Source organism: Ranitomeya variabilis, chromosome 4 (assembly GCF_051348905.1).
Source record: "Ranitomeya variabilis isolate aRanVar5 chromosome 4, aRanVar5.hap1, whole genome shotgun sequence".
Taxonomy (NCBI): domain Eukaryota; kingdom Metazoa; phylum Chordata; class Amphibia; order Anura; family Dendrobatidae; genus Ranitomeya; species Ranitomeya variabilis.
The window spans coordinates 482,986,835-483,131,013 of record NC_135235.1 but is presented as its reverse complement, the minus strand read 5'-3'; the positions used below and the strand labels follow the sequence as shown (position 1 = coordinate 483,131,013).

Here is a 144,179-nt window from a genome sequence, read left to right as displayed (position 1 = left end):
CTAGTGGACGGATTGTCGAGAGCACGGTGGCTTTTAGAATTTTAAACATTATTAATAAAGGTTATATTTTATTATACTAGTCCACCCGATCAGTGATTGTGTAGAAGTACTTGATCATGTGTTTGCCTCTGCATCCTCCAATAGAAAACAAATACACATGAGAAAATAGTTTACAAGTCTAGGAGAATAAAACATCTTAAGGAAGTTGAAATAATGTTGAATCATCACTGCTTGTAGTGACCGTGCAGCGGTCTTTCACGTTTCTCATCCAAAAACTGAAATCATTTAACAGCTAAAAGTTTTTACAAACAATGCAGCAAAGACCAGAGTGATCTGGACAGCACAGTGGCTCAGTGCACTGCAGCCTTGCAGCGCTGGAGCCATGGATTCAAATCCCACTAAGGACAACATCTGCACGGAGTTTGAATGTTCTTGTGTTTCCATTGGCGATCTTCAAGCACTCCAGTGTCCTTCCACATGCCAAAGACATACTGATAAGGAATTTAGAACGTAATATGCCAAGAAATTATTGGCACGGTGTATTGAAAGTGTGAAGGCCCCATTCTCTCCACAGTGCCAGTATAAATGCTAGTAGTGGCAACTAGTTTCTGAATATCATTTTTAAGGTACTGGAGGGTAAGCAACTGAGTTCCTTCCTGTGCCCCCTATAGCATATTTTACCTCATTAAAAATCAGCCAAAACACTAGTTCACAAGGCAAATCACGAGACTATTAATATTTAGCAGGCACCGGGAAAGGTCAGAGAGGTCCGATGCCTGCGCACAGCAGTACTTTGCTCTGTCCTCAACAGGGAGACAAAGTACGCCTGCGCCAGAGACACAGCGTGAAGACAAGAGGACGCCATCGTAAGAAGATGGGAGGTCCCGGACCGGACGCCCATCAGACCGGACCGCCCCTGGGTGAGTATAATCTAACCTTTTTTTCTTACCTTTCAGGTTACATCGTGGGCTTATCTACAGCATTCCAGAATGCTGTAGATAAGCCCCTGATGCCGGTGGCCTTATCTCATATACGATTTTTGGGGTGACAGATTCCCTTTAATTGGATGTTCTAGCTTCTACCATGGCAAGCAGTTTGTGCACTGTGTATGCTCTCATTTTAATGTGCATTTGGATTTTTAACTTGTATTAATGAAGTTATTGTATATTATTTATTTACTGGATCTCTTCGTACGGCTACTCTGTTAGTTCCGAAATTGTGATAATTTGAAGTGAAGTGCCAGTCATTTTTTCATCATCTGGACACCCCTTAGACTTATTCCCCATAGGGAAGGCAACAACAGTTTATTAGTCTGTTTTTTAATCACTGTATACATTGTGCTAAACAAGCACTGTGTATACAGGAACGGTGCTTCCTCCAGACCCAGTGGAAGGGAGCTGAAACCACTGGGCCCCAAGAGACCCAGTCAGCTCTGCTACCTCTGAAACTAGGGTTAATATACTAGTCCCAGGCCCAGGGGAAAGTAAAAAAAAATTTTTATTATTTTTTTTTTTAAGTGTTGACATGCCTCCCAAAAGGTGGCATGACCTTTTTTTTGTTTGTTTGGGGAGGGGGTGAATGCAGCACAATATGTCAAATAAATGTAAAAGATCATTTAAAAAAGTAATACATATAAAAAGCGAACACGCATATCTATGCCACTGCCAATTCAAATTCTTGTTACAAGCTTTGCTCCAGTACAAAATTAAACCAGTGTATCAAAATAAAATTAAACATTTTTTAATACCAAATCATACATAATAATGTGACTGGTCAGGAACAGGGGTAAATGGCCCAGTCCTGAACTGATTAAAGTGGCCTTCCGGGGTTTAAAAAGTTTGATCTATCCATAGGACTGCTGTTACACCCTATATTCCACAAGATTGGGGGACTTCAGCTCTGTTTGAATTGAGTGGCATTGTGCATGTTCAACCATTGATCCATTCATTCAACACTGAACAATGAATTTGCAACATCAAGAAGTTTTAAGAGTTATAGAACTCACAGGATTGGCAGATAGGTTAACGTCAGGCAAATTATGAAAAAATTAAAAATTTTCAAAACATCTTACTTTATGCAATATCTAGAATGTGCTCTACATACAGGAATATACGTACTTACATGCCTTGGCATTCTGTTAATGAGGTTATTGAAGGGGTTGTCCATATTTTTTTCAAAAGCATGCAGTCAGTGACTGCAGACTTGTGACTACTCACAGGACATGCGGCACGTTTGGAAGATTCTCCAGTAATGGAGGCAAGACCAAGCAGTCATGTGACCACAAGTACTTCGATTTGACATCCATGGACTTGCTCAATTCAGTTGTATTGCGTGAGGCAGCGGAAGTGTAGTGTTAATGTGGGCGAAAGTATGCACAACGCATACTTTGTCACAGGACCACCCAGTCTCACAGCGTGCGGTCATAAAGATCCACAAGTAGCAACTCCCTTTGTAATTACCGACCAATAACATCTCATATGTGCTCAATAGGAGACAAGTCTGGAGATGCCGTAGGCAATAGTAGCACGTTTAGACAACTCAGGCAACTTACAGTAGCACAAGCAATATGTAGTCTTTTGTTGCCCTGCTGAATAACCAGACCCTGTGAAATTTTTGATGAATGGCTGTACCAAATCAATGTAACTCAGCGCTGTAAATATACCTGGATTTAAAGCTGGAGGAGAGACAGGCTACTACATATTAAGTCACCTTACATAATCCAGGAGCAGCCACTGTTACATTCTCTTGTGAAGGCCTCCTCATTGATCTCACGTCAGCCCTCTTAAAAGACTTATGATACAGATCAAGACTGCAACGGGAGCCTTTCTTCAGCATTGAGTCCTTGGACGCAATGATAGCTGGAGATTGGTCTGCAGTCCAACTGGGTAACAGGATAAACAGGCCTCCATGAGGGCACATCATACCGGTTCTACTCTCAGGATGGTGGGGGATAGCATAATGTATGTGCGACAGGCAACCCCTCTAGTCTTTACTCCAAGTACACATACAGCCCAGCATTGCATTGGAGAAATTGCCATACTCCTGGTTTTCCTGACTCCTTCAAAGTGTCCCTGGCACATTTTATTTCTCCCCCCACCCCCAACACCACCAGGGCACATGATGCTCATGCTACTGTGAGCGGCCTGCATTGACTAAACTTATGAACAGCAATACCCCCTGTCTTGTCTCCCATGAAGCACAAGGGAGCTGCCGGCAGAGGATCTTGACAATTTAAGTGCCCAAGTGGTTTCAGCATGTCACATTCCTCAGACAGCCATCATTGATAGCCTACCAAGGCGTGTATCTCTGCGTGTGCTGCTCATAGTCAAAAAGTTTGTGGTTTGCATTTTATTATTTGCCCATCATTAACATATCTATCAAACCTGTGATTTTAATTCAAACTTTTCCTCCTACGTGTTGAAATTTTGAGACTGACGGAGATAGCCAAGAGCCCATTTGGACCCTCAACGATATTGAAGTTATAGTGAAGTAGTAAGATGCTCATAATACTACTTTTTATGTAGGTACTAAGACTACCAAAATAATTCTATAAAAAGGTTAAAATAATTTTAGATTTCCAATGATGCATATATTTCTAGAAAAAAAAACACCACATCTCTACATAAAAGGTTGAGAACCAGAATATTGCGTCCTAAGAAATCTTTGTCTAAGGGGTAAAAAAAAAAACAACAAAAAAACAAAAACTTAAGGCTATGTGTACACGATGTGGATTTGCAGCGTTTACGCCGCGTTTTTTTCCACGCGGAAATGCTCCAAAAACCCAATGAATTACTTAAGCAATGTTAATCAATGACATTCCTGAAGTGTTGTGCACACGATCTGGAAATTTCCGTCCATATATGCAGCATTTTATTTTCTGCAGCATGTCAATTCTTTTTGATGATCTGCAGCACTTCTGCACGCAAAAAAATAATAAACCAACATATACTCCCTGTCTGCCGTAGTCCATTTAATACAGAGCTTCCCACGTTAATCTCACCCGGCTGCCAGTGATACACTGCAGGAGTGGTCACCTGTCAGTGTATCACTGAGCCGCCGTGAGTGTTCACCGGAGATCATCAGCTGATCAGCTTCGGTGCTCTCAACTTACGGCACCACTGCGTGGGAAAGTTCTCACATAGCGGTAGTGCTGCAAGTGAGAGCACCTGATGAACTCCAGTGAACTCTCATGGCAGCTTAGTGATACACTGCAGGAGAGATTACCTCCTTGTCAGTGTATTGCCGGAGGCCGACAGGATAGTATTATGCGTTGGTTTAATATTTTATTTTTGTTACAGAAGATGAGGGCGTCGGGTTGTAGGCATTCAAGTATGGTAAATTTAGATTAAATAAAGGAGACTGTGTGGTTATTTCAAATAAAGGACTTTATTCTGGCTGTGTCTTTATTTAACATATAACTATAGGACTCGTAATGGATAGGTGTCTCCATTACTAACCTGCGGACTTGATATCACCTGACAATACAAAGGTGACATCAACCCCACAAATATGAACCCTACTTGCCACCGCTACAGGGCAAGTGGGAAAAGCAAGGTTAAGTGCCAGAATTGGCATATCTATAAGATGCACCATTTCTAGTGCGACTGATATCAGATGTTTTTAGCCAGGGGGATGCCAATATCCATGGCCCCTTCCCAGGCTATATCAGCCTGCAGCTGTCTGCCTAGCCTTTGCTGGTTAAATTTCATAGGGGATTCCCATGTAAAAAAATTTCTGGGGTTCCCCTGTCAACTAGCAAGTAAAAGCTAAGCAAACAGATGTGAGCTGATATTAATAGCCTGGGAATATTTGGCTATTGGCTCCTTCCCAGAATATTAGCATCTGCCCTCAGCCATCAGCTTTCCCTCTGGTGGTTATTAAAATTATGCGGGAGCCCAAGCAATTTTTTGAAAAATCAAAAGATATTGCATTTCACGCAGGTTTCTGACAGTTGCTTTTTTGTTACAGCATATGTAGGTTAATTATGTTAATGCTCCTACATAGGCTGGTGTGTGTGTGTATTTATTAATGAGGGTATCTGGCTGATAAGGTTTAACAAGGAAATTACATCATATTTTTTTTAATATACATCTTTATTTAGCACTATGGATTTACAAAACCGCATGAAAAAAACGCATGAAAAAAACGCATAAAATCTACATAAAACGGCATGGAATTTCCACTGCGTTTTCTGCCATGAGATGCAGAAACCGAGCAGAAATGTCAGCAAGCAAAACCGCAACGTGCGCACATAGCATGTTTTTTCTTTTATAGCAAGTCCAAAGACACAATGATGTCACAATTTTTTTTTTTTTTTAGAGCTGCAGCGAAAAATATTGTGCAGGTCAGGTTTCTGTATCTAGTTTTTATACACTTGAAACAAAAATCCAATTGAAGCCATCTGGAAAGCATTCTAACACAATACAAAGCAAAAAGACAATTTTTTTTTTTTTTTTAAAGAAAAGCATGTTTTGCAAGTTTTTTCTAAATTTACAATAAAGGGAAAACAAAAACCCACACCTATCATACCTTTATTTAAATGTTTCATACTGATGGTTAGGAACACCAAACAAATCAAGCATTTTATACTCATCTGCATGTCAAGCAGAACCACACTCTCCCCCCTGAGGAGCCCAAGGGCGAAAAAAAACAAACACTTTATTTCACATTTTATATATTGACAAAATCAGTATTTTTTTAAAATCCAGAATTCAACCAGTACTGGAGTATAAAGCAGATCTATTCCATATTTGAGTGTAAGATACTAAAAGTAAAATTACGCATTATTGAGGATTCAAAACATTTAACAAAACATTTCTCGGTATCGAATTCCACACATGCAACCTTTTAAATACAGATATATTTACACACTTCGCTGTGAAACAGCAAGAAATGAAAAAGTTATGCATTTTGTTCTTTGTAACCACTTCTGCAAGCTATGAAATGTCGCTTTTGAACAAGAAAGTCATTGGAATCATGAACATTACGATGGTCACTTAAATCAAGATGTTACTCAAAAATGAATCACAGCACACGAGATATCTAGACAGTAAACATCATGAACAGCCATGCTGTGCAACTTAAGGATAGAACATTTATTAAACCAGGTACAATTTTGATCAATGCGCATTTCTCATTCAGATGTCAACTTTTGGGCAGCAAATCCACTTGATATGTTGCAAAGCATCACGTGAGCTGTATAGAGGAAAATTGATAAGCCCCTCTTCCTTCAATCTGTACAATCTTCTCAATAGAAAACCAAAGCAGACTCCACCTTGTACTCAAACCTTCACCAAGAGGAAATACAAATCTTATAGGAACTTGCCAAGTTGTACATGATCTCCGATCTACGGACAGCATATTATAAAGAGCAGTTAAACACTCATGTATAGTTTTGTAAAAGATTCACCAACTTTATTAAATTTACATCCCCGCTCTAGCTATGTTTAGAAGTCCAGTGGGCAGCATTGATTCAGTGATTGACAGTCTTGCCTTTATGACTGTGCATACAGAGGTAGAAGTGTGATCGAGTATGACAGATGTATACCGTATATCTAATAGATAGAGAGATCTATCTAAACGGAAGTGATCACAAAACCCATTTACATAAGGTGTTATATGCATTTAAAAAATTTGCATTTTTTTTCAGATCACAATCTTAAAAAAAAAAAAAAAAAAAAAAAAAAAAATGGTAATCTTGCAATTTTTATATTAACCATTAGGACTGTTTAGACTCCTTTCTTTTCCTTTCAGGACGTTTTCGCTCATCAGCAGAGACATAATTAGAATGGAAGATAACCCCTCTATACACACACTAACATTCACAATTGGCAATGTCAAACCTGACACTGCTCCCTCTCTTAAAAGGGACTGTCAGCACAAAATGACTTTTCAAACCAAGTACAGGTGCTCGGTGCTTAAAAGCAGGGCTAATCATTTATATACACACCTTCCGACCTGCTTGGTTTTTATCTATCTCCACCCTCCTCTGGCTCTATGAAGCCAGAACTGTCAATCAAAGAAGAGGGGTGGAGAATGAGCGAAAATAAGCAACTGGGAAGGTGTATTTAAATATGTGGCCATGGCGTGATGCACCAAGCAGCTGGACTTCGTTTGCAAAGTCATTCTGTGACAGTCCCTTTAATGTCCTATTCACAGGCTCTGATATATCAATACAAAATATGATGTTGAGGCCTGCCCATTGTGGCTATATGTTGTTTCCTGAAGCAACAAGATGTAAAAGTCTAAATAAAAAAAATAATAAAAAAAAAAGAGCTCCAGGAGCTAGTGCAATGCATAAAAACCCATTGCCGGTTTTTTAAAAGAATTTAAACACAAAAACCCGATTTAAACAATACGTCATCCTTTGATGATAGCTTCACTTTAAAAGGAACCTGTCACTCCCAAAATCGAAGATGAGCTAAGCCCACCAGCATCAGGGGCTTATCTACAGCATTCTGGAATGCTGTAGATAAGCCCCCCCGATGTATCCTGAAAGATGAGAAAGAGGTTAGATGATACTCGCCCAAGGGCGGTCCCGCTACAATGGGCGTCGCGGTCCGGGGCCTCCCATCTTCTTACGATGACGCCCTCTTCTTGTATTCACGCTGCGGCTCCGGCACAGGCGAACTTTGTCTGTCCTGTTGAGGGCAGAGCAAAGTACTGCAGTGCACAGGCCTCTCTGACCTTTCCCAGCCCCTACGCACTGCAGTACTTTGCTCTGCCCTCAACAGGACAGACAAAGAACGCCTGTGCCGGAGCCGCAGTGTGACTACAAGAAGAGGACGTCATCGTAAGAAGATGGGAGGCCCCTGACCGCGACGCCTATCAGACCGGACCACAGCGGGACTGCCCCTGGGTGAGTATAATCTAACCTCTTTTTCTCATCTTTCAGGTAACATCGGGGGCTTATCTACAGTATTACAGAATGCTGTAGATAAGCCCCTGATGCTGGTGGGCTTAGCTCATCTTCGATTTTGGGGGAACCTTTAAGCAGTGAAACAAATAGGGATCTAAAATTACAAGTTACAATGAATCTTTTCCCATATACATACACATTAATCTGTGCAGCTTTTCATGCTCTATAATATGCTGTCCACAGCTAGAACTGCATGTACATGTCAGGTTCCCATTAAGCGTTTTATTTTGCAAACCAATGGAATAAAAGTTTTGCCACCAACTCATTCACTTATGTCTTGCCCATTCAGCATTCAAAAGGCAAGACTGATAGCAAATTAGAAAAGCAGATTGTTCTTTTTACAAAGTGCTCAACTCAACAGAACAGCATTAAACAGGCTCAATATAGTATTAGGTCTCCACAAAGTAACAGTTACAGAAAATTAAAAAGGAAAAAAAACGCTTTATGTATTCACACTGAAGCTTGTGGCAAAGTTTGTATTCCAGAACACAGGAAGTTATTTCTGCTGTACAGTAACCTCATTTGCAACATTTTAGGCAGCATTTTGGTAATGAGCATTATTGCATGTATAACAAAACAATTATAAATCAGCATTATCCATACATTTCTCAAAATTATAATATTTACTTTTGTTCCCGCAAAATGTTCGGCAAACAATACATTTGAACGTAAAAGAAAATGTGCCTAAATCAGAAATAACACTGGCAGAAAGACAAGTAAAAAACAACCAACAGTTGTCTCATCAGGTTTTGAAATATCCAAAGCTTCTCCTAAACATTGATTTATTCTGCAAATACATTATACATTTTACCTAAGTCAACATTATACAGACTTGCAAAATGTAGATGCTTTGCCCTATAAATGTACATCAGTCACAATACAAAATATAGTGTGTTCAAATAGATATGTAGCGATGTATTAACCTAAAACAAGTTTTACTTTTCTTGAGCCCATTGGCCGGTCATTTAAATCAACCACAGAGGCCATTGCCTCATCACGAGATTCAAACGCAACCATGGCTTCTCCAGTAGGCATACCCTTCTCGCTAAACTTTAAGCACACAGAACCGGGTATTAACTGGTAACCATAAAAGAAATCAAGTATTTCATCTACAGTAACTGTGAAAGGCATATTTTGGATCCTAATTACTGTTGGACCTGGTTTTCCAGACCCATTTCCAAAACCAGGAGGTCCACTAACTGGCAGATTTGCTGGACCAAAACCAGGAGGGGGATTCATACCACTTGGGCTACCTGGTATATTTGGTGGTGCTGTGTTAAAGTTAGGAGGGGCATTTGCATTAGAAGGTCCGCTTGGAAAGGGTGGAGGACCGGCTCCAAATCCTGTGGGGGGAACATTAAAAGGACTTGGGCCACTTGCAAATTCTGGAGGATCAACTGGTGGGTTTTTCACATTTGATGTTCCAGGTGGTGGTGGTGGTCTTGGATCCACAAATCCAATTCCAATTGCAGGTGGTGGAACTGGGGGAGCAAAAGTACTACTACTTGGTCCACCAAATTTACTAGGCATAAGAAAGTTCTGACCATTGTTGTCATTTATGTTACTGTTCATAAAGGAAAATTCTTCACCACTGGGACGAATTGACTCAGCTATATTACTAAAGTGTTGCATTTTGAAACTCTTCCTGCCTATTATTGGAGGATTGATCTCAATTTCTTTCCTTTCTTCATTATTCACCACACGTAAAAAAGCATCTCTCCCATTTAACTTCTTACGATTTAGGCGCTCGGATTTACGAGCATCATCTTCACTCTTATACTGAACAAGTGCCTGTCCCAAACCTTGGCCATTATTATCCGTCAAGACATGTACACTGTTCTCATCAACAGCAATACCTTCTAGATTAAAGAACATAAATACATCTTTTCTAGAAATGCTGTACGGCAAATTTGAAAGATGAGCATAGAGTCTGGGGCTATGCTTCTCCAACTCCAAGTCAAGAGCAGAATCTTTATGGTCACCATAATTAAAACTCTGCATTTTTTTACGAATTGTTTCTATTTTTTCTATCATTTGACTTTTGGAAACTGGGTGTACTTGAATAAATCGATTGCCCATATACTGCTTATGTCGATTTAGTGCAGTTTTATAATCTGCCTCATTACTAAATTCCAGAAAACCTTCTCCGGTTGCTTTACCATTGGGCGCGTAAACTATATATATGCTGTCTTCAATAATGTCCAGTTTCTTAAAAAAATCTGTCACATGTTTGTTTTCTGCCTCATAAGGAAGGCCTTTCAAATAAATGCAGAAACCACGCTCGTGTGGGGACCTAGACCGGGAACGTCGCCGACCACTAGGCGATTTGGACCTGCCCATTGATGGTGTCATCATACGCAGTGGCCCATGGTGTCCTGGCCCATGGTGTCCTGGCCCATGGTGTCCTGGCCCATGGTGTCCTGGCCCATGGTGTCCTGGCCCATGTTTTCCCACATGTCCACCAGACATCACCCACTGTCTTTCACTGGCTGGGGCAACTTCAATAAAACGCTGTCCCAATAGCATCCTATTCCGTTGCAAAGCTTCATATGTATCATGTGGAGTCAGAAGCTTAACTAATGCCCCACCTGTTGGGCGACCCATATGATCTTTCAAAATAACCAGTCCATCTATACGCAAACCATGAAGAAATTGCTTTACATCATTCTCTGATACAGGGATAGACAAACCATGAAGGGCCACATATGGGTCATCATGGTTAAGAGGAGGTGGTGGTGGTGGTTTCATTAAATTTTGAGAGCTCAATGGCATTGGGTTTATAGGACCGAGAAATAATGGGTTGATATTACTATTCATCTGGGACCCAGAACCGTTCATCCCTGTAGGCAAGGGACCAACTGGCGGTGCATTTAAAGGTGGTATTCCAGTCAAAGGAGGAAGAGTAGACAACGGTGGTACAGGTGGTACTGGCGGTATGGGGGGAACAGGAGGTAAGGAAGACACAGGAGGAGGAACAGGTATAGGAGGTATAGATGGCATTGGTGGGAGGGTTGGTATTGTTGGCATTGGAGGGATTGGCGGTGGTGGAACAGAAGGCAGCTGAGGAGCAACACTGGGCATAGGGGAAGTAAATGTTGGATTGCAGAAGGGTGCACCTAGACTTGGTGGAGCATTTCCAACACTGGCTGTTGAGAAAGTTGTGACATTCTTACTGCTATCAACTGCAGTGGCAACTGTAGAGACTGTGCTAGTAGGGGGACTGCTATAATTGGGAACAGTTGTAGGCATGTTAACTCTGCTCATTACAGAGGTAGTGTTCATTGCTGGATTTGGTGGAGGCCCAGGGCGGTTAGAGTTTGCTGGTGGGATATCAACATTTGCAGTCTCAAAGCGTCTGCGACTAAGTTCAATCATGTTCTGCATTTCAGTCTTACTGCTCAACAACAGTGACACTTTTGACCCTTTGATTGTACCACCTGTGCGCATCATACCAAGTCGTGCATCTTCATCAGTGGCAAAAACGATGAAAGCCTCACCCTGCTCTCCCCCTACAATATGCACGCCACCATCAGGAATGGTTAGTCCAGAGAAGAAGTGCCGAATATCCATGGTCCCTGCCACTATAGGCAGGCCTTGCAAGCGGATGACCACAGCCATGCTGCGTTGAAAAAACAATCACCTGCAGATGAAAAAAGCAACGTCTACATCAGACTTAGGATTTGAACAAACTTCCATCAACTAGTTTCCCCACCCCCTCCCATTTTGTTTTTCTCTCCAGCATTGTTCCACCCAAATGAATACAGATTCAATTAACAGAGCAAAATATATAAAGATAAGGGAACATACAGTACAGACCAAAAGTTTGGACACACCTTCTCATTTAAAGATTTTTCTGAATTTTCATGACTATGAAAATTGTAAATTCACACTGAAGGCATCAAAACTATGAAGTAACGCATGTGGAATTATATACTTAACAAAAAAGTGTGAAACAACTGAAAATGTTTTATATTCTAGGTTCTTCAAAGTAGCCACCTTTTGCTTTGATGACTGCTTTGCACACTCTTGGCATGCTCTTGATGAGCTTCAAGAGGTAGTCACCGGAAATGGTTTTCACTTCACAGGTGTGCCCTGTCAGGTTTAATAAGTGGGATTTCTTGCCTTATAAATGGGGTTGGGACCATCAGTTGTGTTGAGCAGAAGTCTGGTGGATACACAGCTGATAGTCCTACTGAATAGACTGTTAGAATTTGTATTATGGCAAGAATAAAGCAGCTAAGTAAAGAAAAACGAGTGTCCATCATTACTTTAAGAAATGAAGGTCAGTTAGTCCGAAAAATTGGGAAAACTTTTAAACTGTCCCCAAGTGCACTGGCAAAAACCATCAAGCGCTACAAAGAAACTGGCTCACATGAGGACCACCCCAGGAAAGGAAGACCAAGAGTCACCTCTCCTTCTGAGGATAAGTTTATCCGAGTCACCAGCCTCAGAAATTGCAGGTTAACAGCAGCTCAGATTAGATATCAAGTCAATGCCACACAGAGTTCTAGCAGCAAACACATCTCTACAACAACTGTTAAGAGGAGACTTTGTGCAGCAGGCCTTCATGGTAAAATAGCTGCTAGAAAACCACTGCTAAGGACAGGCAACAAGCAGAGGAGACTTGTTTGGGCTAAAGAACACAAGGAATGGACATTAGACCAGTGGAAATCTGTGCTTTGGTCTGATGAGTCCACATTTGAGATCTTTGGTTCCAATCACCGTGTCTTTGTGCGACGCAGAAAAGGTGAACGGATGGACTCTACATGCCTGGTTCCCACCGTGAAGCATAGAGGAGGTGTGATGGTGTGGGGGTGCTTTGCTGGTGACACTGTTGGGGATTTATTCAAAATTGAAGACATTCTGAACCAGCATGGCAACCACAGCCTCTTGCAGCGGCATGCTATTCCATCCGATTTGCGTTTTGTTGGACCATCATTTATTTTTCAACAGGACAATGACCCCAAACACACCTCCAGGCTGTGTAAGGGCTATTTGACCAAGAAGGAGAGTGATGGGGTGCTACACCAGATGACCTGGCCTTTACAGTCACCAGACCTGAACCCAATCGAGATGGTTTGGGGTGAGCTGGACCGCAGAGTGAAGGCAAAAGGGCCAACAAGTGCTAAGAATCTCTTGGAACTCCTTCAAGATTGTTGGAAGATTATTTCCGGTGACTACCTCTTGAAGCTCATCAAGAGAATGCCCAGAGTGTGCAAAGCAGTCATCAAAGCAAAAGTGGCTACTTTGAAGAACCTAGAATACAAGACATATTTTCAGTTGTTTCACACTTTTTTTGTTAAGTATATAATTCCACATGTGTTAATTCATAGTTTTGAGGCCTTCAGTGTGAATTTACAATTTTCATAGTCATGAAAATACAGAAAAATCTTTAAATGAGGTGTGTCCAAACTTTTGGTCTGTACTGTATGCAAACTCAATCAATAACAATAATAATATTTATAATTTTTATTAAATGAGTTTATGAAATTACACAGGCACACTAGATATAGGATTGTCAGCTTCAGACTAGTTTTAAAACACAGGCATTTCATAACTTTTCTCCTTGTGATGAAGCCCAGCAGATGTGGCAAAAACAGAGGTAAATTGGCAATATTTAACCAAATGTTGAAGTCATTCAACTTGATAAAACCCCAGCACCACATGAAGTCATACATTGTATAGGAACTACCGGTTCTTCTTTTAATAAAAGTCTGACTAGTACTTTTAGAAATGGTGAAACAAGCAAATGTGGATGTATTTACTTCCTAAAAAAATAATAATAATTTTTGGAAATGACAACTAAAGTCTGATTTGTTGCTATGGGCAACTAGATGCCCATTCCGTTCCACTAGTCTTGATACCACTTGAACACAGAAAAGGGTTTAAAGAGGTTGTTCAGACTTATAATGAGGACTTTTCTTAAGGACAGAGCATCAATGTCAGATCACCCCCAATAGCCAGCTGTTATTGGCTCTTGTACTTCCTTAATGTTAAAGGGGCTGTCTGGTCAAAACCGATAAGTCTGCAGTCACTCTGCATGACTGCAGACTTATGAATGCGGGGATTCACCAGTGTCAGACACTGAACCGGACGTTATGAATGCGTTATACATACCCCCGGCCACGCTCTCCATACACTTGTATGGAGCGAGGCGGCGCCCTCTAGTTGGACATGGCCACTGGCCGGCTGTGTCACTAAACAGGACATGGCCTCAGCTCTATACAAGTGTATGGAGCTAGGCCACGTCCACTAGTCGGGGGTATGTATAACTGATGCTTAGCCGCCTGTCAAGGGTCTAAAACTGGCAAATCCCAACATTGCACAGTGCGTGCGTTGGGGGTATTCATAAGACTGCAGTCACACTGTCTGCAGACATATCGGTTTTGACCGGACAACCCCTTTAACAATGAATAGAGCCACAAAAGCACAACTATGTTCATAGTTTACTGGTCATTGGCGACAACTGCAGCTCAGCTCTTTCAGAATTGATGCAAAGCTGTAATACCAAGTAAATGCCAGTACACAGTGAAGGGAGCTGTGCTGTTATGCCTGTTTACTGCTTGCATTTAGCTACTGGAGCAGATGAAACCAGCTAATATTTAGTGCTGTCATACCCCATCCCCCAGTCTTCTACTGCTGACCTTTACTTATCCCTACAAAGGTTTTCAAAAGGAATCAAAATCAGATTAATAGGGGCGTAATACCAATAAGTTAACAATGTCGTAAGCAGGGAAAACCATGTTAACATTGAAACTAGCAATTGGTAACATGCAAGGCAACATTTTTTCTGCAAAATGGACAGGTGTCAAACTTGGAATAACATAGGTAGCATTTTCACATTTCTATTTATTACACCTCACTGCCATAGAAATACATCAATAAAAAGTAAAACTGATTATAAAAGTTGGATATTTAAAAAGAACCCCCAGAAAAAAAAAAAAAGCAGAAATACACCCAGATTGAAAGTAACTTCTTCAACAGGATTGTTTGATTTTCAGACAGCAGCATGAGGTCAAGAGGGCTGTTACGCAGTTTTCTTAACTCCTAGAACTTATAAGGGAATTTGTCACCAGGTCTGGCCGATAAGAGATACGGCCATCACCTTTCAGGGCTGATATACAGCATTCTATAATGCTGTATATCTGCCCCAAATTCAACCTGTAAGAGAAGAAAAATAACTTATTATACTCACCTGCAGGACGGTCCAGTCGAATGGGCATCGCTGGTCTTGGTCCAGCGCCTCCCTTCTTGCAATGCCGCCCTCCTGCTTGCTTCGTGTGGATGATGCGTCTCCCCGGCACTGCGCTCCTGCGCAAGCGTACTTCTCTATCCTGTTGAGGGCAGAACAAAGTACTGCAGTGCACAAGTGCCAGTAAAGGTCAAAGAGCCCCGGCGCATGCGCTCTTCAGTACTTTGGTCTGACCTCGACAGGGCAGAGAAGTATGCCTGCGCAGGAGCGCTGTGCTGAGTAGACTGTGTGGATGACGATGGGATGCGTAAGAAGAAGGGAGGCGCCCTGAAAGGCGGTGGCCGTATTTTAATAGAAGTTATGAGAGAAAGTGCAGCAAAGAAAGCACAAGGCAGCCTGGTCTCCTGTTTTCAGAGCCTTGACCTCTTCAGATATTGCTGCTTAAACCAGGATTACCTTTACACATTTTTTAGTCATGAAAATTCGCTATGCTCACACATTGCGTTTTTGCGGCCTTTTTATTCAAATTTTAAGCTGCGTTTCACACTATTAGCAAAAGCTATGAAATGTCAGATATATGCTCAGATTGGTTTTTTTTGTAACTGAATTAGAAAACGACTTTTTTCACCCGTAGAAAGCAATGAGTAAGAGCAAAATCCTAAGAAATTGCACTTTTTTTTTTTTTTTTTGGGGGGGGGGGGGGGGGGGGGGGGGTGAAGCACTACAAAGCATGCACAACAGACAAAAACGGCAGGAAAAACTTAACGTGTGAACACAGCCTTATATGGTTAGTCTCAACCTGTATCCCCAGCAGCTCACAGCTATTCAGTCTCTTCACTGCCTTGTGACTTTGGGTGAGCATAACTCAAGAGACAATTCTGGTTTACTAAATTCATCCTACTGTTGGGCATCAGCTTACTACTGTAAACACTTTAAGGGACTATCAGTGGCTTGTTCTCAAGTCAACACTCAAAATATTTGCATATATAGAAAACTGCATTTGAACAAGGGCACAGATCAAGTGAGCAGAAAATAGAACTGCTCTGGAAACTACAAAGCTGAGGGCCAAGGGCTTGTGATTTGGCAGGATAGCAAATAGATAGCAGCTCTGGATAAAGAGCTAACAAAGAGGGAAGTGAGCAACAAGCTGAAAATGTAAGAAAAGTTCTCACTGGAGAAAAACTAAAACGGATAGAAAAAGTCAAGTCATTTACAAACTTGCTTATTTTCATACTAACTATACTAATTTCATAACATCAGCATACCCCTTTAACAACTATCAAGGTAGGTGTGAAAAAAATATAGTTCTTACCGATAACGGTATTTCTCTGAGCCCATGACGGCACCACGGAGAGAGGGGATCCGCCCACCAAGGACAGGAAACCTACAGATAAAAAGGCGGTACCACTGTCCCGCATCAGTTGTTTACATAGAGAACGATGGGAGACTACGAAAAGCTTGTTAGTTTTAACATTACTCAGTATAATCAAGATACCGCGTGACCTAATATCAAATAATCTATGACACTATGTTGATGTGTACACCCGTGAGTGAAGGGAGGGAATGTACGGGTGCCGTCATGGGCTCAGAGAAATACCGTTATCGGTAAGAACTATATTTTTCTCTGTCGCCCATGACGGCACCACGGAGAGATTTGAATAGATTGTACATTCAGGGAGGGACCACCGCTTCTAGAACCCTTTTACCGAAGGTAAGGTCCGAAGAGGAGATAAGGTCCAATCTATAGTGCCTATAGAATGTGGAAGGTGATGACCAAGTAGCAGCTCTACATATCTGGTCAATAGAAGCTCCAGCCTTCTCCGCCCAAAAGGCTGCTACTGCTCTTGTTGAGTGAGCCTTGACCTCCCCTGGAACAGACATTCCACTTGCCGAGTATGACAGGCTGATGGCGTCCGTGATCCATCTCGCTAGAGTGGCTTTGGAGGCTTTTTTCCCCTTTCGGGGACACTGGAAACACAAAAAGAGAGGCATCCTCCCTACTCTCTCTGGTGGCTTCTAAGTATTGCAGGAGGCATCTTCTGACATCTAATGTATGTAATATTTGTTCCTTCCTATTTTTAGGGTTGGGACAGAAGGAGGGGAGCGATATCTCTTGAGATCTGTGAAATCTGGAAGCCACTTTCGGGAGGTATGCTGGGTCTATCTTTAAAATGACCCTATCCTCTAAGAACTGTGTGTAAGGGGGGTTAGCTGAAAGCGCCTGTATGTCACTAACCCTACGGGCAGATGTGAGGGCGACCAACAGGGAGGTTTTGAGAGATAGGTTTTTCAATGAGATTTCATCTAATGGTTCAAAGGGAGGTTTAGTCAGGGCTTTAAGGACCAAATTTAAATCCCATTGGGGGGTAACCCTTACCGGAAGAGGCCTAGATCTCCCGGTTGCCCTGATAAACCTAGAGACCCACCTATTTGAAGCTAAATCAAAATTGAATAGGGCTCCTAATGCTGCGACATGAACTTTTAGGGTGCTCGTGGCTAGACCAATCTCCAACCCTTTTTGCAAAAACTCTAATATGGATTTAAGAGGGATTTCTTACCCTATTTTCGCACCTGATGAAGAAAGGAATTTTTTCCATATTTTCCCATATTGTTTTGTTGTGACTGGTTTTCTACTTTGTAGTAGAGTTGAAATTAGCCCCGGAGAGAACCCTCTGCCTTCTAACAGCTTCCTCTCAAAAGCCAAGCTGTCAAGTGTAAGCTCTTGACTTGTGGATGATGGACCGGGCCTTGTGATAGAAGGTTTGGGAGGTCTGGTAACACCCATGGGTCGGATATTGACATTTTCCTCATCCAGGAGAACCAAGGCCTCTTCAGCCAGAACGGGGCTATCAAGATCACAAGAGCCCCGCCCTCCCGAATTTTCCTCAGCACTGCCGGAATCAGAGCGAGAGGAGGAAAAGCATAAGCCAGCTGATGTTGCCAAGGGATCAGGAATGCATCTACTACTACTGGGTTCCCCAGGGGAGCTATGGAGCAAAAGGAGTCCACTTTTTTGTTCAGGTAGTTTGCGAAGAGGTCTATTTTGGGAATACCCCATCTTTCTGTGATCTGGGTAAATAGTGCCTGATTTAGCTCCCATTCCCCTTGTTTTAGACTGGAGCGACTGAGGAAGTCCGCTTTGAAATTGTCCACTCCCTTTATATGCAGGCTTGTCAGGGATAGGAGGTTGGACCCGGCTATTTGTAGGATTGACTTGGTCACGTCCATTAGATTCTGGGAACGAGTACCCCCTTGGTGATTTAGGTATGATACCACCACCCGGTTGTCTGACATCACCCTGACATGGTGAGAGTGAAGGGGTCCCAAGAATTCCCGCAGGGCAAACTTGACTGCTAAAAGTTCCTTCATATTGGAGGATTTGTTCTTTAGTGTTGATGACCAAGAGCCATGGGCTACTAGATCGTCGAGATGAGCACCCCACCCCGTGGGATTTGCGTCTGTGGTTAGGACCTTTGAAACTGGGAACACCCACGGGACTCCCCGGGAAAGATTTTCCTGTTATGTCCACCAGATTAGTGAGTGAATTGTGCGAGGAGATAATGTTAACCGCCCTTCTAAATGCCCCCCTAGAGAGACCTGTTCTGACAAGATTTGCCATTGGAGGTCTCTTGAATGGAACTGAGCCCACTGGACTGCGGGGATGCATGAAGTCATAGAGCCTAAGAGGGACATGGCCTGGCGGAGGGTTACGGAGGGTAGAGATTGCATTTTTGATACTAGACTTTGAATTTTTTGTATTTTGTTCCCCAGAAGCCGACATTCCATTTTTATGGAGTCTAGGGTGAGTCCTAGATACTCCTGGACCTGGGAAGGCAATAGTCTGGACTTTTTTAAGTTTATTAGCCAGCCCAACTCCTTTAAAGAGTGTATTACCGTTGCCAGCTGATTTTCGCAGTGTTGGGGGGAGGAGCCTATCACCAAAAAGTCGTCTAGATATGGCACAATCAGGGTGTTTTGTTCCCTGAGATGAGCCATTACCTCTGCAATCAGTTTTGTGAAAATTCTCGGGGCTATGGCTAGACCAAAGGGTAGAGCCGAGAATTGGAAATGGCGTACCACCCCCCCCCCCGATATGAACTGCCATTCTGAGAAACCTTTGGTGATCTTTGTGTATGGGGACATGGTAATACGCGTCCTTCAGGTCCAGGACTACCATGAAGCATTGAGGAAACAGCATTTTTATAGATGACTTTATTGTTTCCATCTTGAATGCTTGAATCTCTAGGCAATTGTTTAGGGTTTTCAAGTTTATGATCGTCCTGTAGGACCTGTCCGTTTTTTTCCTCAGGAACAGAGGGGAATAGTACCCTTGCCCTCTTTCTTGTGGGGGAACTTCCAGGAGCACTCCTTTTCCTACTAACCCGATGACTTCGTTCTCCAATGCCAGTTGTTCTTCCGCTGAAGACCTTGGAGATGTCATCATAAAGGAGGGACGAGGGTATTTTTGAAATGTCAATTTCAGACCTGATTCTATTATGCTCAGAATCCAATGACTGGAGGTAATTCTTTCCCAGGCCGAGAGAAAGAGTGACAGTCTCCCCCCCACCTGGGGCCAACCTTCATTGGGAAGGTTTTTTGTTATCGTTGGGATTTTTGTTAAAAATGAATCCTTTGTTCTAGTTTTTCTTATCTTCCCATCTCCCCTGGCCTCTCCCCGGTTTTTTATGGAAAAACATCTTGCTCCGAAAGGGCTTCCTATAAGAGGGGAAACTCAGGGAGGGAAAAGATTTCTTTTTATCCCCTGCTTTTTCCAGGATGTCATCTAGGGTGGACCCGAACAAAAATTCTCCTTCGCAGGGGATGGTACACAATTTTGTTTTTGTTTGCAAATCGCCTGGCCAGCATTTAAGCTAGAGAGCACGCCTAGCAGCGTTCGAGAAGACCGCTGATCTAGCAGCTAATCTGATGGAATCGGCAGAAGCATCGGCCAAGAATGCCGCTGCCCCTTTCATTACAGGCAAGGTGTTGAGGATAGAGTCCCGGGATGATTTCCCTTTAAGCTGGCCCTCTAGTTGATCTAACCAGATCATTAGGGAGCGGGATGTACATGCGGCTGCCACTGCCGGTTTTAGACCTCCTCCCGCTGCCTCCCAGGAGCTTTTGAGAAAGGCGTCCGCCTTCTTGTCCATAGGGTCTTTTAGGACCCCCATGTCTTCGAAAGGGAGGGCAATTTTTTTTGATGCCTTAGCTATGGCGACATCTAGTTTAGGGGCTCTATCCCAGAAGGAGCAGGATTCGTCCTCGAAGGGGTACTTTCTTTTCGGAGTTAACAGTTTTTATGGGTTTTTTCCACTTTTTTAATTAGTGAAGAAATTGCGTCATTAAGCGGAAAGGCCCTCTTCTTTTTCTGTTCTAGGCCCCCAAACATAATGTCCTGAACCGATCTTTTGGGGTGAGAGTCTACCAGCCCCATAGTGCTCCTCACTGCTTTTATGAGGCCATCAGTGTCTTCTATGGGAAAACAACTGTGCCCCCCCCCCCCCCCCCCGAGGAAGAAGAGGATGATGATGATGAAGAAGAGGAGTCAGAGGAAACTGAGCTTGAACTATCACTGTCTGTATCTGATGCCGGAGACGGGGACCTATGCCTGGTCTTCCTACGTTTTTTTCCTTTTTTAAGGGATCTAAAAGTGTCTTCTACCTGATCTTTGATCAGGGTTTTTAGATCGGTTGCGAACCCGGGAAGGCTTTCAGATACGGTTTGCTGTATGCATGTATTACATAGTCTTTTTTCCCAGGTAGATGGGAGATCTTCTCTACAAAGGGCACAGATTCTATGCTTAGTTTTTTCTAAGCTTTTCTTCCCCTATAAAAGAGACAAATAATAACCTTACTGCCTCTGACATTCACGAAGATCACTTACCACCTCAAGGACCCATAAATACCGGTTGGGGATGCTCTGCGTCTGTCTTTTTTCCTGACGCCGTGCTGGACCCCTTGCTATGCTGAGACCTTTGGAGTGCTTTACCGGTAGTATCCTGGTGTCCTTTCTGTTGTCGCCGTTTTTGCTGCTGCTGCGACGATACTGGTGGTGGTGATTCTGGCAGGGTGATGCGGGGTCACTCATACTGCAGTTGGTGCTGCGGTTGCTCTGCTACTGTGGCGGCTGATGCTGTGACACGAGGCTTACGCTGTGGCTTGAGGCTCGTGCTGCTGCTTGAGGCTCGTGCTGCGGATAACACTGCGGGTAACGCTGCGTAACTGGTGCAGTTCCCTTCTTAAACGGGAGATTCCTGCCGCTTTTTTGAATTTGCGCCTGCGCAGATCGCTCATAGTTTCGGCGCCGAGCGCCGTCCACGCGGATGCACCCATCACCAGTGCCTGCGCAGAACCATCCACTGCCGGCGCCCGTGCAGAAGCGACCCTCGCCGGCGCCCGCGCAGATGCGCCCCTGCCGGCGCAGATGCCGGCGCCTGCGCAGATGAGCAGCTCCAGTGCTCCTGCGCTATCGAGAGAACTGCCGAGTCTCGGGCATGCGCCGTCGGGCCAAGATGGCGCCCTAGAAAGCACATATGGAGTGGCCCGCTGGGCTCCCGGCCCTATGCGGCCTTAACGCGCGGCTCTGCACGCCGGGTGGCAGTGCAGTGTGCAGGCTGACGCTTTTACAGGGAGGGCCACGCTGCACCTCCCGCAACCACAGAGGGACCCCCTGGATGTTGCAGCTGCTGCATCTTACCTGGGGAGGTGACCGCGAACTCCATGTCACCTCCCCCACACACCCTAGAGGCCTACTAGCCCCAGCGGTGGCGCTTCGGGTAACCACACCAGCCGAGGCAGAGGGACCCCAGCTGCCTGAATCGGACTGATTGGCCCCGGAATCCCACGTCGATCTTCTGGTAAGTCCGTAGGTCTCCCATCAAGGACAGGAAACCAACTGATGCGGGAGAGTGGTACCGCCTTTTTATCTGTAGGTTTCCTGTCCTTGGTGGGCGGATCCCCTCTCTCCGTGGTGCCGTCATGGGCGACAGAGAAAAATCCTTAACACAACAATGTGATGTAATACGTATCCAGCGATGGATCACATGCCACATATAGAAGTGCCCAAGCTTCAAACAAGACTGAGCTATCGATTTACAACTTACTCTGTAATTTAGGTTTTAATACCCAATATGAACAGAGTTGCTTGAATAGAATCCAAATCTATCACACAACCAAATTTGAGCTCCGATTTTGCTGTAAATATAATTTGCGCATTGCATGCGATTTGAATTGAAGACCATTGCAAGTGTCAAAAGGAACTTTCAACCTGCAGAAGAAAATCCAACAAATTTGGAACCACCTGCGACTGTCGCAGATTGTAATGTGACACCATAGGAAATCACATTCCAATGTTGAAATTTGTTACTAAGATTTCAGTGTGGTGCTACATGTCATTGTGTAACCCTAGCCTAAATCAGATTCTGTCTGCATTATTGCAGCTGCGTATATTTACGCAGAATTGAGGCAACATTTCAGATTAAAATATTCTTTGAAAAGAAGGCCGAGGATCCAGCATCTCAGACGATTTATTCAAGAAAGGTTCTCTGAGGCTTCTCCCCTGCACCGAACAGTCTATTCCTATGTATGTGTACATAGAGACACCCATCAGTGAAGTGGTGCGGGGCAGGGATATGCCGCCAGGAATCTTACTTCGGGTATGTGCACACGTTGCGGATTTCCTGCGGATCCGCAGCATTTTTTGCAGTGTAGAAACGCTGCAGATCCGCAAGTGATTTACAGTACAATGTAAATCAATGGTAAAAAAAAATGCTGTGCTAATGGTGTGGAAAATTCCGTGCGGAACCGCTGCGGATTAAAAGAAGTAGCATGTCACTTCTTTTTTTGCGGATCTGCAGCATTTTTGTACCCATTCCATTATAGAAATCCGCAAGGATAAAAAACGCAGTAAACCTGCAAAAAATCCACACAAAAAACGCGTCAAATCCGCACCTGCGCTTTCTGTCAAGAGATGCAGAATCCGCACCAGAAATACCTAAGCCTAATCTGCAACATGTGCACATCGCCTTAGTCTAGTCTTTAGAGACAGTCCCTGGCCAGCTTTTCTCCAAAATGCCAAAGTCTTTCACAGTAAGGCTACGTTCACATTTGCGTTGTGCGCCGCAGCGTCGGCGCCGCAGCGCACAACGCAAACAAAAACGCGGCAAAACGCACGCTAAAACGCTGCGTTTTGCGCCGCATGCGTCGTTTTTGGCCGAAAGTTGGACGCAAAAAAAATGCAACTTGATGCGTTTCTTGCGTCCAACGCTTGCGGCCATGCGGCGCAAAACGCAGCACAACGCATGTCCATGCGCCCCCATGTTAAATATAGGGGCGCATGACGCATGCGGCGCCGCTGCGGCGCTGACCGCAAATGTGAACGTAGCCTTAAACATACTCGGCGACAATAATTCACCCAGTATCTGATTAATGCTGGAGTTTAAGCACCATAAGTCTCATGACATGAAACAAAGCTACTGATAATGAGGATACAGTGCTCAAATCGCAGAATTTTTAATAGTGAATGGTTAAACAACTTACCTGCAGAAATTGTGAATTATTTTTCTCTTTATTATTTAGAATCCAATGAATCCTGTTGACAGTCAATAAAAAAATCTTTATGACTGCAAAAAAATGAAATTAAAGGCAGACATGAAAATCAAACAATAACAATTTCATAGAAGATGCAGTAAGTACTGGGTAATCCAGCAAATATTCCCTGCCTTTGTGGCAGCAACTCTCCAGTATGTGGTACACAGTAACAAAATAGGAATAAAGAGTTAATGTGAAAAATGGATAATGGTAAACATTGTTAAGTTTGAAAGTGCAAAATAACTGGTTATCCAGACATGGGATATACACATCTAATTTCTATAGGTTTTGCTTCATACTGCAGGGGTACACAAACAAATGCAAATTTAGGAGTCAATAAAGGATCTCAACAATTTAAAAATTCACCTTAACAAGAAATAAAAATTCCGAAAAAGATAAACAAAAGACACATTAGACAGATAGGATTCATGACTCTTAGGACCTGTCCAATCCAGCAGTACTGTGCCAGAGCTAGCTGGATGTAATGCACAAGGAATCACATCCTTTAAAACATCAGTTGGTTATTTCACATTTACAATACAGCTGAAGACACGCTTACAACATCCACTTAGAAAGATAATTTCAAAATATATGTATTTGACCAGAAAGGCTTCTGTTTCTTTACAAGGAAAAAAACTGCATGCATCACCATGTAATAGCTTTCTGTGTGGAAGATTACAAAATCCAAATAACTTCCCATCCTTACTGGCAACACAATGCCAATTCAGGGCAAATAGCCCACTAAATGCCACAGAAACCAATAGAGTGAGCTCCCGAATGATAAATCAGCAATGCAGGCAATATACGGTATATATTTATGTTAGTTTACGACAAATAATTGCATTAACAAAAAAGAATAGACAACTGTAATGGTATATAGTAAGGATCATACACCGTTCTCCAAACAAACTACATGTGTGTAAATTCAGTTTTATCAGTTACACACTAACCAGTGTTTTCCTGAAATATAGTCCACTGCTTGTTCCAAAACAAATGCACAACACAAATTTTACTTAGGAGAAATATCTCTTTCCCCAAAATGCAACAGCTGCAGTTAAAACACAAACTGCACAAAATGATCATGGAAATAAAAATCAATGCTTACATGAAATGTTTTTTTGAATCGGAATACAAAACATCTTTCCATTTGTACCAAGAACAGAATCATTTCTATTAGCATCAAATCCTATTACACATTTCCAGGCATCCATTTATAAGCAGTGATCCACACTACAACAAGCAATCGCAATGTGTTTGATATAAGCATGGTCCTGTAGATATACTATACTTGATTTTGTTTTTAGCAGGGGTACTTAAAATGTAGATTTAGATAGTAATTGAAAGGGAAAAAATAACAGAACGATGAAAAACACAAATATTAAAAATAGACATACTTGTAACTCCGAGCAACAGATGGAATAGATTTTCTCAAGGGAACTTGACATTCAATTCAGAATTCTGGCATAAATTGCTTTGAAAATATGCTAAATTTCAGCGCAACTACGAGTTGTGCAAACACTTTCTGACGCCATTTTCCCCCAGCTCTGTCAAAATTGTTGGAGCTGGTATGGGAACAGGGGCGTGACGCCACAGCTAGTTTATTCTACGACGAGCTGCGGCGTTCCAGTCACTGGAATAATATTTCTGGCATGGCATACATGGAGGTGCACACACCACTCATCAGGGGTCCTGTCATGCAAATGTTCATGAATCAGGAGTGTCTTAACACCACCATGCTACCTCATCAAGACGAGCAAGAAAATAATTTTGATGAATCTTAGCCATAGCTTGAAAAGCAATGAAGGACCATAGCAAGAAGGGTCAGCTGTGGTTCCTGCTGGACTCTCCAAGCCCTGCTATCTGTGACTGAAAGGTCTCTCCTATGCACATACATTAAAGAACTGTTAACTGTAAAATGTCAAGGAGAATACAACTGGCTCTTCAGCGATTCTTTTATTTGGAAACACCAAAGAGCTTTCAGACTAAACACACCTGGTTGCAATCGTGCAGACAAGCCGATTCACGCTATCCTTGCTTTGGCAGCATGGTCAACCGACAGTTTCAATTTAATGCATACAAATAGCTGCTTTTTCCAAATAGACTATACACTGCTTAATTTACTGAACTGACCATAGGGACAACCGAGAAATTGCAAAAAGTGTAGTATAATGGCGTGTTACATTTAGCAAAAATAATTTATGTTAAAGCAGACAATATTAATGTACTGAGGTGTTTGTGCTTAGGAAGTTAAAGGGCTTGACCAGGCTTGGGACTCAACTTGGTACAGTGTGCACTATCAGGATTCTAGGTTGATGGGAGAGTAGTTATGTGACCGCAAGTGTGTGATTTGCATACTTCAAGGCACATTTCCAACTAGGCCATGTGCATCTAGTCGGCCAAACACCGCATGTATGTAAATCGCATTCTTGAAGTCACATGCCCACCAGTTCCCGGCGTATCCTGACAGTGCGCACTATGAAGATTCACAAGTCTGCAGACATGAAGCCTGGACAACCCCTTTTTAAATAAATACCACAAAAAAATAATTCCAATGCTCTTATTAGGGAATGAGCCTAAGCAAAGCTAAATGCAGAGTAATAGTAAATTAAGAATATATATATATAAATTAAGCATTGTTTTGAATCTCAAACATAGAAAGTTACATTGACTCATCGTCTGGGAAGAATACAACCAAGTATTTTAAAAGATTAAATATTGTTATCATGGTTGAAAATGTAAATGAGCCAATTACAACCCATACAACACACCCAAATCATCCCCTTTTTTACCAGCCTAACAATCAGCAGACCAATGTTTACATATGCAGAATCTAAAGATAAAATAAAGTACCAAAGAAATCAATGAATCATCAAGGTAAATCATAAAGGTACCGTCACACTAGGCGATATCGCCAGCAATCCGTGACGTTGCAGCGACCTGGATGGCGATATCGCTGTATTTGACACGCAGCAGCGATCTGGATCCCGCTGTGAAATTGCTGGTCGCTGCTAGAAGGTCTGCACATTATTTGGTCGCTAGGTCGCCGTGTATCGCCGTGTTTGACAGCAAAAGCGACGATACCAGCGATATTTTACACTGGTAACCAGGGTAAACATCGGGTTACTAAGCGCAGGGCCGCGCTTAGTAACCCGATGTTTACCCTGGTTACCAGCGTAAAAGTTAAAAAAACAAACAGCACATACTCACCTGCGCGTCCCCCAGCCTCTGCTTCCTGACACTAAAGCGCCGGCCCTAAACTGAAAGTGAAAGCAACAGCGGTGACGTCACCGCTGTGCTGTTAGGGCCGGAGCTCAGTCAGCGTCAGGATGCAGAGGCTGGGGGACGCGCAGGTGAGCATGTACTGTTTGTTTTTTTAACTTTTACGCTGGTAACCAGGGTAAACATCGGGTTACTAAGCGCGGCCCTGCGCTTAGCAACCCGATGTTTACCCTGGTTACCCGGGGACCTCGGCATCGCTGGTCGCTGGAGAGCGGTCTGTGTGACAGCTCTCCAGCGACCACACAGCGACGCTGCAGCGATCGGCATTGCTGTCGCTATCGCTGCAGCGTCGCTTAGTGTGACGGTACCTTAAGAAATAGAAAGAATTGGAGCACTCACCCAGATCTTTCATGATGTGCGATTTTATTCCATGGTGAAACGAGACATCAAACCATACTAAAGTGCGGATAGCAGGGGAGCTATGCAGATGAGAGAGCCTGACTACCACCGTTTCGCGCTTGCTTAGCAGAATATACGGGACCCGTAGAAGCACTAAGCAAGCGCGAAACAGTAGTGGCCCTTCAGGCTCTCTCATCTGCATAGCTCCCCTGCTACCTGCACTACGCACTTTAATATGGTTTCATGTCACGTTTCACCATGGAATAAAATTGCACATCAAGAAGGATCTGGGTGAGTGCTCCAATTTTTTTAATTTCTTATGATTTACCTTGATGTTATCTATGTGAATGCACCACCCTACTGAGATCCTAAGGAGGCATATTGAGGTGTGAACCAGTGAACGTTGCATATTTTCAGCAACTGATGCCCAATTCCCTTTTTACAAATCAATGAAACACTTGTAATATATTAAAATGTATTATTTCTTCCTGCTGCGGTGCACATTTAATGGAGACAAGAGGTAAGGAAAGTAAACAAGAAATGGTCACAGTACTGGTCTCAGTCCTGCTACTTACTACACAATATGCCAATATGCAAATAAAAGGCTTCATACACAAAAACTAATGCGGGCAAATATGCCAGAGCTGCAACCCATCACCAAGACAGATTACTTTCATTATCTAATTTGCTCTGGAATCCAAGGAAATAAAATCGCTAGCAGACATTTTAAAGCAGATCTATAACCGGATTTCACAACACAAACCAGGTACATTATTAAACAGATGTCTTAGACATGATGAGACTCATGTATTTTAAAAAATATATATTTATATCCATGTCCGAATGGTTGCATTATCCCAAAATTAATATGACCATTTTATGAGTCCCGCTATAAAATAAAATCTCACTAGTCCAAGAGTGTTCATCTTTAAGTGTACATCGGTATATTTTTCTCTTGGTAGGTAAATTTGAAAAGCTGGTTTGGAACCATAGGAAGATACCAGACTAGTCCTGTGCTGCCCCATGCCGACTTCTCGCCACCTCGATACAGGTGACTGACAGGTCACCCCTAATTTACACACATGGCAAAAGCACTTCAATTTACAACAGAGGAACAGGAAAACACCGGATGGGGCAGTGCAAGACTAGACAGGCATCTCCCCTGGCCGGCTCTTCAAATTATTCCGTCTGCAACGCTGCATTTCGCTTGGAAAACTTTAGCATTCTGCAAGCTAATTACACTTGCAAAATGCTAAAAAAAACACGGGAAAAAAAAACGCGAAAAGAAGCATGCGGATTTCTTGCAGAAAATTTCCGGTTTTCTTCAGGAAATTTCTGCAAGAAATCCTGACGTGTGCACATACCCTAAGTATGTGCACACGTCAGGATTTCTTGCAGAAATTTCCTGAAGAAAACCGGAAATTTTCTGCAAGAAATCCGCATGCTTCTTTTCGCGGTTTTTTTTTTAGCATTTTGCAAGCGTAATTAGCTTGCAGAATGCTAAAATTTTCCAAGCGATCTGGAGCATCGCTTGGAAAACTGATTGACAGGTTGGTCACACTTGTCAAACATACTGCGTGACAAGTGTGACCAACTTTTTACTATAGATGCAGCATCAATAGTAAAAAGATATGTTAAAAATAATAAAAAAATAAAAAAAAGGTTATACTCACCCTCTGATGGCCCCCGATCTCCTCAGCTGTTGCTTTGTGTGTAGGACCTGCGATGATGTCGCGGTCACATGACCGCGACGTCATCGCAGGTCCTTCACACAGAGCATCTATAGGAACGGAAGAGAGAGCATGCACCGATGAGAGGCGGGAAGACTCCGGGGCCATCAGAAGGTGAGTATATCACTATTTTTTATTTTAATTATTTATTTTTTTTACCAATTATATGGTGCCCAGTCCGTGGAGGAAAGTCTCCTCTCCTCCACCCTGGGTACCAACCGCATATGATCTGCTTACTTCCCGCATGGTGGGCATAGCCCCATGCGGGAAGTAAGCAGATCAATGCATTCCTGTGTGTGCGGAATCCCCGCGATTCCGCAAATTAATGAACATGTTGCTTTTTTTTCTGCAATGCGATTTTTTCGCGGAAAAAAATGCAACATTTGCACAAGATATACGGAATACACTGAAAATAATGGGAGGCATATGTAAGCGTTTTTTCGCGTTTTTATAGCGAAAAAAAACGCAAAAAATCCTGAACGTGCGCACCTACCCTAAGAGAGACTTCTGAATCACACAAAGAGCATAGAGTGAACTACCTAGTCTGAATAGTGGTGAAGTCCCTTAGAACATCACAGAGAGCAGCAGTAGGCAAGTGCATTAATACACACACTACAATACACGCACACATTTAAAATGGGGTGTCCGGTTTAAAAAGACTTTGTGTCTGCAGACTTGTGAATCTTCCCAGAGTGTGCAGTCACTGGGAAATGTGAGTAGTCAGCCATGACAATTCCTTCAATATGGGATGGGAATCATTCTTTAAAGGGTTTCTCCACCACTAGGACACCCCCTTCTTGATCTAAATGTTTGGCCCAGATAAAATAAAGCCTATACTCTCCTCCTCTGCCAGTGCCGTTCCTGCAGTATTGGCACTCACGGTCCCGGGGCTCCTGTGCGGTTGTAAGACATGTGGTGCCCGACGGTGCCCAATAGGCGCTGGCGTCACTGTCCTCACCTGCTGTTGAAGTGGACATGAAAAGGAAATGCAGGGTCTCCAACTTCCTTTTCATGTTCAATTTGCACGAAGGTGAGGACAGTGACGCCTGTGCTGATCACCAAGTATCATGCAACTGCCTGAGAGCTCCAGGACCACGAATGCAGACACGGAACGAGAGTATAGGCTTTATATTATTGAGCCAAAACATTTAGATTGAGGCGGAGTTGTCCCAGTAGCGGAGAACCCTTGGAACATGGAGTACAGGCTTTATTTTATTGAGACCAAACATTTAGATCGAGAAGGTGTTGTCCTAGTAGTGGACAACCCTTTTAATAAATCAGGGGCGTCTGGTAACTAGCATGTGCTGACGTCAGAGGCTTGCGTACATTTGTGGAGCAAGTTACGCCATAAGGGTAAGTTCACACAGAGTGTTTTTGCTGCTTTTTTTCCTGCAGCAAAACCTGATCTTCTTGGCAGGAGAGAAGCTGCAGCAAAAACGCAGGTTTAGGTTTTTTTGTTGTTGCGGATTTGGTGCTTTTTTTTTTTTTCTCTTTGTCCATGCTAATGTCCTTGACTTTTCAGCAGCAAATAATGGTACCTGCGTTTTTGCTGCAAAAACGTTGAAAGAAGTGATATGCTCTATGTCCAAAAAACGCAGCAAAGCACAAAATCCTGATGACACAAAAAACAATGTGTGTGCATGAGATTTCTGAAATCTCATAGGCTTTGCTGGTACTGTAAAAAGCAGCTGAAAATTAGCATAAAAAAATGCAGCAAAAACGCCCTGTGTGAACTTACCCTTATATAGTGGGGTAACAAGATGAATTTTATGAGTGGACGTAGCCACGCCCCATCCCACCCACTCCCATACTGGTGTAGCTGGGCAGGACTGGCTCAGGGTATGTTTCCACGTTTATTTGCTGCGGACAGGACGCTGTGTACACATGTTACAGCATAGTAGAGGAGATTTTATGAAATCCTATCTCCACTATGCGTTCAAAGACGCAGGTGATAGACCTGCGTAACCGGACATGCGGCGTGTCTTTATAGACCCCAGCACGTCTATTTATGTTGCGGGGACGCTCAGTCTCCGCGAGATAAATATCACCGTCCTATGTATAGGACGCGGTGATTCTGCACGGTTCAATGACCACATCCGAAATCACCACGCGTACAAAAGTCGGCAGCGCTTTGGATGGAGCTGCGTCCAAAGTGCTGCAAACACTGAACGCGGAAACATACACTTATAGTTGCAAAAAAATACCTGCGGTGTTGTGCATAGTGACTTATTAAGGAGTTTACATCAGATTTCTCGTATATGCACATTAATTAAATGTCGCCAAGACTTTTGCAAAATAACACGGTCTGGGGAAACTATAGCTGCCTGTAATGGTACAGATGGGCTCCGGCTACCCTCGGGCCTGCAAGTTTGATTCTTTTTACTCCTCTTCTCGCTTTTCGTAGAGAGCAGTAATTATTAGGGGCCTATTTTTGAGGTCAGTTTTCCCCAACCTGTGTCTCGCCAGCTATTGAAAACCACAACTCCCAGCATCCCCGTAATGGCATCTGGGAATAGCAATGGTGCCTCTCCTCCGAAAACACCAGGAAAACAACATAATGCCACATTAGGTTCTACTTGGTCAGTCACAGAAATGAAAAGTGACAAGTAACAACCGCACAAGATTCAGCACACAGTGCACCAAGCTGATGGGATTCGCCGCCATATACTAACACCGGGACAAGTGCAGGAACGCTAGGTGTGCAGCCTGACAGACCCGCCATGGCTGCTCCGAGGCACAGCCTCCCTGCGTCCTCCTGGAGGATGCCGGACGCGAGGAACGTTACGGAACACATTTATGGACAACACATGGCACCGCGCGCCCAACCGAGGCCTCCTCCCGGGCCATGCATCCATCTTTCCCTCACACTCCCCCTCAGTGCGCCCTGGCGTCTCTTACCGCTCAAATCTTTTTATGAAAGGAAAATAACTATGACATAAACCGCAACAGGTAAGACGAGACGAGACGCGGCACTGTCCGCCCTCCCGGTCTCGTCTCTTCGTGTGACGCGGTATCGCTTTCTTTCTTTCTTCAGCAATAGCAGCCGCACAAAATGGCGGCTGCAAAGAGGTGTGACGTCACCCAACGCGCGGCTTCCATCTCCGCTCAGGGGGCGGAGCCTGTGTCCCGCCTGCCTGAGGGAGGGAATGATGGCGTCGTGCTCGTGTGTACAGACAGTGTTTTGCTGCGCTCGCACTCTTCTCAAACCACATGGAGAGTGAGACTGATAACTCCTAGAAGTGCATTGTGACTGCAGCATTCGCAAGATCTGTGTAACGCCAAGACGTCTAATTACTCAGGAATCAGATACAATTGTATTTGCAAATAAATAAAATGGAGTTATTGTCATGTAGCGAATTTGCATTTCTATTGTCAGGTAAAAAAAAAAGTAAGGCCAGAGTCACACGTATCAAACTCAGGCTTGTAATGTCCGTATAATGCAGCTGTGAGGGCCTGGCATGTTCTTATAATGCAGATGTGAGGGCCCGTCATGTTCTTATAATGCAGACGTCACGTCTGTATAAGGCAGATGTGAGGGCCCGTTGCGTCCGTATAATGCAGATGTGAGGGCCTGTCATGTCCGTATAATGCAGATGCAAGGGCCTGTCATGTCCGTATAATACAGATGTCATGTCTGTATAATGCAGATGCGAGGGCCCGTCATGTCCGCATAATGCAGATGTCATGTCCGTACAATGCAGATGTGAGGGCCTGTCATGTCCGTATAATACAAATGTGAGGGCTCGTCACGTCCGTATAATGCAGATGTCATGTCCGTATAATGCAGATGCAAGGGCCTGTCATGTCCGTATAATACAGATGTCATGTCTGTATAATGCAGATGCGAGGGCCCGTCATGTCCGCATAATGCAGATGTCATGTCCGTACAATGCAGATGTGAGGGCCTGTCATGTCCGTATAATGCAGATGTGAGGGCTCGTCACGTCCGTATAATGCAGATGTCATGTCCGTATAATGCAGATGCAAGGGCCTGTCACGTCCGTATAATACAGATGTGAGGGCCCGTCATGTCCATATAATTCAGATGTGAGGGCCCGTCGTGTCCGTATAATGCAGATATCACGTCCGTATAATGCAGATGTGAGGGTCGGTCATGTCCATATAATGCAGATGTGAGGGTCGGTCACGTTCGTATAATACAGATATCATGTCCGTATAATGCAGATGTGAGGGTCCGTCATGTCCATACAATGCAGATGTGAGGGCCCGTCACGTCCGTATAATACAGCTGTCACATCCGTATAATGCAGATGTGAGGGCCCGTCACGTCCGTATAATGCAGATATGAGGGCCCGTCGCATCCATATAATGCAGATGTGAGGGCCCATCACGTCCGTATAATGCAGATATCACGTCCGTATAATGCAGATGTGAGGGCCTGTCATGTCCGTAAAATGCAGATGTCACGTCCGTATAATGCAGATGTGAGGGCCTGTCATGTCCGTATAATGCAGATGTGAGGGCCTGTCATGTCCGTATAATAATAATAATAATCTTTATTTATATAGCGCCAACATATTCCGCAGCGCTTTACAGTTTAACAGTTTCAAACACAACAGTCATAGGTAGCAATGTTAACAATACAGCAATAAAGCAAAATAAGCCGACCCTGCTCGTGAGAGCTTACAATCTACAATGAGGTGGGGAGATACAAAGTACAGGTGTGTATTTACAATGATGGTCCAGCCATCTTCAGGGGGTGGGGGTAGATTGAGATAGCGAATGGGCTACACACACACACACAAATATAAAATGACTGATTAGGGAACGTGATAGGCTGCTCTGAACAAATGAGTTTTGAGTGAGCGCCTAAAGCTATGCAAGTTGTGGATGGTCCTAATATCTTGGGGTAGAGCATTCCAGAGGATTGGCGCAGCACGGGAGAAGTCTTGTATAATACAGATGTGAGGGCCCATCATGTCCATATAATGCAGATGTGAGGGCCCGTCGTGTCCGTAAAATGCAGATATCACATCCGTATAATGCAGATGCAAGGGCCTGTCATGTCCGTATAATGCAGATGTGAGGGTCGGTCATGTCCGTATAATGCAGATGCAAGGGCCTGTCACGTCCGTATAATGCAGATGTGAGGGTCGGTCATGTCCGTATAATGCAGATATGAGGGTCGGTCACGTTCGTATATTACAGATATCATGTCCGTATAATGCAGATGTGAGGGTCCGTCGTGTCCATACAATGCAGATGTGAAGGCCCGTCACGTCCGTATAATGCAGATGTCACATCCGTATAATGCAGATGTGAGGGCCCGTCACGTCCGTATAATGCAGATATGAGGGCCCGTCCCATCCATATAATGCAGATGTGAGGGCCCATCACGTCCGTATAATGCAGATGTCAAATCCGTATAATGCAGATGTGAGGGCCCATCACGTCCGTATAATGCAGATATGAGGGCCCGTCACATCCATATAATGCAGATGCAAGGGCCTGTCATGTCCGTATAATGCAGATATGAGGGTCGGTCACGTTCGTATAATACAGATATCATGTCCGTATAATGCAGATGTGAGGGTCCGTCGTGTCCATACAATGCAGATGTGAAGGCCCGTCACGTCCGTATAATGCAGATGTCACATCCGTATAATGCAGATGTGAGGGCCCGTCACGTCCGTATAATGCAGATATGAGGGCCCGTCCCATCCATATAATGCAGATGTGAGGGCCCATCACGTCCGTATAATGCAGATATGAGGGCCCGTCACATCCATATAATGCAGATGTGAGGGCCTGTCACGTCCGTATAATGCAGATATCACATCCGTATAATGCAGATATGAGGGCCCGTCACATCCATATAATGGAGATGTGAGGGCCCGTCACGTCCGTATAATGCAAATGTGAGGGCCCGTCACGTCCATATAATGCAGCTGTGAGGGCCCGTCACGTCCGTATAATGCAGATGTGAGGGCCCGTCGTGTCCGTATAATGCAGATGTGAGGGCCCGTTGCGTCCGTATAATGCAGATGTCATGTCCGTATAATGCAGATGCAAGGGCCTGTCATGTCCGTATAATTCAGGTGTGAGGGCCTGTCATGTCCGTATAATACAAATGTGAGGGCTCGTCACGTCCGTATAATACAAATGTGAGGGCTCGTCACGTCCGTATAATGCAGATGTCATGTCCGTACAATGCAGATGTGAGGGCCTGTCATGTCCGTATAATACAGATGTGATGGCCCGTCACGTCCGTATAATGCAGATGTCATGTCCGTATAATGCAGATGCAAGGGCCTGTCATGTCTGTATAATGCAGATGCGAGGGCCCGTCACGTCCGTATAATGCAGATGTCATGTCTGTATAATGCAGATGCGAGGGCCCGTCATGTCCGCATAATGCAGATGCAAGGGCCTGTCATGTCCGTATAATGCAGATGCAAGGGCCTGTCATGTCCGTATAATGCAGATGTGAGGGCCCGTCACGTCCGTATAATGCAGATGTCATGTCCGTACAATGCAGATGTGAGGGCCTGTCATGTCCGTATAATGCAGATGTGAGGGCTCGTCACGTCCGTATAATGCAGATGTCATGTCCGTATAATGCAGATGCAAGGGCCTGTCACGTCCGTATAATACAGATGTGAGGGCCCGTCATGTCCATATAATTCAGATGTGAGGGCCCGTCGTGTCCGTATAATGCAGATGTCACGTCCGTATAATGCAGATGTGAGGGTCGGTCATGTCCATATAATGCAGATGTGAGGGTCGGTCACGTTCGTATAATACAGATATCATGTCCGTATAATGCAGATGTGAGGGTCCGTCATGTCCATACAATGCAGATGTGAGGGCCCGTCACGTCCGTATAATACAGCTGTCACATCCGTATAATGCAGATGTGAGGGCCCGTCACGTCCGTATAATGCAGATGAGGGCCCGTCGCATCCATATAATGCAGATGTGAGGGCCCATCACGTCCGTATAATGCAGATATCACATCTGTATAATGCAGATGTGAGGGCCTGTCATGTCCGTAAAATGCAGATGTCACGTCCGTATAATGCAGATGTGAGGGCCTGTCATGTCCGTATAATGCAGATGTGAGGGCCTGTCATGTCCGTATAATAATAATAATAATCTTTATTTATATAGCGCCAACATATTCCGCAGCGCTTTACAGTTTAACAGTTTCAAACACAACAGTCATAGGTAGCAATGTTAACAATACAGCAATAAAGCAAAATAAGCCGACCCTGCTCGTGAGAGCTTACAATCTACAATGAGGTGGGGAGATACAAAGTACAGGTGTGTATTTACAATGATGGTCCAGCCATCTTCAGGGGGTGGAGGTAGATTGAGATAGCGAATGGGCTACACACACACACAAATATAAAATGACTGATTAGGGAACGTGATAGGCCGCTCTGAACAAATGAGTTTTGAGTGAGCGCCTAAAGCTATGCAAGTTGTGGATGGTCCTAATATCTTGGGGTAGAGCATTCCAGAGGATTGGCGCAGCACGGGAGAAGTCTTGTATAATACAGATGTGAGGGCCCATCATGTCCATATAATGCAGATGTGAGGGCCCGTCGTGTCCGTAAAATGCAGATATCACATCCGTATAATGCAGATGCAAGGGCCTGTCATGTCCGTAAAATGCAGATGTCACGTCCGTATAATGCAGATGCAAGGGCCTGTCATGTCCGTATAATGCAGATATGAGGGTCGGTCACGTTCGTATAATACAGATATCATGTCCGTATAATGCAGATGTGAGGGTCCGTCGTGTCCATACAATGCAGATGTGAAGGCCCGTCACGTCCGTATAATGCAATGTCACATCCGTATAATGCAGATGCAAGGGCCTGTCATGTCCGTAAAATGCAGATGTCACGTCCGTATAATGCAGATGCAAGGGCCTGTCATGTCCGTATAATGCAGATGTGAGGGTCGGTCATGTCCGTATAATGCAGATGCAAGGGCCTGTCACGTCCGTATAATGCAGATGTGAGGGTCGGTCATGTCCGTATAATGCAGATGCAAGGGCCTGTCACGTCCGTATAATGCAGATGCAAGGGCCTGTCATGTCCGTATAATGCAGATGTGAGGGTCGGTCATGTCCGTATAATGCAGATGCAAGGGCCTGTCACGTCCGTATAATGCAGATGTGAGGGTCGGTCATGTCCGTATAATGCAGATATGAGGGTCGGTCACGTTCGTATATTACAGATATCATGTCCGTATAATGCAGATGTGAGGGTCCGTCGTGTCCATACAATGCAGATGTGAAGGCACGTCACGTCCGTATAATGCAGATGTCACATCCGTATAATGCAGATGTGAGGGCCCGTCACGTCCGTATAATGCAGATATGAGGGCCCGTCCCATCCATATAATGCAGATGTGAGGGCCCATCACGTCCGTATGATGCAGATGTCAAATCCGTATAATGCAGATGTGAGGGCCCATCACGTCCGTATAATGCAGATATGAGGGCCCGTCACATCCATATAATGCAGATGCAAGGGCCTGTCATGTCCGTATAATGCAGATATGAGGGTCGGTCACGTTCGTATAATACAGATATCATGTCCGTATAATTCAGATGTGAGGGTCCGTCGTGTCCATACAATGCAGATGTGAAGGCCCGTCACGTCCGTATAATGCAGATGTCACATCCGTATAATGCAGATGTGAGGGCCCGTCACGTCCGTATAATGCAGATATGAGGGCCCGTCCCATCCATATAATGCAGATGTGAGGGCCCATCACGTCCGTATAATGCAGATATGAGGGCCCGTCACATCCATATAATGCAGATGTGAGGGCCTGTCACGTCCGTATAATGCAGATATCACATCCGTATAATGCAGATATGAGGGCCCGTCACATCCATATAATGGAGATGTGAGGGCCCGTCACGTCAGTATAATGCAAATGTGAGGGCCCGTCACGTCCATATAATGCAGCTGTGAGGGCCCGTCACGTCCGTATAATGCAGATGTGAGGGCCCGTCGTGTCCGTATAATGCAGATGTGAGGGCCCGTCCTGTCCGTATAATGCGGATGTGAGGGCCCGTCACGTCCATATAATGCAGATGTGAGGGCCTGTCACGTCCATATAATGCAGATGTCATGTCCGTATAATGCAGATGTGAGGGCCTGTCATGTCCGTATAATGCAGATGTCAGGGCCCGTCATGTCCGTATAATGCAGATGTGAGGGCCCGTCATGTCTGTATAATGCAGATGTCAGGGCCCGTCATGTCCGTATAATGCAGATGTGAGGGCCCGTCACGTCCGTATAATGCAGATGTCAGGGCCCGACATGTCCGTATAATGCAGATGTGAGGGCCCGTCACGTCCGTATAATGCAGATGTCATGTCCGTATAATGCAGATGCAAGGGCCCGTCATGTCCATATAATTCAGATGTGAGGGCCCGTCATGTCCGTATAATGCAGATATCACGTCCGTATAATGCAGATGCAAGGGCCTGTCATGTCCGTAAAATGCAGATGTCACGTCCGTATAATGCAGATGTGAGGGTCGGTTATGTCCATATAATGCAGATGTGAGGGTCGGTCACGTTCGTATAATACAGATATCATGTCCGTATAATGCAGATGTGAGGGTCCGTCATGTCCATACAATGCAGATGTGAAGGCCCGTCACGTCCGTATAATGCAGATGTCACATCCGTGTAACGCAGATGTGAGGGCCCGTCACGTCCGTATAATAATACAGCTGTCACATCCGTATAATGCAGATGTGAGGGCCCGTCACGTCCGTATAATGCAGATATGAGGCCCGTCGCATCCACATAATGCAGATGTGAGGGCCCATCACGTCCGTATAATGCAGATATCACGTCCGTATAATGCAGATGTGAGGGCCTGTCATGTCCGTAAAATGCAGATGTCACGTCCGTATAATGCAGATGTGAGGGCCTGTCATGTCCGTATAATGCAGATGTGAGGGCCTGTCATGTCCGTATAATACAGATGTGAGGGCCCATCATGTCCATATAATGCAGATGTGAGGGCCCGTCATGTCCGTAAAATGCAGATATCACATCCGTATAATGCAGATGCAAGGGCCTGTCATGTCCGTAAAATGCAGATGTCACGTCCGTATAATGCAGATGCAAGGGCCTGTCATGTCCGTATAATGCAGATGTGAGGGTCGGTCATGTCCGTATAATGCAGATGCAAGGGCCTGTCACGTCCGTATAATGCAGATGTGAGGGTCGGTCATGTCCGTATAATGCAGATATGAGGGTCGGTCACGTTCGTATATTACAGATATCATGTCCGTATAATGCAGATGTGAGGGTCCGTCGTGTCCATACAATGCAGATGTGAAGGCACGTCACGTCCGTATAATGCAGATGTCACATCCGTATAATGCAGATGTGAGGGCCCGTCACGTCCGTATAATGCAGATATGAGGGCCCGTCCCATCCATATAATGCAGATGTGAGGGCCCATCACGTCCGTATAATGCAGATGTCAAATCCGTATAATGCAGATGTGAGGGCCCATCACGTCCGTATAATGCAGATATGAGGGCCCGTCACATCCATATAATGCAGATGCAAGGGCCTGTCATGTCCGTATAATGCAGATATGAGGGTCGGTCACGTTCGTATAATACAGATATCATGTCCGTATAATGCAGATGTGAGGGTCCGTCGTGTCCATACAATGCAGATGTGAAGGCCCGTCACGTCCGTATAATGCAGATGTCACATCCGTATAATGCAGATGTGAGGGCCCGTCACGTCCGTATAATGCAGATATGAGGGCCCGTCCCATCCATATAATGCAGATGTGAGGGCCCATCACGTCCGTATAATGCAGATATGAGGGCCCGTCACATCCATATAATGCAGATGTGAGGGCCTGTCACGTCCGTATAATGCAGATATCACATCCGTATAATGCAGATATGAGGGCCCGTCACATCCATATAATGGAGATGTGAGGGCCCGTCACGTCAGTATAATGCAAATGTGAGGGCCCGTCACGTCCGTATAATGCAGCTGTGAGGGCCCGTCACGTCCGTATAATGCAGATGTGAGGGCCCGTCGTGTCCGTATAATGCAGATGTGAGGGCCCGTCCTGTCCGTATAATGCGGATGTGAGGGCCCGTCACGTCCATATAATGCAGATGTGAGGGCCTGTCACGTCCATATAATGCAGATGTCATGTCCGTATAATGCAGATGTGAGGGCCTGTCATGTCCGTATAATGCAGATGTCAGGGCCCGTCATGTCCGTATAATGCAGATGTGAGGGCCCGTCATGTCCGTATAATGCAGATGTCAGGGCCCGTCATGTCCGTATAATGCAGATGTGAGGGCCCGTCACGTCCGTATAATGCAGATGTCAGGGCCCGACATGTCCGTATAATGCAGATGTGAGGGCCCGTCACGTCCGTATAATGCAGATGTCATGTCCGTATAATGCAGATGCAAGGGCCTGTCACGTCCGTATAATACAGATGTGAGGGCCCGTCATGTCCATATAATTCAGATGTGAGGGCCCGTCATGTCCGTATAATGCAGATATCACGTCCGTATAATGCAGATGCAAGGGCCTGTCATGTCCGTAAAATGCAGATGTCACGTCCGTATAATGCAGATGTGAGGGTCGGTCATGTCCATATAATGCAGATGTGAGGGTCGGTCACGTTCGTATAATACAGATATCATGTCCGTATAATGCAGATGTGAGGGTCCGTCATGTCCATACAATGCAGATGTGAAGGCCCGTCACGTCCGTATAATGCAGATGTCACATCCGTGTAACGCAGATGTGAGGGCCCGTCACGTCCGTATAATACAGCTGTCACATCCGTATAATGCAGATGTGAGGGCCCGTCACGTCCGTATAATGCAGATGAGGCCCGTCGCATCCACATAATGCAGATGTGAGGGCCCATCACGTCCGTATAATGCAGATATCACGTCCGTATAATGCAGATGTGAGGGCCTGTCCTGTCCGTAAAATGCAGATGTCACGTCCGTATAATGCAGATGTGAGGGCCTGTCATGTCCGTATAATGCAGATGTGAGGGCCTGTCATGTCCGTATAATACAGATGTGAGGGCCCATCATGTCCATATAATGCAGATGTGAGGGCCCGTCATGTCCGTAAAATGCAGATATCACATCCGTATAATGCAGATGCAAGGGCCTGTCATGTCCGTAAAATGCAGATGTCACGTCCGTATAATGCAGATGCAAGGGCCTGTCATGTCCGTATAATGCAGATATGAGGGTCGGTCACGTTCGTATAATACAGATATCATGTCCGTATAATGCAGATGTGAGGGTCCGTCGTGTCCATACAATGCAGATGTGAAGGCCCGTCACGTCCGTATAATGCAATGTCACATCCGTATAATGCAGATGTGAGGGCCCGTCACGTCCGTATAATGCAGATGAGGGCCCGTCCCATCCATATAATGCAGATGTGAGGGCCCATCACGTCCGTATAATGCAGATGTCAAATCCATATAATGCAGATGTGAGGGCCCATCACGTCCGTATAATGCAGATGAGGGCCCGTCACATCCATATAATGCAGATGTGAGGGCCTGTCACGTCCGTATAATGCAGATATCACATCCGTATAATGCAGATATGAGGGCCCGTCACATCCATATAATGGAGATGTGAGGGCCCGTCACGTCCGAATAATGCAAATGTGAGGGCTTGTCCCGTCCATATAATGCAGCTGTGAGGGCCTGTCACGTCCGTATAATGCAGATGTGAGGGCCCGTCGTGTCCGTATAATGCAGATGTGAGGGCCCGTCCTGTCCGTATAATGCGGATGTGAGGGCCCGTCACGTCCATATAATGCAGATGTGAGGGCCTGTCACGTCCATATAATGCAGATGTGAGGGCCCGTCACGTCCATATAATGCAGATGTGAGGGCCTGTCACGTCCATATAATGCAGATGTGAGGGCCCGTCACGTCCATATAATACAGATGTAAGGGCCCGTCATGTACGTATAATGCAGATGTGAGGGCCCATCGTGTCCGTATAATGCAGATGTGAGGGCCCGTCCTGTCCATATAATGCGGATGTGAGGGCCCGTCACGTCCATATAATGCAGATGTGAGGGCCCGTCACGTCCGTATAATGCAGATGTCATGTCCGTATAATGCAGATGTGAGGGCCTGTCATGTCCGTATAATGCAGATGTCAGGGCCCGTCATGTCCGTATAATGCAGATGTGAGGGCCCGTCATGTCCGTATAATGGAGATTTCATGTCCGTATAATGCAGATGTGAGGGCCTGTCATGTCCGTATAATGCAGATGTCAGGGCCCGTCATGTCCGTATAATGCAGATGTGAGGGCCCGTCATGTCCGTATAATACAGGTCATGTCCGTATAATGCAGATGTGAGGGCCTGTCATGTCCGTATAATGCAGATGTCAGGGCCCGTCATGTCCGTATAATGCAGATGTGAGGGCCCGTCATGTCCGTATAATACAGATGTCATGTCCGTATAATGCAGATGTGAGGGCCCGTCATGTCCGTATAATACAGGTCATGTCCGTATAATGCAGATGTGAGGGCCTGTCATGTCCGTATAATGCAGATGTTAGGGCCCGTCATGTACGTATAATGCAGATGTGAGGGCCCGTCACATCCGTATAATGCAGATGCGAGGGCCCGTCCTGTCCATATAATGCAGATGTCACGTCCGTATAATACCCACCTCCTTACGCATTCCTAATGTTTTTCATGTATCTCTCCTCAAACCCGCAATTTTCAATCATTTTCATTCTGTTCCATCTCGTTCTCACCAACCTATCTCCTCTGATGCTTTTTTTGAGGTTAAGAATATTCTCGCCAAAAAGACCGTCAAGGGCAAAACATTTTTTCTAATTGATTGGAAAGGGTTTGGACCCGAAGAGAGGTCTTGGGAGCCTCTTGAGAATATCAATGCTCCTTTAGTTTTGAAAAAATTCCTTTCCAGCTCTAAAGAGAGGGGGGGTAAGAGAGGGGGTACTGTTACGCCATCCTATACTTACCGTTCCGGCCGGCGCGCTCCTCCTCGCTCCTCTGTCCCTGCTTTCCTGGGTGCTCGTCCATTTGCCGGTCCGCGCATGCGCAGATGGGCTTCTCAGACCGCACGGGCTTCTGGGAGCTCGTGACCTGATGGCTCCGCCCCCAATATGGCGGCGCCCATCGGGTATTTCACTCCTGCACTTGCCCGGGTTAGACGCCTTTGCGTCTATCGTGTTTGTCGGTTCCTTGCCGGCATCTCCTTGGTTTCCTAGGCCCCACCAGCGTTTACTCTGTGTCCTTCCCTGTCTCATTGTCTCCTTCCTCCTTTGTCACTTTACATCGTTAGTGACACTTTGTAATTGGCCAGGTTTGCATCTTTTCGTTTATGGCCATTTTTCATCTGGGTGTGCAGCCTTGTTTTTAATGAACTTCTTGTGTACATTGATTTGGTTTTCCCATTGTAACATGTATACTATTGTAATTAATAAATATTACTGATTTTTTTCACCGCACTTTGATTGGACTTTATGGTCGGCTCTTTTCTTATGCGTTTTGTTTCCCTGTGATAACACAACTGCCTTATCGATGTTATATAGTCCAGCTTCACGTTTGCACGGATATTACCTTTAGTCACATGATACTTTGATTCTTGTTACATATTGGTACCCTGCCACTGTGAGCATTCCTTTGTTTTTGTTTTGTTGGTATTGTCAAGAGGAACATGAGAGACACCAGACCCAACAATGCAGACGAGCTGAAGGCTGCTATCAAAGCAACCTGGGCTTCCATAACACCTCAGCAGTGAAACAGGCTGATCGCCGCCATGCCACAATGATGCAGTAATTGATGCCAAAGTAGCCCCGACCAAGTATTGAGTGCATTTACTGAACACACATTTCAGTGGGCCATTATTTCGGATTTTAAAATCATTTTTCAAGCTGGTGTTATAAAGTATTCTAATTGACTGAGATAATGACTTTTGGGTTTTCATTGGCTGTAAGCCATAATCATCAACATTAACACAAAAACACCTGAAATAGATCACTCTGTTTGTAATGACTCTATATAATATAGGAGTTTCACTTTTTGTATTGAAGAACTAAAATAAATTAACTTTTTGATCATGTTCTAATTTAGTGAGAAGCACTTGTAGGTTAAATACGTGGCAACTATTATATAGACTTTGACTTATTTTTGTTCACCCACTAACACAAAATCAGAACACAAATACAAGCTAATTTTTATTGATTTGCAGTCATCCAAATGCAAAATATCAACGGTACTGTACATTAGCCTCACATTTTTACAAACCTGAGCAAAAATAAGGCAAATAAAGGATATATTGTATAATTGTGAGAAGTCACAAACTCGGAACAAGAAAAATGGACATATAACCTAGAAAAACACACGCATTACCACATTACACAATAGAATTGGCGCACGCAGCTGTGCATCCTTGTGCGTTACGTGAATGTGTTATGCAGTGTGAAGACAACAACCTTAGGTTCCATCTGCTGCAGAAAAAAGGGACACAGCAAAAAAACACACCACGCCTTGAACGCGTGAACAAAGCCCTAGAGTGGGGCTACACAGTGCGACTGGGCACAGGGTCAAAGCTCTGCCAATGATCTTGGTGTACATTTATGTAGCAATTGGCCATCATAGAGGGAGAAGTTTCATTCGCCATTGTGAATGGTTTAGGGCAAGTCCAGACTCATAAGATCATTTCTGCAGCGGATTTCACCATGAATTTGCAGAAAACCTGTGTTGAGAAACTAGTGACATATCCAAGCACATGGGATTTAAACATGTGTATTGCAGAGATCAAGTCAGCGCTGAAAATGCTCAGCTTTTCTACAACTAAATCAGTACACTGCATATTACAAATTCTGCAACATATTCATATTGTCACAGATTTATAGGCCATCTGCATATAGGATAGAGTTTAAAAGCCCCAAACCATGGGTATTGTACTGTACACAGGGCTGTGCAAAATCCAAGGAAAGCCCACCAGGTCTAGATGTTGATCAATATGGTTATTGCAATTGGAGCAGCTCCTAAAAACAGAAGTATAAAGGAACACTTTTTTTGGCCTACATTTATCGTAAATGTGTATGTTGCAAAAGCATTGCAAAGTTCTGCCAAATTTGGCAAAATGTACAATATAAAAAGGACAAATGTTGAGGAGATAGCCTAAACAGAGAAAAGTTGAAAAAAGAGTAAGTGTAAAAAAAAACAAAAAAAACCTAAAAACTTAAATTCACTTTCATACTAAAGGAAGTCTGTGGTGGTCTCCTGGATGGATTCCAGAGCCATCAAACAGGGAGGAGAAGCCAGGACACTTCACAGTTAGGAAACACCAGTTGAACACTTGGAATCATGGTGCGCTGCAGAGTATTAACATTAAAACATGCACACTTTAAAGGGTTGTTCTCATGTGGACAAAATATTAATTGCAAAATGTTTGTAAAAATAAGCAACTTTGCAATTTACCTGTTATTAAAAATTCTCTCCGTTCTCTAGAACGGATTGATTTTTAATTCTATTGCTTATGGCTTGTTTCATAGGTAACCGTCCACCTCTGCCATCCATCAGTGGAGGCCAATCTCCTAGGGAAGGAGCACAGTGCTAACAAGGTCTTTGGTTTAGAGCTGGCAAGTGCTGCTTTGACGCTGGCAAGATTTTTTTCTTTGAGGGACCAAAATACCAAAAAGGAATGCGAAAATTTGGAGAAACTTGGACAGGGTGAACATTGGAAAATTTAGAGGTGATTCCATACCCCAGAATGAGTATTACTGACAAACAAAAATGTCCAAGAAATTCTGGTCATGGTCAATGCCTATGTTAAAGGGAAACGGTCATGGTGAAAAAGGCATCTCATCTGCAGCCTGGTATAAAGCATGAGGAGCTGATCAGGTTGATATTTTTTTGTGGGAAAAGTTTCAGTAAGGGCTCGTTCACATGACCGTATTTTCAGTTTGAGTGCTGTTTGTGGGGAAAACCAAACAAACAGCACTTGGGACCAATGTTAATAAATTGGTGAAACTCGGAATGATTTTTATACATTCATGTGTACCTACCCCAAGTCTTCCATTTTATTCCTTGATATCCGTTGGCGTTTGTATGGATACAATTCCAGTGGGTGGTCCTATTCAGTGATTAACGGTCTTAACTGTACAACTGTGCATGCAGAGATAGCGGTCAATCATCGGTATGACCGCCCACTGGACTTACAATCATATGAACACCAGGGATTTCAATGAATAAAATACAAGTTATAATGAATCTTTTCCAAAAAGCCTATATATTATTATTCTGCTCAGATTTCCTTCTCTATACCATGCTGTGCACATATTTGGGATGGATGTGCAATGTGTCAGGTTCCCTTTAATGAATGGCCTTACATTTTTAGCTATGGCTAGTGTACATGTTTAAACTTTGATTTTCTGCCTATTATATTTACTACGAAAGAAGGTAAGTTCACATGTAGTGTTTCTGATGCGGTTTTAATTTTTTTGTGCACTGATCTCAAATGTGAAAAACTGCATTAAAAATTGAAAGTGTTTTTTAAAGTGCATGGAAAAACAATACACTGAAAATGAAATGTCAGAAGTCGCATTCATTTTGCTGTTAATGCAAAATAATGTGTTTTTTTCTAGTAAGTGCTAAGGGTCCTATAGAAACAGCAATAGGCAGAAATGGTGACATGTACCATCATGCTCAATGCCACACTAAAGAGCACAATTATTATCATTTTCTTTAAGGTGTGTTCGTCAGTAGTTTTAATCCTGCAAAACTACTGAAAAAAGTAAGAGGGTGCAGTCTATGTATACCTTTGTTATGGTTATATTATCGGCATCAATGTGAAGGAAGTTTTAACCAGGCATACACCATCTTCCTCAGGTGCTCTGAAGGTGGTCCCTAATGCTTAGGGGCTCTCGGCAGTGAGCGCTCCCCAACACCCCCAACTCTGCTGTATAGCGATAGCTGTAGTGTGCAATCTCCCTATACTTGTCACACAAGAGTAAAAGGGAAAGGGTCTATGGGGCGCTTTCTGCGGATAGCACGTCAATGCTAGGAACCACATTAAAACTTCTGAATATATAAAGGTACGTTTTAAACTACATGTTAGAGCTCCTATTTATCTGCAGTTTTGAAGATTGACAATTGCTACAAGCCTTCCTTTTATAGAAATATTACTGAAACTAAAATGCTGGTCTTCTAAAGCGACAAAATGCAGCGAGTAATATGTTTTCAATGGTGTCTGCATCAATTCTGCAACAGATCAAACTCACAGAGGATCTCCCTGTAACTGATAAATATTTCATTTTTTTTACATAAAATATGGAGATGCAATCACACAGACGTTAGACTAAGTGTTGGCAGCCGGAGAAGTATCCCATTGTAACAGAAGCCATTCAAAGTTTTCTAAGAAGCCAGTCCTTGATAATCAGTGTTGCGTCCATTGTATGCTCTTCAAATCGATTCCATCTTGTACCATTTCCCAAAGTGGGCTGTAAAATGCAAAGGTATGATTTCACCAAGAGATGCAGAAGCATGGTGGAGGGGGGGGGGGGGGGGAAGAGTTGAAATAATCTAAAAACAAATAATAAGTTGCACCCTAATGGGAAGCCTTTTTTTAAATTGTGAGAAACAGTACCGGTACAACAGAAAACACTTCCACCTACACTTCAGAGGTGGGTGCTCAGCAAATAGAATAGAAAATCCAGAAGACAATTGCCATCATGTAATAAGTGATGAATTGTGGCACTCACTCACTTTATTGAAAAAGGCTTTCAAACACAGTGCATGTACACAGACCAAGGCAGTTTCACACCTGATACTCGAGCCTTCCTTGTCCACGGCCAGGAAGAAGCATGTAATAGGTGTGAAACGGCTGTTGTCTGAGTACTCTGAGTAATTGCACATGCCTCCTCTCTGTATTTTAATGTTTACTGTGACGAGTACATAATGACCCCTTGTGTGACCCCGGCCATATCGAGGAGCTCAGAATCTGTAGTCTGAATCGCTTATTCACTACAATGGGACAATAATGCGTATGTTGGAAGGTGACCCTTCCCTTCTCATCCTGAATGATATCCTAATCATGAAGTCCTAATTATGGGCTCATTCTGGCGACTCTTGGATTTTCCTCTAACCACACCCAAATGTAATGGTTGCCTACATTGCTTAAAGCGTAACCAAAGTTTTAATTTTTATTTCAGAATTTAATAATACACATAAAAATAAGCAACTTTGTAATATATTTTATCAGAGAAATTTGATTCTGTCTCTGCCAGAATTGATCAGTTATTATCAACATTCTCAATTCTGAGATACAATCTTTACTCCGTGAAGCCACTTTCCCATTACCGAGAGGAGATGGCGATTGCTGCAGATACAGTTCTATGTGGACAGGAGGAGGAGAAGCTAGGAGTAGACAGGAGTAGCAGCCGCCATCTCCTCTCTGTAGTGGGACAGTGTCTGAGTACAGATTTGACCTCAGTATTGAAAATTTTGGTAATGACTGGGGATGATCGCATAGCTTCGGATAACTCCTTATCTGAATAGCTGCATCGGGAACCCAGATAACTCCCAATAATCAGGTGTCCGGCGTTGCAGCTGTGTCACAGGCACTACAAATGCACGGAGAGAACCTGTGTGTTGTGCCTGTCACACATGCCGCTGCGGCACCAAACAGCTGATTATCGGGAGCGCTCCAGGTATCCAGGATCCCGATGCAGCTATTCGGTAAGAGCTATAGCTATTCGGATACGGAGTTATCCAAAGCTATATGCTCATCCCTAGTAATGACTGATCAATGGTGGCAGAGAAAGAAGAAAATTGTACTATTCCATTATGAAATAAAAACTAAAATGACGGAAAAAAAAAGCCACAACATATTGTAACGAAAGAAGCATGATTATGTCAGGTTTATCCTGACAAGTAGCTCCTTGTAAATACAAACATGCAAGGAGAATGGAGAAATATAGAAAAAAAGAGAGCACCCCATATTGGATCCCTGTCCAGCAAGCCATAAGACTTAACTTTTATTAAATTGATTAAAATATATATGGCGTATTGATAAGAATGTCCCTAATCTGCCATCTATTTATGGACATCTTCCTACTATATACATGTTCAATAGCTGGTACCCCAGGGTGTCATCACTAACTGGCAGAACGGGACATAGATGGGGAAAATCATGAAAAAACACAAACTGATCCCGCTGCTTGTACCTCATTTCTCGGAGCCTTTTCACCTCTTGAATGCATTTTTTAACAGTAAAATCAACCTCTTCTTCTGTTGTAAAACGACCAATACCAAATCTTTAAAAGAAAAGACAAAACACAAATGTGTAACAAAGCAGATAAGTTAATAAGCATTTCAGAGACCCAGAAGAGAATGTAAATCTGCACTAAAATGCATCGATTTCTGGGATGACAAACAATAGTGAAATTAAAATGTATTATCTATTGATTGTAACATGCATAGCAATTAAATCTAGGAGAGGAGGGCAAAATACACAACCTACAAAAATATAGAAATATAAAAAGAACAACCTGATGGAGGAATGAGCCAAATCTTCATCTGCCCCAATGGCTCGCAGTACATACGAGGGCTCCAGCGATGCAGATGTGCAAGCACTGCAAATCAATGCACACAAAAAGGTACAGGTAACGTATATATGCAATTTGTAAACCAGCCCATAATATTATAATTTTATATATATATATATATATATATATATATATATATATATATATATATATATATATATATATATATATATATATATATATTTTTTTTTTTTTTTTTTTCTAAAATGTGCCACATGTGTTTTAGCATCAGTGCACGAACGCTATCACTAACACTGTGAACCCCAAATTATGAACTAGTTTAAACAGTCTTTGGTGTAAAAATGTTGCAATTTGGTAAAAAAAAAAAAAAAAAAGACCCCATTAAACAAAAATGCAGCTTTTTATATTATGCTTGCGAGAAGTTGAAAAATGTTTGAAATAGAGTGGCCATGACCACAATGTTTTAGACAGTTTTATTGAGATGAAAACAGAAAAAGGTGCAAATGTTTGTGCAAAATTTACATCAGTTCCTAGCTGGTCAAGATTTCTTTTTCCAAGTCTGTCTTAAATGTCCCAAATTTGTTAAAAGACGCACGTCAATTGTAATTCGCAGTAAAGTCAGTAGGTCAAACTCCCTGATGTGTACTATAATTTCGAGCTCATAATTTAGTAAATTAGTAGTTCCAGTTCCAGCAAATAAAGTGCTTTGCAGGTTCCAAAAACCCTGGTCCTCATTTATCAAAAGTGTCATAATTTGTGTCAAAACTGTAGTGTACTCACGTCAACTCTGCCACTCCATATTTATCAAATGCTGCACCCAATAATACATTTGGCGCAAATTCCAGCAGCGCAACATTTTAAGCATGGCAGTACATTTCCTAATGTTAGATAATAGCAAGAAGGCAATGTGTCAAAAATCAGATGATCTGCTGAATTATTCTGCAAACATCTTTTGTCTAGCATGGGCAACTTTAATATATCGATTCATTCATAAATATGTCATACTTCAGACTGAAAGGTTATCCATGCCCCCTTTATCATCATTTTGAGTTTTGGCATAGGCACTAAGAAATGGTATATAAAATGTCATAAAACACTGATAAGTTTGGCGCATATTTTTATGCATTAACATTTCACAAATGCAATCATAAATTAAAAAAAAACTCTTTTAAAATTTTTTAAAAATACGATTATATATTGGCCACAGTGTATTTGTTCACCTGCTTGTTAATTCAATACTAAAGGTTTGCAGGTGTATTCTTTTTGTAGTATACTTTGGGCTCCCTCCCGAGCTGTGCACCCTTAGGGTATGTTTCCACGTTCAGGAAACGCTGCGTTTTTGACGCAGCATTGAGCCGCAGCGTCAAACACGCAGAGTCCAGATGTTACAGCATAGTGGAGGGGATTTGATGAAATCCCGTCTCCACTATGCAGTAAAAGACGCATGCGGCAGACCCGCGGAAACGCACATACGGCGCGTCTTTTAAGAACACAGCATGTCCTTACATTGCAGAAAAAACCCAAGGACACCGCAGGTGACCTGCCAGTGACCTCAGGTGCAGATTTGGTCAGGATTTTACCAGCATAAAATCCTGACCACATCCTGATGCAATCCTGAACCTGGACACATACCCTTATTCACCCAGCTTTCCTACAAAAGTTTCATTAGCAGCAAAGTCTGGTTCCCATCTCTCCCCTGTTTTATTTGAGGCCTGCCTGACACACGGAGAGGCAGGTCACTAGAGTTAAGGGCCATCCAAATTGATGTCACCTTGTCATGTTTGGATGGATGGATTTGACACTTTTGATAAAAAAAAAAATGTTAACCAAGTACCTCATGTTTTTTAACTTACATAACAATAGTGGAATTCATGTATTCATTAACCGAAGTATGCTGATGTAAAATGTGTGTATAAATGTCCCCCAGTGACTGTAGTTAAAGGGGTTTTCCACAGAAACTGATGACCTATACTTATCCTAAACAAATAGATGAAGCCAATCTGCAGTACACAAGAGTGGCCAATAAACAGTGAGACGGGGCGTTGTGGTGTTCAGCTCTGTACACCATATACATCCAGACAGTGCCGTCACCCACCAATCTCATATTGGGGACCTATGGATAAGTCTCAAATAGTTGACATCCAGCGCTTCTTTGGACGAATGATCCCAGGAAATCCAAGGTTTCTTAAAACATCTATTTATTTCTTCATAAAAACAAAAAAAAGGGTCAGGCAGTTTGGATACACTCATGATTTAAAAAAAGGCATAGAAACCAAGATGTTTCGACCCAGGCAGGTCTTAATCATGGAGTTGCATCTGAATGTCTGTTAGGAAGTCTAAGGCCTCTTTCACACTTCTGTCTTCTGCTGTGCGTCGTTGTGCAGTAAAATGACGTATCGACGGATGTCACGAAAATAGTGAAAAACTTTTTTTTTTTTTTTTATGCAGGATCCTGCATTCTCAAAAAACGACGTATCTCGACTGGAGCTGAAAGACGGAAGTGTAAAAGAGGCCTTATAAAGAAGTTCTGACTGCAGTTTTTTTTCCCTTTTTTCTTCCAGGGAAAAGGAACCACCTCTTTCCAATCCAATTGAACTCCTCATCATCTGTGTTTCATTAGTCCCCATTCTCATTAGTTTAGGCAGTCCTCTTATTCTTTTACACACTTTCATGTTATAAATGTTAATAATTCTGCTTCTATATTGTTGTACAGAGGTGATCCATTTATAACATAAAACTGTGTAAAAGAATAAGAGGACTGCCTAAACTAATGAGAATAGGGACTAATGAAACACAGATGATGAGGAGTTCAACTGGATTGGAAAGAGGTGGTTCCTTTTCCCTGGAAGAAAAAAGGGAAAAAAACGTGAAGCCTGAACTTCTTTAGAAGACTTCCTAAGAGACATTCAGATACAACTCCATGATTAAGACGTGCCTGGGTCGAAACATCTTGGTTTCTATGCCTTTTCTTAAGTCATGAGTGTATCCAAACTGCCTGATCTTTATTGTTACCTGTTTTTAATATGAAGAAATAAATAGATGTTTTAAGAAACCTTGGATTTCCTGGGATCATTTGTCCAAAGAGGCGCTGGATGTCAACTATTTGATGCATATCAACCTTCACCCAGTGGATCCGTGCAGCCTGGAGGACATATTAACCAGAGGAGGAGGTGAGCTGACAATCTCATTTTATATAAATAATCTATGGGTAAGTCATCGCCATGAGTGCAATAGAAAACCTCTTTAATACATAGGAGCCCACTTCGCTTCTGATCAAACAGGAGCTAAACGTTTGACAAAGTGCTTTGCTAGCCTTCATCCAAGCCACGCATAGGTGATCATCACATAACCACAGTGGTTTTTCATCCTCTGGAAGAAAATAACCGAACTTGCAATTCAATAACCACAGGCAGAAATCGTAAAATCCATTAAGAATTTACCATAAACAATATTAGAAAATTCTCTAAACATACATTATAAAAAAAACCCGCTAAAGTGGGCAGATGGATTATACATTTACTCCCGTACTATGGACTCTCCTCTGTTAATGAGACAGACGACCTCTGCAAAAAATGACTACGCCAAGTGTGCCAAAGGCACAGTCACTAGTCATATGTTACTCAGATGCCCAATTTAAAATGGCACTTTGTAATACTACATTGCATGTGTATACATCTGCAGCAGGCCCATTTGTCCTGGTGGGAGAATGTGGTCTGTGTTCTGCCATACCTTCCAGATGAAAGTGCAACATCTTTTAAAGCCATCAGCAAACTCTCACCCTCCACGTAGGCAAAAGAAAGGTTTATACAACCTAAAGAGGAAATGTATGTTAGATAAATGTACCACATACCATGCATCTGAACACAAGATGCAAAAGAATATGTTGCAAAGATTTATTTCATTGGGGGCTTTGTGTGCATGCAAACAAACTTAGGACTTAAAAATTAAAATTACTGTTATTCTTTATTTCACAAATCAATAGTTCACATGAAAATAAGCAACTTTGTAATATATCTTATCAGAGAAATCTGCTTCTTTCTCTTCCTAGATTCATCTTTCACTCTACAATGTATGAATAAAATCTGTATTAAGTGAAGACAGTGTTTCGCATTACTGAGAAACAATTGGTGCTTTTAACATTGCATGGAGGGAGGAGTCAAGAGACACAAACACTACTGCAAGTTCTCCTGAAATGACACTTGCAGTTCTCCGTAGAACTGTATAAGCATCAACTGTCATCTCCAGTCTTAGTAATGGGGAAGTCTGTATTCATTGAAGACAGATTTTACCAGTAGATTGATACCATAAAAATATTTATCTTTCAGGAGACAACTGACCTACTGAATTTACTAGCAGCAATAGATCCTCTACCAGAAGGAACTATCCTGGCCATCATGGATGTGGAATCTTTGTACTCCAATATCCCAAACCAGGATAGATTACATGCCTGCAAAGCCTTCATGGAAAATTCAGGAATTGATGCCGATTCAGTGGTGAAACTTACAAAATTCATCCTCACCCACAATTAAGGTACCGTTACACTAAACGACTTACCAACGATCACGACCAGCGATACGACCTGGCCGTGATCGTTGGTAAGTCGTTGTGTGGTCGCTGGGGAGCTGTCACACAGACAGCTCTCTCCAGCGACCAACGATCAGGGGAACGACTTCGGCATCGTTGAAACTGTCTTCAACGATGCCGAAGTCCCACTGCAGCACCCGGGTAACCAGGGTAAACATCGGGTTACTAAGTGCAGGGCCGCGCTTAGTAACCCGATATTTACCCTGGTTACCATTGTAAAAGTAAAAAAAAAACAGTACATACTCACATTCTGATGTCTGTCACGTCCCCCGCCGGCGTCCACAGGGTTAAAACTGCTTTCGGCAAGAGCGTTGCTAATGCACGCGCTGCTGCCGAGAGCTTCCCTGCACTGAATGTGTCAGTCAGTACAGGAAGCTCTGAGCAGCAGCGCGTAACCCTGTGGACGCCGGGGGACGTGACAGACATCAGAATGTGAGTATGTACTGTTTTTTTTTTTTTTTACTTTTACAATGGTAACCAGGGTAAATATTGGGTTACTAAGCGCGGCCCTGCGCTTTGTAACCCGATATTTACCCTGGTTACAAGTGAACACATCGCTGGATCGGCGTCACACACGCCGATCCAGCGATGACAGCGGGTGATCAGCGACGAAATAAGCGACGAAATAAGTTCTGGACTTCTAGCACTCACCAGCGATATCACAGCGGGATCCAGATCGCTGCTGCGTGTCAAACACAACGAGATCGCTATCCAGGACACTGCAACGTCACGGATCGTCGTTGTTCTCGCTGCAAAGTCGCTTAGTGTGAAGGTACCTTTACTTTGAACTTGATAACATATCTACAAGAGACTAGTACAGCAATAGGAAGTAAAATGGCTCCACATTACGCAAATTTTTTCAAGGCCAAGCTTGAAAGCGACTTTTTGTCCTCATGTCCCATCAGGCTTCTGACCTACTACCATTACATTGATGATATTTTAATTATCTGGATAGAGTCTGAACAACAGCTAAAGACTTTCCATGAACAGTTTAATCAATTTCATCCCACTATCAACTTAACACTCAACTACTCCTGTACTGAGATTAACTTTTGGAACACTATCATTAAGCTATAGAACAATGAAATAGAGACATCCCTAAACCAAAAGCCAGTTTGCTGTCCAACATACCTTAAATGGACATTTTTCCACCAAAACACATAGAAAAAACTCTATTGTCTATAGTCAAGATATCAGGTTCAAATCGGATCTGTTCCAACCCTATGGATAGAGACAAACACCTTGGTGCCCTCAGAAAAACCTGTTTGAATCAGGGCAACCATCCAAGAACAATTGAAAGACCAGATCACAAGAGCCACCAGAATATCAAGGAATCACCTCCTACATTACAAAACTAAACAAAAAAGCAACCGAGACCGAGTGCCTCTAGTAGTCACCTACAATTCAAATCTGGAGGTGCTAAGGGGAGATGCACGGAAATTACAACCTTTTCAAAAAAAGATGCCAGATTACATTCCAGATTTCCAGACCCCACCACTTCTGTGTTTTAGGCAGCCCCCAAATCTAAGAAGCATCATTGTCAGAAGCTCCATGTCCTCTCCAACAGCTATAGGAACCTTTCTCTGCAACCAGAAAAAAATGTAAAACCTGTCCATTTATAATGACCACGGACAAGATAAAGATCCCCAACACACATCAGGACTACAAGATCCCAGGTACTTTCAGCTGCGTCACTTCTAATGTGGTGTACTTAATTATATTATTATTATAGAGCCATTTATTCCATGGTTGTTTACATGAGAAAAGGAGTATACATAACATAAACAAGTACAATGATCTGAAACAATACAAGTCACGACTGGTACAGGAGGAGAGAGGACACTGCCCACGAAGGATCACAATACTACAAGGGATGTGTGAGGATACAGTAGATGAAGGCAGAGCTGGTCTGCAGTGGTTACTGCATGTTGTAGGCTTGTCGGAAGAGGTAGGTCTTCAGGTTCCTTTTGACGAATTCCATGGTAGGCGAGAGTCTATGTTGTGGTAGAGCGTTCCAGAGTAGGGGAGATGCACGGGTGAAAGCTTGTATGTGATTGTGGGAAGAGGAGATAAGAGGGAAGTAGAGAAGCAGATCTTGTGAGGATCGGAGGTTGCGCACAGATAAGTACCGGGAGACGAGGTCACAGATATATAGAAGAGACAGATTGTGGATGGTTTTGTATGTCATGGTAAGGGTTTTGAACTGGAGTCTCTGGGTAATTGGGAGCCAGTGAAGGGTTTAACAGAAGGGAGAGGCCGGGGAATAGCAGGGGTATAAGTAAATTAGTTGGGCAGCAGAGTTTAGAATAGATTGGAGGGGTGCGAGAGTGTTAGAAGAGAGACCACAGAGCAGGAGGTTGCAGTAGTCAAGGCAGGAGATAGTGAGGACATGGATTAGGGTTTTTGCAGATTCTTGGTTTAGGAATGTACGGATCCGAGAAATATTTTTGAGTTGAAGTCAGCAGGAAGCGGAAAGGACTTGGATATGTGGTTTGAAGGAGAGATCAGTGTCAAGGATTACCCCAAGGCAGCGAGCTTGTGGGACTGGGGAGAGTGAGCAGCCATTTACTTTAATGGATAGATCCATTGGGGGAGTCGAGTGAGATGGGGGAAAGATGATGAATTCTGTTTTGTCCATATTAAGTTTTAGAAATCTAGCGGAGAAGAAGCAAATATGTAGCAAATGTCCACCCGGGGGTCTGTATGTAGGGGAGACAGGGCAAAAACTTACAAGGATAAATTCTCATTGCCACACAAGAAAAAAAGAATAGATCTACCTGTTGCCAAACATTTTTGTATCCCTAATCACAGCACCATGGACATGAAATTATTGGTATTAAAAGAAAACTTCAAATCTCAGAAAGAGAAATATTTGGGAATACAAAACAACGTTTGACACACTCCGTGCAGAAAAAAATGTGTATTTATGTCTTCCGATATGAACTAAGGAATGTGCTCCTCAGACCATTTTGGAGTATCACAACCATGGACCAGACCTCAATCACAGGACAGTAAAACTTTCACACTCCTAATCTATGTGTTCCAATATTTATGGCCATAACGGTTTCTCCTCTTCCTATGCTGATAGTTCTGCTTCTCTTATTTATTGCATTATTCCTGTGCCTTGTTGTGTATAAATATGTGATTCTTCAGATTTTGTGTTATTTTCAGTTCTTCAAGGTCGGGTTGAGGGCTTATATACAGCATTATAGAATGCTGTATATAAGCCCTGAAAGGTGATGGACGTACCTTATATCAGCCAAAACTGCTGACAGGTTCCCTTTTTCTATCCGTAAATTGAGAATTTTGAGAATAATATGTCAAGGAGGAAAAAGAAGCAGATATCTTTGATAAGATACATTATTATTATTTCATTCATGGTTTACTTTAAAGTACCACTCCAGCGGGGAGGGAGGTAGGCGGGTAGTTTCAGCGCTAGAGTGGTGGTATTAATCTAAGATCCTCGACTATAGTCTTATACTTACTTGCTGCCTTCTTCACCTTTTTTTGATGCCACTTCGATCCTGCAAAGCAATTTTGTGACCACAACTTCTGACTGGCCGAAAGTCAGAAGTAGATGTCACAGGCTCTTAATGTAAGTCTATGAGAGCCAGAATGAGGCTCTCGTATAGACTTGCATTGAAAACTGTCCTCTGGTTCGCTCTAGAGAACACTGGAGCAGGTCACAAACTGCTGGTTCAGTGGTAAAAGTGGTGCTTTAATTGGATAAAAATCTGTCCTGGTCATGTGCACTGATGCATGGCTCTATGAAGGGCCATCCTAAGGCTCAGTGGTTAGCAATCTTGATTCGCAGCACTGGGGTCTTGAGTTCAAATCCCACCAGGGTTAAAGTCTGCAAGCAGTTTGTATGTTCTCCCCTTGTTTGTGTGGATTTCCCTGGGGTAATTCAGTTTCCTCCTACACTCCACAGATATACTGATAGGAAATTTTAATTGTTAGACAGTGCCGATGGGAGATTAGAACAGTGTGCTCCCCGAGATGCATGCTGTAAATGCCGCGGTCATTAACCTGTTAAATGGCACTGTCAGAGGCAGATTACTGAACAATCCAGCCATCATCTGCCGGCATCAAAGACAGAGAGCTGGACAGAGGGTAATAAACATTTTGTGGAAAAGTTTCAGTAAAACTTGTATTTTATTCATTCATAGGGCAGCACGGGGGCTCAGTGGTTCCTTGCAGTGCTGGAGTCCTGGGTTCAAATCCCAGAAAGGACAACATCAAGCAAGGAATTTGTATATTCTCCCCGTGTTTGCTTACGTTTCCTCTGGGTACTCCGGTTTCCTCCCACATTCCAAAGACATACTGATAGGGAATTTAGATTGTGAGCCCCATTGGGGACAGTGATAATGTATGTAAAGTGCTGTGGAATAAGATAGCGCTATATAAGTAAAAGGATAATAAATAAATAATTAAATGAAATCCCTAATATTTGTATACGAGTCCAGTGGGGGGTACTATTTAGTGAGTGGCAGGCTTTCCTGTACGACTGTGCACGAAGTAGCAGCTGGAAATCACTACTAGGATCCGCTCACTGGACTCGTATGCATTCAACCAGAGATTTCAATAAATAAAACGCAGTTATACTGAATGTTTTCCACAGATCAGACACTATGTACAAAGAATGAGACAGGTTCCCTTTAATTAAATAATATCTCAAATAATATCTCATCTTTTTACCTGGATACCGTTGCTCGGGGTCTCCATTCAAGACAACTTCTGGCACATTGTTCACAATGTTCTGAATCAGCCTCTGAGACAAATAGCTGATTCTCTTGTGGTCATACTGTGGGAATACAGGTATACACAAATGACAACACTATCATAACAAAAATCTAACAACAGAAACACAGAATTATAGCACATCGGTACAAAGCATGTTCTGGATGTACGGTAGCTGAGAATACATTTCATTCTTGCAAGTCTTGCTTTCTTGTAAATTACACCTTTTATTTCCACCCTTGTTTCTGGTAGTTTTCTAAACAATGAATGTTAAATCAGTTCTGTCATAAGACTGCACTGCCCAATGTAAGCACAGCATTACTCTTATTAGCCAAAGAGCACAAAAAGAATGAGCATGTAGCTAATAAGAGCAATGCTAGAATACATCATATGCAGAGTTTATGGTCTGGCGTATTGAGGAGTTAATCCCATCCTCACAGTGATTGCAAGGCTGCCATGTGCATAGACCCGTCTCGTAGACACTGCTGGAGAGGCAGCACTCCTCATAGTGACTGCCAGGCTGCCACGTACATACACCCGGCTGGTAGTCACTGCTGGGGAAGCCACACTCCTCATAGTGATTGCCAGCCTGCCATGCACAAACATCAGGCTGGTAGTCACTGCTCGGGAGGCCACACTCCTCAGTGATTGCCAGGCTGCCATGTACATATATCCGACCGGTAGTCACTGCTGGAGAGGCAGCACTCCTCATAGTGACTGCCAGGCTGCCACGTACATACACCCGGCTGGTAGTCACTGCTGGGAAAGCCACACTCCTCAGTGATTGCCAGGCTACCATGTACATACAATACAGACCAGAGGCGTAGCTAGGGTTTCAACTTAGGAAGGGGGGCGAAACATCTGAGTGGGCCCCTAACCAGCTAACCCTGATTACAGCTACGGTTGCGCACTCTAATTGTGAATATAGGGGAACCTCAGAATATGACCCTACTGTTATTGAAAATAAATCTATATACAAAAACGAACATTGACTTTACCGCCATATTGTGACCATATGCAACTTTGATGGTCACAATACTCTGAGTGCCCCTATAGCAGTAATGCTTAAGTGCCCACTTAACATTTAATAATGTCCCCTAAGTTCCCCCATGTACTGCTCCATTATACACAGCATGGTGAGCTTAAAGCTTCCTTATACACAGTCTAAGGCCCCCACAGCTCCCCTATACACAGTATGATGATTCTATAACTCCCCTATACACCGTATGATGTTCCCACTGCTCCCCTTTACACAGTATGATGTTCCCACTGCTCCCCTATAGATAGTATGAGCCCAATGCTCCCCTATACAGTATAATGCTGACAGAACTCCACTATAGAAAGTATAATGCCCCCCAGAGCTCCCCTATATACAGTGTAATGGGCCGACAGCTCCCATATGCACAATATGCCTTCACAGTTCCCTATACACAGTATGATGGGCATGCAGCTCCCGTCAAACAGTATGATGTCCCCCACAGTTCCCCTGTACACAGTATGATGGGCCCACAGCTTCCTTATACACAGTATGATGGGCCTGCAGCTCCCGTCAAACAGTAGGATGTCCCTCACAGTTCCCCTGTACAAAGTATGATGGGCCCACAGCTTCCTTATACACAGTATGATGGGCCCGCAGCTCCCTTATATACAGTATGATGGGCCCGCAGCTCCCTTATATACAGTATGATGGGCCCGCAGCTCCCTTATACACAGTATGATTGGCCCGCAGCTCCCTTATATACAGTATGATTGGCCCGCAGCTCCCTTATATACAGTATGATGGGCCCGCAGCTCCCTTATATACAGTATGATGGGCCCGCAGCTCCCTTATACACAGTATGATTGGCCCGCAGCTCCCTTATACACAGTATGATTGGCCCGCAGCTCCCTTATACACAGTATGATTGGCCCGCAGCTCCCTTATACACAGTATGATGGGCCCGCAGCTCCCTTATACACAGTATGATGGGCCCGCAGCTCCCTTATATACAGTATGATGGGCTCGTAGCTCCCTTATACACAGTATGATGGGCCCGCAGCTCCCTTATACACAGAATGATTGGCCCGCAGCTCCCGTATACACAGTATGATGGGCCCGCAGCTCCCTTATACACAGTATGATGGGCCCGCAGCTCCCATAAACACAGTATGATGGGCCTACAGCTCCCGTATACAAAGTATGATGGGCCCGCAGCTCCCTTATATACAGTATGATAGGCTCGTAGCTCCCTTATACACAGTATGATGGGCCAGCAGCTCCCTTATACACAGAATGATTGGCCCGCAGCTCCCGTATACACAGTATGATGGGCCCGCAGCTCCCTTATATACAGTATGATGGGCCCGCAGCTCCCGTATACACAGTATGATGGGCCCGCAGCTCCCTTATATACAGTATGATGGGCCCGCAGCTCCCGTATACACAGTATGATGGGCCCGCAGCTCCCTTATATACAGTATGATGGGCCCGCAGCTCTAGTATACACAGTATGATTGGCCCGCAGCTCCCTTATACACAGTATGATGGGCCCGTAGCTCCCTTATACACAGTATGATGGGCCCACAGCTCCCTTATATACAGTATGATGGGCCCGCAGCTCCCTTATACACAGTATGATGGGCCCGCAGCTCCCATAAACACAGTATGATGGGCCCACAGCTCCCGTATACACAGTATGATGGGCCCGCAGCTCCCTTATACACAGTATGATGGACCCACAGCTCCCTTATACACAGTATGATGGGCCCGCAGCTCCCTTATACACAGTATGATGGACTCACAGCTCCTTTATACACAGTATGATGGGCCCGCAGCTCCCTTATACACAGTATGATGGACTCACAGCTCCCTGTCATGGTTTGGATGCCCTGGTCATTTACTCATCCTCCGGCGTATTCACTATTTTGTGGCACTGCTGCAGTGCCGCTGCTCAAACTTGTGAGCGCAGCTTCTGACAGGCCAGAAGTTAGAAGCTATGTCACAAGCACTCAATGTAAGACTATGAGGCTATGTGCACTTGTTGCGGATTCACCGCAGATTTCCTGTGCTTTTTGTGCAGATTTCACCTGCGTTTTACCACTTGCGGAATCCTATACAGGAGCAGGTGTAAAACGCTGCGGAATCCGCAAAAAGAATTGACATGCTGTGGAAAATACAACGCAGCGTTTCCGCGTGGTATTTTCCGCATCATGGGCACTGCGGATTTGGTTTTCCATAGGTTTACATGGCACTGTAAACCAGATGGAAAACTGCTGCGAATCCACAGCGGCTAATCCGCACCGTGTGCACATAGCCTATGAGTGAGAAACAGGCCAGAACGAGGCTCCCACAGACTCACATTGATTAGTGACCTCTGCGCTGCTCCATGAAACACTGGAGCCGCGGACAGGCCACAAACTGCAGGAGACGGAGCCGAGCGGAGACTAAAACAGATGAAAACACCAGAAGGTGAGTATCAGACAGGGGGCAGGGGACGTGGATTTTCAGCACCGCTCCAGCAATTAAATAAAAAATAATGCTGGAGTGGTGCTGTAAATGTGATGCAGCTCTTGGTTATTGCATGCGGGCTCCTTATACTAATACTCATAAAAGACCCAGGTGGTACGTATCAAAAGCCCCCTACCCCCCCAGCCTCCCCAGACAGCAAATATTACATGATGGAGTACATATAATATCAGAACAAAACATTATAATATTCAGCCCCCAGTGACCTGTCTCCCCTCCCCCACTTCAGCCCCAATGCCCCCATCGTCTCACATCCACCCCTAAGTATGTCCCACCTCACCCACCTTCTGCCCTCACAGCACCCAAATGGTCTCACATTTACCCCCCAGTGTCCTGTCTCCCCTCCCCCACAATACCCCCATAGTCTCACATTCACCCCCCAGTACCCTGTCCCCCCTCACTCACTTTCAGCCCCCCACAATACCCCAACGGTCTCACACTGGCATACCTGAATTTAATAAACCTAATAAGTTCCATCCCCACTTACTGATAAAGCTTGCACTGCAGGCAGGACCAGGAAGTGTAAGTGAAATGCAAGGTGGGCACTAGGACCCAGCGTGCCTGAGTCAATCCCAACGTGCACAGAGTAGTGATGTGTCATTCGCGAACGAGCCGACACAAAGAGCCGGCTCCCTTCTGTGAACGATGGGAGCCGGCACACCAGTGAGAGCCACTAAAATTCCTGAATGGCTCTCACTGGGCGTAAAATCCCGGACTTCGGGAGGCGTAACTCCGCCCGCCTGAGCAAAACCCAGCCCACTCGTCAATGTAATAGGCTCTAAGAAGTGGGCGGAGTTTCTGCAGTAGGTGGGCGGAGTTTCGGACGCCTGAACAGATAGTTAATAGGGATCCATTTAGGATCCAAAAAGAGCCGTTTTGTGAGCCGAAAGAGCCGGCTCTTTTTGGTGAGCGGAGCCATGAGAGCCGGATCACCAAGAGCCGGACTGCCCATCACTAGCACAGAGTGAAGAAAAACTGCAGCCAGGAAAAGCTTCATGATCAGGTCAGACGGGCAGCACCATTCACTGCAGGAGGGAGACTGCAGCCGGCCACTGTGCTAGCAGCGTGCAGAGTCTCCGTCAGACGGGAGCAGACATTATACTGCTCTGCTCCTATGCGGTGTTCTGCCTCGTCACAGAAGTGGCCCTGGCTCCCAGTGGGCCCCTTCATGTGACAGGGCCCGGGGCGATGGCCCCCTCTGCCCTCCCAGTAGCTACGCTACTGGTACAGACCAAAAGTTTGGACACACCTTCTCATTTAAAGATTTCTCTGTATTTTCATGACTATGAAAATTGTACATTCGCACTGAAGGCATCAAAACTATGAATTAAAACATGGGGAATTATATACTTAACAAAAAAGTGTGAAATAACTGAAAATATGTCTTATATTCTAGGTTCTTCAAAGTAGCCACCTTTTGCTTTGATGACTGCTTTGCACACTCTTGGCATTCTCTTGATGAGCTTCAAGAGGTAGTCACCGGAAATGGTTTTCACTTCACAGGTGTGGCCTGTCAGATTTAATAAGTAGGATTTCTTGCCTTATAAATGGGGTTGAGACCATCAGTTGTGTTGTGCAGAAGTCTGGTGGATACACAGCTGATAGTCCTACTGAATAGACTGTTAGAATGTGTATTATGGCAAGAAAAAAGCGGCTAAGTAAAGAAAAACGAGTGGCCATCATTACTTTAAGAAATGAAGGTCAGTCAGTCTGAAAAATTGGGAAAACTTTTAAAGTGTCCCCAAGTGCAGTTGCAAAAACCATCAAGCGCTACAAAGAAACTGGCTCACATGAGTGCCGCCCCTGGAAAGGAAGACCAAGAGTCACCTCTGCTTCTGAGAATAAGTTTATCCAAGTCACCAGCCTCAGAAATCGCAGGTTAACAGCAGCTCAGATTAGACACCAGGTGAATGCTACACAGAGTTCTAGCAGCAGACACATCTCTACAACAACTGTTAAGAGGAGACTTTGTGCAGCAGGCCTTCATGGTAAAATAGCTGCTAGGAACCCACTGCTAAGGACAGGCAACAAGCAGAAGAGACTTCTTTGGGTTAAAGAACACAAGGAATGGACATTAGACCAGTGGAAATCTGTGCTTTGATCTGATGAGTCTAAATTTGAGATCTTTGGTTCCAACCACCGTGTCTTTGTGCGACGCAGAAAAGGTCAACGGATGGACTCTACATGCCTGGTTCCCACCGTGAAGCATGGAGGAGGAGGTGTGATGGTGTGGAGGTGCTTTGCTGATCACACTGTTGGGGATTTATTCAAAATTGAAGGCATACTGAACCAGCATGGCTACCACTGCATCTTGCAGCGGCATGCTATTCCATCCAGTTTGCGTTTACTTGGACCATCATTTATTTTTCAACAGGACAGTGACCTCAAATACACCTCCAGTCTGTGCAAGAGCTATTTTACCAAGAAGGAGAGTGATAGGGTGCTACGCCAGATGACCTGACCTCCACAGTCACCAGACCTGAACCCAATTGAGATGGTTTGGGGTGAGTTGGACCGCAGAGTGAAGGCAAAAGGGCCAACAAGTGCTAAGCATCTCTGGGAACTACTTCAAGATTGTTGGAAGACCATTTCTAGAGACTACCTCTTGAAGCTCATCAAGAGAATGCCAAGAGTGTGCAAAGCAGTCATCAAAGCAAAAGGTGGCTACTTTGAAGAACCTAGACTATAAGACATATTTTCAGTTGTTTCACACTTTTTTGTTAAGTATATAATTCCACATGTGTTAATTCATAGTTTTGATGCCTTCAGTGTGAATGTATAATTTTCATAGTCATGAAAATACAGAAAAATCTTTGAATGAGAAGGTGTGTCCAAACTTTTGGTCTGTACTGTACACCCCGCCGGTAGCCAATCCTGGGGAGGCCGCACTCCTCATAGTGACTGCCAGGCTGCCATGTATAAACACACAGCTGGTAGTCACTGTTGGGGAGGCCGCTCTCCTCATAGTGATTGCCAGGCTGTCAGGTGTATGGGAAGGCCGCATTCCTTATAGTGATTGCCAGGCTGCCATGTACATACACCCAGCCGCTAGTCACTGCTGGGGAGGCTGCACTCCTCACAGTGATTGCAAAGCTACCATGTACATACACCCGGCCGGTAGTCACTCCTGGGGAGGCCGCACTCCTCAGTGATTGCCAGGTTGCCATGTACATACACCCAGCCGGTAGTCACTCCTGGGGAGGCCGCACTCCTCACAGTGACTGCCAGGCTGCAATGTACATGCATCTGGTCGGTAGTCAGTCCTGGGGAGGCTGCGAAGGAACATGATTGGCCTCGGGGAGACCAAAACATCCAACACCGCGGAGACACCATCACGTGTTTCTCAACGCAGTGATCCAGAACACTGCCCCCATCCCTTATGGGAAATATGCAAATGCATGTAGGATAGCTGCGGAGACACCATCACGTGTTTCTCAACGCAAGCAGTGAATAGCCAGACCTTTCCCCGGGAAGGAACAACCACGGGAAGGGCAGCATCCAATAAAGGAAAACATCCAATACAGGAAAACCACCTATGCCAAGCATGGTATCCATCCACAGACAGCTGTTTCGGGGTGTTTGCCCCTCATCAGTGTGGAGTAGGAATCTGGCTATTAGGAGCAGTGCCTAGTAAAAGGCTGCGAAGGAACAGATGATTGGCCTCGGGGAGACCAAAACATCCAACACCGCGGAGACACCATCACGTGTTTCTCAATGCAGTGATCCAGAACACTGCCCCCATCCCTTATGGGAAATATGCAAATGCATGTAGGATAGCTGCGGAGACACCATCACGGGAAGGGCAGCATCCAATAAAGGAAAACATCCAATACAGGAAAACCACCTATGCCAAGCATGGTATCCATCCACAGACAGCTGTTTCGGGGTGTTTGCCCCTCATCAGTGTGGAGTAGGAATCTGGCTATTAGGAGCAGTGCCTAGTAAAAGGCTGCGAAGGAACAGATGATTGGCCTCGGGGAGACCAAAACATCCAACACCGCGGAGACACCATCACGTGTTTCTCAACGCAGTGATCCAGAACACTGCCCCCATCCCTTATGGGAAATATGCAAATGCATGTAGGATAGCTGCGGAGACACCATCACGTGTTTCTCAACGCAAGCAGTGAATAGCCAGACCTTTCCCCGGGAAGGAACAACCACGGGAAGGGCAGCATCCAATAAAGGAAAACATCCAATACAGGAAAACCACCTATGCCAAGCATGGTATCCATCCACAGACAGCTGTTTCGGGGTGTTTGCCCCTCATCAGTGTGGAGTGGGAATCTGGCTATTAGGAGCAGTGCCTAGTAAAAGGCTGCGAAGGAACAGATGATTGGCCTCGGGGAGACCAAAACATCCAACACCGCGGAGACACCATCACGTGTTTCTCAACGCAGTGATCCAGAACACTGCCCCCATCCCTTATGGGAAATATGCAAATGCATGTAGGATAGCTGCGGAGACACCATCACGTGTTTCTCAACGCAAGCAGTGAATAGCCAGACCTTTCCCCGGGAAGGAACAACCACGGGAAGGGCAGCATCCAATAAAGGAAAACATCCAATACAGGAAAATTACCTATGCCAAGCATGGTATCCATCCACATACACCCAGCCGGTAGTCACTCCTGGGGAGGCCGCACTCCTCACAGTGACTGCCAGGCTGCCATGTACATGCATCTGGTCGGTAGTCAGTCCTGGGGAGGCGGCACTCCTCATAGCGATTTGCCAGGCTGCCATGTACATACACCTGGCCAATTGTCACTACTGGGGAAGCCGTACTCCTTATAGTGATTGCCAGGCTGCCATGAACATACATCTGGCCGGTTGTCACTCCTGGGGAGGCTGCACTCCTCAGTAATTGCCAGGCTGCCATGTACATACACCCGGCTGGTAGTCACTGCTGGGGAGGCCGCACTCCTCATAGTGATTGCCAGGCTGCCATGTACATACACCCGGCAGGTAGTCACTGCTGGAGAGGCCGCACTCCTCATAATGATTGCCAGGCTGCCAAGTACACACACACGGCTGGTTGTCACTGCTGGGGAGGCCGCACTCCTCAATAACACACCAAAACCGAACTACGTGTCTGTTGTATTCTCTGACCACACCTATTACCAAACAGCACAACATTTGCATGTCATTTAGCTGGCAGGAGAGCAGACCTCTCGCCATATTATGCTGCCCCAACATAAAATTCACATAATCTAATCTAGAAATATATACACTGCACAAATTACTACTGATCCGTTACCTCAATCTCCTGTTCAGCTACTTCACATGCTGCACCAAACCCAACAGCGAGTGGTGCTGGTACTGTCCCAGATCTCAGACCTCTCTCCTGCCCTCCACCACTGATTAGGGGCTCCAGTCTTACTCTAGGTCGCCGACGAACATAAATGGCCCCTATACCTGAAACATGAATATAAATTGAAAGTTATCAAAGTAAAAAGGAATATGTTTACATATTATGAGTTAAAGGGAATCTGTCAGCAGGTTTCTACTATGTAATTTGATAGCAGCATGATATAAATACAGAGACATGGATTCCAGCAATGTGTCACGTACTGGGATGCTTGTTGCAGCCTAAATAAAACCAGCAATTTTATCAGCAGGAGATTATTGCCGGAGGACTAGTTTTCTCATGCCGTGTAGTCCTCCTGCTATGTGTAACTCTGCCCCCACCACTGATTGTCAGGTTTCTGCCCATGCACAGTGTACACAAAAAGCTGCCAATCTGTGGTGTGGGCGGGGTTATACAGAGCTCAGCATTCAGAGAACTGCTAGATCTTTAGCAGAGAAAACATGGATTTTATTAAAATAAAAACATGAAGACGGGCAAGAGATACATCGCTGGAATCAGTGTCTCTACGCCTACAACATGCTGCTCTCAGATTACAGAAGAAAAAAAAAACTGACGCCAGATTCCCTTTAAAGGTGCCAAAAGTTAACTCCGTGAACAATAAAATAACCAGTGGTTTAAAATACAATGTCTTCATTTTACGCAGAGTTTGAATATCTATCAAATTAATACAGACATTACTATAGCATTTGTGGATTGCAAAGTGTGTGAGAGTTGCTGATTGGGGAAAACCAGAAACAGATGGGTTCAGTTTTTATCTGACTAGTTTTACTTGGCAATGTGTCTGGCAAGTGCTGAGCTCTCCCCTTTAATTGCCATAAAAAGTGTAATTGGGGGTTTCAGTGATGATGGTCAACTAACACCTGTCAAAACTTATAAATATTCAAGGACTTGTGTTTGAATAAAGAGATAATTTTTAATTATCAAAGCTCCAATAAACCCTCCACAATATTACATTGAGTTGTGTTGTAACCAAAGTGGCAAAATGACAGACTCTTGTGATAAAGGAGCTGGGATATCTAGGATAAATACACGACACAAGGACTGCATACCTTTAGGACCATAAATCTTATGTGCACTTATGCTCATGAGGTCGATCTTCATTTGATTCACATTCAGTGGTATCTTGCCTACCGCCTGTGCAGCATCTGTGTGAAAGAAGACTTTTCTGGAGCTGCAAAGATAACCTAAAGACCAAAAAAGTTGCCCAGATTGAGATTTTAGTTTAAGTCAATTAATTTGATTAGAAAGTACTAACCCCACTAAAATGGGAAAAGCAACCAGCTATATACTAGCTGAGCAGATGGTCACTATTTATGTACATATGTTCTAAGTACAGTACAATGCTAATGAAAAGGGAAAAAAAGAAATATACACACATGGTGGGTAAAATAAGTATTTGACACATTGCTGATTTTGCAAGTTTTCCACAAAGAATGGAGTGGTCTGTAATTTTTATTGTAGGAACATTTCAACTGTGAGACACAAAATCTTAAAAAAATAAAAATAAAAACCGGAAAATCACATTGTATGATTTTTAAAGAAGTAAATTGCATTTTATGGCATGAAATAAGTATTTGATCACCTACCAACAGCAGGAATTCTGTCTCTTACAGACCTGTTAGTTTTTCTTTAAGAAGCCCTCCTACTCTGCACTCATTCTCCGGAATTAATTACACCTGTTTGACCTCGCTACTTGTACACTGTGTTCCAAATTATTATGCAAATAATATTTCCTCATATTTTCTCTAAATTACCTATCTGAATTGCAGTCATTGTTATTTTCCAGTCATCTACTATTCTAGTATAATTGCAATGTTTTGTAACAAACTGCCTATGAAAACAGTATCTTTTAAAAAAAAATAAACACTCAAAATGCATGTTCCAAATTATTATGCACAGAAGAGTTTTCAACCTTTTTTTTTTATTTTGAACAAAAAAAATGGTCAATTGTGAAGTTATAAGCATTATCAGCTTATTACAAAATGAAATCACACAGTTTTCAAGTGAAAACTTTATTCTAGGTGATGTTACATTTGCACATAGGACCCCTTGTTCGAAAGAAGCTTCTGAACTCTCTCATCCATTGAATTTGTCAGTTTTTGGATGGTTTCTGCTTCAATTGTTTTGCATGTGGACAGAATACCCTCCCAGAGCTGTTGCTTACATGTGAACTGCCTCCCGCCATCATAGACACTCCTTTTGATGATTCTCCAGAGGTTCTCAATGGGGTTGAGGTCAGGGGAAGATGGTGGCCACACCATAAGTTTGTCCTCTTTTATGCCCATAGCAGCCAGAGATGCAGATGTGTTTTTTGCAGCATGAGACGGTGCATTATCATGCATGAAAAAGATCTTGCTGCGGAAAGCACGGTTCTTCCTCTTGAACCATGGCAGGAAGTGTTGTTTTAGAAACTCCACATAGACTATGGAGTTCATCTTTACCCCTTCAGGGATCATAAAGGGGCCGACAATCTCTGTCCCCATGATTCCAGCCCAAAACATTACTCCACCTCCTCCTTGTTGGCGCCTTAGCCGTGTTTTCATGGGGTGTCCATCAACCAGCCATCCTCCACTCCATCCATCTGGACCATCGAGCGTTGCACGGCACTCATCGGTGAACAAAACAGTTTGGAAGTCAGTCTTCATGTATCGTTTGGCCCACTGGAGCCGTTTCTGCTTGTGTGCAGTGGATAGAGGTGGTCGACAGGATGGCTTACGCACAGCTGCAAACCTCTGAAGGATCCTGCATCTTGTTGTTCTGGTGACATTGGAGGCACCAGCAGCTTCAAAAACTTGTCTGCTGCTATGACAAGGCATTTTTGCAGCTGCTCTTTTAACCTTACGCAATTGCCTGTTGGAAAGAGTCCTCAATTTTTCCTTATCAGCACGCACACGTGTGTGCTGGGAATCAGCTACATACTTCTTGATTGTGCGATGATCACGATGAAGTGTCTTGGCAATGTTGATTGTAGTCATGCCTTGACCTAAATACTACACAATTTGTTGCTTCTCAGCAGCCGACACATCCTTTTTCTTTCCCAATTTGGCAAAAAATGGAGGCTGCTTAATAATGTGGAACAGCCTTCTTAAGTAGTCTTGCCTTTATTTGGACACACCTGCCAAACTAATTTGCACAGGTATCTGCAATTGCTTTCAGTGATATAAAGAGCCCTGACACACATCACCATCAATGAGTTTAAATGACAAACAAAAAAATTCTAACCTTATCACTCCTAAACTCTTTCTGCATAATAATTTGGAACACAGTGTATAAAAGACACCTGTCCACACAATCAATCACAGTTCAACCTCTCCACCATAGCCACGACCAAAGAGCTGTCTAAGGATACAGAGGACAAAATTGTAGACCTGCACAAAGCTGGGATGGGCTACAGAACAATAGGCAAGTAGCTTGGTGAGAAGGGTAAAAACTGTTGGCGCAATTATTAGAAAATGGAAGAAAAACAAGATGACTGTCAATCTTCTCGGTCTGGGGCTCCATGCATGATCTTGCCTCATGTGGTAAGGAGGATTCTGAAAAAGGTCAGGAATCAGTCCAGAACTACACTGCAGGACTAGGTCAATGACCTGAAGAGAGTTAGGACAACAGTCTCAAACATTACCATTAGTAACACACTACACCATCATAAATTGGCATCCTGTGAGCTGGATAATATATTCATTCCCCCATTTCAAGATCGCCAATGACCATCTAGATGATCCAGAGGAGGCATGGGAAAAGGTCATGTAGTCAAATGAGACCAAAATAGAACTTTTTGGTATCAACTCCACTTGCAGTGTTTGGAGGAAGGACAAGTACTACCCCAAGAACATCATCCCAACCGTGAAGTATAGTGGGAATAACATATGTTGGGGGTGCTTTTCTGCAAAGGGGACAAGACGACTGCACCGTATTGAAGGAAGGAAGGAAGGATCGATGGATGGGTTCATGTATCGCAAGAATTTAGCCAACAACCTCCTTCCCTTAGTAAGAGCATTGAAGATGGGTCGTGGTAGGGTCTTCCTGCTTGACAATGACCTGAAACACATACAGCCAGAGCAACTAAGCAGTGGCTCTGTAAGGCCAGAGTCACACACTACGTATAAAAATACGGTCCGTTTTTGATGGCCGAGATACGCAGAAAATTTCCTGAACAGTGATCCGTATTCAATGCGAGGATGCGATATATATATACATATATACACACACAGACACACACACACACATATATATATGTCATTGAGACACATATATATATATATATACATATATTTATATTTCATATAGGGCTAGATAGCAGAAAAGCCGGTAATTCATTTTCCGGCTTTTGGTATCTCCTTCCCAAACCTGACAGGATATGGGACATGGTTTACATATAGTGAACCATTTCATATCCCATAATTTTTTTTACATATTCCTCACTACTAATCTTAGAAGTGTCTGTGTGCAAAGTTTGGGGGCTCTAGCTGTAAAAATAAAGGGTTAAATCACGGAAAAAACTGGCGTGGGCTCCCGCACAATTTTCTACGCCAGAGTGGTAAAGCCAGTCACTGAGGGCAGATATTAATAGCCTAGAGAGGGACCATGGTTATTGGCCCCCCCTGGCAAAAAACATCTGCCCCCAGCCACCCCAGAAAAGGCACATCTGTAAGATGCGCCTATTCTGGCACTTGGCCACTCTTCCCACTCCCGTGTAGTGGTGGGATATGGGGTAATAAAGGGTTAATATCACCTTGCTATTGTAAGATGACATTAAGCCTGGTTAATAATGGAGAGGTGTCAATAAGACACCTATCCATTATTAATCCAACATTAATAAAGGGTTAAAAAAAACACACACACACACACACACACATTAGGAAAAAAGTATTTTAATGAAATAAAGACACATGGTGTTGTAACAGTTTATTAAACGCTCAATCCAATTGAAGACCCTAGTCACCTGAAACAAAGTTAAAATTAAAAAAAAAAAACAATATCCCATACCTCTCCGGCGTTACAGTCAAGTCCCACGATGTAAATCCATCAGAAGGGGTTAAATAATTTTACAAGTAGAAGCTCTGCTAATGCAGCCACCCCTGCCTGTAAAAACTGGGGAATGAAAGGAAAGCAGGGGAACATAGCTACCTGGACTTTCGGTGCTGCGCCCCCTGCTGGCATAAACTCATATGAACTCGAGCGTGGGAATTTTTCTGAATATTTTCTCACGCTCGAGTTCATATGAGGTTATGCCAGCAGGGGGCACAGCACCGCAAGTCTAGGTAGCTACGTTCCCCTGCTTTACTTTAATTCCCCAGTGTTTACAGGCAGGGGCGGCTGCATTAGCAGAGCATCTACTTGTAAAATTATTTAACCCCTTCTGATGGATTTACATTGTGGGACTTGACTGTAACGCCGGAGAGGTATGGGATATTGTTGTTTTTTTATTTAAACTTTGTTTCAGGTGACTAGGGTCTTCAATTGGACTGAGCGTTTAATAAACCTATATATACCTATACTATGTGTAGACATTAATTTTATCTGTTCTATTCTAACCTGTCCGTGTGATTTTACTGTACACTGCACTTAATTGCCGGCTTTTCTATAGAATACCGGTGCGTATTTCTCGCAAGTCACACTGATGGTCCGTGTGTAATCCGATTTTTTTCTCGCACCCATAGACTTGCATTGGCGATTTTTGGCCGAGATACGCTGACAATCGCAGCATGCTGCGATTTCACTTGGATCCTGAATACGGCCGAGAAAACAACAGATAATAGGAGCTGCCCCCTAGATTAACATTGGGCCGAGTGCTATGCGATTTTTTATCGCATTGCACTCGTCCGTATTACGGTCTAGTGTGACTCCAGCCTAAGAAGCATTTCATGTTCCTGGGGTTACCTAGCCAGTCACCAGACCTGAACCCAATTGAAAATCTTTGGAGGAAATTGAAACTCAATGTTGCCCAGTGAGCCCTGAAACCCGAAAAGCTAAAGAAGATCTGAATGGAGGAGTGGGCCAATATACCTGCTGCAGCGTGTCCAAACTTGGTCAAGAACTACAGGAAACGTCTGACCTCTGTAATTGCAAACAAAAGTTTTTGTACCAAATATTAAAGTCTTGTTTTTCTATTGTATCAGATAATTACTTCATGCATGAATAAGGCTACTTTCACACTGGCGTTAACTGCATTACGTCGCAATGCGTCGTTTTGCCGAAAAAACGCATCCTGCAAAAGTGCTTGCAGGATGCGTTTTTTTCTGCATTGACTAACATTAGCGACGCATTTGCGACGCAATGACACACGTCGCAACCGTCGTGCGACGGTTGCGCCGTGCTGTGGCGGACCGTCGGGAGCAAAAAACGTTACATGTAACGTTTTTTGCTCCCGACGGTCCGTTACATGTAACGTTTTTTGCTCCCGACGGTCCGCTTTTTCCGACCGCGCATGCGCGGCCGGAACTCCGCCCCCACTTCCCCGCACCTCACAATGGGGCAGCGGATGCGCTGGAAAAATGCATCCGCTGCCCCCGTTGTGCGGCGGAGACAACGCTAGCGTCGGGAACCTCGGCCCGACGCACCGCGACGGGCCGAGCCCGACGCTAGTGTGAAAGTAGCCTAAGCCAGCTATGCAAAAAAATAGTTAAAAATCATATGTGATTTTCAGGATTTTGTTAGATTCGATCTTTCACAGTTGAAGTGTACCTACGATAAAAATTACAGACCTCTCCATTCTTTGTATATCTTTGTAAAATGCACACACACTTATATACTGTATATACACACACTTGAGAAAGAAAGAAACTTATCTAGATGTGTGATGAGGACTTTAAACCCCCAGATGCTTCACAGAAATTTATAATGTTGAGCCGTGAAAATAAAAAATAAATAATCAGATTTTTTCCACAAAAATGTTCTTTCAGACCCAATTTTTTTTTTCAAAAGGGTAACAAGAGAAAATGAACCCCAAAAATTGTTGTGCAATTTTCCCTAAGTACGCCGATACCCCATATGTGGTGGAAAACTACTGTTTGGGCGCACAGCAGGGCTCGAACAGAAAGGAGTGATGGTTTGGAGCACAGACTTTGATGGAATGGTCCTTGTGAATCAGGTCGCGTTTGGAGAGCCCCTGTTGTGCCTAAAAAGGGTAAAAATTCCCCAGAAGTAACCCTATTTTGGAAACTACACAGAGAATTTATCTAGAGGCATAGTTATAGTAATGAGAATAATGTTTGTAGTTTTACTGGTGTACAAATTTATAATGTGCTGTTATTTTTGCGGAGTACATTACATTATAAATCAGTTTGAAGTACTGGGACCCTCACCTCCCTGAGTGCCAAACATTGGGTCCTGGAAGACTACCTCCTGAAACTGAAGGAAGGTCCCCATATTCCCTGTAGATTGAAACAGCAAAAAAGTTGCCATCTGTACAATGTACTCTGCATTTTTTTTTTTTTACCATACTTTAGCTTTTCGCCTGGCACTGATCTGAGAGATCTACACCCCCATGTTCTTATTATAATCCAAGATGCAATCTGGCTTTGGGACTTGTGCTATTGTACCCCGGAAAGTGACAAGGAAGTTGTCCTTATACTTGCCCACCAGCATGTTGTCGCTGCATTGGGCTCTGCTGTCGGTCTTTCGTGGCAGTTGCCCAACTGTACTGCTGACAGAGAGGGACTTGAAAAATGGGATGCTGGTGTAAAAGTAATCTATGTAGAGGTGATAACCCTTATCCAGCACTGGGTGCAGCAATCCCCACACTATGTTCCCATTCAGCCCCAGGACAGGGGGAGGGGGCATTCAGGGTGCCCTTCCCTTCATAGACCCAAAATCTGTGGGTGTACCCTGAGGAACTCTAGCACAGCATGTAGAGTTTACCTCCGTACCTGGCCATTAGACTGCTTTCACACATCAGCTTTTTGCTGTCAGGCACAATCCGTCGAATGTTGAAAAAAACGGATCCGTCGCAGATTGTGAAAAACTGATACGATGGATGCAACTAGCTGATCCAGCTAATTGGATCCTAAAATTTAAAAAAAAAAAAAAAAAAAAAAAAACACAGAGCATGCTCAGTTAGAAAAAATAGAATCCGTCGCCGGATTCCGTCATTTGACGGATCCGGCGCCATAGGGTTCCATTATAGCAAATGACGGATGGCGATGGATCCGTCGCAGTCTGTTTTTTTGACGGACACAAAAAACGTTACTTTGTTCGTTTTCTCCGACCGCCGGAAAAACAATTTCGACGGATTTGGCGAAAAACGGATGAAACGTGAGGCCATCCGTCGCAATCTCTTCGCAAATACAAGTCCATGAGAAAAAAACAGATCGGCGGCAACTTTTGCCAGATCCATTTTTTTCAAAATTCGCCGGATTGTGCCTCACGGCAAAGAACTGATGTGTTAAAGCAGCCTTACTGGGCAGGTAATGACGGAATTTTAGCCTCCCTTTGAAATGAACCAAAGCTTTCTCATCTATACAAATCTCCCTTTGGGGGTGTGTACGCCTCAGCAAATTTTCTGAAGTGGTCAACTATTGGCTGAATTTTGTATAGACGATCAAAGTTCGGATCGTCTTGGGGAAGACACTGCGCATTATCACTATAATGCAAAAATGTTTGGATTGCTTCTAGTCGGATGGGGGGACTGGAATAGAGACTGGGGAACTGTTGCTTCTGTGATCACAGATTGGTCACACAGCAGCTACCGTAGGAGACAGATCGCGGGAGGCAGGATACACAGCACAGATTGCAGGAGACAAGAGGCTGGAGACAGATCGCAGGAGGACCACGATGGCCATGATTGAATTTCTCTCTCACTCGCTGGGTAACACAGGGGGCATAATACAACCTCTCAGCAACCGAACTCTGATAAAGATAGCGTGCAGAGTAGTGATCTCCATTGTAGACTAACCCTTCTAGCCCTGAGTGGTCAATAACTAATGTTCAGCCAATCAGCGCCACAGGGGTTAATCAGGAGAGGTGACGTCGCTATCACCAGACCCATTGTGATTGCTGTGATTGGTGCTGGTCAGAATTGATCAACCAATCAAAGTGATCGCCGAGGGGATGAGGGGGGGCCCAGGTCGGGTTGGCATAGACCCCCGAAACGAAGTGCGGGGATAGCCTGCTGTCAGAAACAGTAGCCATCTTAAGTCAGCGCATGTCGTGAAGGAGTTAACTAATGACTGCAACACATAAGGAGTTTGATAGATGGAGGAGAATATCGGAAACTTGCAGTTCAACCACTGGAGCCAATGCTCTACCATGACATCCGGATAATGCAATTTTAAATAACAACAACACATTTTAAGATTTACAACACAATCATGTGCCAGAAATAGCTGGACTGTTTTAACCCATCATCACAACTAGGTATATACTACACAAAAGATGATACTGAGGTCATTTATCAAGTATAGAAAAATACAAAAAACTTTATTGATAAGATACAGTGCATGGGGATACGAGAGGTACATACGCATAATTGATCACACCATGAAATGCAATAAAAATTGGCCACGCCGGGACCCAGTACCATGTAGAGGGGATAACAATGATCACATATCAATAATAAGTATCCCTCCCTTACACCAAAAACCTCCCAATCATTTCAACCAATACTACACTATAATGCCAATATAAACACAATCCTTACTACCTAGCCAGTGGGTGCTATGTCATACTTAATCCAAATCCTCATTAGTAGTTAATTAGCCTAATAGCTGCACAGTGTGCACAAACAAAACAATCCAACGTTTGTATCCCAGCCCAGCATGGGAGTTCGCATTGGCAGTAGTTGATAATATTTACCGATAGTTAATGGGGTAATGAGTGTGGACCGCTGCCCAGCGCGTCCGCCCCGACGCGCGTTTCGGCCAGGCCCCCCGAAGAAGGAAGGTCCGAAAAGTTTTTTGTATTTTTCTATACTTGATAAATGACCTCAGTATCATCTTTTGTGTAGTACATGACATCCGGATGCCTGAGTATAACCGCAAGGCAGGCATCTGCAGACATCTGCCTTTTTAAGCCATGCCAGAGGGGTGGTCTAATATTGCCTGTCAGTCTTGTAATATCAGACAATAATACTTTGGAATTTCCATGTATTTGAAAGCATTTTATAAGCATTCAAAGAATCACAGATTGTTGATTCATAGGAACCCCAAAAAGCAGTGCTTAAAACAAATTGCTTAGAAAGTTGAAAAAAAAAATAAATGTAAAACCAATAATGCAATTGATGTCAGAGCTTTGTGATGACCACCTCCAATTACCTTTACTTTATTATCCTTAAAGAATCTGTCACAAAGTTTTAGCTTCCCCATCAGAAATCAGCAGAAAATAAGAATAGAGACCTGGATTCAATCACTGGATCACTTTCTGGGCTTATTGTTGTAGCACTGATAAAACACTGCAGCTCCTTTACCCCTTCTTAATGATGAGCTCCTGCTATATAATCTTTCATATTTATGAGCTCACACATCCACCCCTTCACCACCCATTAATTGGCAGATTTCTGTCTAAGCACATTGTAGGTAGAAAATTGTCAAATCTGTGCGGTTTGTAAAAAAACAGAGATTTTATGAAAACTAAAGCAAGAAACCTAGTAAGTGGGTTCCCTTGAAGCCATTCTGCCACTACTGAAGTATATTTGGTGTCACTGTTCATTATAAAGACCCATGTGTACCCAAGCTTTAAAAGAGAACCTGTCAGGTACTGCTGCATAGGTCAGTGTTCCACAATTTCCAGATTTGGGGCACCATTGCCTAGAAATCTTTGTTTAATCTCTCTACAAATTCAGCTGCAAGTGCACTGGGGGGTGTATCAGCACGCTTGCAGGCCACGTCTCCTCTGCGGCTCTCTGCCTGGTGGTTGACGGATAGCGGAGACAGGATTTGATGTGTGCTGCTACATCCAGCTTTGCACACTACCTGTATAGTACACATGTAACAGCACTTCAGTATACAGGTCGTTCCATGGCCTTTTACAGAGCATGGTGCTACTATATGATGTTTGCCCCAGCTTTCAGGGTTAGACATCTGTATAGGCTCTCCCATTTTTTTAGCTATACCATCATATTAGTAGACCCTACAATCTGTTAATAAAATGAACCACTTTTTGGCTATTCTGCTTTGTGTGGAGTCTCCTTTGTACTATTTCTCTTCTGTGGAGTACGACACCTCTTTTTTTGTACGACTCACGTTTTAATCCTGTATATTTAGACAAATTAATAAAGTATATATTTGTTATTTTGACATTTTTCACCGCCTGGACATCATTTGCCACATGGCGTTTAGGCCGGTTTCACATTTGCGGTTGTGTCGGCAGCGTTTCTTCCGCAATTATCCGCATGCGTTGTGTTTTTCTATATTTAACATTAGGGACACATGAGTCTGCGATCGGTTGCGTTTTGCCGCGTTTGACGACGCTTGCGTCGTTTCGTCGTCTGCGGTTTGGCGCAACATGTAATAATTTTAGAGGCGTCAATTTGCCGCCTAGAAATGTATGCGGTTGTTAGCGCAAGGAATGCGGCAAAAAAACGCATTACTATCTATGGGAACGCATGCGTACACATGTCTTTGCGTACGCATGCGTTTGATGCGCTTGCATACTTCGGACTGCGCATGCCCATTAAAGACACACCCTCCTGGAAATATCAAACACGCGCATAAAAAGCGCAAACATGTAAAAACGCATGCAAACGCTGCGGGTTTTTTTACCATCATGCGTAAGCTGATGCGGATAAAAAACGCTGCGTTATCAGACGTTTGCATGCGTTTTTGCATGCGTTTGCGGTTGATACGCTGCGGATTCTAACGCAAATGTGAAAGTAGCCTTAGTTGTGTCTTAAACAAAGTAGATATCAGAAACAACCTATTTAAATAATACCTCAGAAAGAAAAAACAACTGGCCGGCACCGAAAGAGCTATCATGAATCAAACCAGCTGCGAGACTAATCCCCAAAGGTCAGACGGACTCAGCTTGTACTGAAGTTAGGGCGGTGCTCTGCACATGAAGTAGATGATCCACATGTAAACGAAGAAATAGAAAGAATGCGGCACTCACCCGAAGTCTGTCTCGTCTCTGCACGCTCCCGCACTGCTCCCTTTTTATGCCTTAGCCTGTATTGTGCCAAGTCTGGAATGGTATGCCACGTTCAATAAAGGACATTTAATAAGTGAAGACTTCGGGTGAGTGCCGCATTCTTTCCATTTCTTCGTTTACATGTGGACTATTTAAATAATAGTTTGCTAACATGGAATAATTTGGAGTATGACTATATCCTAAGTGTATGTGTAGCGCCTCCGTCCTCTTCTGACCCCCGGTCCTCACTTGTGGCATCGGGGTCACCACTTCTAAGCGGTGCCCAGCAGGGACTCCCGTCTCCTGGGGCTCCCGTCCCTTGTCTCGCTCTGTCTGCTGCCGCTTCCTGGACTCGGCGCACCCCGCAGGTCTCCGGGCATGTCTCTAAGGGCGCGAGGTAGCACCTGCGTCCCTCGGGCATTCCAATCTGACCCTGTTTGAGGGGTCTTACTACGGGTGCCTGGGGCTCGCATAGTCATGCCCCCTTCGGAGCCCCCCCCGGACAGTGGTCCAGTGGTTCCACAAAAATTGCAATAAACAAATGTACACTGCAACATCTGTGCCTCCGTTTCCATTTGCTACAGTATGTAAACTGACAACTTCAGCATAAATTTGGTATCACTACTAGATATGGGCGAACCCGAACAATAAAGTTTGCCGTCCATACCGCACACCTACTGTTCGGGCACAGACACCGAACACTGACCACACCAGGAAGTCCATGCTACTGTTAGAGTACATTACCACCTGACAGATAGTGGCGGTTCCCACGCTGTCAAATGACAGTGTCAGCGAGCAGCTGTGATCAGAGGTGTAAAGTTTACTCCGGTCACTGGTGTCGGCTGATGGGACTATTGCTCCCATCAGCCAACGCCTGCTTCCGCTAATAACAGTGAGAGAAAGAGTGGCTGATGGGAGTACTTATCAGCCGAATCCTGCGCTGTAAATACATAATTTTAGGGAAAAAAAAAAAGTGGGCTCCCCTGTATTTTTTGATAACCAGCCAGACAAAACTCACCGGAGTTCACTGGCCCGGCTGGAAACACAGCCTCCGTGACTGGCAGTAACCTCGATGGCGTCACTGATGCTGCGCTCGCAGTGGCTCAGTTACCAGTGATTCTCAGCCTAGACGTTTGCATATTGGCATCGTCCAGGTTGAAAACTATTAATCCCCAGACATGGATTAGAACGTGGGACAGAACGACGGACAGGTGAGGAATATTGTTGTTTCTTATTTTTGTTTTATTACAGGAGATGAGGGATTTCGTGGAACTAGGCATTATGTGAGAATAACTGTTTGCTGTTTTTAAATAAAAAAAGGAAAAATGTGTTTTGTTTTATTTGAAATAAAAGACTTTATTCTGGCTGTGTCTTTATTTATCATATAACTATAGGATTAGTAATGGATAGGTGTCTTATAGACGCTTCTCCATTACTAAGCCGTGGGCTTAATGTCACCAGACAATGCAAAGATGACTTCAAGACAAATATAAACCGCACTTGCCACCGCTACAGGGCAAGTGGGAAGATACGGGCAAAGCAGCAGAATTGGCGCATCTAACAGATGTGCCTTTTCTGGGCAGCTGTGGGCTGCTATTTCTAGGGTGGGAGCCTATATCCATGGCCCCTTACCAGCCTGGGAATATCAGCCCCCAGCTGTCTGCTTTAGCAAGGCTAAATGTCAAAAATGGGGGGGTGGGGGGGGTGGGGGGATTAGACCCCACACCGTTTTTGTTTATTATTTATTTAAATAATTTAAAAAACAGAGTGGGGACCCCTCAGTTCTTGATAACCAGCCGTTAACACTGACTGCTGAGAGTTGCAGCTCCCAGCCGTGAGATTTGCCAGGCTGGTTATCAAAAATACAGTGGAACCCAGGCTGTTTTTTTGTTAAATTGTAATTATTTATTTACAGAGCGGGAGCCGCTCCTGCTCTCACTGTTATTAGCGGCAGCAGGCGTAGGCTGATGGGAGCAGTAGCCCCATCAGCCGACGCCAGTGACCGGAGGTAAACTGTACACCTCCAATCACAGCTACGGGCTTACACTGTCATTTGACAGCGTAGGAACTGCGGCTGTCTGACCGGCAGTAATGATTTTACCACCGATCAGAAGCGGTGTTTGCCGTGCTGTCATGCACATGACAGTGGCGAACACTGGATGTTCTGAGCCCCCCATTCAAGTGAATGGGGTCCGGGTACTGTTCCGGTACCCAAACCCAAACTTTTTTAACTGTTCATCCAAATCCAAACATCCACGGGTCCGCCTTTCTCTAATCACTACAACTATCTTGACTCATAAAATTAAGTTAATGTTATTTTTACCATACAACCCATGGTGTAGAAAAAAAAATATGCAAAAAAATAATAGGGGAATTGATTTTTCCTTTTATCACTCACCCACCTAAAAGTTGATGGGAATTATTCAATAAATTATATGTACCTACAATGGTGAATAAAAAAGTACACTTCCCTCAAAAATCAAATCGTCATGCAATTATATTGATGGAAAAATAGAAAAGTTATAGCCCTTGGATTGAGAAGAGTGAGAAAAAAAAACAACTTGGTTCTAAATGTCATTTCAACGATCATGAAAATGTAACTGTACGATATCTCATCTACATAGGTTAACATTACAGACAAACATTCATATGCAGTAAACACCATGTCAAAAACTTAACTCCTTGTGTTTCCTCCCTCTACTAACCTACCTATGCCTGACATTGCCATTGCAGTGTGTGGTTCCACCGTTACTCCCCAACAACATGCCCGCTGTCTTGGGTCATACTTGATCCCAAGCTTTCATTCACCCCCACATCCGATCACTGGCTCGCTCTTGTTATCTGCACATCAAAAGCATTTCTAGAATTCGACCTTTTCTTACTTTCGACTGTTTCTCTTATTCCTTCTCGTCTGGACTATTGTAATTCTCTACTAATCGGCCTCCCTCTTACCAAACTCTCCCCTCTCCAATCTGTCCTGAATGCTGCAGACAGGATCATATTCCTCACCAATCGTTATTCCGATGCCTCTACCCTCTGCCAGTCATTACACTGGTTACCCATCCACTCCAGAATCCAGTACAAAACGACTACCCTCATCCACAAAGCACTCCGTGGCTCAGCACCACCCTACATCTCCTCTCTGGTCTCAGTCTACCACCCTACCCGTGCCCTCCGCTCCGCTAATGACCTGAGGTTATCATCCTCAATAATCAGAACCTCCCACTCCCGTCTCCAAGACTTTACACGTGCTGCGCCGATTCTTTGGAATGCACTACCCAGGTTAATACGATTAATTCCCAATACCCAGAGTTCTAAGCGTGCCCTAAAAATGCATTTGTTCAGACTGGCCTAACTATCCCTGTGTTGTCCATTCAAAATGTTTACCATAACCAGGTTCCTCACTTCATGTTCTCACATGCTTTATGCAGTTAATAGCCATCTGTATCTGTACTGTTACATATTTAGGCAGTTAACTGGTTCATGCACCATTACATGAACACCCAATCCTTACACTATGGCTGATCCGACCAACGAAAGAAATTGTTACCATCCACCTTTCATGTCTCCCCTATTTTCTCATAGATTGTCAGCTTGCGAGCAGGGCCCTCACTCCTCTGTTGTTTATGTCATTATTGTTATGCTGTAATGTCTATTGTTTGTACAAGTCCCCTCTAAAATGTAAAGTGCTGTGGAATATGTTGGCGCTATAGAAATAAAATTAATTATTATTATTATTATGTGGCCTGGCCTAAAGAACAAACCTGAGCTAATATTGACAAGTTTCTGGTATCACAATAAGTAAATTGTTCATGGCTGCCATTTATTCTATCATTATTACAGAATGCTGAAATTTACCTATGTCAGCTATAGGTTGCTTGACTCCAATTTCATTGTTCACAGCCATGACAGACACCAGGCTTGTATTTGGCTGAATGGCTTCTTCTAGAACCTAAAGAAAATGATAATGTTTACTCCAAAGTGAAAATCCAAATTGTAATTAAAATGCAGAAAATGCAGGAAAAAAGTAAATGAAAAATCACCTTTAAATCCAAGAGCCCATTCTTCTGGACAGGAAGATAAGTTACTTGGAAACCTTCTGCTTCTAACGAGCGGCACGAATCCAGGACACACTTGTGTTCAGTCTGAGTGGTGATTATGTGTCTTTTCCGAGACTTGTAGAATCTGGCAACACCCTTCAAATCACAGGCCAAATAATGCACGGTTTAAAAAAAAAAAAAAAAGGGCACCTTAAAAGGGCCTGTTAGCACAGAATGTCTGCTGAAACCAAGTATAGGCGCTCTGAGCTTCATGGCGGGGCCAAACATTTTGGGTATGTGCACACGTTGCAGATTCCATTGTGGATTTTTCAGCGCGGAATCTGAAAAATACGCAGGTAAAATGCCCTGCGGATTTACTGATGATTTACTGCGGATTTCACCTGTGGTTTTACACCTGAGGATTCCTAGTATGGAACAGGTGTAAAACACAGCGGAATCCGCACAAAGAATTGACGTGCTGCGGAAAGTGAACTGCAGCTTTTCTGTGTGGAATTTTCCGCAGCATGTGCACTGCGGATTTGGTTTTCCATATATTTACATGGTACTGTACAACGCATGGAAAACTGCTGCGGATCCGCAGCGTCAAATCCGCTGCCAAATCCACAACGTATGCACAGACCCTTAAAGGGAAGGTAACCTGTCACCACTTTTCTGTCCTACCAGCTAAAAATATATGTTTTATTTTTCAGTGTCAGCTATGCATTCCCTAAATACTCCCCATGTATCAGGCATAAAAACCTTTTATATTTCTCCCTAATAGGGTCCACCCGGTCTGATGGGTGTGGCTTCGGTTCACTCACTCTACCCCTATGCTCTGCTGCTGCATGCAGTCCTTGGAGGATGCAGACCACTGTGAGATATCGCAAACACACAGAGAATGGCCCATCGGACCAGACGGACCCTATTAGCATAAGTTGCGGGAGAAATATAAAAGATTTTTATGGGCGATACATGGGGAATCAGGGTTACATAAGTATTTAGAGAATGCGTAGCTGACACGGAATAAAATGATATTTTTAGCTGGTAAGACAGAAAAGTGGTGACAGGTTCCCTTTAAATGCACCTTCCCACCTGCTTGATTTCCATCTATCGCCACCCTTGTCTAGTCGTATAAAGCCAAAGCTGTCAATCAAAGAATAGGGGGTTGGAAATAGATGGAAGGTGTATTTAAATGACTGGCCCCACCATTTGGTTTGAACAATCATTCTGTTCTGACAGGGTCCCTTTAAAGGGAAGCTGTCAGTAAGACCAACCCTCCTATGCCATCTATATGGGCATGCAGGTCATAGGAAGCTGATCAAAATGATACCTTGATATCTGTGATCCGATGTTTTTCTTATATGTAAATGAGCTGTGAAGATCTATGAGCCGGACACTGATCTCCCTGAGAATCTGCCTCCAGAACTTATTTTAAAAGAAATGGGGGATTACCAGTGTGAGACATGTAATGACTGACAGTTGTAATCACACTCAGTAGAACTGATCTGTGTCTCATTACAAATACAGCTGCAGTTGTCGGCTCACAGTTCTGTCAGCTTTGTTGTAGTACTGTACCCGATTTCAACTAACACCTCTTCAGCTTTCATCTCACAGGCAGCCAGTGTGGGAGGAAAACATACGTTTCTCTTACAACAAACATCTGTAATTGCTGTTAGCTCTACTGTACTGTCTCTTGAACCACACTGGCTGTGTGAGAGGAAAGCTAAAGTGTTAGTTATAGTCATGCACAGCTCTGCAGCTGAGCTGACAGCAGAAGAGAGGTGCCGCTGCAAATATTTTTGTAATAAGACACAGCTCACAGCTCTGCAGTGAGATTTGGAGAGCGGACTGTCAGTCATTACATGTCTCACAATGCTAATGCCCACTTCCATTTAAAATAATCTCTGGAGGCAGATTCCCAGGAAGATCTATGTTCTCGCAATAGATCTTACCAGCTCATTTACATATTAAAGAAAATTGTGGATTTCTCTGGAACAAGATATCCCAGATATCAAGGGATCATATTATTCACCTTCATATGCCCCTACATGCCCATATAGATAGTTTAGGAGGGGTGATCATACTGACAGGTTCCATTGAATTAATGAAAAAAAAATACAACCAGACATTTTCTTATTATACGAGATCTAATCTCATTTTAAATGATAAATGTAAGTGAAATATCTATTTCCAATCACATAGCCACCCCCTTCCCTTGTGACTACACACAAAACTATAATATATTACTATAATATATGTACTGCTCGTCTTACATATCAAAAAAAAAGAATTACCTTGAGAGCCAGATTGTTAGATTCTGTTGCACCACTTGTGAAAATAATCTCTCTGGGGTCTGCACCGATCAAGGAGGCTACTTGCTGCAGGAGAAATATTTCATTTCATATTCTTAGAAAATGTGATACAGGAAAGGGCTAAATAACTGCAAAATATCATGTGGCAGATTTACTTACTCTATCTAATATTTGGCGTAAACTTGGCCAGGCAGTCTGAAAATGTGCCAAGTTTATCACTGAGGCTCACACAGTACGCTTTCGGGGTTTTTTCCCTTCTCATTTTCCAAGAGCCATAACTTTTTTTTATTTTCCGTCAACGTAGCGAAAAGAGAGCTTTTTTTTGTTTGACAAGTTACCGTTTTGAAGCACACCATTCCTTTCAATTCCAAGTGGGGAGAAATAGTGAAAAAAATTGCAATTCCGCCTTTGTTCTTTGGATTTGGTTATTTATGGCATTTATTATGCCGTAAAAATGATCTGGCAATATAGTTCTCCAGGTTAGTACAACCGGTGGTACCAAACTTTAAAGTTTTTTGTTTTTTTTTAAATATTTTAGTTGTTATAACAATTCATCCTTGTAAAAAAATGTGTTTGTGCTGCGATTTTCTGATCCCCATAACATTTTTATTTTTTTCATCCATGGGAACTGTATGAAGGCTTGGTTTTTGCACAATGAGATTAACTTTTTATTGGTAACATTTGGTAGTGTCTCCTTGGAAATGTGTCGGTTTTGTGGCCGCACAGAGGTTCCGTAGTTTACAGACAGTGACGTTACATTCGACGCACCCCTCGCTTCCGGACGGAGTGTGACGCCATTTGAACATCTCTGACAGCCACAACGAGGGGCATCCATGGGCGGGCGCTCCTGCAACAGACCTTTGGCTCACACAGGACCTTGCCGCCAGCACAGTGCCAAGATGGGAGCTGCACAATTCCTATTAGGAAGTACCCCACTCATAGCAGTCACCGCTACTAACCTTGTGGTATATTCTGGAAATAGCCATTTGCAGGCAGTCCCCCAGCAGCTGGTCAGGGGATATCTTTGGGCATATTTGAATCCCTTGATATTTACCAAGTTTATTCATTCTGGCCTTATATTATTACCTAACAACTAGTGGAGATTGTACTCCACCACGGCATAGGTTTACTGTGCACACCCGTACTCACTTCCAATATTATCTCATGTGATTCACCCACATATAAAAGATATATCTCACTCTACTCTACACCTTATGTGCAATATTTTTTTTTGTTAGTAGGGCGGTAGTTCTTTCGTTATCAACCTTGCTGACAGGGTAAGGCCGGAGTCACACTACAGCGAGATACGGCCGAGTCTCGCAGGTTAAAACCAAACTCTGGCACCGGCACTCCAGAGCGGAGCGTGCGGCTCCATGTATTGCTGTGCGGCCGCACGCTCCGCTCCGGAGTGCCGGTGCCAGAGCTTGGTTTTAACCTGCGAGACTCGGCCGTATCTTGCTGTGTGTGATCCCAGCCTAACACACAAAGCCTGTCCTACTACCACCAGCTTCATTTAACAGCACTCAGTGGGTTATTTCTCCTTTTTTCCAGACTGATTTCTTGGTGTATATAAAGTAGCTTGGATGTTGGCTTTATGTCGCTTGATTGCTCCTGTGCGTAAGCATAATTCCATGCAATGTCACGTACTCTGTATTGCAGCCATTCTCGAAAAGTGCATCTCAGCTGACATTCACATCAATACCTGCTGAGATGCAGTACCTGAAAGAGGTCCCCACACAGTATAAGGAGCCATGTCCGGCTGCAGCTGCAAATGGCTGGTTATGTAGGTGCTAGACCCCACCAATCTGATAATGAGGACCTCCTCACACAGCCTAAACAGATTATATTACTTATACCAGCTGTAAGCAAATACCTCTCTCGCTTTTTCCATCGCCTTCTCGCTCTCCCAACCATACGCATGAGTTCTTGAGTGAGGGTTTCCATAATAATTCACCAAATAAGGCAACATACGGTCTAGTACTCTGGGATCCTTAAGGAGAAAGTGACATATAAAACTGTCATAAGACTAACGCGTCCTTCTGCTAAAACCATTGTAGGGTATTAAGAATATAACAGCCACTAACATTAGATGATACAATAAACACCAGATTATATTAACATAAGGTCTGGAAATTGGAAAACCTGATTTTACTATAATGTGACTATCACCTCCCACAACTCTTTCCTAAACTTGCTTCACAGTTTGAAAGATCTGAACATTTGGGAAAATTGCCTGTTCTGACGGCTAATTGTGATGACCTTGAAGTTAACTGAGAACTTTGGGAGAAATATAACATGGAGACCTCTGGCTCTGGGCAGATACAAACTGCAAAGGGCCATGTGCAAGAACGAAACATGGGCCTCTTTACCAGGGCTGTGGAGTTGGAGTCCATTTTGGTGGAGTTGGTATAAAATGGACTGACTCCTAAATTATATAATAAATTAGGCATGGTAGTATGATGCAGTAGTTGCCAGGGCTGTGGAGTCGGTAAGCCAAACCTCCGACTCCTCAATTTCCATGACACCGACTCAGACTCCACGACTCCAAGTCCACAGCCCTGGTATTTGCTGTAAATTTTTTGCAGAATTTGGGAAAGTTCTGAAATATCCTATGTCTGTTCTGTTCCTGATCGAAGGATCTCGGCTTTTAGTTGAGATGAATCTGTGCTGCACTTTATGCACATGCTCAGTTGTGACCAGTGCTGTGGAGCCGGAGTTGGAAATCAGGGAATTTGAGGAGTCTCAGTCAGAGGTTTGGCTTACCAACATCAAAGCCCTGCCTATTACTATGCAATAGCCCATCAGAGTACCCACCTCTGTATCTCCAGGAGATCCCTAATAATTGTGAGCCATGAAACTCATTATCTCCATCCCATGAAATCTCACTGACAGATGGAAGCTACTCTGAACCCCCTAACCAACTGGGCCCCTATACAGGGCAACACACATGGTATATTTGCCCTGTCCTGGCTGATAATAGAAATGTTTGACATTACAGCAAACAACAGATTAGATTTTTGTTTCGTCTTCTTATTAATATTATATATTTTATTATAATAATTAAGTACAGAAACATATTAAACACAACCTGTAGGAAAATGTTTTCTAATTTAGTAGCAAGAAAAAATGATCATTTTATTATTACAGCCATGAGTTAAAAGAGCCTGTGGTCACCATGACAAAACGACTCCATCAAGTGTTCCCTTTTAATGCTACAATGCTAAGATTATGGCTCACCGGTCCGATATCAAAGACTCCTGTAACAATATTCCTGCATTGACTGTTGGCAAAGCATGATGCGACTTACCAATGGACTTGTTGCTTGTACATCCATATACAGTGGTCTGAGCTCTGGCTTCTCAGAGAGCTTTTCTTTTTGCCAATCTGTAAGGAAATACAAGTTATTCCCATAATGGAATAAATACCATTATTTACAAATTATGCTACACGAGTTGCATAACTACAGAGAACGCGGTCTATGTCTTTTTATAAATGACAGCAGTCTGCATTTAGTGTTCCCTAACTAATTGTCTAAATGGATATTCCAATACTTTTATATTGATGACCTATACATAGAATAGGTCATAAATATAAGATTGGTGGTGGTCCGAGACCCATGCCCTATCCTAAGAATTTATCAGCATTATCAAAGTAGTCAGACTTGCTGAATGCTGAATTTCATGTTAAAATATTAGCCCAGTGTGGTGTACGCAGTATGCCACAACTTGCACGCTGTTGTTATTTGCCGAGTGTCACTTTTTATGCCATCCTTCACAACCAGCCTCGCTTTCTATTATTATGTCCAATAACCTGTATCATCCCAAACAGCAACCAAGTTTAATAATGCTCAGCCTTCCACATCTCTCAGCATTATGCCAGTTTAGCACATAATATGCCTGGTCTTAAAGCGTCATTCCCACCTTTGTGAATGGATATTGTCGGACAGAGCTTGTAATAACAAGACATTATGCTATTGACTGCTTATTAAAATGTTAGGCCATTCTAGAAAGATTAACCCTTTTGTTTATAATGCGCTGCCTTGAAAACCGGCCGCCTCTGCTAGGCAGAAGAATATGCATAGATTGTAAGCTTGAGAGCAGGGCCATCACTCCTCTTGGCATCTGGTAAATTACGGTAAGCATTTGCTCTGTTAGGTTTTTATCTCTACAAGTCCCCTCTGAGACGTAAAGTGTTGTGAAATATGTTGGTGCTATAGAAATAAAAATTATTATTATGTGCGCACGCCTTACAATCTCTTTTCTATTGAACAGATAAACATTGTTTTGAAGCTGGCCAGGATCGCTGTAGCACGAAGTCACCACCAAATCCCAACCAGCATCAGTGTAGTGCTTACAAACTAGGCAGCAGTGGTCGGTCTCCTAGGCAACAAACTATAAAGAAAATAAAAGGGTTAATATCGTAAGATACCGTATTTTTCGGACTACAAGACGCACTTTTTCCCCCCCAAAAAAGGGGGGAAAATGGGGGGTGCGTCTAATAGTCGCAATGCAGGCTTACCGTGGCGGCAGAGGTGCGGCGGCAGAGGTGCGGGGATGAGGAGGCGCAGTGAGCGGGGTCCCTTTCCCCGGTGAGGTGATGCAGCAGCCCGGTAATGCAGCAGAGCTGGGTGAATCCTGTTGTTATCGGTGGTGGCGGCCATCTCCCTGAGGCCGCGCGTGCGCAGATGGAGTGCTCTGCTGCCCGGGGCTTCAGGAAAATGGCCGCGGGATGCCGCAGATGGAGATCGCAGCGGACATTTTCCTGAAGCCGAGATGCGAACTCGGCTTCAGGAAAATGGCCGCCGCGATCCCCATCTGCGCACGCGCGGCATCCCGCGGCCATTTTCCTGAAGCCCCGGGCAGCAGAGCGCTTCATCTGCGCACGCGCGGCCTCAGGAAGATGGCCGCCACCACCGATAACAACAGGATTCACCCAGCTCTGCTGCATTACCGGGCTGCTGCATCACCTCGCCGGGGAAAGGGACCCCTCGCACGCCATACCTCTCACTGCGCCTCCTCATCCCAGCACCTCTGCCGGTAACCACTGCTGCAACCCTCCCATGGACACCAGGCCGTGGCGTCGCCCACCTAAGCAGGAAGGGACCCTGCTCAGGTGCACGCCGTACCGCATCACCCCACCTCTGCCGACACCATGCCTCCTGTGACCCTACTCTGCCACCGCCAGCCCTCAGGTAAGATACTGTAAATTCGGACAATAAGACGGACCCCCATCTTATAAAAAATCTTTTTTTCTGCAATTTTCACCCCAAATTTGGGGTGCGCCTTATGGTCCGGTGCATCTTATAGTCCGAAAAAATACGGTAGATTGCAAAACTGCTTGTTTTCACCAGCACTATCTGACAGTACCCATCCATGAAGATGGGAATAACCATTTAAAGGGTTGTCCACTACATTTCTAAAATAAGCAGTGCACCTTGGAAAGGAAAAATAACCTAACCTCACCTCGTGTGCTGGCGCCCTTCCATGAATGTCAGCGCCGCCGCCAAGCCTTGCGTGCCATTGTTATGCCACAAGAGCCTTGCAGCCAATCAGCAGCTGCTATTGGGTTGCTGTGCCCTAACTTCTGTCAGATGAACCACGGACAAGGGGTTGAAGAGAGAACGTAGTAGCCACTGACTGGCAACAACATGGAACAATGCCAATGACGGGAGTTACAGTATGTTACTTTTCTTTTACGAGGGTGAGTATTCATTTTAAAAAGGTATTGACCAGGTAGTGAACAACCACTTTAAGAAATTCAGAATATGCTAGACCACTCCACATTATACCAGTTTATGTCTTGCCTTAATTAATCATACTGGTTTGGCATATACCGCCTCATTACAAGAAAAAGCGGGCATGGCAAAAAACATCTCCATCTAAAGTCTGAGCAGGCGCTATAGTATAATAGGTTCTCAGAATAACTCCTACTGAAGTTAGAAAGTAAAATGTATATATATATATATATATATATATATATATATATATATATATATATATATATATATATATATATATATATATATATATACATACATACATACATACATACACACACACACACACAGTACAGACACACCTTCTCATTTAAAGATTTTTCTGTATTTTCATGACTATGGAAATTGAACATTCACATTGAAGGCATCAAAACTATGAATTAACACATGGGGAATTATATACTTAACAAAAAAGTGTGAAACAACTGAAAATATGTCTTATATTCTAGGTTCTTCAAAGTAGCCACCTTTTGCTTTGATGACTGCTTTGCACACTCTTGGCATTCTCTTGATGAGCTTCATGAGGTAGTTACCGGGAATGGTTTTCACTTCACAGGTGTGCCTTGTCAGGTTTAATAAGTGGGATTTCTTGCCTTATAAATGGGGTTGGGACCATCAGTTGTGTTGTGCAGAAGTCTGGTGGATACACAGCTGATAGTCCTACTGAATAGACTGTTAGCTGCTTTTTTCTTGCCATAGTACAAATTCTAAGTAAAGAAAAACGAGTGGCCATCATTACTTTAAGAAATGAAGGTCAGTCAGTCAGTCCAAAAATTGGGAAAACTTTGAAAGTGTCACCAAGTGCAGTGGGAAAAACCATCAAGCGCTACAAATAAGCTGGCTCACATGAGGACTGCCCCAGGAAAGGAAAACTAAGAGTCACCTCTGCTTCTGAGGATAAATTTATCCGAGTCAACCTGCGATTTTGGAGGCTGGTAACAGCAGCTCAGATTAGAGACCAGGCCAATGCCACATAGAGTTCTAGCAGCAGACACATCTCTACAACTGTTAAGAGGAGAGACTTTTTGCAGCAGGCCTTCATGGTAAAATAGCTGCTAGGAAACCACTTCTAAGGACAGGCAACAAGCAGAAGAGACTTGTTTGGGCTAAAGAACACAAGGAATGGCCATTAGACCAGTGGAAATCTGTGCTTTAGTCTGATGAGTCCAAATTTGAGATCTTTGGTTCCAACCACCGTGTCTTTGTTCGGCGCAGAAAAGGTGAACGGATGGACTCTACATGCCTGGTTCCCACGGTGAAGCATGGAGGAGGAGGTGTGATGGTGCTTTGCTGGTGACACTGTTGGGGATTTATTCAAAATTGAAGGCATACTGAACCAGCCTGGCTACCACAGCATCTTGCAGCGGCATGCTATTCCATCCAGTTTGCGTTTAGTTGGACCATCATTTATTTTTCAACAGGACAATGACCCCAAACACACCTCCAGGCTGTGTAAGGGCTATTTGAGCTAGAAGGAGAGTGATGGGGTGCTACACCAGATGACCTGGCCTTTACAGTCACCAGACCTGAACCCAATCGAGATGGTTTGGGGTGAGCTGGACCGCAGAGTGAAGGCAAAAGGGCCAACAAGTGCTAAGCATCTCTGGGAACTCCTTCAAGATTGTTGGAAGACCATTCCCTGTGACTACCTCTTGAAGCTCATCAAGAGAATGCCAAGAGTGTGCAAAGCAGTCATCAAAGCAAAAGGTGGCTACTTTGAAGAACCTAGAATATAAGACATATTTTCAGTTATTTCACACTTTTTTGTTAAGTATATAATTCCACATGTGTTAATTCATAGTTTTGATGCCTTCAGTGTGTATGTACAATTTTCATAGTCATGAAAATACAGAAAAATCTTTAAATGAGAAGGTGTGTCCAAACTTTTGGTCTGTACTGTACATAAACACATATACATACACACACATACATACACAGGAAGATATATCCCATTGCAAACCAAAATTCATACATTCATACACTGAAGGTCAATCCATGGGTTCTATGAAGGGAAGGGCATTTGTGTATAAATATACAATTCAGGAAGTCATAATGTAAATAAACACCACTTAGTGGTTATGTTACTCAATTAACCCCTTCCCAACCACCACCGTACCTGCTCCATTTGAACCGGGTGACAGCAGCTTTACACTGGCTGGTTGATAACTCTGATATTAGCAGTTCTGAATCTTTAAGCCCCGATTTATCAGAATTCCATCATAAAACTGCTTAAAATGTTACAAAATTTTTGCACTACCAACTTTCTCTAAAGTAGGCAGCACTTAGCAGGAAGGGCATGGTGTGTATTCTTGATGAGTGGGGGTCTTGGCAGTCAGACAGAGTGGAGGTCCTTAGAAGTACTGACTGTCTTGTACCAGCAAACAAGTGATTGCATGTTTCAGCCTCTTAGTGGCACTAAACAATTTAAAAAACTTATTAAAGAAGCACTCCTCCTCCTCCTCCCATCAAAGTGTTTATCCTCTTAATATATTGCAGTCATCATATTACATAGCACTGTGTACTTACAATGCTCATTTTGCTATGGCATGCAACTACAGCGACCATAACATAGTATTCGAGCATGCCGAAGACACTCTATTAGCACCCAAGCATGCTCAGATAACACCTTATCCGAGCACGCTCACTTATCACTAAACACATCAATAAAAATATCAAGTTTTAATCCAGAACAGTAATCAACATGCAAAAAAGTTTACCCAATTAAGTTGTGGCACTACTTGTTCCCCCCCCCCATTTTAGTACATGCCATCCTACTTTATTATATGCCTCGTGCAATCCATTATGCCAGCTTAGTATGTGCCAAGCCTGAAGTCACCCATTGTTATACCAACTTAGAATATACCAAGCCTGATGCCATTCTACATTAAGGCAGTATTGTATATAGCAATTCTTCCAACCCCTCTTATGCCAATTGTGTCTATACCAGGCCTTGTGCCATCCCTTATTATGCCAGTCCAGCATATACCAGGCCTTGTGCCATCCCTTAGTATGCCAGTTCAGTTTATAACATGCCTTGTGCCATCACTTATTTGCTAGTTTAGTGTACGCCATCTTACATTATGGCGTTTAGTATATACCAAGCTTTGCACCACCCCTTATTACGCTTGTCTAGTCTATACCAGGCCTTGTACCTTCACTTTTGCCAGTTTAGAACATGTCACACTGATGCCAGCCCGGATTAAACACTATGGTATATATCTTTCCATTAAAGGGAACCTGTCACCCCTGAAATCGAAGGTGAGCTAAGCCCGCAGGCATCAGGGGCTTATCTACAGCATTCTGGAATGCCGAGAAAGATGAGAAAAAGAGGTTAGATTATACTCACCTGGGGGGGGGGGCGGTCCCGCTGCGGTTCGGCGCCTCCTAGCTTCATCACATGTCGTCCTCTTCTTTGCTTCCTGTTGCGGCTCCGGCGCAGGCGTACTTTGTCTGACCTGTTGAGGGCCTCTCTGACCTTTCCCGGTGCCTGCGCACTGCAGTACTTTGCTCTGCCCTCAACAGGTTAGACAAAGTACGCCTGCGCCGGAGCCGCAACGTGAATACAAGAAGAGGACGTCATCCTATGAAGATGGGAGGCCCCGGACCGCGATGCCCATCGGACCCGAACAGAACCAGGACCGCCCCTGGGTGAGTATAATCTAACCTCTTTTTCTCATCTTTCAGGATACATCGGGGGCTTATCTACAGCGTTACAGAATGCTGTAGATAAGCCCCTGATGCCGGTGGGCTTAGCTCATCTTCGATTTTGGGGGTGACAGGTTCCCTTTAACTATAACTTAGTCAGTCCAGCATATACCAGGCCTTGTGCCATCGATTATGCCACTCCAGCATATACCAGGGCTAGTACCATCCCTTATTATGCCTGCTCAGTAAATGCCATGTTCCTGCGCAGTATGCCAGTTTGGCGTGTGTTCTGGCACCTGTGGCTGTGCCCGCGTTACGCCAGTACAGTGTGTGCCATCCCTTGGTATGATGGCAGTTCACTATACGCCATGTAATCCCGCATGTCCGCCGCTCGGGGCCTAGTGGCCGTACCTGTGCGCTCCGCATGACTGGCCCGCAGCACGGACACTTTCCTGCAGGTGCCCGCCGCCAGCAGACTCCGCAGTGCCGCTCTGCACAACATGCTTCCCGGCCGGTTGTGTAACGGGCTCCGGGGCGGCGTCACCGGGTACTAGAGAAGGAGAGAGCGGCCACCGGCGGCTTCCGGGGAGGGCGGAGACTCCGGCGTCATCAGTGTGTGCGGCCTGGAGCACGGGCGGCGGTGCAGAGGTGAGTGCGCTCCTGGGCGGCGGAGCCCGGGGTCACAGGGGCAGGAGGACGGTCCAGGCCCCGGTCCTGCACCGCATGGCCCCCGTTAATCATACGTGTATAGAGCTTTATTCTCGCCGGTGCCCGCTAATCACCCGGGTGTGCCCGCATGTTGCCAGCTAGGTGGCTGCCATGGGCTTTTGTGGGAGAATACCCCTCATAATCAGCGGAGAGCAGTCAGGGCATGGCCTTATTCTGTCTTTTGTGTTTCTGTCAGGGGCAGTGTGTGACCCCAGGGGCCAGCTTTTCCCTTTGAATAGTTGACCTAGTCTCCGCACCCTCCGGTCTGGGTCTGGCGTGGGCACCTTCCAGTCTGGGTCTGACGTGGGCGTTCTCCAGTCTGGGTCTGGCGTGGGCACCTTCCAGTCTGGGTCTGACGTGGGCGTTCTCCAGTCTGGGTCTGGTGTGGGCACCTTCCAGTCAGGGTCTGGCGCCAGTGCCCTCCTGTCTGGCGCGGGTCCCCTCCGGTAAAAATGTATCGGGCCATAGAGTGACTAATCCAAAATGGAAGTTTCACGCTTCCTGGGTCTTTGTCATGTGGTCGCGGTGTCTAAGGATTAGCAGGATACTCCTTCGATCAGCAGCACTGTTAGGCTACATTCACACTGTTAGGGCTGCAGGATGCATGCGGCAGTAGGCGGACCTAAACTGAATAAATGCGGAAGTGGGTGGAGCTTAACAGAGGAACTACGCAGCCCTCCGCAAATCCCCGGTACGCAAGTGTGAACCCGGCCTTAGAGATGACAGTCTGCGATCACTATAGGTGGCTGCAGGCTTCTGAATTCTCACAGTGCATGTACTGCAATTTGTATACTTCCGGCCACATTCCGACTAAACGTGCCCTGCCTCGCTCAATTCATTTTCAGAGAGTGAGGCCACGCATGTCTAGTCAGCACGTGACTGCATGTATGCCAATCTCCGGCACAAGAGAATCCTGACAGCGTGCAGTGTGCACTGTGAGAATTCAGAAGTCTGCAGTCACATAAAATGACTGCAGACTCATCACAAACCCCTTCATGCTCCTAACATAAATTTAAAATCTCAGAATTAGTCAGTATCTCAAATTACATTTACATCCAAGTGCCTGATGCATGACATGGTCTCATTGGAGTCTTTCTTTTCATCTTGTCCAGATGCTCTGATGACTTCACAGCCCATCTCTGCAGACTTCATCTTCTCCAGCAGATCCCAATATGGTGCCCTTAAAGATAGCAGTGTCATCATAATGCTGCTGAGTTTAAAAAAATCTGCCATACGCTGAATAGATGACTGCCCCTCACTATAGTCCCTGCACACATTGTCCCTCTTATGGAATATACCCTCCACACTGCCCCCTCCTTTCCATACTGGGCTCCATCTTCATACTGTTCTTTCACACTGTGTCCCCCCACCCTTACAAGTCCCAGTCTCTATACTCTATCCCCCTCATCAGACTTTCTCTCCTTGGCATACTGGCCCCTCTTGGTTGTGCCTTACACTGTTCTCCCATGCTACCCTGTACACTGCTTAGTTTTTATTCTGCACAAATTCACACTTTTCTTCCCCCATACTTTCTCCACACCCTCTTCCCCTCAGTAGTCTCCTCACATGTTTCCCCCTCCCTCCTCATACTGCCTCTCACACCCCCCCCCGCTAACCATTTTGTGTCTGCACACATGCTATCATCCTCACTCTCCATACTGTGTCCACATATATTCTTCCCCATACTGTGTCCACACCCATCCCCTCACTCACACCCCATACAGCATACTACATTCTTCCCCTCACTCGCCATACTGTCTGCACACATTACCCCCCTTTGCTCCTCGTACTTTGTCTGCACCACCCCTCCTCACCATTCTGTGCCTGCACCCTTCCCCCCCATACTGTTTCCTCATACATGGACCCATCTCCCCCCTTGCTCCTCATACTTTCTTCAGATTTCTCCCACTCCCCAATATTGTCTTCACCTGTCCCTTCCTTGCTCACCAAACTTGTCTTCAAGTCCCCTCTCCACCCCATTACACTAAATGTTCCCTGCCCCTCACAGAGTAAATCTCAACCTTTAATCGTTGATGAGTAACGTCAGCAGTGTGATCACAAGACCTGATAACGCTATAACGCTGCTGACTTCGCTCTGGCCCTGCGGTCAAAACTTCAATTGTACTCGCGTTTGAAAGATGCGAGTACAATTGTTCACTGGCATCTCCTCTGTGCTGGATGTCCGCTTGACAGCCAGCTTAGAGAACGGCTGACTCCCAGTTCTGGAGGCTACAAACGGCAGCTGCCGGGGGAGACGCCTCACACCACCTCATTAGGTCGCCCGACTGCTCCCCTTCCCCCCCTAGATATGCCTCTGCTACTCACTGAACACTGAGCCGCTGCGGCTGTAAGCTTGGCCACAACGCCCTGACACTATGATTCACAGCTCGTTCCGCAGAACACCGTCCAGGACTTTCTAACCTCCCAAGCTCACCAGTGTGCTTTTTATACAAGCACCAAACTGTTGATTTGGCTACTCATAACATTTTTGTTATCTGTGATGGATTTCTTCTTTTTTCCAGCCTAATGATGGCTTGTTTCTCTTCCATTCAGAATTCCTTTGACCGCATGTTGTAGGTTCACAGCAAGTGTTTCCAAATGCAAATGCCTCACCTTGAGTCAGGTCCAGACCTTTTACATGCTTAATTGATGATGGATTAACAAGGGAATAGCCCACTCAGCTCATTAAAGAGCTTTATAGATAATTGTCCAATTAGTTTTGGTCCCTTTAAAATAGGCATATATGTTAAATATATGACCTCTATGAGATGGATATTAATAGGTCATAACATTCCATATCATATCCCCCACCCCTTTCCTTTTGTCTGAGTCTGTATGTTTGTTTGTGAGCTTTTACTCTTTATACACTTGAAAGCGTTTAGCCGAATGGTAAAGTATTATTATAGGATAAGATAGGTTGACAACCTATAAATGATAGTGAAAAATTTAAAATGGCTAATTTTTTTCTTTTCCTGTAAAAAATGTATTTCAATAAAAATTATTATTTTTTTTTTAAATATATAGGCAGCTACATATTAAAGAGCTGTAATTCCTAAACCCTGACTCCAATTAGAATGTGAATACCCTCAAATTAAAGTCTGCACTATAAGCCCAAATTGATTATAACTATATCAAATATGTTTTGGTAAATGGCTAAGATCCCCAAACTTGTCACTATCGAAATATTACTGGAGCTAACTTTATGGAAGCATGCTTTCTCTGCTGTCTCCCACTATTTCATACACTATAATGCAAAGAGATGGTATTTTGTATGGAAAATGTAATGTGAAGTCTGGGATGGCAGGAAGTGCCCCATCCATTATGTGGTAGATTGATCACCCTTGTTCTAGATAAGTGTAGGAAAAAGGTAGCCAGCCTTCATTTTGCCTTTTGTCTATAGTTGGTAGACGGCACCGATATAACAGAACTATTTGTCCTAGCTCAATACTTGTACTTTTCTCTTACAGATGCCAGTTGCAGTTGGAGGGCCCTATGGGCAATCACAGCCCTCTTGTTTTGACAAGGTGAAGATGGGGTTTATGATGGGCTTTTCCGTAGGCATGGCGGCAGGGGCGTTGTTTGGCACTTTCTCATGTTTAAGGTAAGCAAACAAAGAACTCTCATCTGTCCTCATGATCAAAGTGCAAGTTAAAATTAACCTCCATTTCCTTCATGAACATCCCCGGCGCCTGCGCTGTATGTGATGGGAGTCTAAAAGGGCAGTGCAAACTGAGCATGCCTGTAAAAAAAAACAAAAAAAAAAAACTTACAGCGCAGACGTCGGGGACGTTAATGAAGGAAATGGAGGCAGCGCACGGAGGCCCTGAGTGACGGCTGGGAGGCGTTTGTGTCAGGGGGGAAAAGACATGCCCCCCTGACAAATTCAGGTATGAGGGGCACATTATAAAAGCGATTATTTCAGCGTTTGCAGGGACCCGAACTAAAAAAGCCACCTTGACAGAATGCAGCATTAGTGCTGCACAATGTGGCTCTTTTAGTTAAAAACGCCCGGGGGGTGACAGGTTCCCTTCAAGTATTATACACTGTTTCGTTGCTTTTCTGCTGCAGCACACAATAACACATATACACTCTTTCCTGCATATATCAAGTGTATGGGAAAAATACACAAATAAAACTCATATTTGTTGCAAGAGAAATTGACATGCTGCAGATTTCATAATCGTACTTTAGCCTTCATCTTTCCCAGCGGATGATTGATGTGATATTTAGCAATCATCTGTCTCAAATAGCTGCTTGTGGAGTGGAGCTGCACCTACAGCTTGTAACCTGTTAATTGCCTTTTTCAATCTCTGATGCAGTGTTGTCAGGGGGCACGTCTTTCTATGCTCCTATCGGCGCTCCTATCGGCGCCCCCATGACATGATTGCGGGGTGACGAGTTGCCATAATGGCCCGTCGTTGCTGTGAAAGTCAGCTTCTAGCCACTGTTTATATGAGACCGTGATATTTGCCGTATACAGCAATGCTATTCTTGGATGATCACAGGTCAAATCCTTCGAGGCGTCTTACAAAGACAGTGAAAAGTAAAAAAAATAAATAGTTACAATCACTCCTTTTACCCTATTAAAAATAATGAAATGAATTAAAATACACATGTGGTATCGCTACCTCTGTAAAAGTCTAATTGGTCAAAATATCAATGAATTAACACAATGTGTAAACAGTTTAATATAAAAAATTTGGTAAGGGGTGATCAAAACATAATATCTACCCCAAAATGGAACCAATTAAAAAGTCCGCTTAGGGTGCAAAAAAAAAAGAAACCCTCACACAGCCCCATCACTGAAAATAGAAAACATTACAGGTCTCAGAAGCGGGTTTTTTTTTTTTTTCTTTTTAGAAATTTCCAAAATTTTTCTTCCCCACTTGAAATTAATAAAACGTAAAAAAAACCACTGCATTAATGATATCACCATAATTGAACTGAACCGGAGCATCATATTGATGGGAAATTTTTACAATATAATGCTGTAAATGAACAAAAAAAACCATAAACAATTGTGGAATTGCGCTTCTTTTCCAATGTAGCTGCACCTGGAATTTTCTTCTTGGTTTCCATTACATCACATGATAAACTGAAAAGTGTAATTCAAAAGTACAACTCTTCCCAGAAAAAGTAAGCCCTCACACGGTTATGGGGTACGTAAAAAGAAAAAGGGAATGGCTATTGGAAGGAGAGGAAAAACGGAAAGTAGCTGTGTCAGGAAGGGGTTAAACAGAGCAGGCGTCTGTAGTATTACTAACTGTCTTTGATACACAGTTAGCTGCCACTTATAAAGAGTAGGCCTACAGAATGATTGATGGCTACCTACATATTGACGATCCCGGAGTAGGAGCATCCTCTGGATTCCTAGACGTAGGGATTGAGAGTGGAATTAAGACATGGAGAATCTGTCACCAGCATTTTGCTATATAATCTGAGAGCAGCATGATATAGGGGCAGCTATCCTGATTCACACAATGTATTATTTACTGGGTTGCTTGTTGTCCTTTTCATAAACTCGCTGTTTTCTCTTTTTCTGTATAACACGGATTAGCTGTTTACTGTATACACTGTGCATAGGCAGAAAGCTGCTAATCACTGCTGGGGTTGCATAAAGCAGGAGGACTACATAGCACGAGACAACTAGTCCTACTGCTGATAAAACACAAACCAGTAAGTGACACATCGGTCTGTGCCCGTACGTCCTGCTGCTCTGAGATTAAATGTAAAAACCTGATGACAGATTCACTTTAATGAAATTGCCAATGTATATTTCTAGGATCAGTACACACCATGTGCAGAATAGAAGCAACCTACCATCTGAGTGGATACAAATCCTGATTTATTGTATCGTATCATCACTGTTACCCATGACAGCATGAGAATATTCCACTACCTGCAGAGTAACATCATGATTATATTTCTTTGATTTAGTATTAAGTGGTAATATAGGATATAATGTTTTTTTTCTTTTATATGATTCTCATTATATCCATTACCTCATTGTTTGATACCTATACTTGTGTTTTTACATATATTTTTAGCTTTTTTTTTTCCTTTTTTATTAATAAAATCAGTTTTCTCTGCTGCAGATCTAGCAGTTCTCTGAATGCTGAGCTCTGTATAACCCCGTCCACAGCACTGATTGGCAGCTTTCTGTGTACACTGCGTAGGAAGAAAGCTGCCAACTTTCTTGTGGTGTTGTATATAGCTCATGAATATGGAGAACTACATGGCAGCAGGTTTCCTAATCCTCTAGTGATAATCTCCTGCTGATAAAACCAGTACATTTTTGAAAACTACAGCAAGCAGCCTAGTACATAACACATCGCTGCAATCAGGGTCTCTTTTTTTTTTTTTTTTTTTTTTTTTCCTTCTGCTTTGCACTTAGATTAGGTAGCAAAGTCTTGATGTCAGATTCCCTTTATTTACCAAAATATATCAGTGTGACCAGAGGCTCCTGTTTTGTTACTTTTTATTGTAACATTGAATAAAAGTGATATTGCCGGATCTTCTCTTTTCTCCGTACATTAAATATGGACCAAACGATATAACCCTGAAATATGTACCGGCGAGTCCTAAAGGCATTTCTCTGTAGAAAATTCTGTAGCCAAAGTGGTCTCACAAAACCGTGGTGTGAGATGTAATTAATCACTTTGTCTTTTACAGATTCGGAATGAGAGGACGTGAACTCGTGGGCGGCATTGGAAAGACCATGATGCAGAGCGGTGGCACATTTGGGACATTTATGGCAATTGGAATGGGAATTCGATGTTAATCTGCCACTAGTTAATAAATATCTGCACTTCAGTTTACACAAGTCTTTGCTAATTATTCCCGTAATAATGACAGCCAATTTTGGCCTTTGACCAAGCCATTTTTCAGTTCGGACATGTCACTTTGTAGTAGTACCACTGGAATGCTTCTACATAGCCCTGTGATTGTGACGCTTGATGGTAAATTTAGTTTGTGTGAGGTTTTGTTTGTGTGTTTTTTTTTTTTTGTTTTTTTTTTTAATTAGAAAATCTGCAAAATTTGGAAAACTGTTTCTTTTCAAAATTTCAGTGCTTCTAGTCTTAAACCAGATGATCATAAAAGTGAAAAAAAAAAAACGTACCGTATATACTCGAGTATAAGCTGAGATTTTCAGCCCCTTTTTTTTGGGCTGAAAGTCCCCCTCTCGACTTATACTCGAGTCATACCCAGGGGTCGGCATGGGAGGGGGAGCTTGGGCTGTCTAATCATACTCACCTGCTCCTGGCCCGGTCCCTGCAGGTCCCTGGCTGCCCGGCGCCGCAGCTTCTTTCTGTACTGAGCGGTGACATGGTACCGCTCATTACAGTAATTAATATGCTGCTCCACCTCCCATAGGGGTGGAGCTGCATATTAATTACTGTAATGAGCGGTAACTGTGACCACTCAGTACAGGAAGAAGCTGCGGCGCCGGGGAGTCAGGGACTGCACCGCAACAGGAGCAGGTGAGTATAACCAGGAGGGGAGCGCTGCGCGATATTCACCTGCGCTTTGTTCCGGTGCCGCTCCGTCTTCAGCGGCTTCTGCAGTGACACTCAGGTCAGAGGGCGCGATGACGTGGTAAGACGCTGAAGATGGAGCGGCGCCGGAACGAAGTCAGGTGAATATTGAAAGTTCCGGGGGCCTGAGCGACGGAGAGGTGAGTATGTGGGTTTTTTTTTTTTGGGGGGGGGGGGGTTTATCGCAGCAACAGCAAATGGAGCAAGTGTCTGTATGGAGCATCTTATGAGGCCATAACGTTTGTGCAGCACTATATGGGGCAAGTGTCTGTATGGGGCCATAATCATCGTTTGTGCAGCACTGTATGGGGCAAGTGTCTGTATAGAGCAGGGGTCCCCAACCTTTCTTACCTTGACAGCCACATTCCGCTATGAAAGTTGGTCGAGAGCCACAATGCAGATAAAGACATAGTCAAACCAATTTACCTTTATAAATTTCGCGCCATACCTGTTTTGAGTCAGGGAGGTGTTTTCTCTCCGACTCAAGCGCCTTGCATCCATTCATCATGCCCCTCTGGCCCCCGGGAGCCTCTGTCTCCTCATGTCAGCGGCGCCTGCGCTGTACAATCATTATTCGGGCATGCGCCATCCATTGATGTACTGATATCGCGCTTGCGTGTAGCAGAGGCCCCAGATCCCGCCCTGCAGTGTGTTATGCTTTATTCACACTGCAGGGCTGGAAATCTGGTGCCTGCACAGCGAGTCTCTCTGCGCCTGTCGCCATCTACCTCAACCTCTTTCCGACATATTACAGGCGCAGAGATCCGCACTAGCCAGGCAAAAGATTCAGCCCTGCAGGAGGGAGATGGGGACAGCCACAGAGAGACTTACTGCGCAAGCGCCAGATTCCCAGCCCCATAGTGTGAATAAATAATAACCCGCTGCGGGGTGGGATCTGGGGCCTGATCTCCATACATCAGTGGATGTAAGTTCCAGGGCAGCGCGCACGGCGCATGCCTGAAAAATGATTGCACTGCGTAGGCGCCGGTGACGTGAGGAGGCGGCACCCGGGGGACTGAAGGGGATGATGGATGGCAGCGAGGCGCTTGAGTCAGGGGTGAAAACATACCTCCCTGACTCAATACAGGTATGGCGTGCAATTATATTTGTATTTCTGCATTACCCGTGATAAAAAAAAACATAAGAGCCACCTTCAGAGAATGCAGCCTTAGTGCTGCTGAAGGTGGCTCTTTTACCAATAGGTAATGGGGGGTGACAGGTTATCTTTAAAATGCTTGTTAGGACACTTATATATACTTATGCTAAGAGTGCTTTACTTCGAATAGCCTGCCCTTCTATCCGGATTCGGCAATCAGCGACTGCATTCACACCTGCGCAGTTGCGCGGGTCACTGTGCTCTATAGAAGCCGCAGTAACCAAAGTCTTGCGAGATTTTGTGCAACTTTAACAGATCACAGTGACCCGCCCCACTGCGCAGGAGAGAATGCAGTCGCTGACGCAGGAGGAGCGGCAAATTACAGGTGGGGCAGCACCTTTCCAGCGAGCCACATAGCAGGAGCAGGTGGCGGGCAGGTATTATACGCCACATGTCTGGAGTGTGGATTGGTGATAAATGATGTTTGTGGGACAATCTTAAAATGTTAGAGCACAAGACCCCCAGATAAGTTAATTGCAGGGGCCATTATGTGTCATGGCTTCATCTCATACCAACTGTGCATTTTCGTGTACTCTCATTTCTCCATGAAGCACTCCCCAGGTTGGGACCCTCTGACCTGACAACCTTCCCCAGGCTGGGACCCTCAGAGCTGACAGCCTTCCCCTGGATGGGACCCTCAGGGCCGATAGCCTTCCCCAGGATGGGACCCTCAGAGCCGATAGCCTTCCCCAGGATGGGACCCTCAGAGCCGACAGCCTTCCCCAGGATGGGACCCTCAGAGCTGACTGCCTTGGGGGGGTGATGTCTGCCTGCACCATCTTCCCCTCAAATAGAATCAGCGCCTGGGGAATGAGATTACATGAAATGCAGACGTCTTGTCTGTCATCCCGGAATCATCCAGACGGGAGGTAACGTCGTTATATTTACATCCACCGAAACTACCGGTGACCCTGCGCCATAAACTAATATCATGTGACAGGCTACAGATATTGAGGCTCCCTGCACATATGGAAGCCAGCGCACATAATATGGCCAGGAGCATGTGAAGTATCTGGATGTGACACAGACCCGGACATTGCAGTGATTAATGGTGCAGGAACTCGGCCAGTCCAGTACAAAGTCTTGCGAGATTTGTGAAGTCTCGCGAGACTTTAACAGATCACAGTGACCGGCTCCACTGCGCAGGAGTGAATGCAGTCGCTGATGCAGGAGGAGCGGCAAATTACAGGGGCAGGTATTACAAGTGGCGGGGCGGCTCCTTTCGCAGCGGGGCGGGTATTACAGCCGGCGGGGCGGCTCCTTGGGGACTTCTGTTCAGTGACCGTCGGCGAGCCACATGTCAGGAGCAGGCGAGCCACATGTGGCTCGCGAGCTAAGGTTGGGGACCACCGGTATAGAGCATCTTATGGGGCCATAACGTTTGTGCAGCATTATATGGGGCAAATGTCTGTATGGAGTATCTTATGGGGCCATAATTAACGTTTGTGCAGCATTATATGGGGCAAATGTCTGTATGGAGTATCTTATGGGGATGGGGCCATAACGTTTGTGCAGCACTATATGGGGCAAATATCGTTATGGAGCATTTTATGGGGCCATAATTAACGTTTGTGGAGCATTATATGGGGCAAGTGTCTGTATGGAGCATCTTATGGGGCTATAATCAAGGTTTGTGCAGCACTGTATGGGGCAAATATCTTTATGGAGCATCTTATGGGGCCATAATCAACGTTTGTGCAGCATTATATTGGGCAAATGTGTCTATGGAGCATCTTATGGGGCCATTATTAACCTTTATACAGGATTATATGGGGCATATTTTAACATGGAGCATTTTATGGGGCCATCATAAACTTTATGGAGCATTATATGGGGCTCCTGATTCAATATGGATATTCAAAAACACTTAACCTACTGATGTCTCAATTAATTTTACTTTTATTGGTATCTATTTTTACTTTTGACATTTATCGGTAGCTGCCGCATTTCCCACCCTAGGCTTATACTCTAGTCATTAAGTTTTCCCAGTTTTTTGTGGCAAAATTAGGGGGGTCGGCTTATACTCGGGTCGGCTTATACTCGTGTATATACGGTAAAACAATTTACTAGTGATGAGCGAGTATACTCATTGCTCGAGTTTTCCCGAGCACGCTCAGGCGATCTCCGAGTATTTGTTAGCGCTCGGAGATATAGTTTTCATCACCTCAGCAGCATGATTTACAGCTGCTGAACAGGCTGAATACATGTGGGAATTCCCTAACTAACAGGCATTTTTCACATGTAATCTGCATATCTGGCAGCCGTAAATCATGCGACTGAGGCGATGAAAACTATATCTCCAAGCAATAACAAATACTCAGAGGTCACCCGAGCGTGCTCGGGAAACCCGAGCAACGAGTATACTCGCTCATCACTAGAATTTACCATACGTCTACTTTACGTCAGCATTATTATTCTTTTTTTCCCTTCCCCCATGATGGCACACCTGAGAGAGGGGATCCACCCAGCCAGGACAGGAAACCCTACTGAAAATAAAAGGGCGGTACCTCTGTCGCTTCAGTTGGGTTTCCTGTCCTGACAGGGACCCTCGTGCTGAACACGGCGGTGATTCCACTCACCCAGGTCCCGTCCCGGCGTGGAAGAACAGGCGGCGCCTGTGCGTCGGTGTTCGGGAGTCTGGAAGTGCCGTCCGCAGGTCCCCCAGGTCTCTGCGTCCGAGCGGGCGTTGGTGCAGCACTGTCGGATATCCCAGCTCCTTCCGTGGCTGCCACGCCGCCCTCCTCCCTCTGCCGACATCCAGGTGCGGTGGCCGCTTCCGGGTCGCCCGTCTAACGTCACACGCAAGGCACGGTGGGAATGGGCGTGCCCGCGTGACGTCGGGGGCGGGCGCCGGATCCAAGATGGCGGTGCCCATGAAGAAACGCCGGCCGGTGGAAAAGGACTCCGGCGGCGCGGCAGAGGGGAGGAGGGGCCACTATTGGGCACCGGAGGAGGCGGGGAGTGCAGTGGTCCCCCGTAAATGGGTGTCTGACCACAGAAGACGCGCTCATGTCCAAAGCTTCAGCATGGAAGTGGGACAACCGGAGCAGCAGCAGCCGCCATCACAGCAGCAGCGTCAGGAGCTCTCGCCAGATGCCTTGCCGAACCACCAGCACAGGAGCAGTCGCTCAAGTGGTAGGAGCAGCAGCCGTCCTGTCCAGCAAGACTCTTCAGCGTCCAGAAGGGACACTGCACGTGCATCTGTCCAGCCTCCAAAAACGGTACCCTTGACTGTCGGCGGTGGTGAGTGATCTTCGTGAATGTCACCCTTATGGTAACAGGGTCCATTTTTTCTGTTTGATCACTAGGGGCCGAGGAAATCTAGCGGCAAAACAAAGAACCGTGAATGTGCCCTTTGTAAAGCCCCGCTTGCAGTTCAGTGGCAGAAGGACCTCTGCTCTGACTGCATTCAAAAAACCATACAAGATGAGACTCCTAATTTCGCCACTAGCCTCAAAGCCATAATACATTCAGAAATAAAAAACTCCTTAAAAAATCAGGGAGGAAAAGCCGTAAAATGTCTACGGATTCGGAGGCCTCTCAGAAACAGGAGAGTCAAAAATCATCCCGTTCTCCCTCTACCTCCTCCGCCTCTATCCAGTCCTCAGATTCCTCCTCAGATAGTGATACAGGGGGTCGCCCGTGTTTCCCAACTGAGGATGTAGAAAAGTTAGTCAAAGCAGTCAGAACTGCAATGGGTCTTAAAGAGGAAAAGACACCTAGGTCACTTGAGGATGTCATGTTTGGCGGTTTAGAGGAAAAAAGAAAACGGACATTTCTGGTCAATGCAAAAATTAAAGCATTGATCGAAAAAGAATGGAAAAAAACCCGAAAAAATGGGTACCTTACCTTCTTCATCAAAAAGGAGATATCCTTTTGAAGAAAAAGACTCCGAATCCTGGGAGAAAATCCCTAAGGTTGATGGTGCGGTAGCCAAATCTTTGAAAAAATCATCCCTTCCATTAGAAGATTCAGGGGTCCTAAAAGATCCACTGGACAAAAAAGCAGATGGGTTTTTGAGGCACATCTGGGAAGCAGCGGCAGGGGGCTTGAAACCGGCTATAGCTGGGACATGTACAGCTCGCGCTCTTATGGTCTGGTTACAACAGATAGAAGACCAGCTAAGGGATAAAGTCCCTAGGAATTACATTCTTGCAAACATATCCCTAGTTCAAGGGGCAGCAGCATTTCTGGTGGATTCCTCTGTGGACTCCGCGAAATTAACAGCTAGAGCAGCGGGCCTGTCCAATGCGGCCAGAAGAGCCCTATGGCTTAAAGGTTGTCCGGGAGATCTGCCATCTAAACATAGGCTATGCTCCATCCCATGAGACGGTCAACTCCTCTTTGGGAAAAAGTTAGAGGAGATCTTGGAACAGGCAGGAGACAAAAAGAAAGCCTTTCCAACCTTCCCGAAAGATCCTAAAAAACCCTTTTTTCGGAGGAGATTTAACAGAGGCCGACCTCCAGGAGATAGGAGAAATTGGGACTTCAAAGATAAAAGGAAATCGGGCTATATGTTCAAAGGGCCCTCTACATCAACCAAAAAGTCCCCCCAATGACATTACATCAGAGGTTGGAGGAAGGCTCTCCCTCTTCTATCCAGCCTGGATAAACATCTCCCCGAGCACTTGGGTTTTAAATATCATAAAAGAAGGCCTAAAAATAAAATTTATCCGTCAACCCAGGCACAATTTCGTAATAACTCCCCGGAGGAAAGCCCGGCAGGAACAACTAGCTCTAGAAACGGAAGTCCTCGGGCTGATTCAAAAAAATGTCTTACAAGAAGTCCAGGTTCAGGAGTTAGGAAGGGGGTTTTACTCCCCCCTCTTTCTAATACAAAAACCCGATGGCTCTTGTAGGACCATAATCAACCTAAGAAAACTCAACCTTTCAATAGACAATCACTCCTTCAAGATGGAGTCCATCAACACAACCACAAAACTTCTGTTTCCTCACTGCTTCATGGCAGTAATACTTAAAAGAGGCATATTACCATATTCCAATACATCGCAAATACTGGAGATACTTGAGAGTGGCACTCTACATACAGAACCAAGTGAAACATTACCAATACACAGCCCTTCCATTCGGCCTATCTACAGCTCCCAGGGTCTTCACCAAGGTGATGGCAGAGGTAATGTCATATCTCCGTTCCCGGAATATCGTAATTGTCCCATACTTGGGCGATTTTCTTGTGATAGGGAAGACAGAGGCCGATTGCTCCCATCAGATAATGGTAGTGATATCAACTCTAATAGAGCTCGGTTGGTTAATAAATGTCCCCAAATCGAAGTTAGTTCCTGTAAAGGTGCAGTCCTTCCTGGGTTTGATACTAGATTCGGAACGTCAGCTCTGCCTCCTCCCGGAGAACAAAGTAGCCAAAATAATCAATTTGACCACTGCAGCGATACATCAACCAGCGATGACCCTAAGGAAAGCGATGTCCCTACTAGGCTCGTTAACGTCCTGCATTCCGGCGGTAGGATGGGCACAATTCCACCTGAGACAACTGCAGTGGGAAGTTCTGTCAGCCTAAAGACTGTTAAGAGGGCATTTGGAAGGAAGTCTGTCTTCCTCAGGATGTAAGAAATTCCTTAATTTGGTGGACCATAGAGGAACATCTCACTATGGGAGTCCAATGGCAGAGACCGGTCGAGGACATCATCACGACCGACGCAAGCAGCATAGGTTGGGGAGCTCACTTAAGATCCCATTCAATTCAAGGAACTTGGTCCCCCCAAGAAAAGAGCTATGGCTCGAACGTAAAAGAACTATTGGCAGTAGTAAAGTCCTTGAAACATTTTCTTCCCCAGCTCCAGGGCCGCTATGCTCGGGTCATGACAATCGAGCAGTAGTGGCCTATATCAATCACCAGGGGGGGACAAGGTCTTGGAACCTCATGGAGGTGTCAAACTTACTGTTTCATTGGGCAGAACAACACCTGTCTTCCCTAACAGCACTACACATAAGAGGTGTGGAAAACTCAGGCAGACTTTCCGAGTCGCAGAATTCTGAAACAAGGGGAATGGTCCCTGAATCCCGAGGTGTTCCAACAAATAATACAGGCCTGGGGTACACCAGAGATAGACTTGTTTGCCACCTCACACAACAAAAAAGTGAAAAAATTTTGCTCACTGAACCCAAAGGAACATCCCTTCGCAGTAGATGTCCTTCTAATACCATGGAAATTCTCTCTGGCTTACGCATTTCCCCCGATTGTGATGATTCCAACGGTTGTCCGGAAAATCAGAGAAGACCGAGCAAAAATAATACTCATAGCTCCATTCTGGCCAAGAAGACCATGGTTCTCCCTTCTAAGGCAGATGTCATTAACAGACCCATGGATTCTGCCAGATGTGCCGGACTTGTTAACCCAGGGGCCAGTGACCCACTCTCAGGTGAAGGGCTTCCATCTGGCAGCCTGGTATTTGAGAGGGCGCTACTGAGTCGCCAAGGATTCTCTCCAGGGTTAGTCTCCACCCTGTTAAAAAGCAGGAAGCCTATAACGTCTAGAATCTACGGTAGGACCTGGAAGAAATTTTTAGACTTCGGTGAACCGTTAGGGGATGTAGCTCCAGTGGGTCCCATCCTAGAATTTCTACAAGCAGGCTTGCAACTAGGATTAGCAACTAGCACCCTTAAGGTTCAAGTTTCAGCCTTAGGGGCCCTATATAATTGCAACCTAGCTTCTAATAGATGGGTTTCACGATTTATAAAATCCTGTAGCAGGTCTAGACCAGTTATCCCCAAAATCCCTCCTTGGGATCTAAATCTAGTCTTGGAGGATTGTTGTGGATTCTGTTTTGGGGCTCCCTCTGGTGGTTACAACTGGTACTGGGTGACTTTGGTGGGTTGCGGTCTCTGGTTTCCACCTGTCCATCAGAGGCTGGGTGTTTCCTATTTAACCTGGCTTTCCTGTCATTCCCTTGCCGGCTATCAATGTATCAGTGTGTCTCTGTTACCTTTGCTACCTGCTCCTAGGCCTTCAAGACAAACTAAGTCTGGATTTCCCTGTTTCATGTTTGCTTTCATGTTTTTAGTCCAGCTTGCAGATATGTAATTCTCTGCTGCTGGTTGCTCTAGTGGGCTGAAATTACCACTCATGTACCATGAGTTAGCACATGAGTTCAAGTAATTTCAGGATGGTATTTTGAAGGGTTTTAAGCTGACCGCGCAGTTCACCTTTTGTATCCTCTGCTATCTAGCTTAAGCGGGCCTCATTTTGCTGAATCTGTTTTCATAACTACGTTTGTGCCTTCCTCTCATTTCACCGTCATTATATGTGGGGGGCTGCTATTTCTGTGGGAATATTTCTCTGGAGGCAAGATAGGTCTGTGATTATTCTGATAGGGGTAGCTAGATCTCCGGCTGGCGCGAGACGTCTAGAGTCCCCCCAGGAACGTTCCCCGGCTGCTGTTAGTTGAGTGTTGAGGTTCAGGATCGCGGTCAGCTCAGGTTCCATCACCCTAGAGCTCGTCCTGTTTTTGCCCGTGTTATGTGTTTAATTCCCTGCCATTGGGAACATGACAGTATAGCCGGCCCACAAAGTGTTAATTGTTTGGGCTGAAGCAGGAGAAAATGAAGTGTTGAAGGGAAATTTTTTTTTTTTTCCCTCAGAGTTTTGCTGCCTAGCCCTTAATTGCTGTCTAGCTGCTTCTTACCTCCTCTTAACCCTTGAATGGCTCTGACCTTAGCTGTTTAACATGGATGTCCAGAGTTTGGCTTCCAGCCTGAATAATCTTGCTGCAAAAGTTCAAAACATACAGGATTTTGTTGTTCACACTCCTATGTCTGAACCTAGAATTCCTATTCCAGAGTTTTTTTCTGGAGATAGATCTACCTTCCTGAATTTCAGGAACAATTGCAAATTGTTTCTTTCTTTGAAATCTCGCTCCTCTGGAGACCCTGTTCAGCAGCTCAAGATTGTAATATCTTTCCTGCGGGGCGACCCTCAGAATTGGGCATTTGCATTGGCACCAGGGGATCCTGCATTGCTCAGTGTGGATGCGTTTTTTCTGGCACTGGGATTGCTCTATGAGGAACCTAACCTGGAGATTCAGGCTGAAAAGGCTTTATTAGCCCTCTCTCAGGGGCATGATGAAGCGGAAGTATATTGTAAAAAATTTCGGAAATGGTCGGTGCTTACTCAGTGGAATGAGTGCGCCCTGGCTGCAAACTTCAGAGATGGTCTTTCTGAGGCCATTAAGGATATTATGGTGGGGTTCCCTGCGCCTACAGGTCTGAATGAGTCTATGGCTATGGCCATTCAGATTGATCGGCGTTTACGGGAGCGCAAACCTGTGCACCAGTTGGCGGTGTCTTCTGAACAGGCACCTGAGACTATGCAATGTGATAGAATTCAGTCCAGAAGTGAACGGCAAAATTATAGGCGGAAAAATGGATTGTGTTTTTATTGTGGTGATTCAGCTCATGTTATATCAGCATGCTCTAAACGCACAAAAAAGGTTGATAAATCTTTTGCCATTAGTACTCTGCAGTCTAAGTTCATTTTGTCTGTAACTCTGATTTGTTCACTGTCATCCATTTCCGTCGATGCCTATGTGGATTCGGGCGCTGCCCTGAGTCTTATGGATTGGTCATTTGCCAAACGCTGCGGTTTTAGTCTGGAGCCTCTGGAAGTTCCTATTCCTTTGAAGGGAATTGACTCTACACCATTGGCTATGAATAAACCGCAGTACTGGACACAAGTGACCATGCGCATGACTCCCGTTCATCAGGAGGTGATTCGCTTCCTTGTACTGTATAATTTACATGATGTACTAGTGCTTGGTCTGCCATGGTTACAAACTCATAATCCAGTCCTGGATTGGAAAACAATGTCTGTGTTAAGCTGGGGATGTCAGGGGGTTCATGATGATGCACCTCTGATTTCAATCGCTTCATCTACTCCTTCTGAGGTCCCTGCGTTTTTGTCTGACTATCGGGATGTTTTTGAGGAGCCTAAGCTCAATTCGCTCCCTCCTCATAGGGATTGTGACTGTGCTATAGAATTAATTCCTGGCAGTAAGTTCCCTAAGGGTCGTTTATTTAATCTGTCAGTGCCAGAGCATACTGCTATGCGGAATTATATTAACCCCTTAGTGACAGAGCCAATTTGGTACTTAATGACCGAGCCAATTTTTACAATTCTGACCAGTGTCACTTTAAGAGGTTATAACTCTGGAACGCTTTATCGGATCCCACTGATTCTGAGATTGTTTTTTCGTGACATATTGTACTTCAAGTTAGTGGTAACATTTCTTCGATATTACTTGCGATTATTTATGAAAAAAATGGAAATATGGCGAAAATTTTTAAAATTTTGCAATTTTCAAACTTTGTATTTTTATGCCCTTAAATCAGAGAGATATGTCACAAAAAATAGTTAATAAATAACATTTCTCACATGTCTACTTTACATTAGCACAATTTTGGAAACAATTTTTTTTTTTGTTAGGGAGTTATAAGGGTTAAAAGTTGACCAGCAATTTCTCATTTTTACAACACCATTTTTTTTTAGGGACCACATCTCATTTGAAGTCATTTTGAGTGGTCTATATGATAGAAAATAACCAAGTGTGACACCATTCTAAAAACTGCACCCCTCAAGCTGCTCAAAACCACATTCAAGAAGTTTATTAACCCTTTACGTACTTCACAGGAACTGAAACAATGTGGAAGAAAAAAATGAACATTTAACTTTTTTTTGCAAACATTTTACTTCAGAACCATTTTTTTTAATTTTCACAAGTGTAAAAACAGAAATTTAACCACAAATTTTGTTGTGCAATTTCTCCTGAGTACGCCGATACCCCATATGTGGAGGTAAACCACTGTTTGGGTGCACCGCAGAGCTTGGAAGTGAAGGAGCACCGTTTGACTGTTTCAATGCAGAATTGGCTGGAATTGAGATCGGATGCCATGTCGCGTTTGGAGAGCCCCTGATGTGCCTAAACAGTGGAAACCCCCCACAAGTGATACCATTTTGGAAACTAGACCCCTTAAGGAACTTATCTAGATATTCGGTGAGCACTTTGAACCCCCAAGTGCTTCACAGAAGTTTATAACGTAAAGCCGTGAAAATAAAAAATCGCATTTTTTCTACAAAAATGATCTTTTTGCCCCCAAATTTTTATTTTCACAAGGGTAACAGGAGAAATTAGACCACAAAAGTTGTTGTGCAATTTCTCCTGAGTACGTCAATACCCCATATGTGGGGGTAAACCACTGTTTGGGCGCACCGCAGAGCTTGGAAGAGAAGGAGTGTCATTTTACTTTTTCAATGTAGAATTGGCTGGAATTGAGATCGGACGCCATGTCACGTTTGGAGAGCCGCTGATGTGCCTAAACAGTGGAGACCCCCCACAAATGACACCATTTTGGAAACTAGACCCCTTAAGGAACTTATCTAGATGTGTGGTGAGCACTTTAAACCCCCAGGTGCTTCACAGAAGTTTATAACGTAGAGCCGTGAAAATAAAAAAATCGCATTTTTTCTACAAAAATGATCTTTTTGCCTCCAAATTTTTATTTTACCAAGGGTAACAGGAGAAAATGGACACCAGAAGTTGTTGTACAATTTGTCTTGAGTACGCCGACACCCCGTATGTGGGGGTAAACCACTGTTTGGGTGCATGGCTGAGCTCGGAAGCAAAGGAGCGCCATTTGACTTTTCAATGCAAAATTGACTGGAATTGAGATCGGACGCCATGTCGCGTTTGGAGAGCCCCTGATGTGCCTAAACAGTAGAAACCCCCCAAAAGTGACCCCATTTTGGAAACTAGACCCCCCATGGAACTTATCTAGATGTGTAGTGAGAACTTTGAATGCCCAAGTGCATCACAGAAGTTTATAATGCAGAGTCGTGAAAATAAAAAATATTTTTTTTTTAACAAAGATTTTTAGCCCCCAAGTTTTTATTTTCACAAGGGTAACAAGAGAAATTGGACCCCAAAAGTTGTTGTCCAATTTGTCCTGAGTATGCTGGTACCCCATATGTGGGGGTAAACCACTGCTTGGGCGCACGGCAGAGCTCGGAAGGGAAGGAGCGCCATTTTGGAATGCAGACTTTGATAGAATTGTCTGCGGGCGTTATGTTGCGTTTGCAGACCCCTAATGTACCTAAACAGTAGAAACTCCCAACAAGTGACCCCATTTTGGAAACTAGACCCCCTAAGGAACTTATCTAGATATGTGGTGAGAACTTTGAATGCTCAAGTGCTTCACAGAAGTTTATAATGCATAGTAGTGAAAATAAAAAAATATTTTTTTTTCCCACAAAAAAGATTTTTAGCCCCCAAGTTTTTATTTTCACAAGGGTAACAGGAAAAATTGGACCCCAAAAGTTGTTGTCCAATTTATCCCGAGTACGCTGATGCCCCATATGTGGGGGTAAACCACTGTTTGGGCGCACGGCAGAGCTCAGAAGGGAGGGAGCACCATTTGACTTTTTTAGCGCAAAATTGGCTGTCGTGTTTGGAGACCCCCCTGATGTACCTAAACAGTGGAAACCCCCAAATTATAACTCCAACCCTAACTCCAACACACCCCTAACCCTAATCTTAACCCGATCCATAATCCTAATCACAACCCTAACGATAATCACAACCCTAACCCCAAAACAGCCCTAATCTCAACCCTAACCATAACCCTAATCAAAACCCTAAATCCAACACACCCCTAACCCTAATCCCAAACGTAACCCTAATCCCAACCCTAATCCAAACCCTAATCCCAACTCTAACCCTAACTTTAGCCCCAACCCTAACCCTAACTTTAGCCCCAACCCTAACCATAACTTTAGCCCCGTCGTCACAAAAAAAGTTCAATGTAACCTTTTTTTTGTACGTCGCGTCCGCCATTTCCGCGCATGCGTGGCTGTAACTCTGCCCCCTCCTCCCCAGGACATAGACTGGGCAGTGGATGCGTTGAAAAACTGCATCCGCTGCCCACGTTGTGCACAATTTTCACAACGTGCGTCGGTACGTCGGGCCGACGCATTGCGACCGCCCCGTACCGACGCAAGTGTGATAGAAGCCTAAGGCTACTTTCACACTAGCGTCGTACTCGGCCCATCGCAGTGTGCCGGGCCGACGTACCGACGCTAGCGTTGTAAGCGCCGCACAACGGGTGCAGCGGATGCTGTTTTTTCAACGCATCCGCTGCCCCATTGTGAGGGGAGGCGGGGGCGGAGTTCCGGCCGCGCATGCGCGGTCGGAAATGGCGGACACGTCGCACAAAAAAATTACATGTAGCTTTTTTTGTGCCGACGGTCCGCCAAAGCACGACGCATCCGTCGCATGACGGATGCGACATGTGGCAATCCGTCGCAATGCGTCGCTAATGCAAGCCAATGGAGAAAAAACGCATCCTGCAAGCACTTTTGCAGGATGCGTTTTTTCTCCGACGCATTGCGACGGAAGCCAAAAAACGCTAGTGTGAAAGTAGCCTAACCCTAACCCTAGCCCTAACCCTAACCCTAAATTTAGCCCCAACCCTAACCCTAGCCCTAGCCCTAACCCTAACCCTAACTCTAACCCTAACCCTAATTTTAGCCCCAACTCGTCTTCTCCTGCCGGCCGGCAGATGGCAGCAGATGGCGGGCGCACTGCGCATGCGCCCGCCATAAAGAAAAAGCCGGCTGGCAGGAGAAGACAGAAGAGGACCCAGGGACACCGGGTGAGTATGTTAGGGTCCCCAAATCCCCCTATTTCTCTGTCCTCTGATGTGTGATCACATCAGAGGACAGAGAAATACAGATCGCTTTTTTTTTTTTTTTTGCGGTCGCCGGTAAACTGTTAATTACCGGCGATCGCAAAACAGGGGTCCGACCCCGATCATGTTCTTTGGGGTCTCGGCTACCCCCGGCAGCCGAGACCCCAAAGATCTTCCGTGTGCCGGGCGGCGGGCGTACTGCGCGTGCGCCCGCCATTTTTTCCCGGAAAAAAGATGGCGGCGCCCATGGGGACCCACGAGGAGCACCGGGGGAGGTAGGTAAGTATCGGGGGGCTATTGGGGGCCATCGGGGACCCTATTTCTCTGTCCTCCGATGTGCGATCACATCGGAGGACAGAGAAATTAAACGGCACATCGCGTTTTTTTTTTTTTTTGTTGCGACCGCCGGTAAACGGTTAATTACCGGCGATCGCAACTCGGGGGTCGGTAAAAACCCCCCGAATCATGTTCTCTGGGGTCTCGGCTACCCTCGGCAACCGAGACCCCAGAGAAAATCCGACTCTGGGGGGCGCTATTCACTTTTTCCACAGCGCCGTTAATTAACGGCGCTGTGGTTTAAGTACCCTTAGCGGCCGCCGTTAAAAGGCGTATCGGCGGTCGTTAAGGGGTTAAGGAGTCCTTGGAAAAGGGACATATTCGTCCATCTTCGTCCCCTCTGGGAGCAGGTTTTTTTTTCGTGGCAAAAAAAGATGGTTCCCTGAGGCCTTGTATAGATTATCGCCTTCTGAATAAGATTACAGTCAAATATCAGTATCCATTGCCATTATTGACTGATTTGTTTGCTCGCATTAAGGGGGCTAGGTGGTTCACTAAGATAGATCTTCGCGGTGCGTATAATCTTGTGCGGATAAAGCAGGGTGATGAGTGGAAAACCGCATTTAATACGCCTGAGGGCCATTTTGAGTATTTGGTAATGCCTTTTGGACTTTCTAATGCTCCTTCAGTCTTTCAGTCCTTTATGCACAATATTTTCCGTGAATATCTGGATAAGTTTATGATTGTGTATTTGGATGATATTTTGGTGTTTTCTGATGACTGGGAGTCTCATGTTCTACAGGTCAGGAAGGTGTTTCAAGTCCTGCGGGCCAATTCTCTGTTTGTGAAGGGCTCAAAATGTCTCTTCGGAGTCCAGAAGATTTCTTTTTTGGGGTACATTTTTTCTCCTTCTACTATTGAGATGGATCCCGTCAAGGTTCAGGCGATTTGTGACTGGACACAACCTACATCTGTTAAGAGTCTTCAGAAGTTCTTGGGTTTTGCTAATTTTTATCGTCGGTTCATTACTAATTTTTCCAGTGTTGTTAAACCTTTGACTGATTTGACTAAAAAGGGTGCTGATGTTGCTAATTGGTCTCCTACGGCTGTGGAGGCCTTTCAGGAACTTAAGCGCCGGTTTTCTTCTGCTCCTGTGTTATGTCAACCAGATGTTTCACTTCCTTTTCAGGTTGAGGTTGATGCTTCCGAGATTGGAGCGGGGGCGGTTTTGTCACAGAGAAGTTATGATGGCTCGGTGATGAAGCCATGTGCGTTCTTTTCTAGAAAATTCTCGCCCGCCGAGCGCAATTATGATGTGGGTAATCGGGAGCTTTTGGCCATGAAGTGGGCATTTGAGGAGTGGCGTCATTGGCTTGAGGGTGCTAGACATCGTGTGGTGGTCTTGACTGATCACAAAAATCTGATTTACCTTGAGTCTGCCAGGCGTCTGAATCCTAGACAGGCTCGTTGGTCGTTGTTTTTTTCTCGTTTCAATTTTGTGGTTTCATACCTGCCAGGTTCAAAGAATGTGAAGGCAGATGCTCTTTCCAGGAGTTTTGTGCCTGATTCTCCTGGAGACTCTGGGCCTACTGGTATCCTTAGGGATGGGGTAATATTGTCCGCCGTCTCCCCAGACTTGCGACGTGCATTGCAGGAGTTTCAGGCGGATAAACCTGATCGTTGTCCACCAGAAAGACTGTTTGTTCCGGATGATTGGACCAGTAGAGTCATCTCCGAGGTCCATTCTTCTGTGTTGGCTGGTCATCCTGGAATATTTGGTACTAGAGACTTGGTGGCCAGGTCTTTTTGGTGGCCTTCCTTGTCAAGGGATGTGCGCACCTTTGTGCAGTCTTGTGAAGTGTGTGCTCGGGCTAAGCCTTGCTGTTCTCGGGCCAGTGGGTTGTTGTTATCCTTGCCTATCCCGAAGAGGCCTTGGACGCACATTCCCATGGATTTTATTTCAGATCTCCCTGTCTCACAGAAAATGTCCGTTATCTGGGTTGTGTGTGACCGCTTTTCTAAGATGGTTCATTTGGTACCCTTGCCTAAGTTGCCTTCCTCCTCTGAGTTGGTCCCTTTATTTTTTCAGAACGTGGTTCGTTTGCATGGGATTCCGGAGAATATAGTTTCTGACAGGGGATCCCAGTTTGTGTCTAGATTTTGGCGGACGTTTTGTGCTAAGATGGGCATTGATTTGTCTTTCTCGTCTGCATTCCATCCTCAGACGAATGGCCAGACGGAGCGAACTAATCAGACCTTGGAAACTTATTTAAGGTGTTTTGTTTCTGCTGATCAATATGACTGGGTTGCCTTTTTGCCACTGGCCGAATTTGCCCTTAATAATCGGGCTAGTTCTGCTACTTTGGTTTCTCCTTTCTTTTGTAATTCGGGGTTTCATCCTCGTTTTTCCTCTGGTCAGGTGGAGCCTTCGGATTGTCCTGGAGTGGACGTGGTGGTGGACAGGCTACATCAGATTTGGAATCAGGTGGTGGACAATTTGAAGTTGTCTCAGGAGAAGACTCAGCAGTTTGCTAATCGCCGTCGCCGCGTGGGTCCCCGACTTCTTGTTGGGGACTTGGTGTGGTTGTCTTCTCGTTTTGTCCCTATGAAGGTCTCTTCTCCTAAGATCAAGCCTCGGTTCATCGGTCCTTATAAGATCTTGGAGATTCTTAACCCTGTATCTTTTCGTTTGGATCTCCCAGCATCGTTTGCTATTCATAATGTGTTCCATCGGTCGTTATTGCGGAGGTATGAGGTGCCCGTTGTTCCTTCGGTTGAGCCTCCTGCTCCGGTGCTGGTGGAGGGAGAATTGGAGTATGTTGTTGAGAAGATCTTGGATTCTCGTGTTTCCAGACGTAAACTCCAGTATTTGGTTAAGTGGAAGGGTTATGGTCAGGAGGATAATTCCTGGGTGGTTGCCTCTGATGTTCATGCGACTGATTTGGTCCGCGCCTTCCATAGAGCTCATCCTGATCGCCCTGGGGGTTCTCGTGAGGGTTCGGTGACCCCTCCTCAAGGGGGTGGTACTGTTGTGGATTCTGTTTTTGGGCTCCCTCTGGTGGTTACAACTGGTACTGGGTGACTTTGGTGGGTTGCGGTCTCTGGTTTCCACCTGTCCATCAGAGGCTGGGTGTTTCCTATTTAACCTGGCTTTCCTGTCATTCCCTTGCCGGCTATCAATGTATCCGTGTGTCTCTGTTACCTTTGCTACCTGCTCCTAGGCCTTCAAGACAAACTAAGTCTGGATTTCTCTGTTTCATGTTTGCTTTCATGTTTTTAGTCCAGCTTGCAGATATGTAATTCTCTGCTGCTGGTTGCTCTAGTGGGCTGAAATTACCACTCATGTACCATGAGTTGGCACATGAGTTCAAGTAATTTCAGGATGGTATTTTGAAGGGTTTTAAGCTGACCGCGCAGTTCACCTTTTGTATCCTCTGCTATCTAGCTTAAGCGGGCCTCATTTTGCTGAATCTGTTTTCATAACTACGTTTGTGCCTTCCTCTCATTTCACCGTCATTATATGTGGGGGGCTGCTATTTCTGTGGGAATATTTCTCTGGAGGCAAGATAGGTCTGTGATTCTTCTGATAGGGGTAGCTAGATCTCCGGCTGGCGCGAGACGTCTAGAGTCCCCCCAGGAACGTTCCCCGGCTGCTGTTAGTTGAGTGTTGAGGTTCAGGATCGCGGTCAGCTCAGGTTCCATCACCCTAGAGCTCGTCCTGTTTTTGCCCGTGTTATGTGTTTAATTCCCTGCCATTGGGAACATGACAGAGGATTTAACCAAAGATCCTTTTGAGCCTTTGCAGGAGTTATCACCTAAATTACTCACCCTGAAAACAGTCCTAGTAGCCCTTACATCGGCCCGTAGGGTAGGTGATTTACAAGCTCTATCAATATGCCCTCCTTACACTCAGGTTTTTGATGACAGGATAATCTTAAGACCAGATCCAGCGTATTTCCCCAAAGTAGTCCAAAAATTTCATAGGAGTCAGGAGATTACGTTGCCATCGTTTTGTAATAATCCTAAAAATCCGGGGGAACAAAAGTTCCATATGCTAGATGTAAGGAGATCCATGTTACAATATATAACCATGACTAGTCAGTGGAGGAAAGATCAAACCCTATTCGTAGCCTTTCAAGGTAGTAAAAAGGCATGTGGGGTAGCTAAAAGTACCATTGCTAGATGGATCAGGGAGGCCATTAGCCTGTCCTATTCTGCAAGTGGCACTCCGGTTCTTGACGGCATCAAGGCTCACTCCACCAGAGCTGTGGCTACCTCCTGGGCAGAGAAGGCTGAGGTATCGATTGACCAAATTTGCAAGGCCGCTACCTGGTCCTCACCCTCAACTTTTTTCAAACACTACCGGCTAGACCTTTCCTCCTCTGCTGACCTAACCTTTGGTAGAAGGGTACTCCAAGCGGTGGTCCCTCCCTAAGGGTTTTTCTTTCTACAAAAGTCTCAGGTGTGCCGTCATGGGGGAAGGGAAAACACCAAGGTTACTTATTGGTAGCCGGTTTTTCCGGAACCCATGACGGCACCCGTGTATTCCCCCCCTTTATCACCCCTTCGGTGTGCACTATTGTTTTGGGTGTTTTTAGTTAATATAATGTGGTGTTGGATTGCCATGTGTACTAACCAGGGGGGCCTCTCATGCTCTGAAAACCAACTGAAGCGACAGAGAGGTACCGCCCTTTTATTTTCAGTAGGGTTTCCTGTCCTGGCTGGGCGGATCCCCTCTCTCAGTTGTGCCGTCATGGGTTCCGGAAAAACCGGCTACCAGTAAGTAACCTTGGTGTTTTCCAAGGAAAGTTACAAATCCTATTTATTTATGTTTTATGGCCCTATTAGGGTTGGAAGTGACTTTGAAGGGGCAGTCCAGCCTTAGGCTATAAGTCTCAAGGCACTCTGACTACAGACTTTTGAATCCTCGCATCCTGTATGGTGTGCGTGGGTGCGTGACCACTAGTGATGAGCGAGTGTACTAATTGCTCGGGCACGCTCGAGTGACCTCCAAGTGTTTGTTAGTGTTTGGAGATTTAGTTTTTATCCCGGCAGCTGAATGATTTACAGCTACTAGCCAGGCTGAGTACATGTGGGGGTTGCCTGGTTGCTAGGTAATCCCCACATGTAATCAAGCTGGCTAGTAGCTGCAAATCATGCTGCTGAGGCGATAAACTTAATCTCCGAGCAGTCAAATACTCGGAGACCACCCGAGCCTGCTCTGGAAAACCCGAGCAACGAGTATACTTGCTCATCACTAGTCACCACAAGTATGTGATTTGCATACGTGCGGTCATGTGCCGACAACCGACATGGGCGCAGCCTTGCTCAATGTAAGTGTATTGAGTGAGGCTGGACAACTTTATTTGGAATGTGCCAACAATATGCAAATATTATACTTGCAGTCTCGTGATGGCCCAGCCCCGAAAAATCCTCACAGCGCGCTATGTGAGGATTCACCTGTATGCAGACTTGGCCAAAGTCACACTAAATGTATGAAAAATCTCATCTCCCTGCTGAGCCGCACGAGAGTAATGTGAATACAATAACATTTTTTTCACACCTAGCTTCCGATTTACATCCGAATGCAATGCGATTTTAACATGAGCTTTTACATAGAGAAATTCTCTTGTGTCATTTATACATTGGTTTTAAAGGAAAAATTCTTCAAAACACACATATACAGCTCTGGCAAAAATTAAGAGACCACTGCAGAATGTTCAGTTTGTCTGATTTTTCTCTTTATAGGTATATTTTTGAGTAAAATGTAAATTGTTCTTTCTTAGTCCCCCATGATAGCACCACAGAGAGAGGGGATCCGCCCTCAGGGACAGGAAACCTACAGGATAAAAAGGCGGTACCTTTCCCCTGCATCAGCTTGGTTTCCTGTCCCTGACGGGGAACCTGCTAGGATGGTACCTGAAGTTTCCAGGTTGCCGCCTCCCAGTCCAGAAAAGACAAAAGATAGTAAATCTAGCGTCAGAAGCTCGCTCAAACCCTTCCATGACTCTGAGAAAGGCGATGTCATTACTGGGGTCTCTCTCTGCTGGCCTTCCAGCAGTACAGTGGGCACAACTCCACACGAGACATCTCCAGTGGGACATTCTGAGAAACCAGGTTATACTAAACATTTAGAAAGTCATATGACTCGTAAGTTTAACTACTATTCATTCCCTAGCTTGGTGGATGCATCTCAACAACCTGTCAAAAGGGATTCCCTGGGTGATAAAGGTATCTCTGATAGTTACCACAGATGCAAGTCCCTCAGGGTGGGGAGCTCACCTGGACAACAGGGTCACTCAGGGGGTATGGACAGGTCAGGAACATGGGGCTTCCTCAAACCAAAAAGAACTGTGGGCAATGAGTCGTGCATTACTGTTTTTTCCACACAAATTACAAGGACATCATGTCCGAGTTTTTTCGAACAACTGAGTAGTGGTAGCCTACCTAATCCACCAGGGGGACCAGGTCTCAAGCACTAATGAAAACTACCTTCGAAATTTTCAGCTTAGTAGAAAACAACTTCCTATCCCTTTCTGCCCTACATATAAGAGGAGTAGAGAACCAGAAAGCGGAGTTCCTGAGCCATACCCAATTAAAACAAGGAGAATGGACTCTAAATCAGTACATCTTCGACAAAATCCCAGATCTGTGGGGAATCCCTGTAATAGATCTCTTTGCCAATATGCACAACAGAAAAGTGAAAATCTTTGGTTCCCTAGACCCCAGGGGGAAACCTCATGTCGTAGATGCATTCACGATTCCTTGGACACAGATGCATGTAGAAAAGCCGCGGCGACACCATCATGTGTTTCTCAATGCAAGCAATGAAGCAATGAATAGCCAGGTCTTTCACCGGGAAGGAACAACCACGGGAAGGGCAGCATCCAATAAAGGAAAACCACCTATGCCAAAACATGGTATCCATCCACAGACAGCTGTTTCTCGGTATTTGCCCCTCATCAGTGTGGAGTAGGAAACTGGCTATTAGGAGCAGTGCCTAGTGAAAAGACTATAAACATAAGGATGAATGACCTCGGGGAGATCAAAACATCCAACACCGCGGAGCCACCATCACGTGTTTCTCAACGCAGTAATCCAGAACACTGCCCCCATCCCTAAAGGGAAATATGCAAATGCATGTAGAAAAGCCGCGGAGATACCATCAGTCTTTTCAATAGCACTGCTCCTAATAGCCAGTTTCCTACTCCACACTGATGAGGGGCAAATACCCCGAAACAGCTGTCTGTGGATGGATACCATGTTTTGGCATAGGTGGTTTTCCTTTATTGGATGCTGCCCTTCCCGTGGCTGTTCCTTCCCGGTGAAAGACCTGGCTATTCATTGCTTGCGTTGAGAAACACGTGATGGTGTCTCTGCGGCTTTTCTACATGCATTTGCATAGTTCCCTTAAGGGATGGGGGCAGTGTTCTGGATCACTGCGCTGAGAAACACGTGATGGTGTCTCCACGGTGTTGGATGTTTTGATCTCCCCGAGGTCATTCATCATGTTTATAGTCCTTGGACACAGAGTCTTGCGTATGCCTTTCCTCCGACTATCCTCATCCCAGCAGTTCTGCGGAAAGTAAGGGAGGACAAGACCAGACTCATTGTAATAGCCCCCTTCTGGCCCAAGAGGACCTGGTTCTCCTGGCTGAGGATGTTATCGGTCACCGATCCCTGGGTTCTTTCGGACCTCCTATCGCAGGGACCAGTGTTCCACCCTCAGTCAGAGAATCTCCACCTGACAGCGTGGAATTTGAGAGGTCACTATTGAAGGAAAGAGGGTTTTCGGACAAGTTAGTTTCTACACTAATGAAAAGTAGAAAGTCAATGACCACAAAAATCTATGGTACAACTTGGAAAAATTTTTTGTCCACCTCCGGGGTAAAGTTACAAGATGGGGTCCCAGTTGCTGAAATATTAGAATTTCTACAAAAGGGTTTAGATCTAGGCCTTTCAGTGAGTACCTTAAAAATACAGATAGCAGCCCTAGGAGCATTGTACTGTGAAAGCATAGCGGCAAGCCCTTGGGTAACACGGTTTGTCAGAGCAGCCGCAAGGTCTAGACCAGTAACTATACAGAGATTACCAGCCTGGGATTTGAATGTAGTGTTATCAGCTTTAACAGAATTCCCGTTTGAGCCTATAGAATCAATACCCCTTAATATTCTATCACTTAAAACTGCCCTCTCGATAGCCCTAACATCGGCCCGCAGAATAAGTGATCTCCAAGCCATGTCTGCAAACCCTCCCTTTACAAAAATCCTGGATGATAAGGTTATACTAAAAACAGACCCTGCCTATCTACCCAAAGTAGCGTCCAAATTCCATAGGTCTCAGGAAATAATCCTTCCTTCCTTCTGTCCAGACCCTAGAAATAAGAAGGAAAAGTTCCACACATTAGATGTGAGAAGGTGTCTAGTTCAGTATATAAATTCCACCCAGCAGCATAGGAAGGGTCTCTTTTTATCTGCTTTCAGGGACCCAGGAAAGGACTCAGAGCCTCTAAAGGCACTATAGCACGTTGGATAACAGACACGATAGCCTTGGCGTACTCATCCACTGGGAACGCCATTCCGGAGGGACTGAAGGCTCACTCTACAAGGGCGGCCACTTGGTCTTCACCTTCAACCTTTATTAGACACTACCGCTTAGACGTAGCCTCTTCATCTGACTTAACCTTCGGAAGAAGGGTTCTGCAGGCTGTGGTCCCTCCCTAAGCAATAATCTCTGCAATTCTCTCTGTAATGCTGTCATGGGGGACTGCGAAAAGCATAGATACCTCCCGATAACGGTATTTCTCAGAGCCCATGACAGCACCCGCGTATTCCCCCCCCCCCCCATCACGTGTGCGGTGAGCACATTCTTCTGTATGAAGTGTGTTTTTTCTATATAGACACAGTGTTCACCTGTTAAGCAATATGATAAAATTGTACATTTTCTTTGTTGTGACTAACCTGGAGGACCTCCGATTCTCTGTAAACAAAACTGATGCAGGGGAGAGGTACCGCCCATTTTATCCTGTAGGTTTCCTGTCCCTGAAGGGCTGATTCCCTCTCTCTGTGGTGCTGTCATGGGTTTTGAGAAATACCGCTTTCGGTAACTAACTATGCTTTTTAGTCTATAAACTTCTGACAACATGTCTCTGAATTTCCAAACAATACATTTTGTATTTTTTCTTACAAAGAAAAATGGTCAACATTTTTTAAAAAAAGCAGTGCTTTATCTAATATATAATTGCCTAGAATACTACTTCCTGCAATTTGTGCCAACTTCCGTGGCTTTGTCCGGAGCTATTGTCCGGAGCTATTGTCCGGAGCTATTGTCCGGAGCTATTGTCCGGAGCTAATGTCCGGAGCAAATGTCCGGAGCTAATGTCCGGAGCTAATGTCCGGAGATAAGTGATGTCACCAGTGTCCTACACCCAGGCAGAGCACAGTGGCCCCAGGCAGAGCACAGGGGCCCCAGGCAGAACATGGGGCCCCAGGAAGAGCACAGGGGCCCCAGGCAGAGCACAGGGGCCCCAGGCAGCATATGGGGCCCAAGGCAGAGCACAGGGACCCCAGGCAGCATATGGGGCCCCAGGCAGAGCACAGTGGCCCCAGGCAGAGCACACACCAAATCGGAGGCCGAGGGGCCCCGCCAACCAAATCGGAGGCCGAGGAGCCCCGCCCACCAAATCGAAGGCCGAGCGGCCCCGCCCACCAAAGCGGAGGCCGAGGGGCCCGGCCCCGCCCACCAAAGCGGAGGCCGAGGGGCCCCGACCACCACATCGGAGGCCGAGGGGCCCCGCCCACCAAATCGGAGGCCGAGGGGCCCCGCCCACCAAATCGGAGGCCGAGGGGCCCCGCCCACCAAATCGGAGGCCGAGGGGCCCCGCCCACCAAATCGGAGGCCGAGGGGCCCCGCCCACCAAATCGGAGGCCGAGGGGCCCCGCCCACCAAATCGGAGGCCGAGGGGCCCCGCCCACCAAATCGGAGGCCGAGGGGCCCCGCCCACCAAATCGGAGGCCGAGGGGCCCCGCCCACCAAATCGGAGGCCGAGGGGCCCACCCACCAAATCGGAGGCCGAGGGGCCCCACCCACCAAAGCGGAGGCCGAGGGTCCCGCCCACCAAATCGGAGGCCGAGGGTCCCCGCCCACCAAATCGGAGGCCGAGGGGCCCCACCAACCAAATCGGAGGCCGAGGGGCCCCGCCCACCAAATCGAAGGTCGAGGGGCCCCGCCCACGAAAGCGGAGGCCGAGGGTCCCCGCACACCAAATCGGAGGCCGAGGGTCCCCACCCACCAAAGCGGAGGCCGAGGGTCCCGCCCACCAAATCGGAGGCCGAGGGTCCCCGCCCACCAAATCGGAGGCCGAGGGGCCCCGCCAACCAAATCGGAGGCCGAGGGGCCCCGCCCACCAAATCGAAGGTCGAGGGGCCCCGCCCACGAAAGCGGAGGCCGAGGGTCCCCGCACACCAAATCGGAGGCAGAGGGACCCCGCCCACCAAATCGGAGGCCGAGGGTCCCCGCCCACCAAATCGGAGGCCGAGGGTCCCCGCCCACCAAATCGGAGGCCGAGGGTCCCCGCCCACCAAATCGGAGGCCGAGGGTCCCCGCCCACCAAATCGGAGGCCGAGGGTCCCCGCCCACCAAATCGGAGGCCGAGGGTCCCCGCCCACCAAATCGGAGGCCGAGGGTCCCCGCCCACCAAATCGGAGGCCGAGGGTCCCCGCCCACCAAATCGGAGGCCGAGGGGCCTCGCCAACCAAATCGGAGGCCGAGGGGCCCCGCCCACCAAATCGAAGGCCGAGCGGCCCCGCCCACCAAAGCGGAGGCCGAGGGGCCTGGCCCCACCCACCAAAGCGGAGGCCGAGGGGCCCCGCCCACCACATCGGAGGCCGAGGGGCCCCGCCCACCACATCGGAGGCCGAGGGGCCCCGCCCACCAAATCGGAGGCCGAGGGGCCCCGCCCACCAAATCGGAGGCCGAGGGGCCCCGCCCACCAAATCGGAGGCCGAGGGGCCCCGCCCACCAAATCGGAGGCCGAGGGGCCCCGCCCACCAAATCGGAGGCCGAGGGGCCCCGCCCACCAAATCGGAGGCCGAGGGGCCCCGCCCACCAAATCGGAGGCCGAGGGGCCCCGCCCACCAAATCGGAGGCCGAGGGGCCCCGCCCACCAAATCGGAGGCCGAGGGGCCCCGCCCACCAAATCGGAGGCCGAGGGGCCCCGCCCACCAAATCGGAGGCCGAGGGGCCCCGCCCACCAAATCGGAGGCCGAGGGGCCCCGCCCACCAAATCGGAGGCCGAGGGGCCCCGCCCACCAAATCGGAGGCCGAGGGGCCCCGCCCACCAAATCGGAGGCCGAGGGGCCCCGCCCACCAAATCGGAGGCCGAGGGGCCCCGCCCACCAAATCGGAGGCCGAGGGGCCCCGCCCACCAAATCGGAGGCCGAGGGGCCCCGCCCACCAAATCGGAGGCCGAGAGTCCCCGCCCACCAAATCGCAGGCCGAGGGCCCCCGCCCACCAAATCGGAGGATAAGGGGCCCCGCCCACCAAATCGGAGGCCGAGGGGCCCCGCCCACCAAATCGGAGGCCGAGGGTCCCCGCCCACCAAATCGGAGGCCGGTCCCCGCCCACCAAATCGGAGGCCGAGGGTCCCCACCCACCAAATCGGAGGACGAGGGGCCCCACCAACCAAATCGGAGGCCGAGGAGCCCCGCCCACCAAAAGTAAGTGCGGCCCCAAAAGTAAGTGCGCCCCCGGGTGCAAAAGTAAGTGCGCCCCCGGGTGCAAAAGTAAGTGCGCCCCCGGGTGCAAAAGTAAGTGCGCCTCCGGGTGCAAAAGTAAGTACGCCCCCGGGTGCAAAAGTAAGCGCGCCCCCGGCCCCGGGTGCAAAAGTAAGCGCGCCCCCCAGTCCCGTGTGTGAAAAGTGCTGCTGTAAAGCCCGTAGCGCTGTTCAAGCACCATGTATTTCCTTCAGGAAATGCCCATCTAATATATAATTGCCTAGAATACTACTTCCTGCAATTTGTGCCAACTTCCGTGGCTTTGTCCGGAGCTAATGTCCGGAGCTAATGTCCGGAGCTAATGTCCGGAGCTAATGTCCGGAGATAAGTGACGTCACCAGTGTCCTACACCCAGGCAGAGCACAGGGGCCCCAGGCAGCATATGGGGCCCCAGGCAGAGCACAGTGGCCCCAGGCAGAGCACAGGGGCCCCAGGCAGCATATGGGGCCCCAGGCAGAGCACAGTGATCCCAGGCAGAGCACAGGGGCCCCAGGCAGCCTATGGGGCCCCAGGCAGAGCACAGTGGCCCCAGGCAGAGCACAGTGGCCCCAGGCAGAGCACAGGGGCCCCAGGCAGCATATGGGGCCCCAGGCAGCATATGGGGCCCCAGGCAGAGCACAGTGGCCCCAGGCAGAGCACAGGGGCCCCAGGCAGAACATGGGGCCCCAGGCAGAGCACAGGGGCCCCAGGCAGAGCACAGGGGCCCCAGGCAGCATATGGGGCCCCAGGCAGAGCACAGGGGCCCCAGGCAGCATATGGGGCCCCAGGCAGAGCACAGGGGCCCCAGGCAGCATATGGGGCCCCAGGCAGAGCACAGTGGCCCCAGGCAGAACATGGGGCCCCAGGCAGAGCACAGGGGCCCCAGGCAGCATATGGGGCCCCAGGCAGAGCACAGGGGCCCCAGGCAGCATATGGGGCCCCAGGCAGAGCACAGTGGCCCCAGGCAGCATATGGGGCCCCAGGCAGAGCACAGTGGCCCCAGGCAGCGCACAGGGGCCCCAGGCAGCATATGGGGCCCCAGGCAGAGCACAGTGGTCCCAGGCAGAGCACAGGGGCCCCAGGCAGCTTATGGGGCCCCAGGCAGAGCACAGTGGCCCCAGGCAGAACATGGGGCCCCAGGCAGAGCACAGTGGCCCCAGGCAGAGCACAGGGGCCCCAGGCAGAACATGGGGCCCCAGGCAGAGCACAGGGGCCCCAGGCAGAGCACAGGGGCCCCAGGCAGCATATGGGGCCCCAGGCAGCATATGGGGCCCCAGGCAGAGCACAGGGGCCCCAGGCAGCATATGGGGCCCCAGGCAGAGCACAGTGGTCCCAGGCAGAGCACAGGGGCCCCAGGCAGCCTATGGGGCCCCAGGCAGAGCACAGTGGCCCCAGGCAGAACATGGGGCCCCAGGCAGAACATGGGGCCCCAGGCAGAGCACAGGGGCCCCAGGCAGCATATGGGGCCCCAGGCAGAGCACAGGGGCCCCAGGCAGCATATGGGGCCCCAGGCAGAGCACAGTGGCCCCAGGCAGAACATGGGGCCCCAGGCAGAGCACAGGGGCCCCAGGCAGCATATGGGGCCCCAGGCAGAGCACAGGGGCCCCAGGCAGCATATGGGGCCCCAGGCAGAGCACAGCGATATTTTGGACCACTGTGCGGTGTTTCAGACCCCCTGTGTGATGTCTGGGGCCCTGTTCTTAAGTATATTAAAGATTAAAGTAACGTATATTAAAGTATATTATAGATCAAATTTGACACGTTTATGAGCACCATTGAGTGATATACTCAAGAATGACATAATTTTTCAACATTTTATGGTTTCAAACTGTAAACACTCAGAGTTTTTTTTACTTCAACCAGAAAACCTTAACGGTTCATAAAAAACTTGACTGTTCAGGATATGATAAAAGTCATAGTATTCTGAATCTTTAACTTATAAAGATACCTTTACATGGGGTGATTATTGGTTCCAGAGAGGCTTTCGGCCGATAATCGTACACATGGCTGGTGACAGGACAATACAATATAAACGTTCAAAGGTAAACACTGATAACATTAAAATCTAATATATAATTGCCTAGAATACTACTTCCGGCAATTTGTGCCAACTTCCGTGGCTTTGTCCGGAGATAATGTCCGGAGATAAGTGACGTCACAGGCGTCCTACACCCGCTCAGGGTGGACAAAGATATATGCCTTCGTGGTGCGCGGCACTTTTCTGATTGGTCGCTCGCGGCAGGCGGCAACCAATCAGAAATGTGCCGTACTGTCAAGAATTGTCAAGAGCTGGTGAGTGCAGCCATTTTTTGTTCTTTCTTACTATTATTTATTAATTGTATTATTCTTACATTTGAATAAATAAAGTATATATGGATTCTAGACTCCCGATTCTTTAGAATCGGGCTGCCATCTAGTAAATGCATAATCATTTAGAAACAACAATACTAATGTTTTAACTCGGGAAGAGTTCAGAAATCAGTATTTTGTGGAATAACCATGATTTTTAATCACAGCTTTCATGCGTCTTGGCATGATTTCCACCCGTCTTTCACACTGCTTCTGGGGCAAAAATTTAAGCAGTTCTTTGTTTGATGGCTTGTGACTATCCATCATCCTCTTGATTACATTCCAGAGGTTTTCAATGGGGTTCAGGTCTGGAGATTGGGCTGCCCATCACAGGGTTTTGATGTGGTGGTCTCTTAATTTTTGGAGGAATCCAAAAAATAACCTTCAATATTTTTACTCCGGATAACAAAGATAAAAAATATAATATTTATTTATATACCTCTAAAAACCATGAAACAACCACAAACAGTTGTACACAAGGATAACACACAACCGTGCACTCTAAAGCATCCCTCTATATGATAATCCTATATCAATTACTACCTGTCAGTGGAGGTTGGCGCCCTACACATTGATACGAGAATGGCGCCCCCACTCAACGTCGGCTTGCCCTATGGCTCCTCAAATCAGCCCTAGTTTTGGGGTCTCATATAAGCCAGCATCTATACATGACAGGAAATTGTATAGGAAGAAAATTTAGACCTATTTTTTATCTTTGTTATCCGGAGTAAAAATATTGAAGGTTATTTTTTTGGATTCCTACATATACTTTGTTTGACCTTAAGGCTGTTTATAGCTCATGTGGTATCTCTTAATTTTTGCCAGAGCTGTATACTATAAAAATACATGAAAATCACTGCAGGACCATGGGGAGATGCAGTATATTGTATGGAGGACTATGGGGAGATGCAGTATATTGTATGGAGGACCATGGGGAGGTGCATTATATTTATATTGTATAGGGCCATGTGGAAATGCGATATATATTATATGGAGGACCATGGTGAGTCCTTTTATATTGTATGGAGGACTATGGGGAGCGCTTTATATTGTATGGAGGACTATGGGAAGCGCATTGTACTATATGGAGGATTATAGGGGACACATTATACTATATAGAGTATTATAAGGGACCGTTCTGTATAGAGCATTAAATGGGGGCCAGTTCTGTATGGCGCATTATATGGGGTCCACTAACCCCTTTCTGATATCGGGTGTAATAGTACGCTGATGTTGGACACCCTCTGTTTGATGTGGGCTCCGGCGCTAATCCCACATCTTTCCGGCACATGTCAGCTGTTTTGAACAGCTGACATGTGCCGTTAACAGCCACGGGAGGAATCTCAATCCTCCCGCTGCTGTTAACCCATTAAATGCCGCTGTCAAATTCTGACAGCAGCATTTAACACGCTTCTGGCAAGCACGCTGGAAATCAAACCATAGGTGACCCCCATCACATTATCGCGGGTCACCGATGGGCTGGAATGACAACCTGAGATCTCCTGCAGGCCTCTATGGATGTTACTACCAGATTGCTATGAGTGCAGCCCGGTGGTCGGCGCTCATAGCAAGTGAGCACGGTAATTCTGTTACATACAGGCGATCTCATCATCGCCTGTATGTAGCAGAGGCAATCGGGTTATAGCATCTTCTAATTCTCCCATGGAGACTATTGAAGCATGCCTAAAGTAAAAAAAAAAAAAATTAAAATATTAAAAAAATATATAAAAGGTCAGATCACCCCCCCCTTTCGCCCCATTCAAAATAAAATACAAAAAAAAATCAAACATACACATATTCGGAATCGCCGCGTTCAGAATCGCCCGATCTATCAATAAAAAAAAAAAAAGGATTAACCTGATCACTAAACGACAAAGTCAAACCGCCAGAATTACTTTTTTTTGGTCGCCGCGACATTGCATTAAAATGCATTAACAGGCGATCAAAGATGTCTGCACCAAAATGGTATCATTAAAAACTTTAGCTCAGTGCGCAAAAAATAAGCCCTCACCTGACCCAGATCACGAAAAATGGAGAAGCTACGGGTATTGGAAAATGCGCAACTTTTATTTTTTTTCTTAAAGTTTGGATTTTTTTTTTTACACTTAGATAAAAAAACCTATGCATGTTTGGTGTCTATAAACTCTTAATGACCTGGAGAATCATAATGGCAGGTCAGTTTTAGCATTTAGTGAACATAGTAAAAAAGCCAAACAAAAAAACAACTGTGGGATAGCACTTTTTTTTCCAGTACACGATATGTTAAAACCAATCGTGCAGTTCAAAAGTACAACTCGTCCCGCAAAACACAAGCCCTCACATGGCCATTTTGACCAACAAATAAAAAAAATTTATGGCTCTGGGAAGAAGGGGAGCAAAAAATTAAAATGCAAAACCAAAAATACCTCTGGTCGGTAAGGGGTTAATCTGTATGGAGCATTATATGGGGTCCATTATTCTGCACGGTGCATAATACGGGGCCCATTCTGTATGCAGCATTATATGGGACCCATTCTGTATGGAGCATTATGTGTGGTCCATTAATCTGTATGGAGCATTATAAGGGGCCCATTATTCTGTATGGAACATATGGGGTCTATTGTTCTGTATGGAGCCCATTGTTCTGTATTGAGCATTATATGGGGAGCATTCATTATGGAACATTATATGGGGTCTATTGTTCTGTATGGAGCATTATATGGGGTCCATTATTCTGTCTGGAGCATTTTATGGAGCCCTTTGTTCTGCATGGAGCATTATTTGGGGACAAATATTCTGTATGCAGCAATATATGGGGTGCATTATTTTGACAGGAGCATTATGAGGTCCAATATTCAGTATGGTGCATTATATGGGGTCCATTATTCTGTAAGGAGCATTATGAGGCCCATTATTCTGCATGGGGCATCATATGGGACCCAGTATTCTTTATGAAGCATTACATGGGGTATATAATTCTGTATGGAGCATTATATGGGGTCTATTATTCTATATAGAGCAATATATGGGGTCCATTCTGTATATAGAATTATGAGGCCCATTATTCTGTATGAAGCAGTATATGGGGTCCATTATTCTGTATGAAGCAATATATTGGGTTCATGGAGGACTATGTGGCACCCATAATACTGTATGGAGGACTATGTGGCGCCCATAATACTGTATGCAGGACTATGTGGTGCCCATAATTTTGTATCGAGGACTATGTGGCGCCCATAATACTGTATGGAGGACTATGTGGTGCCCATAATACTGTATGGAGAACTATGTGGCGCCCATAATACTGTGTGGAGGACTATGTGGTGCCCATAATACTATATGGAGTACTATGTGGCGCCCATAATACTGTATGGAGGACTACAGGGGTTGGACAAAATAATGGAAACACCTGGAAACATCAACAAAAGTTAGCTTAATATGGTGTAAGTCCACCTTTTGTGGCAATTACAGCCTTAATTCTCCAAGGTATGGATTCATACAAGGTGTGAATTGTTTCCAAAGGAATTTTAGCCCATTCTGCAGTTAAAACACCCTCCAGTTCTTTGAGCGACGATGGCGGCGGAAATCGACGTCTAACTTGAATCTCTAAAATCGACCATAAATGCTCAATAACGATGAGGTCTGGGGATTGTGGGGGCCAGATGAGATGCTCAAATTCCTTAGAATGTTCCTCGTTCCATTCTTTAACGATTCTAGCTGTATGAATTGGTGCATTATCATCCTGAAAGATGGCGTTCCCCTCCGGGAACAGTGCTTGAACCACTGGATGCACTTGGTCGCCCCAAATGCCTAAATAATCTCTGCTGTTAATTCTTCCATGAAGGGATATCATTGGCCCGGCGGATCTCCACGAAATAGCACCCCAGATCATCACAGAACCTCCACCATGTTTTATGGTTGGGAGAAGGCAGTCTGGATGGAATGTTTCTTTCGGCTGTCTCCAAACGTACACTCGGCCGGAGGTCGGAAAGAGGGTAAACGATGATTCTTCTGAGAATATCACATGTTTCCACTCCTCAAGAGACCAATTCTGGAGGTTTCTACATCACTCTAAACGCTTGAAAACATTTGTCATTAAGAGCAGCGGTTTTCTAATTGCAGCTCTTCTGTGGAATCCAGATTTGTGCAGCTCCCGACGAACAGTTTTCGTGGAAACTGGGTTTTGTAGGTGTTCATTGAGCTTAGCAGTGATTTTCGGAGCCGTGGTCTTACGATCCTCTCTCACAATTCGCTTTAGAGTCCGACGGTCTCTCTCAGTCAACTTTGACTTTGGGCCGGACCTGTGCTTTTCTGCGGACGTTTTTCCTTCTCTTTCAAACGCAGTCATTACATTGGAGACAGTACCTCTTGACACGCCAAACATTCAGGCACTTTCTGTTACACTAGTGCCTGCCATACAAGCACCAACAATTTGGCCTCTTTGAAAATCCGAGGTGTGTGCCATTGGTATCAGGTTCTCATCAATGTTCTTACAATTATGCAAAACAGTTAATTTACATACACATATCACATAACACAAATAATCAACTACAAAACTACCATATGTCACGGTTTGCATGTTAGAAGATTATGATTAGGTGTTTCCATTATTTTGTCCAACCCCTGTATATGCTGCATAATACTGTATGGAGGACTATGTGGCGCCCATAATACTGTATGGAGGACTATGTAGCGCCCATAATACTGTATGGAGGACTATGTGCTGCCCATAATACTGTATGGAGGACTATGTGGCACCCATAATACTGTATGGAGGACTTTGTGGCACCCATAATTCTGTATGGAGGACTTTGTGGTGTCCATAATACTGTATGGAGGACTATATATAAAATTTACAATAGATATCACTCATGCAATGTAAAAAGTAAGTGTGATCTTTGGAATTGTACTGTATCTATATTTCTCTACCATATCTGTGCATCATAAATCGTGGTATGTGTTAAAGAGGCCCACTAAAACCTGGGGCTGGCCCTGGGGTTAGGAATGAGGGTGTCTGATAGCTGGTTAAAAAAAATGGAACAGCAGACCATTAAAGGGAACCTGTCACATCAATCATGGCCTCTGGGCGCCGCCTCCTCTTCCTTCATTAGCATCCCCGGCGCCTGCGCTGTTTTTTTTTTTCGGGCATGCGCAGTTGCGCTGCCCTTGGAACTTACAGCGCCGGGGACGCTGATGAAGAAAAAGGCCGCGGCGCGCAGAGGCCATGATTGATGGCTGTGAGGCGTCTGGATTCGGTGGGAAAGACCTGCCTCCCTGGCGATTTCACGGTATGAGGAACATACTGTGAGCCCTCATGGGCAGGGTCCTCTCTCCTCCTGTACTTGTGTGTGCCTTGTTTTACTCATGTTTATTGTACTTGTCTATATTTGGCCCGTTCACATGTAAAGCGCCATGGAATAAATGGTGCTATAAAAATGAATAATAATAATAATAACAAATTTCAGAACCAATTCTTTCAGCAGTGCCAGGGACCCGAACTAAAAGAGCCACCTTGTCAGAATGCAGCATTACTGCTGCACAAGGTGGCTCTTAGTTACAAATGCCTGGGGGGGGGGGGGGTGACAGGTTCCCTTTAAGTAAGTGGGTGCACAGGCCTCCCAAGCAAATTATCTGTAATTTTGCCAAAGATATAGAAGTTAAAAAAGGAAGCAGGACTCCAATAGTTACCAAAAGTTGATGTGGAATTTATTTAGTCCACATGGCCAGGCGACGTTTCAACTGTAGAATGTAAGCCCAAGGGCAGGGTCCTATCCCCTCTAGTTTGTTTACTGTAAGTGATGTCTGTAATTTGTATGTAACCCCTTCTCATGTACAGCACCATGGAATCAATGGTGCTATATAAATAAACAATTCACATGAGCTTTTCTCCAACAGTGAAAATATATGCTTACAAGTGTGTGTGTGTGTGTGTGTGTGTGTGTGTGTGTGTGTGTGTATGTATGTATGTATGTATGTATGTGTATATATATATATATATATATATATATATATATATATATATATATATATATATGTAATTTAACAAAGTTCAATTAATACAATAATCATAAGTACATCATGATACAGTATTTCATTTTCTCCTTTGCCTCATTGGGGTACTCGGGTGTTATGCTGCTGAAACTACAGTAGGAGGCTGACACTAAGTGAATTCAAAAAGATTAGCTCCTGCAGTATACACCCACACGCTGGCTCCAGCCGAACCAGTTCATGCTTGGTGTCTGTAGGAGGCACATGGGTCTGGTCTTCAGACCACAATTTTTTATTTTTACTTTTTTATTTTTAATTCTTATTCCTTTTAATGGATTACAGGGGGCGATAGATCCCTTCAGGGTTCAGATCTCCCCAAACCAACAACATTGTCGCCTCCACATACCCTCTCCTGCACCGTTGAAAGGTATGCTTGAGATCTTTTTAGGGGAGACGGGTCCCTTCAGAGCACCGATCTCCCCACACCAACAGCAGACGGGAACATGGAGTGTCGCCTTCATGTACCCCCTTCTGCAGCAAGGCTTTATTACAGCTGGACCAACAGCCCTGCTCCATCCTAGAGGAGTTAACCCGTAGGATGTCCAGAGGCACTTATGGCATCTGTGCGGCCCCCACTGCATCACCACTGACAAACAGCGGTGATGGAAGGAGGTGGACCGTCCCTCTCCATCTCGCGGACAACGGGATGGTGGATGGAGGGTTCCCTGCACCCATCCACGCTGCAGCAGCTGATCTGCAGGCAGAGCAGTCTGAACTCTTCACTGTGGGTAAATGTCCAGGTGAGGTTCGGCAGGAGAGTTCCTGTAGCACGCGGTAAGTGGTCCTCGCCCATCGATAACCTTCCTGATGGTGCCCTGCTCTCTGTTCATTGTTATTTCCTCTCCTCTGGGTGCGTTCCAGCTGGCGCCGAAAATTTGGCGCCCAGCTGTGGGCCGCAACTTGAAAGCCCCGCCCACCTGCTTGTGTCACGCCGGTGGCTTCATCTACGCACTTGGTGCTTCTCGTTCAGGGCTAGACCGGCCCTCTGGTATACCCGGTGGCCATTTTTTCATATCGGCCGCCTTTTCTACATGTGTGGGGGACTCAGGACGTGACTGCTTCATGTGCTTTCTCCCTGAGCTACTCTCGGCGGAAATCTTTATCTTTCAGCCACCTTTTTTACTTGAGTGAACTGTTAAGGAGCGCATGGCACCAGGAGGACCTTCCTCAAAGGGCCACATTACCTGGGTAAGATTTCAGCTGCAGTACACCCTCGGCCCTTCTCTGCAGTAATTCCCTTGATTATTAGCTACGATTCTCCCTATTGAGACATATTTGCAGGGATACATACTGAGGTACACCATGTCACTCTCTAAGACATCCAAGAAGGCTAACAAAACAGTGTTTTCACCTCCTGTACCACCTGCCAGACTTCATTGCCACGGGGACAGAATACACCACTATGCAAGGCCTGTGATCCCGAATGCGCTCAGGAGCCCTCCGCCACTACCGAACCCAGTGTACCTAGTCCCCCGGTGTGGGCTTCGTCACTGTCGCTGTCAATAGCCTCATTGGCTAAAGCAATTGAGTCCCTCCAAGATCCCTCCATGGGTCGGGGCATTCGTCTGCCTGTCTTGGAAGGTTCCTCTACTACACGGGAACCATCGGCCAGCAGGGGCTGCTCTCAGTCACAAAATACACAGGCGTCTAGAAAACGGACCCATAGCACGTCTCCCGGGCTCTCTCGAACCTCGGCATCTGTGAGCTCTGTTTCTCGCTCCCCCTCACCAGGGGTTTGCAGCGACGAGCGCTCTTAGTACGAGTCTGACGGGTCTCTCAACCTGGACTTGCCGGAGTATCAGGTGACTGTGGATGCTCTCATTGAGGCCATCAACCGGACTTTAAAGGTTGACGAGGACTCGACCTCTGTCCCGGACATCTCTGTGTCCTTCAAGAGGACCAAACGTCCTCACAGGGTGTTTGCCAACCATCCTGAGTTTCAGGACATAATTCAGCGGCATAGGGAGCGGCCGGACAAACGTTCACAGGACAGAAGCCTCTTGAGGCGAGATACCCTTTTTCATTGGATTTGCGGAAGGAATGGGCTGAATCCCCTCCAGTTGATCCAACTATATCTCGCCTGGCCTCCAAAACCCTCCTATCCTTACCAGATGTATCCTCGATTAAAAATCCCACAGACCGTAAGAGAATCTTGCTCGCTCAGTTATTGAAGCCTCAGGCTCTGCACTTTCCCGACCCTTTTGCCATGGCATGAGTTGCTAAAGTGATGGTCTCCTGGGCGGATACCCTGTCCAAAACCATTCAAGACAGTAACCTTCCCCCGGAGGCAGCGGATCTGGCCAATCAGATCTCCCTGGCTGGGGACTATTTGTGCATGGTTCACTGGATGTGGCTAACAGCGCTGCACTGGCAGCGTCAAATGCCATCACCATCACAAGGGCACTGTGGCTCAGGAAATGGCGAGCGGACTCTGCATCCAAAAAGTCCCTAACATCTCTGCCTTACCAGAATGGTTGTTTATTTGGAGAGTAGCTGGATCAGCTTGTCTCTGACTCTACAGGAGGGAAAAGCAAATTCCTTCCCCAGCATAAGACCAGGCGACAACAGACTCATTTCCGGTAATTTCGCAGCAATCCTGGTTGGTCCATTACGACCGCCTCTTCCGGATCGAGGCGCTCTCCGCATAGGGACAGGGGTCCCCAGGTTTCGTATAAGCCCAACTAGTCGTGGAAGAGCCAACCCAAACAGTCCAGATCTAAGGGATCCAGGTTCCACAGAGTCTCTGCTCCAATGACTTGTGGCATTATCCGGATGACACCTGCAGAGTAGGTCGTCTACACCTGTTTCATCATGCCTGGCTCTCAGTCATTCACGACGAATGGGTCAGGGACCTGGTGTCCTCCAGATACAAAATAGTTTTCTTCTCGCCCTCCGGCATGGTTCTTCCCCTCTCGTCCCCCCAAAACAAAGGCGTGGGCACAGTCCTTTTACCTAGCCTTCGATTCTCTATGCCAAGACGGTATCATTCCGTCCCAGAAAACGAGAGGTTCTAGTGGTTCTACTTGAACCTAATTGTGGTTCCTAAAAAGGATAGAACGGTGTGGCCCATCCTGGACCTGAAACTTCTAAACAAGTTTGTCAAGGTCCTGCACTTCAGGATGGAATCCCTCCGTTCTGTCATCACTTCGATGGAGAAGGGGGAATTCCTAGCATCCATCAACATCCGGGATGCTTACCTTCCATATCCCGATCTTTTCCCTCTCACCAGTAGTACCTGTGCTTCATTTGCGAGGAGCATTTTCAGTTCACAGCCTTGCCCTTTGGCCTTGCTACCCTTCCCAGAGTGTTCACGAAGGTCATAGCGGCCATTATTATTATTTATTTATATAGCACCATTGATTCCATGGTGCTGTACATGAGAAGGGGTTACATACAAGTTACAGATATCACTTACAGTAAGCAAACTAACAATGACAGACTGATACAGAGGGGCGAGGACCCTGCCCTTGCGGGCTTACATTCTGCAGGATTATGGGGAAGGAGACAGTAGGTTGGGGGTTGCAGGAGCTCCGGTGTTGGTGAGGCGGTAGCTTCGGTAGTGATGAGGAGGCAGCATGGTCAGTACAGGCTGTAGGCTTTCCTGAAGAGATGAGTTTTCAGGTTCCGTCTGAAGGATCCGAATGTGGTTGATAGTCGGACGTGTTGGGGCAGAGAGTTCCAGAGGATGGGGGATATTCAGGAGAAGTCTTGGAGGCGATTGGATGAGGAGCGAATAAGTGTGGAGGAGAGAAGGAGGTCTTGGGAGGACCGGAGATTACGTGAGGGAAGATATCGGGAGATTAGTTCAGTGATATATGGAGGAGACAGGTTATGGATGGCTTTGTATGTCAGTATTAGCAATTTGAACTGGATACGCTGAGGGAATGGGAGCCAGTGAAGAGATTTGCATAGGGGGGAAGCGGAGGAGTAGCGAGGAGAGAGATGGGTTAGTCGGGCAGCAGAGATAAGGATGGACTGGGGAGGTGTAAGGGTGTTAGCAGGGAGGCCGCAGAAAAGGATGTTGCAGTAGTCAAGGCGGGAGATGATGAGGGCATGCACAAGCATTTTAGTAGATTGAAGGTTGAGGAAAGGACGGATTCTGGAGATATTTTTGAGCTGGAGGCGACAGGAGGTGGAAAGAGCTTGGATGTGCGGTTTGAAGGACAGGGCAGAGTCGAAGGTTACTCCGAGGCAGCGGACTTCCGGTACGGGGGAAAGCGTGATGTCATTAACGGTGATAGATAGATCAGGTATGGAAGATCTGTGGGATGGAGGAAAGATGAAGAGTTCAGATTTGTCCACATTGAGTTTGAGAAAGCGAGAGGAGATGAAGGAGGATATGGCTGATAGGCACTCTGGGATTCTGGACAGCAGAGCGGTGACGTCTGGGCCAGAGAGGTAGATCTGAGTGTCATCAGCATAGAGGTGGTACTGGAATCCATGGGACTTTGAGTTGTCCCAGGCAAGTGTATAGATTGAGAAGAGTAGGGGTCCTAGAACAGAGCCTTGGGGGACTCCAACAGAGAGAGGGTGGGATGAGGAGGTAGTGTGGGAGTAGGAGACGCTGAATGTGCGGTTGGAAAGGTACGAGGCGATCCAGGATAGGGCGAGGTCTTTGATGCCAAAGGAGGAGAGGATCTGTATTAGGAGGCAGTGGTCAACTGTGTCGAAAGCAGAGGACAGGTCTAGAAGGAGGAGTACAGAGTATTGTCCAGTAGCTTTGGCGGTAAGCAGGTCGTTAGTGATTTTGGTCAGGGCAGTCTCAGTTGAGTGATGGGGGCGGAAACCAGATTGTAGATTGTCGAACAACAAGTCAGATGAGAGGTGGGAGGAAAGTTCAGCGTGGACGTGCTGCTCCAGGAGTTTGGAAGCGAATGGGAGCAGCGATATTGGGCGATGGCTGGACATAGCAGTTGGATCGAGAGTTGGCTTTTTAAGGATAGGCGTGATTGTGGCATGTTTGAAAGCAGAAGGGAAGGTGCCAGAAGTTAGTGATAGGTTGAACAGGTGGGTTAGGGATGGGATAAGTGTGGTGGTGAGGTTGGGGAGGAGGTGGGATGGGATGGGGTCGAGCGCGCAGGTGGTGAGGTGCGATTTGGAGAGGAGACAATTAAGCCCCCCTTCAGTGATGTTGGATAGGGAGGTTATGGGGTTAGGGCATTGGTCTGGTTTACAAAGGGGTTGTGGTGGTTGAACAATAAAGACTTGCCTTGTCTGGTCGATCTTATTTTTAAAGTGTGTGGCAAAGTCCTCAGCAGAGATGAGGGAGGTTGGAGGGGGCAGTGGGGGGCGGATGAGGGAGTTAAAGGTTTTTAATAACTGTTTGGGGTTGTAGGATAGGGAAGATACGAGGGTTGTGAAGTAGGCCTGTTTAGCAGAGGTGAGAGCAGATTTAAAAGCGAGTGTTGCTTGTTTGAATACAGTGAAGTCATCTTGCGAGTGTGTTCATCTTGCCAACATGTTCATTCTGCACTCTCGGGACATGGTCATTTTGCAATACTTAGACGGCCTTCTAATCAAGGGACCATCCTTCCAAGGCTGTGCGGAGTGCGTACGTATCACTTTGGATACACTTTCTCGCCGGGGCTGGATGATACATTTAAACAAGTCTTTCCCCCTTCCAGCTCAGCAGATATCCTTTTTAGGGATGATCCTGGACACCTCCCGAGGGTTGGTAATTCTCCTTTGAGACATGGTCTTAGCCCTTAAAGAGGAAGCCCGGACACTGTCGCCCATCCCCCCAATCCAATTCGGCATGGGGGTTCTGGGCAAAATGGTGGCAGCGATGGAAGCTGTTCCCTTCGCCCAGCTACATCTCCATCCTCTGCAGCATGCACTGGGATCGGAACCAGTTCTCCCTCGACTGGCTGTGCCGCTGGTCTCTGCGGGTAAAGCAGGCGCTCAGGTGGTGGATGTTGTGGTCTTCCGTCAACGAGGGGAAATCTTTCTTCGGGTTCAATGGCTGGTGGTCACTAACGACACCAGTCTTCTTGGCTGGGG

At 45.4% G+C, this 144,179-nt stretch overlaps 3 protein-coding genes across 3 annotated transcripts; 1 reads left to right on the top strand and 2 right to left on the bottom strand.

Moving 5' to 3' along the window:
• Nucleotides 1–7,944: 7,944 nt before the first annotated feature.
• Nucleotides 7,945–11,536, bottom strand: RBM12 (RNA binding motif protein 12). Its single transcript, XM_077251899.1, has one exon. The coding sequence runs from the start codon at nucleotides 11,534–11,536 to the stop codon at nucleotides 8,837–8,839; it is 2,700 nt and encodes an 899-aa protein (XP_077108014.1). The 3' UTR covers nucleotides 7,945–8,836.
• Nucleotides 11,537–44,279: 32,743 nt separating this feature from the next.
• On the bottom strand, nucleotides 44,280–96,300 carry NFS1 (NFS1 cysteine desulfurase). Its single transcript, XM_077251897.1, is given in 15 exon segments — nucleotides 44,280–47,565; nucleotides 49,291–49,380; nucleotides 49,615–49,698; nucleotides 53,362–53,443; nucleotides 58,915–59,020; nucleotides 67,717–67,874; nucleotides 68,877–69,011; nucleotides 83,746–83,839; nucleotides 83,931–84,083; nucleotides 86,222–86,305; nucleotides 88,113–88,229; nucleotides 89,547–89,623; nucleotides 96,072–96,190; nucleotides 96,192–96,255; nucleotides 96,258–96,300. Coding segments are annotated over 15 exon segments (1,440 nt in total). The 5' UTR covers nucleotides 96,271–96,300; the 3' UTR covers nucleotides 44,280–47,501.
• Nucleotides 96,176–103,191, top strand: ROMO1 (reactive oxygen species modulator 1). Its single transcript, XM_077251898.1, has 3 exons — nucleotides 96,176–96,308; nucleotides 99,836–99,969; nucleotides 103,041–103,191. Exons 2-3 carry the CDS (start codon nucleotides 99,836–99,838, stop codon nucleotides 103,147–103,149), a joined length of 243 nt encoding a protein of 80 aa, XP_077108013.1. The 5' UTR covers nucleotides 96,176–96,308; the 3' UTR covers nucleotides 103,150–103,191.
• The last annotated feature ends 40,988 nt before the right edge of the window (nucleotides 103,192–144,179 follow it).

Excerpts from the sequence above, each read along its gene's own strand:
- RBM12 (XM_077251899.1), bottom strand. The coding sequence starts at position 11,536 with ATGGCTGTGGTCATCCGCTTGCAAGGCCTGCCTATAGTGGCAGGGACC.
- ROMO1 (XM_077251898.1), top strand. The coding sequence starts at position 99,836 with ATGCCAGTTGCAGTTGGAGGGCCCTATGGGCAATCACAGCCCTCTTGT. Across the intron at positions 99,970-103,040 it reads GGCACTTTCTCATGTTTAAG|ATTCGGAATGAGAGGACGTG; the intron begins GTAAGCAAACAA and ends TGTCTTTTACAG.